General features: G+C 39.7%; 2 protein-coding genes across 12 annotated transcripts; one reads left to right on the top strand and one right to left on the bottom strand.

The window, feature by feature from the left end:
* Positions 1-6,678: 6,678 nt before the first annotated feature.
* PIKFYVE (phosphoinositide kinase, FYVE-type zinc finger containing) lies at positions 6,679-87,624 on the bottom strand. Of its 9 annotated transcripts, none has more exons than XM_027565886.1 (43): positions 87,533-87,622; positions 83,737-83,917; positions 80,893-81,042; positions 80,316-80,351; positions 77,493-77,611; positions 76,592-76,763; positions 72,546-72,753; positions 71,633-71,722; positions 64,252-64,390; positions 62,830-62,987; positions 59,981-60,092; positions 58,886-59,033; positions 58,170-58,337; positions 53,086-53,145; positions 51,366-51,495; positions 50,590-50,770; positions 49,819-49,893; positions 46,704-46,811; positions 41,839-41,979; positions 41,031-41,157; positions 39,646-40,805; positions 37,932-38,032; positions 36,700-36,771; positions 35,638-35,809; positions 33,505-33,683; positions 31,584-31,697; positions 31,020-31,128; positions 30,763-30,917; positions 29,522-29,612; positions 26,805-26,865; positions 25,131-25,268; positions 24,194-24,314; positions 22,781-22,876; positions 19,826-19,909; positions 18,993-19,090; positions 16,968-17,132; positions 15,537-15,596; positions 14,711-14,887; positions 13,113-13,216; positions 12,627-12,755; positions 11,273-11,534; positions 10,773-10,847; positions 6,679-9,972 (listed from the first exon to the last, which is right to left on the bottom strand). In XM_027565886.1, the coding sequence occupies exons 2-43, from the start codon at positions 83,906-83,908 to the stop codon at positions 9,857-9,859; spliced, it is 6,333 nt and encodes a 2,110-aa protein (XP_027421687.1). In that variant the 5' UTR covers positions 83,909-83,917; positions 87,533-87,622; the 3' UTR covers positions 6,679-9,856. The 9 variants fall into 9 exon arrangements, with proteins under 9 accessions (XP_027421687.1, XP_027421712.1, XP_027421703.1 ...); XM_027565911.1 differs by having other exon boundaries at positions 80,316-80,348; XM_027565902.1 differs by lacking the exon at positions 87,533-87,622 and adding an exon at positions 87,402-87,506.
* Positions 87,625-104,000: 16,376 nt separating this feature from the next.
* Positions 104,001-125,070, top strand: IDH1 (isocitrate dehydrogenase (NADP(+)) 1, cytosolic). Of its 3 annotated transcripts, none has more exons than XM_027565858.1 (10): positions 104,001-104,178; positions 105,151-105,206; positions 108,097-108,236; positions 112,759-113,050; positions 115,695-115,800; positions 117,050-117,227; positions 118,510-118,661; positions 121,429-121,569; positions 122,536-122,698; positions 124,122-125,070. In XM_027565858.1, exons 3-10 carry the CDS (start codon positions 108,115-108,117, stop codon positions 124,210-124,212), a joined length of 1,245 nt encoding a protein of 414 aa, XP_027421659.1. In that variant the 5' UTR covers positions 104,001-104,178; positions 105,151-105,206; positions 108,097-108,114; the 3' UTR covers positions 124,213-125,070. The 3 variants fall into 3 exon arrangements, with proteins under 3 accessions (XP_027421659.1, XP_027421668.1, XP_027421677.1); XM_027565867.1 differs by lacking the exon at positions 104,001-104,178 and adding an exon at positions 104,274-104,609 and having other exon boundaries at positions 124,122-124,533; XM_027565876.1 differs by lacking the exon at positions 104,001-104,178 and adding an exon at positions 104,928-104,952 and having other exon boundaries at positions 124,122-124,533.
* The last annotated feature ends 1,964 nt before the right edge of the window (positions 125,071-127,034 follow it).

Here is a 127,034-nt window from a genome sequence, read left to right as displayed (position 1 = left end):
TGCAGGCGGATTCTTTACCAGCTGAGCCAGCCACAAGAGAAGCCCACCTTCCTAGCAAGAAACTTCCTAGGGAAGTTTCAAACTATTAATCATTTGTTTTTAGGTGGGATTTCATATAATTGTCTCACAGGAGTTTAGAGTTCTCCTTCTGCCTTAACTTAGAGAAACTCCCTCCCTCAGCTATTCAGCATGTTAAATGACAAATGCTTTAAAATTAGGTGCTTTATTTAAACTTTCTTGATTATCACAGCAGGGATATATCACTTTACAAAGAAGACTGCATCAAGGTTACATCTTAAAAATGAATAAAAGATTTTTGTAACTAATTCTCAATTTAAAAAGTGAAAAACAAATCTTTCTAAATTCACTTAAACCACATTCTTCCAATCAGCAAATTTGGTCATCATGCTAACTGAATAAACATATTCAATCAGAGAATGTTTACCTCTATCAACAAAATGGATGTTTAACAGTCTTTTTTCATATCTTGGGCTTCCCAGGTGGCACTGGTGGTAAAGAACCCGCCTGCCAGTGCAGAGACCTAAGAGAGGTGGGTTTGATCCCTGGATTGGGAAGATCCCCTGAAGGAGGGCATGGCAACCCAGTCCAGTATTCTTGCCTGGAGAATCCTATAGACAGAGAAGCCTGTTGGCTACAGTCCATAGCATCACAAAGAGTCGGACATAGCTGAGTGACTAACACAAGTGACAACACATTAACATATTATGGTTGTTTTCTAATCCATTGCCACCACTGAGCTTACAGCTCCTTGAGGCTGGGAGTAATATCTTTCATTTCTGCAGCAGCAGAACCTAGTCAAGACCTAGTTCCAGATATGTTTGTTGATTGAATGAGTGAAGGTATTGCCTGGATTTCATTAAAAAATAAATGTCTTTTCAATTTTAAATAGTAATCAACATGTAGTTAAGCCATTTAATTTCAAAAGCATGCTAAATCAAAAGTAACCTTCAAAGGAGCAATCAGCGTGCACAGAAAGTAGACTGTAGAGGATGAGGTGAGGTGAGGATAAGGGAACAATGAATGCAGCATGTGTCTTCTCAAATTCTGTAACAGAAGGAAGAAGGAGAGGATCATGGCACTAGGGAAGGTTGAGAGAGAAGATTGGATGATTGGAACTTCAACAAACCAGCATATTGAAAGGAAAGAGTAAATACAACAGAAGTAGTTAAAGGTACACGAAAAATAAAGGCTACTTTTGGAGAAAGATTCAGCATAAATAAAAGAGAGGGTGAGAGGAAGTGGAAGTCTGGGATTGACACATATACACTGCTGACCCATAAAAACAGATGACTAATGAGAACATACTGCACAGCACAGGGAACTCTACTTAATGCTCTGTGGTGACCTGAATTGGAAGGAAGTCCAAAAGGGAGGGGACATGTTGTGTATATGTATGACTGATTCATTCTGCTGTACAGTAGAAACTAACACAACTATTCTTCAGTAAAAATGAATTTGAAAAGAATAAAAGAGGAGAGAGATTATCTTAGAGAGGAGAAGACACTCTTCCTTTCAGGATGAGGCTGACAGGAATACAGACGAATTGAGAAAAGAATTCATCTAGTTCACACACAGACCTAAAATATTATATAAATGTAAATAGACGATACAGTAATACTGAGTACTCTGAGGAGCCATGAAATGTCACATGAACTGTAAATCGAACATTTTCATGGATTCTGGGTTCTCCTTATTCTAAAAATGGAATTTTGTTGCTGCCCTCAAAACAATAAAACTCTTCATTCACACACATGTACATACACATACACATGTCGTGTATGTGTACACATGTCATACACATGTCGTTCTGGAACGACAACTTTTAGTTTGCAATTTTTCAAATTAGCAAGTGTTATAGCAAATATTGGTGCCAAAATTAAAACTTGCAAAACTCATTTATGATTATTTAAGCATAAAAATTTTTAAATCATCAGTTTATTTGCATATTGCTTCATGAGTTAATATACTAAAAAATAGTTTCTATTATGGCTTCCCTGGTAGCTCAGTGGTAAAGAATCCACCTGCCAATGCAGGAGACGTGGGTTTGATCGCTGGGTCGGGAAGATCCCCTGGAAAAGGAAATGGCAACCCACTCCAGTATTCTTGTCTGAAAAATCTCATGGGACAGAGGAGCCTGGCAGGCTACAGTCCATGGGGTTTCAAAGAGTCAGACACGACTTAAGAGACTAAACAACAATATAGGTTTTCTCTGGTTAATTAAACTTGGTTAAAAGCAAAGCAAAAACAAAAGAGAGTGTTTTAGAAACACCCAGCTGTTGATAATTTTCCCAGTGAACCTGAATACACACACACACACACACACACACGCACACAGCAGTTTGGGAAAATGTTGCAAAATCCAACAAGACTTGGAAACCAAAATAACACGAAGCAAATAACCATCGGTTGATTTATTCCAGGGAAACCCTCTATTCATTTGGTGGCTTATTACCACCAGGATACATGATAAAGTGTTGCTGATATAGTATGGAGAATAGCACACACCACACTGATAAAAAGTAGCAGACAAGTCCCATCCCTGTAGCAGCCAGCCTGAGCATTCCCAACAACAGCTTCCCAGCTTGGATGAAGGCAGTGAGTGTCCACCTTCCATCATAACCAAAGAGCTTGGATTTCTCAGTCATCTCATCCAGTTTCTTCAGGGTCACCGATAATTATATTCACGTCCAATGGACAGAGGGCTTCCCAGGTGCTCGTGGTAAAGAATTCACCTGGCAATGCAGGCGATGCAGGTTCGATCCCTGTGTTGGGAAGATCCCCTGGAGAAGGAAATGGCAACCCACTCCAGTATTTTTGCCTGGAAAATTCCTTGAACAGAAGAACCTGGATGGCTTCAGTCCATGGGGTCACAAAGTCGGACACAACTGAGCAGGCACACACCCCCCAGTGGACAGAAGGAAAAAGCAATCCTCTGAAAGTAAGGATGATCCTTGTAATTTCCACCTCTGAGCATTTAGAGATGAACAGAGATAAGAAACACCAGGAACCCTGTGCAAGAGAGATGAGACCAGTCAAAACAGATGTGACTAAAGGAATCATTTCTAGAAAGAGTCTAGAGGTGTGCACGTCTGGCAGTAACTTGAGCTGCGCCACTCTAAACAGTAAGTTCTTTAGTGATACCGTGCTGCTATCTGGCCCTTCAAGTGTTGTTACTGGAGAGGATGGTGACCGTCAAAGAGTGTGGGGGAATGGAGCTGCCAGATAGATAGGTTTTTCCTGATAAAGCGGCAAGTTAGTGGCAGAAACGGCCATCAAATTCTATGTGGAAAAATCTAGAAGCACCTACCAAGTTCTGCTACCAATACACAAAAGAACAATTAATTATATCCTAACGTTCTTGAATAATCTTGGTGTTCAACAGTACTTTCAGGATGAGAAGCTAAAAGGCAAAGATGGTGGCACCATCAGGAGTCTGGTTTAGGGTTTATACCTTCCCGGAGCACACCCTGTCCAGGTCATAACGTGTATCTGTGGATAGGGTCACACCCAGCTGGAGGTAGTTTAAGGCATATTTTTGCATACTGAACTAATTAAAAAAATTCTCTTCCTGGTATACTATCATCTATTCTCATTGTTTCAGATAACAGGATTTTAATTAGGAGACTAGATCTTTTTAAAAATCATTTTTAAAACAGTTACAAATAGGAAGATCCCCTGGAGGAGGAAATAGCAATCCACTCCAGTATTCTGGCCCCAAAATCCCCAAAGACAGAGGAACTGGCAGGCTACAGTCCAAACAGTGGGACACAACTGAGCATGCACAGCAGCAGCCCCTTAGACAGAGAGAACACTGTAACAATAATCTGACACAGCGTTCAGATATACTCTATGAAATATCATCTGACTTGGCCTCTACTTCTGGCCAAAGTGAGGTAATAGGGACCAGAATTACCCTCCTGTCTGAAACAATCAAGAAAACCAGGCAAAATATACAAAACAGCAATTTTCAAGACAGGGGTAGATATCAGCCAATCAAGGACAGGAATCCTGGAGAGGAAACAAGTCCTGAGTGTCCTCAGTTATGTCTGGAAGGACCCTGATCTGTTCCTTGGGGTAAGGAGATAGCTGAGAATCCCAGGAAACCAAGACCCTCAGTTCTGAGGTCAGAGTACTGGAGAGGAGAGAGCTGCACAGAGAGAGAGAGATAGAGACCCAGAGATCTGTGGGGGATGGGTATCCCGCAGGACACTGATCTGACATACATGAAGACTACCAAGGACAGGGACACAGCGTCCAGTTATCCCTCATTATCTTTGAGGAAACAGTTCCAGGCCAACCCAGATACCAAAAGCCACAATTGCTCCAGTCCTTTACAGCTGACCATCCATATCCATGTCTGTAGAACCCAACTGGTATCTTCATTTCACTGGCTTAGCTACTTCATATAGAGCAGCTGGTTTTTGAAAAAGGGAAAGAAAAAATATTTCAACAGGCTAGTAAGGACAAAAAAGACCCTCTAATTTAATCTCACTAAAACCAACATCTTTAAAGTAGGCCTATTCCTATCCACTGTATAACAACTCATTTATTTTTTGTTTTTGTTGTTCTGTTTCTGTCGGAATAACAAAGCCAGTATAGACAGTCTCCAGATATCCTGCACCCTGTTTCTCCTACTACTTATATCTTACATTTATTAAAGTACAACTGTCACAATAAAACAGTGTAGAAACATTATTAATTCAAGTCCACACTTCCTTGAGATTTCTCCAGTTTTTCCTAATGTCCTTTTTCTGACAGTCACTTATTTGTACAGCCTTGAAACTACTATTTCAGTGATGGTATGAACAGAAAATGCATCAAGCATGTGCTCTTTCAAATGAAAAGCTTTTAGTGTTACCCTCATTTGTAAAAAAGTTACACTCATTAAAAAATACTGCTATTTCCAACTTAAACCTCCAAATGAAAACTACATATTCTGAGATGTACACACTCTTGTAAAAGAATAACTTAGAAGACACTTAGGACTCTGGCAAAGATTTGGGGGACTTGGGTTCCCCTAGTCCCACTGGTCCCTCTAAGGGCTTCAAACTGCTCTCCTAGCAGATTTGGAAATCTTAGGATCAAGTACTTCAGAGCCCTCTACTGGTCACTGCTCACCACTGCAACCTCATTTTGGTTCATTCTTGACAACAGTAATCTCCCTGAAAATATCTTCCTCCACCAAGGACATGAGGGAGGGCAGTTTTCATGGCACCATGCTAACCACCACATAAGTGCAAACAATGTCCTAAAGGTGAGAATTTATACAATTTAAAAAGTTTTCCACTCTGCCACACATAATGTGGCAAATTTGAAAAATGTTAAAAGTAATAATCAGCAAACCACCACCAAATTCACGGCCAAATTCAAGACAACTGACTCCAAAGAGAGTTAAAGGACATTGACTACAGTAAAATGATCTTTTCATAGATTTTATTTTCAATTTAACAAGTCAGGAAAAGATATAAACTTTAAAAAAATTTTAATTAAAAAAAAAAATTAAACTTTCAAAAGGTGAAGACATCAGAAAAAATTCCTAGATCAGCAACCTGTGATTTCCTCATGTATTTTACTCATGTCTATCAGTTTCAAAAACACTTTACTTAGATCTCTGCCTCACCTTTCTTCTCTTTTGCTTTGGCCTAAGACATTGGAGTGCATGCTCTAGAACAAAAATTTGGGGGGGGAGGAGGCATAAATTGTTAACAAGAATGAAATCATACCAAGTATCTTTACCAACCACAATGGAATGAAATGACAAATTAGTAACGGTAGGAAAACTGGAAATGTCACAAAAATGTAAAAATTAAACAACGAAATATTGAACAACTGAAAGATCAAAGAAGAAATCACAAGAGATTTAAAAAAAAAAAACCTCGAGATAAGTGAAATGTAAACACGACGTATCAAATTTACAGGAGGCGGTGAAAGAAGAATTAAGAGGGAAGTTCAAAGATATAAATATGCACATTAAAAAAGATCTCAAATCAATAACCTAACTTTATACCTTAAGGAATCCGAAAAAGGAGAATAAACAAAATGCAAAGTGAGCAGATGGAATGAAATAATAAAGATTAGAGCAGAGATAAAAGAGAGAATGGAAAAACAATGGGGAAAAAAATCCAATGAAATAAACGGTTTTCTGCCACAGCTGGGGGTTTGGGGAAGCAGGCCAGGCCGCCCGGGCATCCCTGGGGGCAGGAGGCACCTACTCTGTCCAGGGGCCCTCACTGTTGTCAGGTGAGTCCCGGCCGTGGTGGGTGGGAGCTGCCGTGCTTACAGCTGCAGGATGCAGTTTATGGTATCCTCTTCAGGGACCCTGTGAAGAGTGGGAGCAACTAATAATAAAGCCTGCCCTGGAGGTGGACTCAGCCGTTCCCCGCTGGGCAACGGGGCACCCTAAGGAAACACAGAAGAACTGAGGAAAAGGAGATGAACAGAAAAGGCCAGGCCCCTACTGGGTGAAGTGAACCTAAGGATTTAGCACCCCCCTTTCTTAGATCTATAGAGAAGGGTTATTTATTAGAGAAAGGCTTCGATTCTCCCAATAGAAGAAGGACAGAATGAACAGAGGGCAACACAGCTGGGCCCAGGCTAGGCTTAGGCGCCAACTCCCATCTCCTTTTGTTAATTTCCTCAAGCAGATTCAAAACAAAGTGAAGTTGATTCTCAGTTTATTGTAAGTCTTCTTTTTACAGTGTTAAGTTTCCAAAAGGTCAAGGCAGTTTTATCTCTTAAATAACATGTCAATGATATAAAACAGCCGGAATCAAAGTAGAGAAATATATACAATATAATACACTAAGTATTTTCAATATTGTTAATTGGATTTTTCATATTAAATTAAAAGAGGCTATTCTGATTTACAATGTCATTTCTCTCGTTAAAATTAAACCTGTCAAAGACATAATGTACATTTTTCTTTTACAAAACCAGCACAGCAGCATTAATAAAACTGCGCATGATTGTAATTTTTATTTTTCTATAATACAACTGCACCCGTGTTACAAAAACAAACAAAAAAGGCATTGCACTAGATGGTTTGAATACTGCTTAAATCAGTATGTTAACACTTGAGGAATAATGAATGGCCTAGTCTGTTTTATCACCAGGCTCATTCACAAGGGTTTGTACTCTGCTAGCTAAAGCAAACTTTCTGTAGGTAGATAACTTTCCTCAGCAGTTTTATATAAGTCCACCATTAATGGGTAAAAAGCCAAGGAACAGCTAATGCCACAAAAACCAATACAACCCTACTATTTACAATACCAAATAAAAGCCAAAGCTAGAAAACCACTCATTTGCTGAATCAAGGGAACAATTATAAGTAGGACATTCTGTATCTATAAATTTGAGTATCTATAAATTTAAAACATTCAACAGACTACAAAAGGGCTTGCAACAGTTTATTCCCCTTATTTTTCTCAGGCTTGGGTAAAAAAGGAAAAGGAAATCTTTATATTTTTAGTTCTGATGGCATTAAAACAGTTTATATCTGTAGATAAGATTTTTATACAATGCAACATGTTTACATAGCTTTCTTGTGCTACTATCAACTATTCTCAGAATGTGTTTTTTATGCTACAGAGGAAAGTATTAACATTCCTTCCTCATTCTTAATTTTTCAGCATCAAGGTTCTCCAGGCCTTGGTGGGGAATTCAACAGAGGTAAACAGTTACTCGGTGCCTAACACTGAGTATACAGTATTTGAAAAGGCTTATATATCTGGTAGTGGCCTAAATAAGAGCAGCAGGAGGCCAGGTATACAGTTCTACCACTCATGACAAATTAAGTTTTATATTTTCCCTTCATTAAGACAGTTTTAAATGGACAGATCACACTTGCAAGGAAACAAGTATTACTTCAGATTACATTACATTGGAATTTTTTAGCCACAAAAATACCTAAGCAACAGCAGTACTTAAAAAAATAATAATAATAATTGGTTCTTCAAGTCATGGGCAAGGAAACCAAAATCAAGAAGACACATTATTGTCAAGACCTATTTCAATGGAGCATTCAAGCTGTACATAAGGTATTGAGACCAAAACAGATAAACAATCTGATTGCATCTGGAGGAAGACACCTGCTCCTGGAAGTGTTCCTGACTACAGGTGTGAGCAATGGATAGGGTAAACAACCCTAAGTATCCTGACACAAAAAAATAAACAGAGACGCCAAGACATGTTTACACTCAAAATGAGATGCAGTATCCATTGTTCCTGGACATGAGAGGAGTGGATATCTCCACATCTTCCAGTTCTGGACTGGTCTTTGACAACAAAACCAACATCAGGGCTTTGTATTGTTCAAAAGGCACACCATATGTTTAAAAAAAAAAATGCTTGTCATCAGACCAGTTAGAACCCTTGGTCAGCTTGTTTCTAGTGCAAACCATGTCTCTAATAAGCACCAAACACCAAACACCAAACTAATGCTTTCATTTTCTCAAGTAAACTTTCCAAAATGTTCCTATTTCATAAACTTAAGTCTCTGTAACTGGAATGTATCCAGACTTTTTCTTATTATGTGGAAGCTGCAAAAGAAACATGCTACTATGGGAAGCCTGAAAGGGTGGAAACCTTAAAATGTTATAAATCCCCAAATTAGCCTTATTATGGAAAGAAGCCACAAGAAAGTATCTGGGGTTGTGTTGTTAGCCATAGTTTAGTAGTTCTGATCACTTTTTAGACAAACAGAAACTATTAAACAAGGAGTTTCTTACTAAGAATACCTTATTTCGTAATATTTCTCAACAGTCAGAACTGGCCTAGAAATTCGTACAGAAAGTTAGAGAACAAGGACGTCCATATGGGAAACATCGTAATTTTATAGATGCTACACAAATCACTAGTTATACCTATAGTATACACTACAGGTCCTTTACCTCTACAAAGAACAGGCCAGTGCTTCCCTCGCCCAATTTCTTGGATCAGGCCTAATTTTTCTTTTTAGATTAAAAATAATCTTCCATTAATAATTATCCCTTTGGGGATTTAGTCATTTTAGACTCATTTAGTAATATCTCCCTGAAGTAGGAGAAAAACCTAAACTATGAGCACGTGCAGACAAGTGCAGTTCTGCATATTACTTGCACAAAAGTTGTAAACAGGCTTAAAAAAACAGCTCCAGAAAAAGGCCTGAAGTTAATGGCTGTGGCCTCCTGTCACCCAGACAAGAAGTGATAGAACTTGAAAAATATCAAACATACTTGAAAACAGGGCAAGATACAGAACACGACAGGATTCCCAATTTAAGTCAAATTCCTCAGCAGAACAAGAACAGCTTGCATCCATCTCTTTAACTGGCCACTGATAGAATAATTCAGAATTGTTTTAGAGTTTCAGAAATTCTGATAATAGGCAAACATTAAATTGTTACATAAGAAACACAAGAAAAATTCACCAGTTCTACCAATCCTTTCCAGAAAAAGAATGTATCCAATGTGAGGCCAGGAGAGTCACAATCTATGACACACTGTTTGCTTAAGGGGACTGTCAGCAAACATGACAACCCATTGTTCAACCAATCTCATCTCCAACCATACATTTGTTCTCAGACCTTTGAAATGAATCTAGATTTCAGCTTATGTGAACAAAATACTTGTGCAATTTCCCAGCCCACGGTTAGCTAACTTGTAGGTATCAAAAACCAAAGTGCAAATCCATGGAGTTTCAACCCTTCAGCTACAGATGGTCTACCCAACTTCAGAACTGAAAGGCCTTTGCACACTGTGGTGAATGTGACAAAGAAATAAAACATGTAGCTGACTTGTGGTCCTTTGGTTCCAGGCCCCCTTTTCTTCCTGGTCCGTTTCAGAGTATGTGCTTCATTTCAGCAGTTCAGACCCAAGCCTGTCCAGTGGTCTGGCACCATCAGGAAATACTTGTCCATGGCTTCACAGAATCTAGTCCTGTACAACTCTGGAGAGACCACAGTCGGCATTTTACCTAGGATTACAAAAGGGTAAAGGGAAAATAAGGAAGCTGTTACATAACTGACCAGACCACTGACTTCGACAGCTATGTTCTTTTATGTAAACGAACATAAAATGCCATGTCATGTAAGCACACACACTATGATGGGCTCAGAAAAAAGGGAGGGTGCTCACTGTACGACATGACAAGGGACAGGTCCTTCCTGGTAGGACCTTTTTATTTTAAAAGACGCTCTTGCCTAGAAATGAGAGATGTCTGAAAGCACACCTGGTGCTCTCAGTGCTCAAAGAACTTAAAGGACTTCAAGCGTTAATCAGGACAACCTCCTGTTCAGGAACTCTGGCCTTTCTTTCCTTTAACTTTTCATTTTGAGAACCTCTGGTTTCTTACCAGAGTTTCCCAGATGATGCAGTGGTAAAGAGTCCACCTGCCAAAGCAGGAGGCACAAGAGAGGCGCATTCGATCCCTGGGTCAGGAATATCCCCTGGAGTAGAAAATGACAACTCCAGTATTCTTGCCTGGAGAATTCCATGGACAGAGGAGCCTGGTGGGCTACAGTCCAGGGGGTCTCAAAGAGTTGGACACGACTCAGCATGCAGCAGGCACCGCATCTTAACACGTATTTAAGATCCCATATTTCCCCATTTAAACAATTCCTTTTATTATTTGATCATTTTGGAAATGATGATAAAGTCAAAGATAACCAGTTATGTTTTATAATTTTTTCTGAAGTATCCATTTGTTATATGTTAACTGATGAGGAAGATAATGAGAACAGTTTAAAGAGTAAACTGAACAAAAATTCTGCTCACCTTGTCCTCCTAAAATTCCCGTTGATTTCACAACCATCTCAAGCTTTTTGTCCCAGGTAAATGTTCGGATATAATCTGTTGCAGGGGGTGAGATGAGCAGTAAAAGCTCTCTTAATAAATATAAGCAGATAACAATCACAATTACCACTGCTATTACTTCTACATTAGTTAACATTGAGTGCTGGCAATATTGTAGGTGCAGACAATATGCCAAGGGCTGTCCTAAGGGTTTTTTACCATATTAATTCTTCCAAACCTCATAACAACCTCACAGGGCTTTATCTTAAGTAAATTCCTGAATACATATATTTTTGATAATGAAAATGGAAATGAGAAATATGAATAAAAGTACTAGAACAGAAAAACAATTTATTTTTAAAATTTCAAATGAGTTTGTGAAAACATTCAATAAGCTATTACTACAACAGGTTCAGTATAGTCTTCAAAGATTACTCTGGCTTCAATCATGAACTGCACGTAAGACATGCTCATCGACCTACCTATAATTCCAACTACTAGCTCATTGCTGGTATCGTCTCGCCCAACTAGCAAAGAATAGTCTATAATGAGGTGGCTAGAAAGGAAGTGGGAGTCGCTCCGGATCGAGGCTCTCAGCACAGCTTTGGAATGAGAACGGATATAGAGAGGGTTGTCTCGAACCATCTTTAAGAGATTTTCATCCAGAAGAACAACATCACAGCTCTCTTTCCCGGTATCGGTTTTTACATTTCGATTCCTAAGTGAACCCTTCAAGTCAAAAACCTAGCAGAAAGAGAATTCTCTGTCATCTATGTGAATTGCTACAAATGGTTAATTAATATAATTAAATTTAAAAGGCAGAAAGCTTCCTGTACCCACTATCCTTATAAACACTTTAATATTTAACTTTAAAATTTATAACTTATGTAAGTCATTGAATGCATACATTGTAATTATATAATACAAAAAGCAAATGGTGATATAATTGTATCATATGAAACTAATAACTAGGTACCCAAATATTCAAATATGTCAGAAATATACTGACCCATTTAATCAACTATAAGAAACATTAACAAGTAACTCCAAAAGTATATTGCTGAACCATAAAGCAGTTTGAAAAACAGATGTAAACAGTCTTAGGAAATTTCAAGTTTTGATATCAAAACTGTGCAGGACAATGCAGAAGCAACAGCATATTTCTAGGAATTTCTAGACAGTAGGAAAAGCAATGCTAGTCAGGGGACTTGGGAACTAGACCAGTGGAACCGGAGGTGTATTCTACAGACCAGCTAATCAGTTGTTCCTGACTCAAGATCAAAGAGAAGCTGGTGCCAGAATGTAAACTGATTACACATCATTAAACCTACAGTTTAGTTCAGCAGCAGCTTTTGCTATAGCAAGACTTTCTCAATGAAGAAAGCAGTACATTAACTTACATTCTAAAAAAAAAATTTACATTCTCGTTCAAGCTCCTAGCTCCACAGACTGGAAACAGTTCAAAGACCAGTACATTGAAGAGCACTGTTCTAGAATCTAGACCAACTTGAATTCTAGGAAGAGCTGTGAGACCTTGATAAAGTCCTCAATTCCTCTGAGCCTCAGTTTCTTCATCTTTAAAATGGCCAGATCCATTGGATCTGCCTTCTTACTCTATAATTCTGTGTTTCTAGGATATTGTTTATGTTAAATTTTAGGACCAGTCCACAATATTCCTCTTTATTCTTTCAGTAACTCAAAAGTTAAAGCTGACCTAGTAACCAAAGTTTAATATTTACTATCAAATACCATGTTATTCTCTAATCAATATGTTCAGGAACCAGAAATACGAAGGGATCCAGCAGCTAAATAGTTTGCGTGGTTCATTATCCTTACCTGTGCCATCTTTCTCCCGTAGAAAAGATTTTCCATGACAAGGAGATCTAGCTTCTTCTCAGTGTTGTTCTGAGAATTCTTATAACCAATTCTGTAAACTCCAAGAATCTTGGCCAATGCAGTAGGCCTCTAATTCAGCAAAGATAAAAGTAACCTCTTATCAAAAAGGATTACTTATGAATATTATGCTTAGTGAAGTCAGTGAAAAATAGATATTGTATGATATCACATATGTGAAATATGTGAAATCTAAAAAATATAGATACAAATGAATGTACATGCAAAATAGAAACAGACTTAAGAAATATAAAACTAGCTTGTGGCTGCCAATGCAGAGAAGGAATAGGGGAGGGACAAATTTTTTCTATGAGAGTAACAAACTACTCTGTAACAAACAGAAAAGCATAGAGAAAACTGCCCTTAGGATTTTCAGGAGGTTAAATGGACCAGTAAACTCTAGTTACAGATCAGGGTTTAGGTTTCTACCTTTTGCTGAACGGCATTTGTAATGTAATTGAAGTAGTGTGGTGCGAAGTCAAGGAAAGACTGGACTTCCAGACGAGGCATTTGCTTCAAAATGAATCTGTCATCTAAAAGGCAAAAATTTCACGTTTATTCAGTTGCAATATTTACTGAGGTAATCTAAAATAAATCATTCTAAGAATCCTAAATGACTTGCTCACTTCATGTTTTGAAGGGATACTTTTAATATGATAACACTGAGAAGATTTTGATCAGAATATAGTTCTCAAGTTGAAGGTTTGGAAGGGCTTCTGAGAATTTATATAGTCAAGAAAACTCTACATTTGACAGTTGCACACCTGAAGTCATAGCTAGATGATCTACTTTTTAAAACTACCAAGTAAAATGTTACAAACTCCTTTGTTAGCAACCCAGGAACTACCAGTTATAAAAGTGCCTATCAAGCACATCTTTCCTGATGCATTTTCTCAAGTAACTGCACTTTCAGTGAGTACGGAGAACTCAAATAGTAGTATAAATGGTCACAATCTGCTGTCAACTTCTGCAGGTTAAGAACTTGGCCTTCCAGTTTTCAAGTCAAATGTTTCTTTTCTTTTTTTTTTTTTATTTTTAAACTTTACATAATTGTATTAGTTTTGCCAAATATCAAAATGAATCCGCCACAGGTATACATGTGTTCCCCATCCTGAACCCTCCTCCCTCCTCCCTCCCCATACCATCCCTCTGGGTCGTCCCAGTGCACTAGCCCCAAGCATCCAGTATCGTGCATCGAACCTGGACTGGCATCTCGTTTCATACATGATATTTTACAGTTTCAATGCCATTCTCCCAAATCTCCCCATCCTCTCCCTCTCCCACAGAGTCCATAAGACTGTTCTATACATCAGTGTCTCTTTTGCTGTCTCGTACACAGGGTTATTGTTACCATCTTTCTAAATTCCATATATATGCATTAGTATACTGTATTTATGTTTTTCCTTCTGGCTTACTTCACTCTATATAATAGGCTCCAGTTTCATCCACCTCATTAGAACTGATTCAAATGTATTCTTTTTAATGGCTGAATAATACTCCATTGTGTATATGTACCACAGCTTTCTTATCCATTCATCTGCTGATGGATATCTAGGTTGTTTCAATTTTTATCTTTTTCCCATCAGCTCTGAGGTACCTTGTGAGTTTTCTAGAAGTTCTCTGTTACTATTTACATGTGGAAAACTCAGGACTAGAAAGAATTTAGTAGGGATTTGATCAATACCTGTCTTTCATTATACACTGTACACCATGTATTTTTTCAATGTTCTTCTTTCATCCTCTCAAGCATGAAAAGAAAAACATGTTTGCTAAATGACACATCACATTACCTCAGTTCAAGGGATTCATAAATTATCCGAGTGAAAAAAGATGGATGCCGCTTAATTAGCAAATGATCAAAAAGGCCTTGGAGAAGGAAATGGCAACCCACTCCAGTATTCTTGCCTGGAGAAATTCTTGCCTCCAGTATTCTTGCATGGACAGAGGAGCCTGGCAGGCTAAGTCCATGGGGTCGCAAACAGTTGGACACAACTGAGCAACTAAACAACAACAGCAAAAAGGCCTACCTTCAGTAGCGTAAAAGGCAGCTCCTGATTTGCCTCCTCGGGCCTGCCACGGAGAAGAGTGAGAAAGGGAACGAATGAAATCTTCTTCGCTGCTGCCCAGAATCACTTCTCGCATCTTATGAAACTCTCCCGCATAGTAGAGCCGACAGTAAAACTTGGCGTTGGCATCCGAAAATTCTATAAACAGAAATGTTTTTAGAAAAAAGCTCTTCTGAATCAGAAATATCTTTTCCTTCTTGCCCACTCCCCACCCCCACACTAAATGCAAGCATTTAATTTTCTCCATGATAGTATTTTTCATGTTAAGTCTACTACATCCCTGTTTATCACTATTCTGTTGTCTTCAGGAAGGATTAAAAGAGTACCTTAGGACCACCCTTACATATTTCTAGAAAAACAACCAAACATAAAACAAGACTCGGTTCTAATTTTATGCTGGTTACTGCATTTTCATCGTTGTATGATTACATCTTAAATTTCACTGTGTTACTATCCTGGGTAACAAAACATGTACACACAACTCCAAATGTCTTGGTAAGGTACTATGGCTCTAAATTATACAAGAACAAATGATTTAAACCTTAGACATCTAATTAAATTAAAATTTATAAATTAAATTAAATTTACAAATAGATTTCCTTTTAAATTAAATAATGTAAAGTTTATAAACTAAATCTAGATGAAACAAATGCTCATCAGCACAAAGACTTAGTATTCATTTCAAGAGATAGGATATTTATCTAGTGTGAAGCTAGGAGCTTCAAATAATGGAGTTTGTTCAATTATAGTCCTGGGTGCCCAAACCAGAGATTTATCTCATACTTACGAAGCTCCACATGAGGATTTGTAAGTTGTTTCTTCTGTGTATCTCCTCCATCTACTTCATCTAAAAGATTTAACATCATTAGCAGAGCCAAAGTTTTAGGCAGTTATCAGTTCATTTTGTGTATTCTTTTTCCCTGATATAAACTAAAAACTAAGTCAGTTAGTATTATCCTAGTCAAGCCACGCTCAAACAAGCATCATGCATACAATTAACTGTAAATTATTACAATAAAAATGTATGTACATTTTGAAAGATCAATTTTAGATTAAAAATCAGAGAATTCAGATTGAAGAATAATTTTTCTTATAGTTAAATAATCCCTATGATAGCAATAAACTTACTCAATTCTAACATCAAGACTTTCTGTGGCTATTTTACCAAAGTTTATGAGCAGTTTTCCCTGTGTATAGAGTAATGCTTTCCCAATATTCTGAGATGCTTTATCATATACTAAGATATATGTACACTATAGAAAATATACTAATATCTACTTCAGAGCTGTTTTGTTTTTCTTATTTGACTAATGTGTCTGGCAAACTTATTGCCAGACAATTATTGTGGAGTTGTAATATATTTTAACTCTAATTACTATAGAGTTGTAATACATTTTAACATCTAGAAGAACAAGTCATCCTCTAAGTTTCCCATTTCAAAATTATTTTTTTCAAAGCATCAATGCCTTCTAAGGATCACAGCCTATAGAATACTAAACACAGATCTTAATTATTAATGAAAACGTATCATGCAATTTCTATTTCTTAAACTACTAATTCATGCTGTAACCCAGGGGTTGCCAAACTACTCCTCTAAAGGGCCAGATAGTAAGTATTTTACTCAGTTGCCACTACTCAACTTGCCAATATAATGGGAAAGCAGCAGACAGTAAGTAAATGAAAGAGAGGGTGTGTGTGTTCCACCACAACTTTATTTACAAAGACAGGTCAGCTTAGTTATCTGACTCCTGGTCTAACCCTGTATTCAAACACCATCAGGTAGATGTATTTTTTTAAATACCTAAATGAAGGTGGGTATCAGCAGCTTCTACCTTACAGAGACTGGAGAAGAAAGGGGATGTCTGAGAGGGCAATGGGATGACCTCATTTGAACATACACTGTGAGCTACACAGTGAGACAGATGCCTAATGTCACTTAGTCCTCAGTAAACCTTGGAAGACACTGCTTTTCCATTATCGGTACAGCAAGTAAGGATTTCTGATTCCTCTACTCGGTAAGTGAGAACAGTGATACCTGAAACCAGCTGGATTCTCCCAGCACCAGGCTTTTCCCACCCTACCCCACCACGGTGTGAGAAGAGCGGGAAGGCCCTGATTTCTGCAGTAGAAGTATCTATTTAAAGCTGTAAGGAACATAACCAACTGAAGTAAGTAAACTGAAGCCTAAAACAAGCACATTTGGTCTCCTTCAACACACCTTGAGGCTCAATGCCTTGATTCTCCGTCCCCTCCTTGCCCGTCTGCCCCACTTGGTAGTAAGCACTATCTGCTCCACGTAAGGTCTCTCTCTTCTGGGAAGAGAGGTCAGGGCTTTTCCCTGCTGTCCCTCGGAAGAAGGACAACATTCCAGAAGCCTTTTTGGCTAAAAATAAGAGGTAACATATTAAGTACAGGTCACTGCACGTAGAAAACTAAAAATTTAAAATTAATTCCTGTGTAAGCAGTAACCATTATATCAAAGTAATAAATAAGAGTAACACTGATGGATTCATTTGCACAGATTATTTTTCCATATGGTTTACGGAGGCTTTAGGGGGCAACCAAGCACTCTTATTATCAAGAACAGAAGAAAAGCAATGTTCAGATAGCTACATACCAAAATGTGAGAAATTATTAAATATAGAGAAAGACTTTAAAAATTTTCTTTCCAAGGCTGTCATAGTATCTTAAGCAACAAGTTTAAGATAGGGCTACATTCTTATAGTATTACAGTACAGCTCATTAAACTAACACAGAACAGTATTCCAAGCTACGAGGATTCAAAGTTAAAAGTAACATATTTATATCATCTGTGTTCCTATATTTTAACACAGCAAAATATATAATTTGAGTTTTAGCATTTTTCAAAAATAAGTAGTATAGGATGACCAAAGATACCACTAAAGCTTGCTCTATACTTTTATTCTTCCTTTTGAGCTTCATCATATCATTAATACATATGATCCTAATTTGGGGGTAGCCTTTCCCTCCTCCAAGGGATCTTCCCAAGCCAGGGATCTAACTGAGGTCTCCCGCATTGCAGGCGGATTCTTTACCAACTGAGCTATCAGGGAAGCCCTTTGTACATTTACCATTAACAAAATCCACACTAAATCTCAATCAATAAGTGCTTACTTAGAGTGGCAGACACTATCACATTCTCCTCAATACCCAATCCCACCTTGCTCCTTGCTAACAGAGCTCCAATTTTCTTTAGGGCAGCAGCATGCGGAGTCCCAGGAAAAGAATCATGATTTGTATAAACTAGCCAGGACAATGATGCTCACCACTTTCTCAGTCTCCTTTGCAGGAAAGGGTAGCTATGAGACTCAGTTCTAACCAATGAGACTGAAAAGGAAAGGGAATTTCCTAATAAAAGACAAGAACAGAAGCTTATACTTCCCTTCCTTCTGCCTCAAATGCAGACATTAGAGTGGGACATCTCTGACCATGAATAAAATTTAAGAGAAATCAAAGAGAAACTAACCCTTATGTTGTCATGACAAAGCCAAGTAGCTGAACCAATGCCAGCAACTGCGCATTTGCAGACGTTGCTATTTTAAAAAAATAAACTATCCTTTGTTTAAGCCCCAGTAGATTTGAGTTTTCTTTTCAGTTTAGTCACTCAGTTGTGTCCGACTCTTTGCAACCCTATGGACTGGAGCATGCCAGGCTCCCCTGCCCATCACCAACTGGGTTTTCTGTTACTTGTAGGGAACATTCCTAACTGACAAAGTCAAAGAAACACAACTGCAAATCTCTGCTCCCCACTACCTGTGTAACCTTGAGCAAAGTGCTTAATCTAAGTCTTAACTTACTTTCTGAAAAATGGAGATATGTCAAATATGGGGTTATTGTGGGAATTAAAGAAGATAAGACATGAAAAGTTCTTTTCACAATGCCAACAATGCTACAAAAACAAACAAACAAAAAAAAACTGATACTATATTTCTTATGTTGCATGCTTTAAACTGAAAGTTCTAGCCAAGAAGGCCGATCCTGCTTCTTTTTTGCATGGACCTTCCTTTTGCATGAAACGCTTCTAGGCGTTTCAAACTCAAAAACTTAAAAATCAAAGAAAAGTGAAATATACACAAAAGAAAATATATAAAAATTTTACAACCATATTATAGTTCAAAGATCAGAAACAATAAATCCTTGCCAGATGGCATTTCTTATTTAACATGTTTTCTTCTTCAAACCACAATTACAAACAAAAGTACTTCTCCATCTGTAATCTTACTTGGCTGTGGTTCTGCTTCTACCGCACGGTTTGTCTGTCCTCCACTGATCTCAGGTAGTCTAATTGGGCTGCTACTCTTTGGTCTGCTGTCTAAAGTACTAAAATGAGAAACAGAAGAAAAGTTGGTTTTATATGATTCAGACACAAAATAACAAGTACTCTAATTCCTATATTAATCTACTTCCCACCTAACCCCACCCACAGTATCAGAAATCTGGTTCATAATTTATATAAACACAGGTTAGCATGGAAGAAAAAGTCTTGAAATGTATACTAGACTTTTAAGAAAAAGAAAAATGTTAAAGCTATAAGAATACAGGGTCTTAAAATATTTTTCTCAGGTCTATCAGAGCTATATTATAGCACCCATAAGTCAATGGTGACAATTATGACAATTTCTGTCTCAAATACCTAAAATACCAAAAATACTTAAAAGAGCTGATTTGGCAGAGGTTTGCTTTGTTTTTTAGCTGTTAAGATCTTTAATTATTATGGAAAATTCTTAAATTATTTAAAGTACAAAGCTAGGCAGTAGTTTACCAATTTCAGAAATTAATTTTCACAGCAAAGAGAACTTAAAAACTTAAAAATGTAAATATGCAATACACTTTGAACTTCTATGACAATTATAAGAAAACTGTAACCTAGCAGACTTTTTAAGGTCTTTTGCTATACCTGAATTTTGTTCTGTCAATTACTGGCTAAAAAATGAGCGCCACTGATTAAACTCTAGAAACTTTTACATCAACAATAAGCTGTAATAAAACTGAAATACGAACACCTAGAAAATGATATAGTTCAATTAAAATAAATTTTCCTCAATCACGTATCACCTGTTTGTTGGAAGCCCTTCTTCAGCACTGTTCCGCTGAGTGGCTTTGGACAATTCCTCTAAGGCATTCCGGTATTCTTTACAACTTAGGATGGAAACAGGTTGAAATATGTTAAACATTAAGGTCTTCTTTTAAAGTAAATCATATGCTTTAGAATAAGCTTTGCATTATAGAAACACAAACATTATAAGCATCTACATCTAATGTACTTAGACAAATAACATTAGAGTTAAATAACAAAAATTATCAAGTAGAAACTTCATGAAGAAAGTCAATATGTACACCAAAAAATAATACAAAATATAATCCAACACACCAGCCAGACTCAATATCCTAAACAATGATTGTGAAGGCCTCCATACTAACATTTAGATCAAATGCCTTCAGGGTTGAACAGCTAATTGAAAAGCATGAAACTTCACCATTTAGTGTAATAGGGAGGAAAGGGACTTGAGAGTGCTTTTCAACTTAAAAGTGCTAAACTTTAAGAAAAAAACATTTTCTTTTTAAAGTTGCACTGTCCAACAAAATCCAACTAGCAGCCTGGGAACCCTGGTTTAGATAAATCAGATGTGAACATGTATTATTTTTCCAAGATATTAGAAAAAGGTGACGTCAACTAGAAAATCCGCTTCCTAAGAGTAAAAAACACATATTTTTTTCATTGACTTTCCTGCCTTTCTTATCTATTCATGTAGTATGTTCAGTTCAGTTCAGTTGTTCAGTCGTGTCCAACTCTTTACAACCCCGTGAACCCCAGCATGCCAGGCCTCCCTGTCCATCACCAACTCCCAGAGTCCACCCAAACCCATGTCCATTGAGTTGGTGATGCCATCCAACCATCTCATCCTCTGTTGTCCCCTTCTCCTACTGCCCCCAATCCCTCCCAGCATCAGAGTCTTTTCCAGTGAATCAGCTCTTCACATGAGATGGCCAAAGTATTGGAGTTTCAGCCTCAGCATCAGTCCTTCCAATGAACACCCAGGACTGGTCTCCTTTAGGATGGACTGGTTGGGTCTCCTTGCAGTCCAAGGGACTCTCAAGAGTCTTCTCTAATACCACAGTTCAAAGGCATCAATTCTTCGGCGTTCAGCTTTCTTTATAGTCCAACTCTCACATCCATATATTACCAATGGAAAAACCATAGCCTTGACTAGACAGACCTTTGTTGGCAAAGTAATGCCTCTCCTTTTTAATATCCTGTCTAGGTTGGTCATAACTTTACTTCCAAAGAGTAAGCATCTTTTAATTTCATGGCTGCAATCACCATCTGCAGTGATTTTGGAGCCCAGAAAAATAAAGTCTGACACTGTTTCCACTGTTTCCCCATCTATTTGCCATGAAGTGATGGGACCAGATGCCATGATCTTAGTTTTCTGAATGTTGAGCTTTAAGCCAACTTTGTCACTCTCCTCTTTCACTTTCATCAAGAGTCTCTTTAGTTCTTCTTCACTTTTTGCCATAAAGGTGGTGTCACCTGCATATCTGAGGTTATTGATATTTCTCCTGGCAATCCTGATTCTAGCTTGTGCATCCTCCAGCCCAGCGTTTCTCATGATGTACTCTGCATGTAAGTTAAATAAGCAGGGTGACAATATACAGCCTTGACGTATTCCTTTTCCTATTTGGAACCAGTCTGTTGTTTCATGTCCAGTTCTAATTGTTGCTTCCTGACCTGTATACATATTTCTCAAGAGGCAGGTCAGATGGTCTGGTATTCCCATCTCTTTCAGAATTTTCCACAGTTTATTGTGATCCACACAGTCAAAGGCTTTGGCATAGTCAATAAAGCAGAAATAGATGTTTTTCTGGAACTCTCTTCCTTTTTCGATGATCCAGCAAATGTTGGCAATTTGATTTCTGGTTCTTCTGCCTTTTCTAAATATCTGGAAGTTCACGGTTCATGTATTGCTGAAGCCTGGCTTGGAGAATTTTAAGCATCACTTTACTAGTATTTGAGATGAGTGCAATTGGACGGTAGTTTGAGCATTCTTTGGCATTGCCTTAGGGATTGGAATGAAAACTGACCTTTTCCAGTTGACTAACCAATAAAATGAGAAGCAAAAACTTCATGAACATCAAAAGGCAATGATAAAAAAAATGTATCATATGGAATCTTCTAAAGGAAAAAACTCCTTATTGTCCAAATAGTAACTCTAAACTCTATAAATGCTGAAGTCTATAAATCTATCTTGTTTACCCCTTATACCCAGTACCTAGTATACCACACATTGCAACATTCAAATATTTGTTGAATAAATGGACAACTTGTAACCAATAATAAAAATAAAATTTTAATTTCAATGTCTTTCAATAGGGAAAAAAATTTTTATTAAACATCTTAGATTCTACTTAAACTAGGTACTATCACTGCCAAGACATCATTAATATTAAAAAGCTTTGTTATTTTAGACACGATATATAAAAATTTCTAAACAGGGGCCCTTCTTTAAGACACATAATTGTGGCATGTAAATGAATTAAGGCCTAGGAACAGCATTACTCTAGGGAAACTTGACCTTCTATGTGTGGGAAGCAAGAAGGAAATAAATGAAAAACACAAAAAAGATATTCAGAGGATTAAAGGCAGCTATGTTCCAAGTATTATATCAATATATAAACCAAAGGAAAGGATACAATGGACACGTATTATAATATAGAGAATGGACAGAGGATATAAGAATTAGCAAATAACTTGCCTAGTTAACTTAATTATTAGAAGCTTGCTTAAGAATCATCCTGTTAATACTTGGGTAAACAGTACATTACCAGATACAAAAAGAATAAACTGTTGCACCCAAAGGATATATATTCTCTACTTATATTTACTACTTTACATTTACTTATATTTTGCTCTACTCTATGTAACAGAGCTCAACAATACAGCAATTAATAAATAAATTCACATAAAACATGAAAATACAAACACAGGTGAAAAAGCCCTATGAGTAATACCTGAGAGCAAAAGCAATGATGGAGCTGGGCTCCTTCTCACAGACTGCAATGGGCACTCGTTCATGTTCATACATTAAGTAGTGTTTATCTGGATCGCTGTTCAAAAACACGTAAATCAGAACAAAATTAGCAGAAAATCACATATACAACCCATTAGCACAATTACAAGTAAATCTCAGGACAATTTTAAGTTAACTAAATAATGCATAATTACATGAATATAATTAAGCCAAAATGTATGCAGAACTGGAACAAACAGCCAAGGAAAACAGATCAACAGAAAGTTTTTAAAGGCAACTGAAAATTATCAGAACTGTTTTTCAAATCAGAGGGTCCTGGAATCATCAAACAAAGTTTTCCACGTTGGCAAGATGTTGGGCCATATTTATCTCAAAAGGTATTTACAATGAATAGCAGAAGTTTAAGGGATTTTGTTCTATTATAAGTTTGAAAGAAAAGTCTTTTGGAAACTGTGGAAATGTACCACTAGTCCAGCAGTAAATGACATAAACTATTCAAGTCTGAAGCAGAGAAAACAGAGGCCTTTTACACATTTATACCACAGAACACACAGCTCAAGACATGAGCTCCTGAGAGCAGTTATTTCCCTTACTGATCTTTCTCTACGTCCTGAGGCACTAAAGCTGCTACTCTGTAAGTTTAAACATTGACTGAATAATTAAATACAGAAGTCAACTGAGAACAAAATCCATATTAACATACATCTGTTTCACAGGAGCAAGCATCATCAGCTGATAGCCAGACATGTCAACCAGTGGAAGAAAAACCCTCACAGCCAGCCTATGTTTTTCCCCCACTATGAGAGAACCTTGTACACACAAGATCACACAAAACCTTGCAAGGGCCATTGCAATTCATCACCACTGTTAGAAACACACCATGTCCCAGTAAAGTACTGGGTCAGTAATACCCTCATATACAATCAGCAATATGTTTTTATGATCATGAGATCAATTGTTGTTGTTATTCAATCGCTAAGTCATGTTTGACTTTTTGCAACACCATGAACTGCAGCCTTCCAGGCTCCCCTGTCCTTTACTATCTCCTGGAGTTTGCTCAAACTCAAGTCCATTGAGTCAGTGATGCTATCCAACCATGTCATCCTTTGTCATCCCCTTCCCCTCCTGCCCTCAATGCAGCAGTATATCTTTTAAAATGTATATATAGATATAAGCAATTCTTTATTAATCTATTTATCTACTGTTAATATATAAAGACTACATGTTCCACAAAGTAAATTATACAAAAAGACATCTCTTTTATGGTAATGGAGGATAATTTTGGATTGAGAAATACGTATATAAAGTTAATGGAGAGTATATCCATAGAGAAATCTTTAAAATGAAGTGAAAATAAAACCACCCAACAGCCACTGGCTTATATAATACTTACAAAGGAAATGGAATAGGGTTATAGCTATTTCCTGGAAGCAAATTTGCAAAGATGGCTTTCATGGTTGATTTTTCCTTCACCTGGCTGTCTGTAGATCCCAGCAAATGTCCATCAAATACATCTAGAATGAAAAATATTCTACTTATATATTAATATTCAGGAAGAGTAAAAGTATAAAGTGTCAACTATATTTCTTTTCCTTTTTGGAACACAGACATGGGCACACCGTAATTACCAATTATGGTGTAAAATTTTTGATCTAGGAATAATGACTATCTAACAGGAAGCAACCGTGAAGCATACACAGCTCTGACCCCAAGGGGCTTGTTTTTTTTACATTTCAACATGTTTGAAGTTGAGATCATCCTGCAATCAACAGCCTCTTACCCTCAAGGGGCCAGGCAGCAGCCGTGGTGAAATTACTGGCCAAGCATGCATGAACTCAGTCCCAGCTGTTCCTGTTGCCACTTCAACTCAGTTATGAGCACTGTGGCTATTATATTTGAGCTTAATTGCAATTTAAAAGTTATGTTTAAAGTTTACACTACAATTAAGTAGTTGGTGCTTAAACAGAAAGCAAGGCAAGAGAGGGAAAAGGCATACATCTATTATTGGCGAAACAAATGTTTGTCATTGGAGAAATGGTTGAAATTTTCTTTCTTTCTTATAAGGGAACAATCGTGTGCTTAATGAGACTTAAGAAAATATTAATAATATCCCCAGAAAGTAGATAAAGCTGAATAGCATTTTGTTACTGAGACAGTCACATGTCAAGCAGTGCAACTGAAGGGATATGGTAAAAAGCTACATCTAAAAGAGTACTTTCAACGGTACAAATTTTAAATCCCAAGGGATAAGAAAGCATTGTGCCCCAGCATTCAAGAGTGTTTGTTTGTCTTTACTGGATGAAGTACAGAAATAGTGACTTGACCTGTACCTTCAGAACTGCTGGCAGTATCGAGATCTGGGGGCCCTCCCATGACCTGCTCAGGCACGCCTTCAGGAGAAGTAGGCAGCTGGAGATGGGGGGAACTGGTGGAGCTCTGACTGGAAAGGGTGGCTAAGAAGCGGTCCTCTAAAGAAAAACACCATGCAAATGAGTCACTTTAAAACATTATGTCCATTTATACCTAATAACAATATTTTCAAAAGGCCAAAACCTTTTTCTACTTCATAAACGAAAGAATTTTAGCTTCTTAAATAAAGTTACATAGGTCATTTCACAAATGAATTTCAGAAATTTTAAAAATGGACACAAAAATCCAGACAGGTTATATGACGACCACAATCAGATCTTAGTGACAGCAGGATGACTGGCAACCAAGTCTAGTACCACCCCAATATTCTTTGCACCAGACCATAATGCCTGGGCTTCCCTAGTAGCTCAGCTGGTAAAGAATCTGCCTACAATGCAGGAGACCCCAGTTTGCTTCCTGGGTTGGGAAGATTCGCTGGAGAAGAGATAGGCTACACACTCTAGTATTCTTGGGCTTCCTTGATGGCTCAGCTGGTAAAGAATCTGCCTGCAATGCAGGCTACCTGGGTTCAATCCCTGGGTTGGGAAGATCCCCTGGAGAAGGGAATGGCTACATACTCCAGTCTTCTGGCCTGGACAATTCCATGAAGTTTTTATTTCAGCCCATGGGGTCACAAAGAGTCAGACATGACTGAGTGACTTTCACTTCACAATGCCTACTTAAATATTTTGTTCATTCAATTTAATAAGGAATGAAATTATGACACTACTGAGGGGGAAAAAATCACGTTTATTCTCAAGGGGGAAATTCACTTAATTATAATAGAAAAATGCCAAGAATTCCAAGTTGAGTTTCTATTCTACCAAGATAGTCTAAGTAAATTTTCCTTCCAATTCCCTAGAGTGGCACCAAGTTATTCAATGAAATATCGATGAAAAACAGGCTTAAGTCAAGAAAAGATTTTAGCGATACAAAAATATCAACTAAGCTTTGTCTGATTTTTTTTTTCTACGAAACCAGGGACTTAACTGTAACACAATTAAGAGAGAAATTCAGTTTCATCTTTCTGTTCTTCCCCTAAAAAGCAGCCTTCTCTATTGATCATCTGGCTTTCCTGGTAGCTCAGCTGGTAAAGAATCTGCCTGCAATGCAGGACACCCCAGTTCTATTCCTGGGTTGGGAAGATCCACTGGAGAATGGATAGGCTACCCACTCCAGTATTCTTGGGCTTTCCTGGTGGCTTAGCTGGTAAAGAATCCGCCTGCAATGAGGGAGACCTGGGTTTGATTCCTGGGTTGAGCAAGCCCTGGAGAATGGAAAGGCTACCCACTCCAATATTCTGGCCTGGAGAATTCCATGGACTGTATAGTCCATGGGGCTGCAAAGAGTCAGACACGACTGAGCAACTTTCACTCACTTCACTATTGATCATCTATTTCTCTATCCTAACTTAGGCAATGCATTTTACAATAATCTTAAACTGAGACTGCTTACAAATGTTTTACAGCAAGGAAAAAAATGTCTTTGACCGACTGCATCAGAAAAAATTCTCAAAATTTAGTGTTTAAACAACTTCTAGACTAAGAAACGTCTTTAAATTCAATGGCAGGTGATCACCAGACTCAAGGACCAACCTTTTTCTCCATTTGGAAGTCCTGGAGAAGCATTCCGTGGAGATGCATCCACTGCACTTATCTGTAGAGAAGGAAATATTCTGTTCTTAAGGAAATGTTGAAATCACACTAAAAAAAATTTTAACAAAGTAAATCTTACGCTTTCAACCTCTTAAGAATTATTGATATTGATTCATTTAAAAATAATAAACCCATTACATATTACTATAAACAATACATTTTAATTAAAAACAGATTTTTTTTAATTGGTAAAAGAGTGAGATTGTTTTATGCTTTTACAAATATTTCAATGTCTAGAAAACATTAAAGTCTTCTTTTAATAGAAGACAGTTAAATTCCTCTCTACTTCTGCATTTAATCTGTTGAGCTATATTATTATGACTGAACTTATAAAGATGATCTAGGCTCACACAGTTATGCAGTTGAAAAAGGGAAATCTCTCAGAGCCCTTGAAAGGGTCTAGGACCTCCAGGGTCCTTGAACTACATTTTGAGAATTCTGTTCTACACAGTAGCTCACAGACCCATTAAAATATCCAGGAACTACTTATGATTATCCATTAAGCCCAGCAACCTTTTATTATCCATTGGATTTTCTCAAGTCCCATAATCCATTGATAAAATATATATTTAAATGACTGTCAGCCCTGTGCATAATGTCGTTAAAAGTCATTTCTTACACTGCTACTTACAATGTCCTTTGATTTGCTCACCCTAGCAGTGACTGCCCTGGTCATCCTATATAAAATAACTCATCATCACCAACTCCCTTGGCATTACTCTCCATTTCTCGTTAATTTTTTCCTCACAGCTTTGTTTCCACTTGTTTTTTAAATGTTTATTGGTTCATCTGTTTATTGTCAGTCTCATAAACAAACGTTCCATGGGAACAGTAACTATGGCCTTCATCCACAAATGTGAACTTTTGTGTTCACGTTTGTGAACCCTGAAAGCCCTGTACTCAGAACAGTGTCTAAAAGCACTCAATAAGAATTTATCAGATGAATGAATATAAACACAAAGGCAGTGCTACAGATTTTCAAATCAACTTTCAATCTTTCAAAAAGAAAATCATCCATTAACTGACTTTGTATTTTCAATTCCATGTCTTACAGCACTAGCTTCGCAGTTTCATCAGTAGGCAAACAGAAAGGCCTCTAGCAGTGTGTGAGAGCCATTAACGGTCCCAGACTACTTGAAAATACTAATAAATCATCTTCATAATTCTTACTCTCACTCAAACTTTAAGGAAAAGTGATTCCTACACAGTTATTTATGAGACAAAAAGGAGAATTCAGTGACACAGTGTTCCTAAACAATACAAAGATCTAAGGCACTTGGACCCATCATTCCATGAAAATACTCTGCTATAAGTACTATACACTTGTACAAAAAGAAACATTCTCTCAAAAGCCCTCATGGTATCAGAATATTAAGTCCTTAAAATATACTGACATTAATTCATCTGTTCATGGTTAGCACAGTGGCAGAATTTGGTGATGATACCAAAGAACTGCACACCCTGAGACACACACACACACACAGCACACATACCTTCAATCAAACATGAATCCAGATGCTGTCGTGAAAGGATTCTACCATGTATGTAAGATCACAAATCAGTCAGCCTTAAACTAGGGAAATTAAGCAGTTGGGCCTGACCTAATCACGCATCCTTTAAATCTGTGTCCAGAGGTTAGACAAAGAAGAACTCAAGAGATCTAAAGCATGCGAAGGATTCAATCCACTGCTGTAGGCTCTGAAGATGAAATGGGCCACCTGCAAGGAATCAGGCAGCCTCGAGGAGTTGAGACTTGCCTCTAGTCAAATGCCAGCAACGAAAGGGGGACCTCAGTCCTATAACCACTAGAATTGAACTCTGCCAACAACCTAGATGAGCCTGGGAAAAGATCCTGAGCCTCAAATAATCACCCCATCCAAACCTTCATCTCAGCCGTGAGATCGAGCAAAGAACCCAGCCATATACTCTGCCAGAGTCCTGACACACTGTGAGATAACAGATTTATGTTTTAGGTCACTAAGTTTGGGGTAAGGTGTTATACAGCAAGAGAAAACTCATACAGTTAGGAAAGATTAATTAAATCAACATATAGAACTATTAAATCAACATATAGAACTGGTGCGACCTCTTAAGAAAAACTTCCCACTTAAGCACAAAGAACACCCAAAACTCATAGTAAAATAGGACTCTGTTATGCAGTCCACTGGGTCGCTAAGAGTCGGACACGACTGAGCGACTTCCCTTTCACTTTTCACTTTCATGCATTGGAGAAGGAAATGGCAACCCACTCCGGTGTTCTTGCCTGGAGAATCCCAGGGACGGGGGAGCCTCGTGGGCTGCCGTCTATGGGGTCGCACAGAGTCGGACACGACTGAAGCGACTTAGCAGCAGCAGCAGCATACACCCAGTGCGTCCACACCTTCTCCTTTACAGCACCTATTGCCTCTGTGATGCTATCCTCAATGATGCCAGTACACAGCAGCTTTTGATAAGTATTTCAAATAAATGAATTATAATGTATTTTATTTCAGGCAAAGATAAAAAAAATTAATCCAGGTCATACCAAGAAACCTGACTGCTTCAAAATTAAAAACGCTAACATTATCAATAAAGTATGTATTAAACTACCACTTCTAAGTGGTATAAGAGAAATTAATTCTATTTATCACAATGAAGGCCCCAAGACAAAACATTACCTTGCTTTCTTCACCTTGTCTCAGTCTTCCAGGACTTGGAGGAACTGAAGGCCGCTTCCTACCCTTTTCTTGTTGGAAAAGGTCTTGCAGCCTACAATTAAAGAAAAAAATGAAAAGTGAAAAGAAGAACATAGTTTTCTTTCTAATATCCTGAATAATGCATACACATATTCTCCTTATAGCTTTGAAACCACAAAAATTAATTTTCCTATTTCAAATGCAATAGATTTTACAGCTGTAATAACTAAGAGTAAGTTTTGTTTTATTTCTAATCAACTAATCAGTTGTTATTGATATGATTATGGTTAGAAAAGAATAGCAAGTTATAATGAGACACCAACAGACCAAGACCCAAAGCCCAGCTCTGAAAATCAACAGCTATATCACTTGGGCAAATCCCTTAGTCTCGTAGAGCCACAGTTTCCTCTGTAAAATGAAAGCAGTATATACACATGTGGGACTCAAAATCAAATAAAAGAGTGCATGTCCATCCGGTGCCTTACTTAATGCCTAGCATCATCCAAGTGTTTAATAAATAAATGCCATACTAATCCAAGTGAATTTTTCAATATGCATTAAAAGAAAACATTTCCCCAAATAAATATTTAAATACAGGTATAACATACGCAAAACAATCAGTTGAAACTCATGGCCTAACACCCAATAATTACTCTATGGTTTACTATTACAGATAAATTAGATTCAGTTAGCACACATACTGGAGAAGGCAATGGCACCCCACTCCAGTACTCTTGCCTGGAAAATTCCATGGATGGAGGAGCCTGGTGGGCTGCAGTCCATGGGGTCGCTACGAGTCGGACATGACTGAGCGACTTCACTTTCACTTTTCACTTTCATGCATTGGAGAAGGAAATGGCAACCCACTCCAGTGTTCTTGCCTGGAGAATCCCAGGGACAGTGGAGCCCGGTGGGCTGCCGTCTATGGGGTCACACAGAGTCGGACACGACTGAAGTGACTTAGCAGTAGCAGCAGCAGCACACATACTATATTAGAAATAGCAACAAAGGTTATTCTCATCTTTTTTTTTTTTTGTATCTTTGCAAACTGCACTTTAAAGGATGAAAGAAGTGGAGGGTGGTAGGAGCGATAAAAATAAAACGTCCTAAACTTGAGAGTAAAAGGCAACATCCACAACTAACAAGGATATTTAAATCAAAAACATCATGGCAGAGCACATTTTGCAATAATATGAAAGAAACACCTGACTGCAGAGTCACACCTGTTATTCCAAGCTTGCAGCACCTCACAGAGGCTTTGTTTCTTGGCGATGAGGGACTCGAAGACTGACTGCAGTTGCTGGGGGGTATCCATGGAGGAAGACAGGAGCCGCGCCTGCATCTTCTCAGTCCAGCTCTTGAACTCACTTTCTTCCATCTAGGGGAACAAAAACCACTCCAGCAATCTGAGACGCACCCAAAAGGAACTTCTAACAAGTTCACAACTAACTTCTGGGTTTCTGTCAGAAAAATGAATTACCTCTTTTTGTGCAAAGATATCTTCCATTTTTTCCTCTCTTGATTTGCTAAATGTATCAGTTTTCAAAGACGCAAGTCTTTCATCCACAGCAAGATATACCTGTGAAACTCTTAACAAACATTAAACACTTTAGAAAAGTTAGAATCAAACTGTCTAATCTCACACAAGTAGAAAAAGATGGGCAAAACCACTACAATATTGTAAAGTAATTAGCCTCCAATTAAAATAATTTTTTTTTAAGTAGAAAAAAGATATACACAGAACTTTACTAATATCTTATCTAATTAAGAATCACATATAATTTTGAAAAACAAAAAAGACCTGAAAGGATGTACATCAAGATTTAACAGTTGTTATGCTTGGGAGGGTCTGATTTCTTTTTTAATACTTTGGTGTATTGTCTACATTTTCCCATTTTTACATCAGACATATACAAAATACAATTAGGAAAATAGGTTATTTCTGTTTTCAAAGAAAGCTGACTGAACAAACAAGATATTTAAAGTAGTTCAGATTTCAGGCAGTACTAAACAAAAACAGATGATCAAAGAAAATGAAACTTACTTCTGAAAGAAGTCCTTCAGATCCTGAAGAAGGGACACCTTTAGTGGGACTTGACGTTTAATGAATATTTTGGGAAGTGGAACACACACTTCAAGAAGCCGAATGGGAGAATAACTGAGAGGAGAAAATACAAGTAATAGTAGAAAAGTGAAAAATATTTTAATATTTTGAGTAGAAGTGTATCATGACAGCCAACTAAGTCTTTTGGGCATAAGAGATCTTAAAGTTTCTATAAAATGGCATTTTCAAACCAAAAATACTGAAGACCACTTTCAATCATTACCAATATCCTTCCCAGTTTTAAAGAGATTTTGTTCTGTGTTGTTTTTCCCCTGCATTGTGCTATCATCATTTATCTCCTGAGGCCACCCTCGTGTGCTTTAAAAACAAATGACTGGGATAGAAACCTCCAAAAAGAGAGAGGAATTCCTTCCTACAATTAGCTTGGACACAGGTATTCACCACCTTCTCAGCTCCCAAGGATTCTTCATGAGTTTCCTTTCCACTTGAAGTTCGTGTTGTCTAGTAAACACTATATCCAACCTAGGCCCTAGGTTCATGGTTAATAGCTCTTGCTTGAAAAAGGATATAGGTTCAATTACAAATATTTTCTGAGGACTTATTGTGTGTCAGATGCTGTTTTAGGTGCTGAGCAAGGGCCAAAATTCCTGCTCTCATGATTCAGGAACAACAAGACTTGGGCAATAAATAAAAATAAATACTTAAAACATACCTTATGCCAGAGAGTAGGTGCTACAGAGCAAAATAAAGGGCGAAAAAGAAGCAAGGAGTGCTAGGGGTGAGAGGGAGTCAGGGCAGGTGAAATCTGAACAAAGATCTGAAAAAAGTAAAGAAAAATAAGCAAATGTCTAGAAGCAGACAGCACAGAGATGGAAGAGCAATGAGAGGCTCCCAGGAAGGAGGTTACCTGGCATAACTGAGGCCCAGCCTGGAGGCCAGCGAGGCTGAAACACGGTGAGCAAGGGGAGAGGAGAAGGGGTGAGAAGCCTGAGTATGAGGGGCTTAGAGACCCATAAATGGACTCTGGCTTTCACTCAGGGTGAAACAGACACCGCTGGAGGCTCCAGAGCACATGAGTGGCCTAAGCTGATTTTCATACAATAGGACCACTCTGACTGCTGTGCTGCAGGGCGAGGCTAAAGGGAAGCCGGTTGAGACTATTGCAATAATCTAGGGAAGGACGACAGAGATTCAGCTCAGAAGGGGAGTGCTGAAGGTGGTGAGATATGTTCAGATTCTGGATATATATGGCTATGCTGGGTCTTTGCTGCTGTGCGTGGGCTTCTCACTGCAATAGCTTCCTTGTTGCAGAGCACATCTAGGGGGCAGGCCCAGCAGTTGTGGCCCAGGGGCTTAGTTGCTCCACAGCATGAGATCCTCCTGGACCAGAGATCAAACTCATGTCCCTTGTGTTGGCAGGCAGATTCTTAACCCCTGGACCACCAGGGAAGTCCCTAGATTCTGGATATATTCTGAAGGGTTTCTCAGTCATTTAAAACCATTCTTTGAAGTAGTGATTTCAGCTCTATCCAGTCCTATCCAATTATCCTTATGCTAAGTAATGTCTTAGCAAAAATTCTGACAAGCTCTCAGATGCAAAAGCAATGGTTAAGAGTCACACCTACAATAGCAAATCTACCAGTTTATATCATGACCCCATCACTTGCTAGCTCTATTTGTAGCTATAAGGTCTCTAAGTGAGGGTAATAGTAACACATTTCTTAAAGAATAAAATAAATAATAGCACTGAAAGCTCTTCACAGAGTACGGCCCTGCATTTGCAAGGCTGATGGGTGGGGAACAACACACACCAAAAGTGAGTTCAATCTAGTAACAGTGGAAATGCTACAAAGCCTTCCAGGGAGTATGTGTCTGTAACAAGGTTGCTCAGACTTCTTACCTGAAAGACGCCACCATCTGGTTATAGGAGAAATACTGGTGATAATCGTGGTGGATGGAGTGACCACATGGCTCAGCATTGGCTCTGCGGGTGTACTGGTGCCCATAAAACCTAAGTTCCAGGTATTTTGCAAACGACATGGACCAAGACTCATTGGAAAGAGCAACAACTGGTGTTACCTGAAATTCAGCATAAATTGTTATCTAATCACACATACTGAGAATCTCTTTAAAAAAATATATGTATTTTCTTCTTTAGTACAAACCTAGTATATTCTGACTGCAGAAAACTAGAAAAACAAAAAAATATTTAGAGGTGGGTGGGGTGAGGGATGGCTACGGAAACTGTCTCATCAGTAACCCTACCACCACCATCAATATGCTAGTACATTTGCTTTCTTTCCAGACATGAAAGCATATATCCTTAGCCAGGATGTTTATAAATAAAAACTCTTTCTTGTAGCTTCATAACCTTGATCATTAGTAATACATCATATTTTCCCACATTGAATATTCTTACGCAGCTTGATTTTTAACAGCTGCAGAATATCCTATTATACGGACATGTTTAACCAATCCCTATTGGTGGGCATTTAAAACATTTCAAGCTTTTCATTATTTTGATGAACTTTTCAATGTGGGTATATAAAACACACTTGTAAGTATCCATAACGATTTCCTTGCAATAAATTAATAAAAGTGGAAATTGGTAGGTCAAAGAAGGGCATGAACATTTATCTGGTCTTTGATACTTTCTGCCATACTATATAAACCAGTACACCTATTTGGAGACACAATTGCCACCAGTATCTGAGAGTATCCATTTCCCTACTTTCTTACTGAAGTCAGGAATTATATATCTTTGAAATGTGACTTATTTAAAAAATAAATAAAAACATACTTCACTTATTTTATTTATTCATCTTTTATTATTTCTAATGAGTAACATGTATTTGCACGTCTACTGGCCATCTGTATTAAATTGCTTTCTCATGCCCTTTGCCTATTATTTCTATTATGGCTTATAGAAGTTTAATAGTAAGTATATTAATATTGGGTCATATATGTTGTAACTTTTTTGTGACACATAAAATTTTTCACTTCTGTGTAACAAAAACTGTTTACCTTTTCCTTTCTAGCATAACCCCAAAGGCTGAAGTTTTGTTTTGCAATCATGTGTATATATCAAACATACAAGATATAAAGATCAAATTTAAGTTACTTATTTCAGTAGACAATCTACAAAAGTTCACACATTCTACAACAAAATATTGCCAGCTGCCTAACAATGACTAAAGGCCTAGAAGAACAAGCATATAAAGACCAATTATTGCAAGACATGATTTCACAGATTATGTTTCTACTGAAGACTATCTATCTTTGACTTTGCCCTCCTCAACCACTAATATTGAAATAGGCTGCACTATTATTTTGTCTGTAATTCCTGTATGTGATTCCAAACACACTCCAAAATAAGCCAATTAATATAACAATGAAGTTAAATCCGGCACATACACATTACAAACAATTTGAATAAAAAGTATGTATTAAAAACAAAATACTAGCACCAAATATTTCCTCCAGAGATAGAAAAGCACAGAGAGGAAACAAAATATACAGTTTTGTCCCCAAGAATAAATATGAGAAACAGCAGAGATCAATTAAACATGGCCTCATCTGCATCTCTTAAGACAGAAATGTTGATCTAGACTAACTTACACAAGCATTCTAGCACACTGTAATTATTATGTTATAAGACTGTTTCCTCCCCGAGAGGACAGGAGCCATCACCTTGTTCTTTCTTCTTTCCTAAGGCCCAGCACAGTACCTGGTACCTACGCGGTGCTAAATAAGTGTCTGCTGATGAATAAACAAACATAATCGAGAACAGTCAAGATAAAGTCTCCATATATTTTACTGGACATGGTACCTATATTTTATATAATAACTGATAAATCCTAAAATGGAACCTTCAGGAAATAAACATTAAAGGGAACATACAGCAGGTAAAATAAATAAGAGCCCAAAGACAAATATCAAATCCAAAATAACAGAGGCCACCCTCCCCCACAAAGAAAGAACTATAGAAAGAAATGATACTACACGAAATAGTACAGCAACAGGGTACACTTACCTGTTTGCACATTCTGCACCAGGAGTAGGTGAGAATTGTATGCTGATATCCAGGTACTGGAGAATCCAGCTCCTTTAGGATTATCTGCACACAGCCTTGGCCATGGACAAAGCGTCGAATGTGGTGCACCATGGGGGTATCACAGAACATGCTAGGGCACTGATAGGAAGGCCTTTGACAAAAAGAAAGTCCTCACATTAACCATGAAACCGAGGAGCCATGTATAGTGAATGCTGGCTAATCAGGACTGCATACGATAATGCAGCATCCTCTGCAAAGTAAGGATGATGGTGGATGATCTAATCAGGGTACCACTTGTCCTGCTACGAGCCTGCAGAGTTGAACACCCTGCCTTCAACCACATCACAGTGATACGTTCCACTTGTTAAGCACCTTCCATTTGCCAAGCATTTCTAAAACATCATCTCATTTTACTTATTAAAACTCTTGATGTTTGTGAAGTTTGTTAAAAACTATAAAGGGGGCTGGTAAAGATTAACCCAGGTGATGCTAGTGCTAAAGAACCTGCCTACCAATGCAGGAGACACAAGAGATGAGGATTAGACCCCTCGGTTGGGAAGATCCCCTAGAGAAGGAAACAGTAACCCCCTCCAGGATTCCTGCCTGAAAAATTCCATGGACAGAGCAGTCTGGGGGGCTACAGTTCATGGAGTCGCAAGGAGTTGGACACAACTAAGCATGCACACACAAAGATTAAGTTACTTGCTCTTTGTCATGTAAGTGGCAAGCGAAGGCACTAAGATTTAAACTGAGGCCCTTAGTTTCTCTTGTCTTTCATTTGAATCACTGTAAAAACAGACATCCTAAAAAAAAATCTGCAGGACTACAGGGCAATTAGATGGGCATAGATCTGAAAAATGAACTGGAGAAGACTTCCTGGGTTGACTATAAAACAGATTACTTCTCTGTACAGTAAGCCCTGATATGACGCGTGAACAGGAAGGTCAAACAACAGTGCTCCAACTCATGTTTATGTTTAGGTTGAAATTCTGTGCATCAAAAAAAGCATAAATAGAACATAAGGAGAAAACTGGTTCTTACCGGAAACAGTATCTCTCTAAAAATATTCCTAATGTAAGATCATTTTTTCCATAAAATTCCATTGTTACAATCCTAAAAGAAAAGATCATTTCTTAGAAACATATCATTAGAATTACAACCCAGCAAAGACATTTTCATCAGACCCCAAATTGCTGTTAGATGTACTTATAATTCAGTATTATTACCAACAAAACAGGTAATATTCTTTTGTTGTTACAGAACAGGTTTTACCTTATCTGATATAATAGGTTTGGACTACCATATTACAGCATCATATCCATTCCCAGTCCATTAGTATCTTATGAAACTATTTAATCAAGATACATAAACAATAACATTAAATGGGTAAGTCTGATTTGCATTAGGAAGAAGTACAAGTTTCCTTTACAAAGCTTTAAACTCCATCAATATAAAATGGGACTCCTGTCTCTGCTCTCCAGTCTATACCATTACTAAGCACGAAGAACAGCAGCTCATATTCTTCCAGGAGAGCCATTTCCTAAATTTATATCCAACTTTATACCTAAATAAGAGAGTTCAGCTACACATACCCTTTTGAAACTGACATCTTATTCAAACTTGACCTAAATTCCCAGAGAAAATTCCCATGGGCTCAACCAGACCCAAGTCAGCCTGACGAGCAACACCGATGTAGAAGACTCCCTGATCTCACTGGTAAAAATGAGTGTTTCTGGTGTCAAAAATTAAAATATGGAAGACATTCTTTTTGCGGCAAGTACTCCAAAAACAAGCAGTTATGTTCTATAGTACTTAAGACCAGAGGTAAACTGTATAATAACTAGACTTTGTGACTATCATTGGAAATAAATTATAACATTATAAAATGTGTTTCTATCAATCTACTTAGAATTAAGTTTTAGAATAAAACTTAAGGCAAAAAACTGACTTTTATGAAAACAATGCCCAAAGAAAACCTGCCTGATTTGTGCATGTTATCAAAGTGCTTAAAACTAGCTTTTATGTAACAACTTTAACTTTTTTATAATTACAAACTGTTCCTGCATCCCTCTTCACTCTTAACATATTTTTATTTACTTCTACCCATGAACAAATCCAAATTTCATAATTTAATTTACAAGTTAAAAGTTCCATCAATTCACATATGATCAGCAGCTTGCCGTGTACCTACACAGCCTAATGGCTGAATTTTTTTCACAGTTGCTGGAATTCTGTTCTTAAGTGCAACATGCAAGGGAGGGAAGGAGTCCTACCAAGGACTGACACAGGCACTGGGAGCGTTGCTGGACTGGGCAGAAGAGCTGCTGAAGAGCACACACAGCCTCTGGTGGTTGACAGGGTTCAGACAGTCCACCTGGAAGGGAAGGAACATCTGGGTGAGCACTCCAACTCCAACGCCTGCCTCCAACATCCAACACACTCCACTAGGTTTGTAAAGCCTCTATCAGCACTACAGGGGTTCCAGTGAAGACTGAAAACTACAGGGAACTAAATATAAGGAAGAAGAGCAGTTAATTTTTAAGTTAAAACAATCCAAAAGGTTTAAAAATGCAAGCATGTCTAAACTTGTTTTCTTACTCTTTATATGTACAAAACTACATTAAATTATTTGGGGAGTAGTTATTTAAATATGAAACAGTCTGAATTGATAGCTGGATATAATCTCAACCTGAGACACCCAAAAATCTAAATTCTAAGGTATTTATTTGTATTTTATACCTGCTTTTGATAATTACAAAGGTAACATCTGTCTCTGTAAAAATTTAAACAGCTCAGAGGAAGATGCAAAAGTCCCCGAAGTACATAAAGCCTCTCCTCCTCTGAAGCTGCCCCACCTCCTAAACTGATAAATTTGACTGTGTGGTTAAAAATCATGTATTTGCACTAGCTCATACATATATAAACATAAACACCCACAGAAGTATACATAGGTGATTCTGTTTTTTTATAAAAATGGGATGATGCTACATATATTAAAACACAATCTGCTTTTTAACACAAGAAAATATGTCATGGGCTCTCTCTGGGTCATTCAATGAGATCCAACTCATCCTTTTAACAGCAAACAGTCAGAAATAACCACTTCAGTAAATATCCTTGTACGTACATTACAATAAAATGTAAGCATCCTTACACAAAATGCTTACTTATCTGTGTTTTATAGATAATGTACAAGGAATGAGTTATAAAAGATAGAAATCATGAATCAAAAATATATATGTGCTCATGTAAATTTAAAAGACCCCCAAATCACTTTTAATAAGTTTACATAAATGTATAAAACATATATTTATATTAAGTTTATTGTAAGCATTTTTCCAAACTTCATTAACCATGGCTCTTATCACATTCCTTTTTTCCAGTTTTATGTATTAAAAACAATATACTATCATTATTCAATCCTTCCTAGACTCATCTATGGGGTCACACAGAGTCAGACGCGACTGAAGCAACTTAGCAGCAGCAGCAGCAGACTTGTAAAAGTGAACATCTATTTGTTTTATTAAACAACTATATTTTCTCCTCAAAAGATGGATTTGTTCATGAGTTTTATCACCTATAGTTTCCTATAATAAGGAAAAAAAACACATCCATTTCCTATAATAAGCTTCCAACTCTACTCTCCCGCTGGCTACCATTAAAAGGATCAAAGACACATCACATTACACCCAAGTCATCATGTCAGAAATTTTAAGCAGCTCCACACTGCCCCCTACCTCACAGTTCTTCCGAGTTTGCTGTGAGCTTAGCCTGAAACCTTCAAATCTAGTTTCATCACATTACACTCCTATTTCTTACATTTTAAAGCAACACGTTAAGACAAAAGAGACCAAAAAAAAAAAAAGCACAGATGAAATATTTAATAAATCCGCATGCAAGCTGTCATATTTGACTTTTTTACCTTGCCACAGCAGAGATTTTCCACCCATCTTAAATGTGCACAAGCACAAAGGCAGTCTTGCTCACCTTTGTCGACCACACTGCATCACTTGTAATCAACCCTTTTTCTTCATCACCTTCAGTTCTGCTTCCTGATTTTCCACTTGAGGTGCTTGACGCCTCCTTTGAGTAAGCAAAAGGGTCTGAGTTTTTTTGCTGGATTCTTCCTCCTCTGGCCCGATAATCGGCTAGCATTCTCCCCAAGCTCTGGCTGTCCCCCAGGTGCTCAGCAATTCTGGTGCTCACGAGCTCATGTGAGGGCAGGACTTGAATGGACTTGGCCTGAACACTTCCATTCATGCCCTGAAGGCCAGAGAGATCCCTAAGCATCTGTTTCTTTCGCCTGCTCTCCATTTCCTTGAACTCCTTATTGAGCAGAGGAGACCAGTAAACCTGCTCCGCAAAATAATCTCGGGTAGAGCATCTCATGCCCTTGTCAGTTAAAAGGAAGGGCTCCCGGAATGTGATGACTGGCGAGATACAGAGGATCACATCTTTCAACTCTTGCTTAAAGGTCAAAGAATCAGTCTTCCGTTTATCTTCAGAAGAGGTAACTTCCTCGGTAACATACAGGCCAGTGTCATCCTGCAGAGGGTCTCTAAAGGCTCTCATCTGGCTTGTGGGATCCGGAAGCTCCTCTGTTTGCTGCAAAGCCTCTGGCTGCTCACTGCCTATGGCGTCCTGTTGGTCATCCACATGGAGCGGAAGCAATGACTCTGGTACTGATGGAAAGAGAGCACAGGGGGCACCCATCGGGCAAGCTGCTGGGGCATGCTCTTGAGGCTTCAAAGAGGCAACATCCTGTGGCACACTCTTATTCTCCTGGTCACCCTTCTCAAACAGAATCCTTGTTTCTAGCAAACTGCCATCATCAGAAGGCAGAAAGTCTGGGGGGAAGTCAGGCTCCCGGGGGAGGGGACTTCCGCTGAATGGCTCCTGTGAAGCCCCTTCATCCTCCTGTCCTTCAATCAGAGAATGGAAGGAAGGGTTTTGCGTTAATGTAGGAGGCATAGCAAATTCATCCATAAGGAAGGAGATTTCTAGTTGAGAATGATAAGCTACACAGATCATAAATATTAAGATCTCCTTAACTCGAGCCAGCTCATAATCAGAGCCTCCTCTAAGCTTGATTGTACAGCCCAGGTGCTGTGGACAGCCTTCAAAAAACATCAGTGTCTTGGTTTGTTCTACAAATAAACAAACACAAGGTTAAAAAGGTTTAGGTGGCAATCCAGAAGTCCAGACAGAATTAGTTCATTATTTTAATGTCTACCAGACAAAAACTCTTAAGTAAGACTACTTTGTATGCTAATAGCCATTTCCTACTATTAATATATCAACATCGTCGTTCTCATGAGTTTCATTTCCTCAGGTCCCCCCTTTCAGGTAAATCTACACTAAAGGTCACTCACCATTAGGCAACTGAAACATCTGCATGTAAAATTTGTGACAGGTGCCCAGGTGGGGTTTGGTAAGCAGCTGGTCCATTGACATCACCAAATCACCTTGGGTCATCCGGCTAACTCGTTCCAAAACTTGCTAGAACACAGAACAACATCATATTACAAAATTAAAGAAGAATAAAATTTTAGTACATTTTATATGGAAAAATAATAGAAACATTTGAAAATGCCCTCACCAAAAAAAAATAGAAAATAGAAAATGCCCTATTTTCTTTCAAGATGAATTTCCTTGATTTTAGTAATTATATGACTTTTACTGATTCTAGATAAGTCTACACTTAGCAATCAGTATGTGCTTACTAAAATAAACCATACTCACACATTAATAACATCAAGATATTTAAGCATTATTCACTGGCACAAGACACTGATTCAGGGGTGGTGGGTGGGGAATTTCCACAACTGACCTCTATACTAAAGAAGGTAATTTTTCAAGGGAGAGAAAATTTTCTGCTTTGTACGATTTCCCAAACAAAATGACGCCTCCACAAAGACTACTTAATAACTAATGTCAACTACACCTATGGTTTGGTAGACACTTAATAACTCATTATGTATGAGTGCTACATTAATTATACTTTCTTCGAGCCTGAGATCCTCCAGTCTTAAATAAGGACAGCGCTGCCGTGCCTGTGCTTTCAATATATATAGCACAGCTAAGAAATAAACAATCAAAGAACACTGTATATCTACCACACATGCATATAAATTTACAAGCTGTCATTTTTATAAATAACAGAAAAATAAGAACACTCACTGATTTTACATTAATGACCAAAGTAATGCCGTGTTCCAGCAACATATCCTGTGCAATTCGAGATACCGTTTTCTCAACCAGAACCAGTGTGGGTCGAACATCAACTATTCGCTGAACATAATTCTTTAGGAATTCCCTTTCCTAAGTAAGATAAATAAAAAACATTGTATGTGGTACAAATCAAGATCTAGATAAGTAAAAATACTAGGGCAGTGTGACTAGTAACATCAAACTAAGTTTTCTTCATTCACAAACCACTACTAATAGAAGTTTCCTACTAAGTAAACATTGTACTGACGTGTTAACTCATTTTTTAGGTCCTCAATCTCAGGTAAAAATTGGCTAAATATCACTTACCACTGTGTAAGCAAATTAATTCAAACACAACCAAGAATACTATTTATCATTCTAAACTGCTGACTATGCTAGAAAGAGTTTCAGGAGAAACTTTATTCTCCAACTCACTAATTTTTCTTTGAAGGACTTTGAGTTCTTAATAACTTGTAATAAAAGCCAAGAATCCAATTAGCTAGCTCTTGAAGCTTAAAAAATCAAAAAATTCTCACAGCTTCCCAAATGAAAGCAACTAAGTATTTTTAATATAATTATGGATTTCCCCTTTTACATTCTGAAACTAACCAGAATATCTCTTCTTTCAAGGTATTTGAATAAATAACTAACAGATACTATTTCAACTACTTCCTAATTTCTATCTCCCAACAGATAATATTCTACTTAGAACAGTGGTAGTTACAAATTAAAACAATGTTTAATACAATTTCATGACAAAGGCTTACTCTCAAAGCAAATGAATGTTGTAAATAACAACTAGAGTTTAAAAAATATAATTAGTTAATGGCTTTATAAAATCTCTGGACTCAGGAGACAATGGAAGGTGGGGACACACCTGTCACTTCTGCTCCAAATGCCCAGTGTTTTCTGAGTCAATTCTGTATTCGTGGTCAGAGCCACCAGCAATGGATGAGACTATTCCCTGCAATGAACTTGCCCTGTTGTATTTCTTTTCACCTTTCTCTGTCTTACTGATAGAAACTGGACATTCTCAATTCTCCATTAACAAAAAGATTTTTTTTTTCCCATTTTAAAATTTTCTTAATTTTTATTTACTTATTTTTGGTTGCTGCACAAGGGCTTCCTGTAGTTGCGGGGGCTACTCTAGTTGCAGTCCATGGGGCTTCTCATTGCGGTGGTTTGTCTTGTTGCACAGCAAAAGGCTCTAGGGCGCGCAGGCTTCAGCAGTTGTGTTACATAGGCTCTAGAGTGCAGGCTCAGTAGCTGTGGCCAACGAGCTGAGCTGCTCTGCAGCATGTGTAATCTTCCAGACCCGCATTGGCAGGCGGATTCTCGACCACTGGACCACCAGGAAAGTCCCAACAAAATGAAATTTTTTTCCCTGAAATGTGTTAATTTCCTACTCTGCTTATTAAATTGCAATTTAATGACATCTTATTTTATTTGTGCAGCTTCAATAAAGAACTAAAATTCATTTTTTTTTAAGTTTCTGCCCTCCAATATAGGGATAGCAAATACATTTCCTCACAGTTCCAGCTCCAGTCAATTATTATGATTGTACATGAAACATCTTGCTAAAATTGGGGCTTGGACCAGGCTCAGCAAGGAACAAGTATCAGGAAGCAGGCCAGGAAGACAGAATGGAGCAGGGGTAGAACAACAGACCTCTGGGGCAGACCTTGTGAAGACAGTATGATGCCCAGCCTAATTTTATCCTTGCCCTTTTTTTCTCACTCTCCTTTTTTACTAGCTACCTTTCAGCTTCCTCTTTGACTGGTCATGCCACGATGAGTTCCCCCATTCCAAGCAAAGGGCGGGGGGTGGGGTGTTAAATCAACTGATATTTTCTGTCAATTCAAACTAAAAACCTGAATAGGTCAGGACTTAAAGATATAATAAACTATGTTCTGAAGCACTGATGAACAAGATGCTTTGTTGCTGTTATTCAGTTGCTCAATCGTATCCGACTTTTTGAGACCCCGTGAAATGCAGCACGCCAGGCTTCCCTATCTTTCACTATCTCCCGAAGTTTGCTCTAACTCACATCCACTGAGTCAGTGATGCCATCCAACCATCTCATCCTCTGTCATCCCCTTCTCCTCCCGCCTTCAATCTTTCCCAGCATCAGGGTATTTTCAAATGAGTCAGTTCTTCGCATGAGGTGGCCAAAGTATTGGAGTTTCAGATTCAGCATCAGTCTTTCCAATGAATATTCAGGACTGATTTCCTTGAGGATTGACTGGTTTGATTTCCTTGCTGTCTAAGGGACTCTCAAGAGTCTTCTCCAACACCACAGTTGAAAAGCATCAGTTCTTCAGTGCTCAGCCTTCTTTATGGTCTAACTTTCACATCACTACATGACTACTGGAAAAACCACAGCTTCGAGTATAAGGACCTTTGTCAGCATAGTGAGGTCTCTGCTTTTTAATATGCTGTCTAGGTCTGGAGCAAGCGTCTTAATTTCATGGCTGTAGTCACTGTCTGCAGTAATCCTGGAGCAAAAATAAAGTCACTGGTTGTCACTGTTCCATTGTTTCCCCATCTATTTGCCATAAACTGACGGGACTGGATGCCATGATCTTAGCTCTTTGAATGTTGAATTTTAAGCCAGCTTTTTCACTCTCCTCTTTCACTTTCATCAAAAGGCTCTTTAGTTCCTCTTTGCTTTCTGCCCTAAGAGTGGTGCCATCTGCATATCTGAAGTTATTGATATTTCTCCCCGCAATCTTGATTCCAGCTTGTGCTTCATCCAGCCTGGCATTAAACATCTTCTCCTATCTTAAAGCTTCTTTTCAGATTACGGATTTACTCAGACATCCAACTGTGCGGTAGTTTGAACGTTCTTTGGCATTGCCCTTCTTTGGGATTAGAATGAAACTGACCTTCTCCAGTCCAGTGGCCACTGCTGAGTTATCCAAATTTGTCAGCATATTGAGTGCAGCACTTTAACAGCATCATCTTAATATAATTATACAAGTTACAATTAACAAGTTATATTAATTAAATCATGTTTATTAATATACATTTGCCCAGAGCATATGTGTCCAACATGAAGACTTCAGTCTATTAACCTGGTCATAAAAGGAGAGTTACAGTGGATAAATATAAGGACAACTTTTTGGTAACTAAAAACAATTTTACACATTTTAACATCTCTGCAATCAGGATGCATCTTGCAAACCATGTGGTTGTGATTTAAGTCTGTAAGTCTTCCACTGACACCGGTGAGATCACGAAAATTCCCAGCATCAAAGTAACTCTATTTACCACAAACCATAACTGTGTTTCTTCTGATTCCTTATTTCAGTTCTCACTGAAAAGTCATAGTAAATCAAAGCTAGAAGGAATGGCATAAATCTGGTTGAAACCCCTCATTTTTACTGATACCTAGCTGAATTCCAAACAGGAAACAGTCCCAGTTAACAGAGTTCATTAAGCAACAGAGCATGGTGCCTTTCACCACAGTTAAATTTTTTCTGTGTCTATGAATTGAGAACAAAAGTTTCCCTGGTGGCTCAGTGGTAAAGAATCCGCCTACCAATGCAAGAGACATGAATTCCATCCCAGGTCCGGGAAGATCCCACATGCCTTGGAGCAACTAAGCCTGTGCGCCACAACTACTGAGGCTGTGCTATAGAGCCCAAGAGCTGCAATTACTAAAGCTACGAAACCTAGAGTCCGTGCTCCACCAGAGAAGCTGCCACAATGAGAAGCCTGTGCACCATACCTAGAGAGTCGCCCCCATTCACCACAACTACAGAAAAGTCCATGCAGCAACCAAGACCCAGCACAGCCAGATAAATTAATTTTTTTCTAAAAAGTGACTACTCCTATCACTTGCAAAAATGTGCTCATGAATTTCCAAGTAATGCTTTTCCTAAATGTTTCTGGAACCAAATATTAAGTGTTTCTGCTATAATAGGAAAAACACATTTCTGAAAACCTCCCATTCTGAACAACTGCAAATTAATTAATAGCATTTATGGGAGAAAAGAAGTTGGGGCAGACAACCTATGCAACTTCATATCAAGAGCACTAATAAGAATAATAAGGGGTACCTTGACAGAGAACTTGGACAGCCCAGCCAAGCAGCTCAGCCTAGCTGGAGGTGGCCTCAAGGGAAATTTTAAATGTACAAAATCAATTGCAACAATACAACTGGAAATGGAGCTCCAAGCAATGAGTGCCCAAAAGCCATCCAGGACTAGGGGCTGGGTCTCCCTGGGGAGAGGGCTCTTTCAGCAGGAGCTCATTTCTAATCTCTTAAAATGGAGCTAAAGGGCTGTGTAGGAACTGAGCCAAGGCTGTTCTTCCTTCCAGCTGAGGGCTATAATCCTACTAAAGCTATTCTGGGCCTCCTCACTTAAGAAAAACCACACAGAAATGGACACAACTTCCATCTGACATCACTCCCTTTTATTAACTATATGTAAGACACTTGGTGTTCTAGAAACATGTTTTAGTAGAACGGTCTGTCCTGAAAAACAGGTGTTACCACTGGGAACCTGATTAAGTTAGACAAATCCTTAATGTAAGTTCATGACCCCAGTGGGAAGAAAAAACAGGATTTGGATTTTCACCTTTTTTTCAACTACTCCCCAAAAGTCACATGTTGCCATTAACACTTTGCAACTAAAAACAGTGACAAAGGCTTTGGTAAGCTTCTAAAGTATGATGCATAAGAATGTCTTCTATAATACATTTTTTTAATGAAACAAGAGCAATGAAGTTTGCCTATCAAATTTAACCAGCTGGAAGAAAGCATAAGAGTTGGCAAGTATCTCAGTATACAAACATTCCTCCAGATTATGGTTTCAGTAAGGAGTTCTTACCTGAAGCACAATAGGATCAATGCAAGTAAATTTGGTTTCTTCTCTGTAGAGATATTCAATGGAACATTTCAGCAGAAGAATTTTGGGGTTTTTAATAGAAGAATTCATCTAAAATATAAATGAACAGTTTGCTAAAACTTTGAAAGTTTGCAATTTATAGACCTCCTTTAATCACAACTCTAAGTTCATACTGGTCATAATTCCTCTTAAATAGATTCTCTCGTTATATTCAGATTAAAATACTCTCATTTATTTTGTGCTATTCTTATTTTTTTTCAAAGCAAATAATTAAAGCCATGCAAAGTTCTTTAAAAACTGGCTTCTTTTTCACTAATGCTATTTCACCCAATTTTCTATACTCTTAACTATCTTTTTTTAAATCGCTAATGTTTTTAAGAAAAGATATCACACCCTTGGTAGGAGGGAGAGGGACTTAAAAAATAGGCTACTTGATAAACTCCCAGAGATCAGCAATTCTAAAAGCAGAATTTTACTTTTCTAAGATTCAAGAAAAGTAGAGGAGGGAGAAAGGAATTAAAACATCTGCTGAACATATTTTTGATGGAATAAATTTCCAACGGTCTTAAATTTGCAAGACAAACTGGGAAACAACAAGTTAACAACAGAAAATCTTAAAGCACATCCAGAAGTAGAGACTCAAACAACATACCCTCACCACACAACTAAAGCCACAGGCAGAGGAGCCTGCCTCCTGCAACACAAGTTTCCATCTGACCAAACTTATTAGGTTCAAACTAGTAAATGCGCCTGAAAACAGTGATTCATCAGCTGGGAAACTACATTCAGGGCTTTTTTAGTAACTACAAATTAAAGACTATCTCTAAACATGGTCATTGGGCCAGACAGTCATTCACGCATATGTGACCACCACATCCATATAACCGTTTTTAATTCTGGAGATGAGCACAACATACCTACCTCTGAATTCAACAATCATTTAATCTGATTTAAAGTACTACTTTGATGGGTACAGTGCTGTTTTAATAAGACTCTATGTAGAAACATGGACTATGGATCATTGCTATGAAATAATATCAAATTCAAACATAATTTTATTTATCTATGGTCACTAATACTTTTCAGGAAGTTTAATACCTTATAAAAAATATATTATTATTCTCAGCTTAGAAAAGAGTGAAAACAGACTGTAGTTTATCGATTCAGTTGCTCAAGCTTGAAATTTGCCTGAGCTCTCCCTGCAACCAAATCAGTAGTACCAGAGATGAGGCCAGGTGTCTCTATTTTTAACACATTCTCTTAGTGATTCTGAAGCGCAGCAAGGTTTGAGAACACTGTTACAGATCATCGGTTTCTCTAAAACTGAGAACCAGTAAACAAATAAACAACATTGGAAACACCCAGAGTGACTCCATTAAAAAGTCCCACCCAAATGCAAATTGGTGCAGCCACTATGGAAAGCAGTACAGAGTTTCCTTAAAAAAATAAAAACAGAGCTACCATATCATCCTGCAATTGCACTCCTGGGCAGACGTCCAGAGAGAAACTCCAATTTGAAAAAATACACACACCCCAATGCTCACAGAAGCACTATTTACAATAGCCAAGACAGGGAGCCATCTAAATGTCCATCCACAGATGAATGGATAAAGATGTAGTAAATACACACACACACACACACACACACACACACACACACACACACACAGGAATACTACTGCTGCTGCTGCTGCTAAGTCGCTTCAGTCATGTCCGACTCTGTGCAATCCCATAGACGGCAGCCCACCAGGCTCCACCGTCCCTGGGATTCTCCAGGCAAGAACACTGGAGTGGGTTGCCATTTCCTTCTCCAATGCATGAAGATGAAAAGTGAAAGTGAAGTCGCTCAGTCGTGTCCAACTCTTCGAAACCCCATGGACTGCAGCCTACCAGGCTCCTCCATCCATGGGATTTTCCAGGCAAGAGTACTGGAGTGGGGTGCCAACAGGAATACGGAATACTACTCCGCCATAAAAAAGAATGAAATCATGACATTTATAGCAATAAGGATGGCGATTATCATACTAAGCAAGTCAAAGACAAGTATCTTGATTTCACTTATATGTGGGATCTAAAATATGATAAAAATGAGCTTCTTTAAAACAGAAACAGATTCACAGGCACAGAAAACAAACTTATGGTTAGTTACCACAGAGGAAAGTGCGGTGTGGGGGGCAGAGATAAATTAGGAGTTTGGAAATGGCAGCCACTGTGTATAAAACAGATAAACAACAAGATCCTACGTATTGCAGAGGGAACTATATTCAATATCTCATAATAAACTTAATGGAAAATGTGAAAAAGAATATGTATATATGCATATACCTATAACTGAATCACTTTGCTGTATACCAGAAACACAACACTATTAATTAACTACACTTCATTAAAATAAAATTTCATTTAATTAAAAAGTAGTCCCATCCTTCCTCTACCCACCCCCCCCATTCTCACTCCCCTAAAACTACTAAATGAGAATTTCTAAGGTTTGAGCTTAGGAATCTACATTTTTAAAAAGGTCCTGATACACATTACATTTGCTAACCAGCAGCCTTCAGAATAAAGTGAGAGACAAAGCCCTCATCTGCTTCCTCCAGCCTCATTTCCTGCCAGTTCCTATCTGGCTCCTTAGGATCTCAGACTTTCCTTAGTACAAGGGGTTATTTACCCTTCTCTCTGTGCTGGTGCTAGAAAGAGGCCTCACAGCTGAAGGTACAGAGAAAGATACAGAATTCCAGTCATAATTCTGTGTTCAGCCCTATGAGGAAGAACAGTTTTAAAATGGTAGGCCTCTGGAAGAATTCTGGTCTGTTAGAAAATCTTTTATCCCTGAGATGTGGTAGGGTCAAGAGAGAAATGACACCAGCATCCTCTCAGCCTGTTGACTGGGAAGCCTTCTTCTGTCTGATGAGTTCTCACTGTCCAAGTCCCTGTCATCATCAGCTCTGGGAGACTCTCCCTGAACCCCCAAATTTTACTGCTAGTCACTCCTCCCTGTCCAATCTCCTTTTCCTCCATGGTGAGGGCACCCTCAGCTTGTTGGCTTGGCACACAGTCATAGTTTGCTGAACTTCAATGTTGAACTGAATCACATTACCTTTTTATGTGCAATATTCTTGGTGCAAACAAATCCATTGACAACCACAGAATCAAATTTCTTTCCACCTGGGATCTAAGAAAACAATACAATTCAATATACATCTTTAGAATGCAGTCAAATGAATTTTATAAGTATTTATTTCCACTTTTTATTTTCACTATTATGTAACCAAATAAGAACAAAAAGTTCTAGGATGCATTTCTTCCCTTCAACCAATAATTAATGGCACCTTCCTACAATCATGAACTCTCTAACATACTATTTGGTACTCTAAAATACCCATTTGACCAAACAAATTAATGCCAGATGTCAATTAAAACCACTATTAAACACCATAGGCAAAAATTATAGGCAAAACTCCACTACTCTCTAAATAAAACAATTACCCACTGCTTTTCCTCAGAACAGTAACAGCCATGACTACTCTCTAAATAAAACAATTAGCCACTGCTTTTCCTCAGAACAGTAACAGCCGTGTGTGAAAAGAGGCCTTCTTATAGATGACACATCAAGAAGAGGAAGTAGGAAAGTTCGGGTTTCCTACTCATTGCAAGCCCAACTTAGCCCCACCCCCACTCATCTCTCACTTCCTAAGAGTGGCTTTTATGACCTTTAAGTGCACTGCTACCAAATAGGACAGAAAAACTTCCCTCTCCTCACCGAGCATCCTTCCTGGTAACGACCCTTTCAGATTACCATTAAGAGACAAATTACTAGTGGGCCCATCTCATGAATGCCGAACAGGAGGAAAACATTGGCAGAGCTCACTTTTTTGATGTGGACAAACTGGCGGATATCCATGTCATCATCCCGGTTCTTGACGTCAGGTCGGACTGTCTGAACAACCTGGCAGACCAGGGATACGATGATGTCCCTCCAAGACGTTGACAATGACTCACTATGGAGCAACTGTTGGAGCAGCGCCATCATGTGGTTATGATTAGCTGAACTACAAAAATGTTACAGGAGAGACATTTGCACAGTTAATACTGCCAGAGACAACAGCTCTGAAGATGCAACACAGTCTACAAAGAAATCAGCACACGACTTAATGGCTTACAGGTAAGATCTTCTTGGTCATTTTATTCTTTCAGCATATCTGCACCTTAATGCTTTTGCATATAAAGAAAATCTGTGAATATCTTCAATTAAGATAACCCATTTAAGGGAGGTTCAAGAGGGAAGAGATATATGCATACTTGTAGCTCACTCATGATGTTGTACAGCAGAAACTAACACAACACTGTAAAGCAATTATCCTCCAATTAAAAAATTGAAAAATAAATAAAACAAAAAGTCTATGGGTTTGATAAAAAAAATAAATGCCCTATTTAATTCAATTAAATTTTAACACATAAAAAACAACGGGGATAGACAAGCACAACTAGGACGCTCTGCTTTATTAGAAGTTTCACCAGAACAGGCTTCATTTCCTAAGTAATGTTAGCATGTTTGACTTTATAAGGAAGAACTATACAAATGCCTATCAAGTCACTTAAGGTTAGAAAAATGGCGAATTAAAATGAATAAGCTCACTGCCTTACAGCAACCTCTCCATAGCTTGTTTCTCTCCATTCTCCTCCCTCAGCAGCTCCAGGTTGTTATGATGCCAGCCCAAAGGTGTGAAAGGCAGTTCTTTGGATTTTTCCTCAACTCGACGGTTAAATAAGGATTCTAAGTGTAAAATAAGAAATTATATTCATGGTCAAGTTTTATACCATCTACTCAGAGATTCAGAAATCACCAACTTGTCTTTTTAAAATTTTTAAGTTAGCCAATTCAAATTATTGATGTAAAAAAAGCAAGGACATGTTTAAATTCATAGATAAAAAAAATTAAGTCTGAGTTAGATCGTCAACATTCTCAACAGCCAAAATCAGAGACAGAAGTGTTAAGAGTAAATTTACATAAGCAACCAGGGCTCTCAAAAAAGTAACTATAAATACGGCTTTTGAAAAGCAAATGAAATGAGATTTGTTTACAGTCTATTTATTTGGGGATATTAAAAAAGAGAGGTGGTTAATTTTCCCTATAAAATCACAAACTGAACACTGCATTCAACAGATATCAGAATGCAAGGAGAACTTGTGATAGTGTGGGTGCTGAGACAAGCTCAGCTTTGATTCGTCTGAACCAGGATATGACAGTCTAGAAAGTCTACTCATACAATCCTTTCAGTGTTTCTTTTTCAACACTAGAACAAAAAAGGCTTTCTTCTTAATTGACAAAACTTTTACAAGTCAGACCAAAAAATTAACTGTGAAGAAATCAAAACATGGTAAATAGTAATTTATATAAAATTTTGTAAATGATCAAAACAAAAAAAAATAGGTAATACTAAATGCTTTGCAAAAAAGATGCTCACTAAATAACTTTTGAAACTGTGATTGAATAAATGGAAAGAAAAGAGGTAAAAATTCTCTAGTCTTTTGCCTCTTAAACTGAACAAATGACAAAAAACCTTCAACTAAACAGTCCAGCAGCCTCCAGATAAAGGCAGTGTCCATGACAAGTGAGGTACAAGAACAGCACATTTCAATTATGTAAAACCCTTGGTCTATAAACATCTGGTTGAACCAGACGCTTGAAGGTGAATTTAGAAACACTAAGTTGTGACACTATCTGTCAGCAGCTGCCCTTGTACCAGCTCGCCCTCTTTTATGTGAAACCCTCCCATTATCTGAGGCCTAAGCTGTAGCGTGTTATGGACCAAATAAGTGTGTCTTCACTCCACAGCAAGCTAAGTAGGGATGGGGTTAGGAAAAGTTCGTATTCTTCTGTACTTCCTTTCGTCCCCATGGAAATGATAGGCAGAATTAGTTCTTTATTTCCTTCAGTCCACTTGTTGTCCAAATCCAGAGAGCAAGCAGCATCCTCAATTAGATGTGATCTGCCTGTGGCTTTTTGATAAGCTTGACAATCACTTGATGATATGTCTATCAATACTTAATACTATATTCGTGATACAAAAAAGCATATTCGTGATATAGAAAAGCCTTTAAATGAATAAAATTCAAAATCTAGGTAAAGACTTTTAAACAATTATTTTTCAGATCAGAGACCTCTCAAACTAAGTCCAAGTTTATATTTTTGGTTCTCAGCAGTTTCAAGGCTACTACCCATATTGAAAAACTGTGTTCCTATGGTACTAAAACAATATAATGCATTGTCAGTACTCACTCAGTGCCAATCAGTATCCTGGGCCCACAGTATATCTCCATGAACAAGAAACGTCATCCCATGTATAGCTTTTGATAAAATTACCTTTGATGAAGGCGTCACTTATTGATAGCTGTTGTCCTCCATTGTCAGAAATCAAATACTCTGCATGCCAGGGAGAGAACAGAGAGAGGAGGAAGGAAAGGACAGGCCCATGACTGTAACAGGCTAGCATAATTATACAGAAAACACACCCACACACAAAGTATTACTCACACTAAACCCATCACAGCCAAGTCACGGAAACTTTAGGCTAAAATATCGATTTATAACTTATTCTGCACACTTCATACTAAACTTGATATACTTAATAACTCAACAGAGCCATGAGACAGCAATGACAGATAATCTTTTTAACAGACCATTTTTCCCTTATCAAATCTGAACTGCTTTATGAAAACTGAGGTCTGTCACAGATTTGCATGACAAGCCTAAAAAGTTACACTCTTTTTCTCATCCATAGACATATTATGTAACAAATAATGAGTTCAGATAAAGAACACACTGCATAAAGAAAACATAAGGTGGGGTTTTTTGAATTTCAAAATATAAGCTATAAAACAAATTAATACAAAAATGATAATGGAAGAGAATTAAGATATAACTTATCAGGATTATATTAGTTTTTAATTTGAGTTTTAATGTTTCAAAAATTCTAACCGAACACTTCCAAATAGTTGCTAAAAGATAACTTCTGAACACACTCTGAATGTGTTCTTTCAAAACTTTTAGAATATTAAATATTATAAGTGAAACTTATTCTTTACTTTCTCATGACCTTTCCTCTAGGTCTGTGACCAAGCACAGCTCAAATGAGGTTCTTTCTACCATGCAAATTTAACCACAATGCATTTTAAGTCTTTTAAGGTAAAGGTGATCCACAAAATTCTTTTCAAGTAGATCTCATTTATAAACAAAAAGGCTTCAAAAGCCAATACACTCATCCTTCAAAACAAAAAAGCAGAGAGAAAAAAATTTAGCAAGTTCAAGTGTGCCATGCCAAATACAATATAATCAAGTACGTGGACCAGTGAAAACAGGTATTATACTTTATTTCTACACCTCCCTCACAGAAATTAATAATGCCAATGCCTGTTTATCCAACTAATATACAGAGGCTTTAGAAGCTTTACTCTTCAGTCTAAAGGATATATATGTACATATATATATATAAAATTTCAGAAGCAATGGATTTTCCCCATTTTATTATGAAAAAACTTTAAACATACAGGAAACCCTATATATCCTCCACCGAGACTGAACAATTGTTAATGACTTGCCATATCTGATTTCTCTGTGCACTTTTTTCCCAGACCATTTGAAGTTACACGTATCATGACATTTTACCACTAATACTTCAGCATGCATCTCTTAAAAAATAAGAGCATTCTTCTCTAGAACCATAATATTTACACACTTAAGAAAACTGACAATTTCTTAATATCATCATATTAGTCCATATTCAGGTTTATCTGTTTCCAAAATGCTTTAATAAATTTTTTCCCCTCAAACCTGGATCCATTAAGGTTCATACATTACATTCTCTTCATTTTCTCTTAATCTAAAGTAGACCTTCTACCTTTTTCTTTCTCCTGATAGTGAATTTTGAAAGAATTCAGGCCAAATGTCACATTCTGGATTAGATGGATTGTCTCCTCACGGTGCTGTTTAACTTGCTCTTATATCCCCATGTTTCCCTATAAAATGTGGAGTTAGGTCTAGGGGTTTGAGGAAGTCATGCTTTTCATTTTCTTTTATAGGTACTACCTGCTAACTTTCTAAGAACAGTTCAGAATCCTGCTTCCAACACATAATAAAATATATTTTAACTGCATAACTCTCCATAACAAATAGTGAGAAATTAATCAAACCAGAAGATCACACTGACTCAGTTTTACAAGTTTCTGAAAATGAGTTAGCTTATGTAATACAAAAAAACATGAGCATCTTTTTAAGCATAGATACTTAAACAAATGTTAAAAATTTGTATTTCCTCTGTGTTAAAAGCTAGAGAATGATCCCTAAGAAAAGATTTAACAATTTTAGTAACCATTATTTTTAATGGAAAGATAAGAATCACCCATTCTCATTTGTATTTAAGAGAAATGAACACCAGACGCAGGAGAAATCTACTATTCTTCATTTTCTGAATTAGATCATTCTGATGACTTTATTTTCTGGTAACCAGTGTTTCTCTTAATTACAATGTAGAAAAAAACAATTTATTATGTCTCAACTTCACAAAATAGAAAAAAAAATTCTTGTTATTATGCTAAAAGCTAACGAGAGAGAAGTGTGAAAGCCAGAAACATTTACTAAGGGGTAAAAGTCCTCAAATTACAGGCTCTCTGAAATCAATACTAAGAAAGAAGGTAATTATTCTGGTACGTGTGTGTATACACATATATGGGCTTCCCTGGTGGCTCAGACAGTAAAGAATCCACCTGCAATGCAGGACACCTGGGTTCAATCTGGAATGTTACTCAGCCATGAAAAAGGAATGCAATCTTGCTATTTGTGAAAACATAGGTTCACCTAGAGAGTATTATGCTAGGTGTAATAAGTCAGAGAAATACAAATACTGTATGATTTCCCTTATATGTGGAGTCTAAAAACAAAACAAATGAATAAACAAAACAGAAATAGAGTTATAGATACAGAGACCAAACAAGTGGTTGCCAGAGAGGAGGAGAGTGGAAGAAGGGAAGAAATAGGTGAGGGAGATGAAAGGGTACAAACTTACAGTTGCAAAATAACTAAGTCATGGGTATGAAATGTATCATGTGGGGAATATATTCAATAACTGTAGTATCTTTATATGGTGACATATTGTACTGAACTGGCAATCATTTCAAAATGTATAGAAAGACGGAATCACTGTTGATCAATTATACTTCAAAAACAAACTCAGAAAAAGAGATAAGATTGGTGGTTACTAGAGGGAGGGCGTGGGGGAAGGGGAACTGGATGAAGGCAGTGAAGAGGTACAAACTTTCAATACCAGGGACGTAATGTATAACACAATAATCAACACAAGTATATATCATATGTGAAAATTTTTAACAGTAAATTCTACGAGTTCTCACCATAAAGAAAAAATTTTTTTCTATTTCTTTAATCTTGTATCTATGTAAGATGATCGATGTTCACTAAACTTAGACTGTGATGAAGAACTGAAGTTACTCAGTCGTGTCTGACTCTTTGCGACCCCATGGACTGTTGCCTACAAGGCTCCTCTGTCCATGGAATTTTCCAGGCAAGAGTACTAGAGTGTGTTGCCATTTCCTTCTTCAGGGGATCTTCCCGAGCCAGGGATTGAGCTCGGGTTGCCCACATTGCAGGCAGACACTTTACCGTTTAAGCCATACTGTACATCTTAAAATTATATACTGCTTTTTGTCTATTATATCTCAATAAAACTAGAAGGGGGGAAAAATAACAACAACAACCAGGCACTCTCCATCTCCTCATTATCTTGGATTTCACTTCTTCTTAGCAGTGAGTGTTCTTTCTTATCTTGACAGAAGTTTTAAAAAAAAAAAAGCTTCAGTTAATATTATATCAACTTCCCCAAATAACTGACCTAACTTTTCTTTCTTTGCATCACAATTTTAAAAATCTTTTCCAAGATATCCTTGACATTCCCTGCAGTCTTCAGTATAGTCTAGACTTCTGCTCACCTGCCACTTTTTTGAAAGCACTGACTCCTCTTTTCAGACTGATCCTCATATGAAGGCTAACTCTCACAATTTTTGTAGAAAAAAAAATTTTTTTAAAGGTTGAGGTCAGAAAATTGCCAGTGGAGTTGTGACAGTTTTTCCAACTGTCGGTGCTTCCCCTTTCATTTTCCTTAGAGATGCGATTTGAGGGTGCACTGTCAAAACGTCAACGGGGCCTTCTATTTCATTCTTCTCCTAAGATTATGAAGTTGGGTTTCCTAAAGCAAATGTTTAACTGCGCTCAGCAGCTCACTTTTTGCTATTATGAATTTCATGATGTCAGTTCACTTTCTTCATGATTTCAAAAGCTCCTTAACTTTCCAAGAGATGAAATCATCAAGTCAAAAATGTATTCTATAACTCTACTTGCAGCACAATGAAATTGCCACCAACTACATCCAGGAACAGATACCTCTATCAAGATAGATCATGCCACCTCTGAACCACATCTGTCATTCATACGACAAAAATCCAAATCCTCCACATGACCACCATCTACAGTTAATTCTCACCCAAGTGCCCAGTCTGCTTCACTTTCCTACTCACCCAATGTTCACCACCATTTTTCCAATTTCTGCTTTGAGGATTCTGATAAAGATGTGTATCATACTCATGTTCAGTGCTAGTCAGGTCTCTCCTTTTCTTAAACCTAAACTGGCTTTTAATTATATCCAACAAAGTAAGCCTCATCATCTTTTTTTTTTTTTTTTTTTTAAAAAGCATTTCTTTTCTGCATACTGCTATGGTCAATTTTACTAATGACTTAACCTTATTTTTCCTTTTATACCAAATGTCCTTTGAATTAAGACTTTTGAGTCAGTAGACTAAAACCTCAAATAGAACAGCTAAAAGAATGATTTTTTTTTTTTGTATTAGAGAAGAAAACTTTTTTACAAATACAGCATGTACACAACAAGCATTTTAAGCAATAAAGATGCTTTGGAATGTGTGATGTTCTTCGCCAGTCTAGTTCAAGCACCTGGAAAGGTTTAGTGAAACACTATGCTACTGGGTCACAGCATAAGTAAAGAGGCTTTAAAATATTAAATGAAAAAAGAGAAATGAATAGAGCAGAACATCCATGTTATAATGCAAAGAAATGCCACCTTGGCAGTTGCACATTATGCTAAGGGAAAAGCAGTCAGATGCTGTTCCCTTTAATGACTAAAGCTTTAAGCTGGGTGTGGTGATACTAAGGGAGGAAATAAGAAATGAAAGGAACTGGAACCAACCAAAAAGAAAAAAAACATGTGGAGAAGAGGTGTGGGAAAAATGAGAAAGGGTGGACCAAAACCCACAGCAAATCCCCTCAGCCACGGGGACAGAGGAAGCAAGGAGGACAGGCCGGATGAGATCCACGGCCCAACTCTCCAGCCTGTACTCAGATTCCAGGTGGTGACTCCCTCCTACCTTTTTGGTCAGCAGGGTGAGGGGGCACATGTGGGTACTTGGAGGGCTTCTTGATATGGAAGTTCACGTTGTCCAGCTCCACGTTCAGGCTGATGGAAGCGGCTGAGTCACTGTCCACTGTGGACTGGAAACTGCTGACTGATGTGCGCTTGCTAGGACTGGCAGAGTCTTTTAGTGTTGGGGAGGGGAAAGAAATACAGGGAGAGGAGGGGAGTAAAAACGGGTTTCATCAGGGTATTGGAGGAAAGGAGAAAAATGTTTTTTTTTTTTTAATATACAAGCCCAATGTGCAATACCAAAATGGATACAGTATTTTCGTGTATTGATACTTCTGTGTAGACTTAATAAAATTTGAACCAGTTAAATATAAAGTGAATTTTTTAAATAAATATATTGGAGGTTCTGCAGAGAGAAGGCCTGATATCATAGCGAAGAGGTGAGAAAGTTGTCTACTGCAATATTATTAGCTCGGAGTTATTTTTAAGCTGCTGCAAACTAAAGACTACAGCGAAATCTGAAAACACCAGTGATTTAATGAATTGGTTTCTTAAGAAAATACTGTATCTAGGACAATGATTGCTATCAGATGTTCTTTACGTTTAGTTGAAGCCATAAAACTTAATAGTAGGATTGTTCCAACTAAATAAAAAAAATACTCTATCATACATACACATTAATGATTCATAAAAACTAAAACGTCAGAAAGTGAAACTCACTAGTCAAATTATCGTCACCTTCTTCAGCTATCTGCTCAGTGTCACTGTCATCAAACTTGATGTCTTTAAACCAGGATGGCTCAGAGTGTCCTTCCACAGAGTTCACCGAGTCACTGTCCGGAGAAGGGGTCTCGGAAAATTCTGTACTCTGAAAAAGTCAAGACAGAATCCAAGCAATTGACCCACAATGGCAACAATGTTGAGGCTGTCACACTACAAATAAATTCTAGCCTAATATTTGTATAAGGCTAACCACTGAATATATTAAATAAGCAAATAAGTAGGAACTTTAAGTTGTAAGCCAGCATTATAACTGGCAATTCCACTCTTACAACTATAATATTGACGAATCAGCAGGCTAAAAGGCAGCATATTATGACCAAACATATTATACAGATTTTATAGTGTTTCATTTCTTTTATTCCTGAGAGTGAAGATGGCTTAGAATTTATCATAACCCTGTGCCAATTCTAGGACACAACTTGGAAAACTGTTAGATTTTCAGACATAACACCACCAGTCTTTGGGATCATCCATCTTTTCTACCCAATGATTTTCCAACTTTAGTTCACAAAGGTGTTACTGGATATTATTTTATCAAATTAATATAAACAAAAAGTTTATGTTGAAGTTTTTTAAAACTTCTAAGTACGTGATTTCCATGTTCCTAACCAAACTAAAGAAACAGAAAAGAAAAAGAATATTCACCATTTTATCAGTTATACAATTTAATACTGCTATGGAGTCAAAATCTATTGCAACAGTAACATTAAATTTCTTAGTGATTTTATTACATATACTTCCTCTTAATCCTAAAAAAAACAGACATAATAAAATTAAAAACCACTAAGGGTAAATGACACTACAAAGTCAAGCTTAAGAAAAGCTGCACAAACTGAAAAGTTTGGGATTTCAAAGGGTTTTTCATCACAACTACCAACCACGTAAAAATGTTAGAGCTTTCCTCAAATGGCAGGGACAACATACTAGAAAAGTGTATCACTGGGTAACTCAACGACTTTTTATTCCCAATGACGAGGAAGACTTGGTAACGAAGCTCTCTGTATTCTCGTTAGCCGTACCACTGAACACTACCTGCAGCGGCCTGTACAGCGCATACTCATCCCTGAAGAGCTGGTCGTGGTGACTGACACAATCCAGCCAACGTCCATCCACCATTGCCTGTCCAATTGCTATAGCCTGTGCCCTGAATCAAGACCAGAGAAAACAAAAACTTTTAAGAGAATAATTTTACAAGATGAGACACCAACTGAATTTATGTTCTATTCTAATCAGAGTTGGAACTTCAAACAGTCCTTGGATAGGTGAGGGATAAAACAAGAGAGATTTGAAGCTTACTTAAAAGATTTTCTCAAGTACCATAGTAAAGAAGAACCTACAGAGAAGGCAGTCCCAACAAGACCTAATTTCAATTACACAAACATCAACAAGTACTCAAGGCAAGCATCATTAGTTCAGTTCAGTCACTCAGTCATATCCAAGTCTTCGCAACCCCATGGACTGCAGCATGCCAGGCTTCCCTGTCAATCACCAACTCCCAGAGATTACTCTATTCATGTCCATAGAGTCAGTGATGCCATCCAACCATCTCATCTTCTGTTATCCCCTTCTGCTGCCGCCTTCAATCTTTCCCAGAATCAAGGTCTTTTTCAATGAGTCAGTTCTTCACATCAGGTAGCCAAAGTACTGGAGTTTCAGCTTCAGCATCAGTCTTTCCAATGAAAATTCAGGACTGATTTCCTTTAGGATGGACTGGATGGATCCCCTTGCTGTCCAAGGGACTCTCAAGAGTCTTCTCCAACACCACAGTTTAAAACCATCAATTCTTTGGTGCTCAGCTTTCTTTGTAATTCAACTCTCACATCCACTGATCTTAGCTTTTTCAATGTTGAGTTCTAAGCCAGCTTTTTCACTCTCTTACACCTTCTTCAAGAGGCTCTTTAGCTCCTCTCTGCTTTATGCCATAAGGGTGGTGCCATCTGCATATCTGAAGTTATTGATATTTCTCCCAGCAATCTTGATTCTAGCTTGTGCTTCATCCAGCCCGGCATTTCTCACAATGCACTCTGCATACAAGTTAAATACGGTGACAATATACAGCCTTGACATACTCATTTCCTGATTTGGAACTACTCTGTTGTTCCACATCCAGTTCTAACTGTGGCTTCTTGACCTGCATACAGAATTCTCAGGAGGCAGGTCAGGTGGTCTGGTATTCCCATCTCTAAGAATTTTCCACAGTTTGTTGTGACCTACACAGTCAAAAGCTTTGGTGTAGTAAACAAAGCAGAAGTAGATGTTTTTCTGGAACTCTCTTGCTTTTTCGATGATTCAACGGATATTGGCAATTTGATCTCTGGTTCCTCTGCCTTTTCTAAATCCAGCTTGAACAGTTCATGTACTGTTGAAGCCTGGCTTGGAGAATTTTGAGCATTACTTTGCTAGCATGTGCTGCTGCTGCTGCTAAGTCGCTTCAATCGTGTCCGACTCTGTACGACCTCATAGACGGCAGCCCACCAGGCTTCCCCGTCCCTGGGATTCTCCAGGCAAGAATACTGGAGTGGATTGCCATTTCTTTCTCCAATGCATGAAAGTGAAAGTGAAGTCGCTCAGTCATGTCTGACTCCTAGCGACCCCATGGACTGTAGCCTACCAGGCTCCTCTGTCCATGGGATTTTCCAGGCAAGAGTACTGGAGTGGGTTGCCATTGCCTTCTCATGAGATGAGTGCAATTGTGCAAGCATACCCCTGTACTTAGTAGAGGAGGATAAAAAAGACTGTTGAGAACAGTATGGCTCCTGTCCTCAAGGAGCTTACAGTCTTTGAGAAGATAATACCAAATATTATAGATGTAGGTATAAAATGTATACACACACACACACATATATATACATGAAATAGACACTAACACATTGGATTTATATGGCATTTTATAATTTATCAAAAAATTTAGTCCATATTATTTCATTTTCACAGCTTCTTCACAGGATCATATTTTCATATTTTTCTCATTGGAGCTGAGAAGTCAAGTCTCAAACAGACTGAATAACTTCACAGAGGGCATAAAGTTAAAAAAAGATACAATCCAAACTGGAAGCCAGAGCTTCACTGTTTACAGCTATTTCTTCTCTTCCACATACTTGTTTCTTCCTATGGGAGGAGGAGTAGCTACTCTAAACAAGCAGAAAAGCCAAGCGACACGCCACCCTGAAAGGCAACAGGACCTGTCTGGTGCTTTCACACAAATGATTTGTGAGGCCAGATAGCACACTCTAGGTGTGGCTAATGGACCCAGTTCTGAAGACAGGTTGAAAGTCCACATTAGGGAGCAGAAACAGGAGAATCCACTGTGGCCTTGCTGCTGCTGCTGCTAAGTTGCTTCAGTCGTGTCCGACTCTGTGCGACCCCATAGATGGCAGCCCACCAGGCCCTGCCATCCCTGGGATTCTCCAGGCAAGAATACTGGAGTGGGTTGCCATTTCCTTCTCCAATGCATGAAAGTGAAAAGTGAAAAGTGAAAGTGAAGTCGCTCAGTTGTGTCCGACTCTTAGTGACCCCATGGACGGCAGCCCACCAGGCTCCTCCGTCCATGGGATTTTCCAGGCAAGAGTACTGGAGTGGGGTGCCATTGCCTTCTCCGACTGCGGCCTTAGGTTCTAGCTATATTCCCCAATCCTGCTTAACTGCAGAACTGAGTTTTGGGAACTACTGCACATTTCTGCTTTTAATAAATAAGGTAAACTGTGACCCCCATTTGGCTCCTTGCATCTACTGATTACAACACAGAAGGGAGGAGGGTTGAGTAACTAACACCCCAAACACCAAATGCAGAAATCAAACAGCATCCTACTCACAAAGCAAGCTGTTTCCTTTATGACATGTCATTAAAAATAAATTCATAAATTTTTCTTAAGACCCATTACCTTGTAGCAATGTGTCCATTTCGGATTAACCAGTTGACTAACTCCTTTCCTACAATGCAGTTGGGGTGTGTTCTCAGCCAGTAGCGGTGATCCTGAAACTCCATTCCACTGCTGTGATGGCAGATTTTCTTCCATAGGTCTTTTAACTGAACACTGTCCTGAAATCACATTATAAGCAAGCAATTACTCCTGAGAAAGATACTATACACTTTCAGATTTCTTCCTGTGATTTTTATACTCATGAAAGGAAACTCAATTCAGATTTCTTTGTCAGAGCTAACTTACATGATTTAATAGAAATGACACATGCATGGAGAACAATTTGTACTCAGCTCATCTAATTCCAAACAACTTTTTCTCTTGGGGAAAAACTATCCCAAGTAATTTTTTTCAATATATTATCAGTCTCCTGATTATCTGAAAAGAAAATTTCACATTCCTCTTTGGAGACAGAACGAATAAGAAGGGAATAATCACGTTACTCTAAAGTAACTATTTCTGTAGGTTTCACTTCATCAGATTTTCACCTATACCCAACTTTCATCAGGGAATTACTCCCTGCTCAAGAACACTTCAACACTGCTCAGCATCTACAGGTTCTAATCTAAAACTGACAAAGACTGAATTCACCACCTTCCACCAAGTAGCCCCAAATAACTTTCCATTCTCATTGCCCACAGAATCAAACTTAACATCCCTCCAAACCTCTCCCAAATCATAAACTCTAATTCAGTCCATGGAAAATGCCAGGCTTATTCTCACCTCTATACCTTTCCCCACACTTTAAATAAGATTTTCTTCCTTCACTGCCCACCCAAATCCATTCAATCCTTCAAGATCCAGTGCAAGCCTTTCAGTTTAAAACCTTTCCCGACTTCTCCACTACTAGCGCTCTATTTTTTTTACTACTAAAGTATTACTTCTTTTACTATCACGGACCTGCTCACTGACCTCATTTTTACTTTCTGAATTATAAACCCGAGGAGTGAAACCATATCTTCCATTTCTTTGAGTCACTCTTATGATTGAACACAGTAGTTTACAGAGATAAATTCAATAAACTGATTACCACCTACTTAAACATATAATATTAAATGTCTAAAAAGTATTCCACATGTATGAGAAACATATCCCAAAGTTTAAGCAGCAATCTGGGATATAACTCAAAGTTAAGCTCTAGAATTACAGAGGTACCTGAATTCTGATCTTCATAGTGGTCAAGAAAATATTAATGCAGCATATAAGCATGGGCTGCTTGACCAATTTCAGGTGAGCCTAATAAAAACTTAAGCAAATTAGTTCCTCTAATTAATATGCTAACTGGCTATTTCAATTTCATTTGCCTTTAAAAAAAAAAATCAATGAGACGAAATATTCTTCATGCTCAAAACTTGCAACGGCTCAAAGATATTGGACTGGTACCAGAAGAATTTTGCGTTCATCCTCAGTGGTCTCTGTCCGAACATACGTTCGGTTAGCCTGGGGACTGACAGACGTCTCGTATGATGGTACCATTGGAGACGCAGATCGATCCAGTGACAGATTAGTAATGCTGGCTGATCTGGAAATTGAAAACAGAAAGTGAAAACACAGTTGTAAATTTTTCATCGACAGAGAGAATTACAGTGAAAGTTCATTTTTAAATAAATGCTTACTTGCCAATGTTAGGGGCACTTTTAAAAGTAGTTATGATGGTTATGTTTGACACTATTACTGGGAAAGCTGGAAGAAGAGTATCCAGGAATTCTCTGCACTATTATTTCCAACTTCTATGTTAGCCTGTAATTATTTCAAGTTAAGTTTAAAAGGAAGTCATTATGAGAGGACTGTAAGAAAAAATTATATTTGTAGTGCATATAGCAGTAATATCCCAAACGAAATAGGTACAAACACTCCTTAAAATGATGAAAATTAGGGTGTTTTCTTTTTGAACTGATGAATATAAAGCATCAGTCCAAATGTAGCTATCTCTGCATTCCTACACATACCAAAAGGAATACTGTAATTTGTCCCATCTTTTAAAACACTATCTTGACTTTGCATTCCTCTGCTGCATTCCCCTGCTTCAGTACAACAAAACTCATCTCCAATTCTTCTTTCACTCTCTCTAGAATCCTGAACAACCCACTGAAACTGCCTATACCAATATTTATTGTTCACAGTCAAGTTTTCACTCCTCATTTGACAGAGCAGCAGGATAACTCCCTCTTCTGTGAAATACTTTCTTCTCTTGGCTACTAAGACAACCTACTCTCCGGGCTTCCTCTGACCTTATCACTCATCTCTCCTTCCCAGTCTCCTTTTCTGGTTCCCCTTCAATTCCCCAATCTTGGTCCTTGGTCCTTACTTCCTCACTTTCCACACTTACTCTCTTGATGTTCTCAGACAGGTTCATAGTTTTAAATATGATTCACATGATAACACCATGCAAGTTTATGTCTCTGACTTGAATCCCTGTCCTGAACTCTAGATTTATACATCCAACTATTTGATATCTCAGTTGGATGTCTAGAGGTGTATCAAATTCAACATGTCTAAAACTAAACTTTTCCTCCTTGTCTTCTCCATATCAATAAATGGCAACTCTGTCTTTTCAACTGCTCAGGCAGGAACAAGCAAGAATGTCCTCTCTTAACATTTATTTTCAGAATCATACTGGGAGCATAAGCTAATGCAATAAGAAAATATAATAAAGGAATACAGAATGGGAAAAAAGAATTAAAACTTTCTCTCCTCACAGATGACCATCTATGTAAAAACCTGAAAAGATCAACCAAAAGACTCCCAAAATTATAACAAGGTTGCAAGATGCAATATTAATATACAAAAGTCAGTCACTTTCCTATACCAGCAATGAACAAATGAAATTAAAAATTAAAACACATTACCATTTACATCAGCATTCCCCAAAACGAAATACTCAAGTATAAATCTAAATATGTACAAGATCTGAAAGAAGAAAACTACAAAACTTTGATGAAAGATATCAAGGAACTAAGTATATGGAGAAAAAGTCATTGTTCATGGATAAGAAAACTCAATATTGTCATGATATTAGTACTTCTCAACCTGATCTATGGATTCAATCAATCTCAGTCAAAATGCTAGCAAGCTGTTCTGTGGATAATGAAAAACTGATTCTAAGGTTTATGTGTTGAGGCAAAAGGCCCAAAATAGCCAGCGTAATATGGAAGGAACAGAGGAGTGACACATCCAACTTAAAGACTTACCATAAAGCTACAGTAACAAAGACAATGTGGTATTAGTGAAAGACAGACAAACACCATCAGTGGAACAAAATACAGAGCCCAGAAACAGATCCACATGACACAGTCACTAATCTCTGATGAAGGAGCAAAGGCAGTTTAATGGAACAAAAATAGTCTTTTCAAGAAATGGTGCTAGAACAACTGGACCTCCACATGCAAAAAAATATTAACCTAGACACAGACTTTCTAGACCTAGACCATTATAAAAAATTAACTCAAAATGAATCACAGATCTAAATGTAAAATGCAAAGCCAACTCCTGGAAAATAACATGGGAGAAAATCCAGATGGCCTTGGGTACTGAGATGACTTTTTAGATACAATACCAAAGCATCATCCATGAAAAAACTGATAGGCTAACTTCATTAAAATTAAAAATGATGAGCATAAATATGTCTTTTATGCTCTGCAAAAGACAACATCAAGAATTAGAAGACAAGCCACAGACTGGGAAAAAAACAACTGCAAAAAATTTCTTTGACAAAGGGCAGTTATCCAAAACATACAAAGAACTCCAAAAACTCAACAATAAGAAAACAACTCAGTTAAAAAGCAGGGCAAAGACCTAGACAGACACCTCACCAAAGAAAGTATACAGACAGCAAGGATGGGAGCATATGAAAACATGTTCAGCATCACATGTCATAAGGGAATCCCACATTAAAACAATGAGTCAGCATTATACACCTATCAGAATGGTTGAAATCCAGAATACAGATGACATCAACTACTGGCAAGGATAGGGAACAACACAACTCCCATTCATTGTTGGTACAGCTACTGTGGAAAGCAGTTTCTTACAAGACTAAACATACTCTTAACTGTAGGATCCAGTAATCACACTCCTTAGTATTTATCCAAATGAATGAAAAATATATCCCCACTAAAACTTGCATATACATGTTTATAGAAACCTTATTCATCGTTGCCAAAACATGGACACAACCAAGATGTCCTTCAGTAGGTGAGTGGATAAATAAACTGCTATAGTTCCAAACAATGGACTATTCTCCAATGCTAAAAAGAAATGAGCTATCAAGCCAAGAAAAACCACGGAAGAAACTAAAATGCATATTGCCAAGTGAAAGAAATCAATCTGGAAAGGCTATATACTGTATGATTCCAACTATGTAACATTCTGGAAAAGGCAAAACGATGAAGACAATAAAAAGGTGTGTGGCTGCCATGGGTTGTGGGGAGTAAGGGATCAGTAAGTAGAGCACAGAGGATTTTTTAAAACACTAAAACTATTCTGATCTCTACTTTAGTGGTGAATATATTTCATTACGTATTTGTTCAAACCCATAGAATATACAACACCAAAAACAAACTACAGACTTGAGTAAAACTGAGGTCATTGTAGGTTCATCAACTTTAACAACATATCACTCTAGTGTGGGATGTTTGTTTATAACGAGAGACATTATGGGGAGGGGCTATATGGGAACTCTCTGCAAGTTCCAATCAATTCTGCTGTGAACCTACATTGCTCCACAAAATGAAGTTTATAAGCTTTTTTTTAAGTAAAAGATGATGATATCTGCAACTTACTCTCAAACAGTCCAGAAAAAAAAAAAAAAAAGTAAATGGGCAAAATGTAAATTAGTGAATCTTAATGAAGAATGTATGAAAACTTATTCCACTCTATTTCTTGCAACTCTTTTGCAAGTATAAAATTTTCTCAAAATAAATAAAAAATGAAGCTCTACAACAGCTTCCCACTCACTGATTAAATGCCAAATCCTTACAATGAACAGAAACAGGTTTTACTCCTGGTACACAGGGCTCCCAGTTACTCCCTGCCAGGCATGTTTCCTCTGGGGAACTTAGCTGTTCCCTCTCTGCTTGGTAAACTGCTCTATAAAATGTCCGCATGGTTTACTCCCCCACATCCTCAAGTCTTTGCTCAGACATCACCCTCTCTGTGAGGTCTTCACTGAGCACACTCTTTAAAATTCCATCCTCCTCCCCTATTCCTTACGCTTTTGTGTGCTTTAAACTTTTGATTCACTGCTGCTGCTGCTGCTAAGTCGCGTCAGTCGTCAGTCGTGTCCAACTCTGTGTGACCCCCCCAGAGACAGCAGCCCACCATGCTCCTCCATCCCTGGGATTCTCCAGGCAAGAATACTGGAGTGGGTTGCTATTTCCTTCTCCAGTGCATGAAAGTCAAAAGTGAAAGTGAAGTCGCTCAGTCCTGTCTGACCCTTCGCGACCCCATGGACTGTAGCCAACCAGGCTCCTCCGTCCATGGGATTCTCCAGGCAAGAGTACTGGAGTGGGGTGCCATTGCCCCCTCCCAACATAAACCTGTTCCTGCATTATTCCATATTTACAGACTTCAACCTTACCCCAGCCCAGGTACCTCATAAACTTAAGCTCCCAGACATTAATGAAGTGTATAAAGCTAACTGAGGACAGTACCCTGTACAGAGTAGGCACTCTGATTTGGATGAAGCGATGCAAACTCATTCTTACTAGAAAGACAACTAGAATCACATTAGCAAATGAGGTGCACCTCACGAGGGACAGGACATTAATAACTGTATTTACTGCTGTACTACAAATACCTAATTTGCAGGCACTTATTAAGCACTTGCTGAAAGAATAAACTGAATGTATGATAAACCATGGTGAGTCAGATGCCTATTCTTTTGGGTTTATAACAACTTACTCACCAATTAACTTCGTAATAACTGAAAGTGTTTTCAGGGGGAGGTGTGGATGTTAGTAAAATTCTAGCAGGTTGAAAAGGAAATGAGCAGTTACAGAACAATTATAAGCAACTATTTCAAGGAATTTGGCTAAGAAAATATATTGAGAATATAGAAAACTGTAGGCAAAACACAAAGGAAGGGGGTTTGTTTCTTTTTAATAGGTAAGACCTGAGTTTGTTTAAATGCAGATAGTAAGGAGTCAGCAGAGAGAAGTGGAATATAAGGAACATTAATAGTGTGACTAATAAGAATGATCTCTGTTCGTTTCCAAGGCAAACGATTCAATATCACGATAATCCAACTCTACGCCCCGACCAGTAACACTGAAGAAGCACAAGTTGAACGGTTCTATGAAGACCTACAAGACCTCGTAGAACTAACACCCAAAAAAGATGTCCTTTTCATTATCGGGGACTGGAATGCAAAAGTAGGAAGTCAACAAACACCTGGAGTAACAGGAAAATTTGGCCTTGGTGTACGGAATGAAGCAGCGCAAAGGCTAATAAGAGTTTTGCCATTGTCTACACCTGGACATCACCAGATGGTCAACACCAAAATCAGATTAATTATATTCTTTCAGCCAAAGATGGAGAAGCTCTATACAGTCAGCAAAAACAAGACTGGAAGGTAACTGTGGCTCAGATTATGAACTCCTTATTGCCAAATTCAGACTGAAACTGAAAAAAGTGGGGAAAACCACTAGACCATTCAGGTATGACCTAAATCAAATCCCTTATGATTATACAGTGGAAGTGAGAAATAGATTTAAGGGACTAGATCTGATAGAGTGCCTGATGAACTATGGACGGAGGTTCATGACATTGTACAGGAGACAGGGATCAAGACCATCCCCATGGAAAAGAAATGCAAAAAAGCAAAATGGCTGTCTGGGGAGGCCTTACAAATAGCTGTGAAAAGAAGAGAAGCGAAAAGCAAAGGAGAAAAGGAAAGATATAAGCATCTGAATGCAGAGTTCCAAAGAATAGCAAAGAGAGATAAGAAAGCCTTCCTCAGTGATCCATTCAAAGAAATAGAGGAAAACAACAGAATGGGAAAGACTAGAGATCTCTTCAAGAAAATTAGAGATACCAAGGGAACATTTCATGCAAAGAGGGGCTCAATAAAGGACAGAAATAGTAGGGACCTAACAGAAGCAGAAGATATTAAGAGGTGGCAAGAGTATACAGAAGAACTGTACAAAAAAGATCTTCACGACCAAGATAACGACGATGGTGTGATCACTCACCTAGAGCCAGACATCCTGGAATATGAAGTTGGCCTTAGGAAACATCACTACGAACAAAGCTAGGGGAGGTGATGGATTTCCAGTTGAGCTATTTCAAATCCTGAAAGATGATGCTGTGAAAGTGCTGCACTCAATATGCCAGCACATTTGGAAAACTCAGCAGTGGCCACAGGACTGGAAAAGGTCAGTTTTCATTCCAATCCCAAAGAAAGGAAATGCCAAAGAATGTTCAAACTACCGCATAATTGCACTCATCTCACATGCTAGTAAAGTAATGCTTAAAATTCTCCAAGCCAGGCTTTAGCATTACATGAACCGTGAACTTCCAGATGTTCAAGCTAGATTGAGAAAAGGCAGAGGAACCAGAGATCAAATTGCCAACATCCTCTGGATCATGGAAAAAGCAAGAGAGTTCCAGAAAAACAGAAAGTGAAGAACAACTAAAGAGCCTCTTGATGAAAGTGAAAGAGGAGAATGAAAAAGTTGTCTTAAAGCTCAACATTCAGAAAACTAAGATCATGGCATCCGGTCCCATTATTTCATGACAAATAGATGGGGAAACAGTGGGTGACTTTATTTTTCTGGGCTCCAAAATCACTGCAGATGGTTATTGCAGCCATGAAATTAAAAGACGCTTACTCCTTGGAAGAAAAGTTATGACCAACCTTGAAAGCATATTAAAAAGCAGAGACATTACTTTGTCAATATAGGTCCGTCTAGTCAAGGCTATGGTTTTTCCAGTAGTCATGTATGGATGTGAGAGTTGGACTATGAAGAAAGCTGAGCGCCAAAGAACTGATGCTTCTGAACTGTGGTGTTGGAGAAGACCCTTGAGAGTCCCTTGGACTGCAAGGAGATCCAACCAGTCCATCTTAAAGGAGATCAGTCCTGGGTGTTCATTGGAAGGACTGATGTTGAAGTTGAAACTCCAATACTTGGGCCACCTGATGCGAAGAGCTGACTCATTGGAAAAGACCCTGATGCTGGGAAAGATTGAGAGCAGGAGGAGAAGGGGACGACAGAGGATGAGATGGTTGGATGGCATCACCGACTTGATGGACACGGGTTTGGGTGGACTCCGGGAGTTGGTGATGGACAGGGAGGCCCGGCATGCTGCAGTTCATGGGGTCGCAAAGAGTCGGACACGACTGAGCGACTGAACTAAACTGAATACAAAAGAATAAGGGATGACAAGCAGAATACAAATGGAGAAGCAAGGTGAAGAGGAAAGAATGAGCTCCAAATGTAATTGTTGGTAACTGATGCTAAGAGTTGGTGTCGTCCCCTTCTGTCATCTCCCCTTTTTGCTCTGTAGCTGAAAGTGAAGTCATCTGCTAATAAGTCAGAAGAAAGTAGGGTTGAAGACAGCAGAAAAGAGTAGAAAAGGGCCACTGTGAGAATGCAAGTGACAGCTGACTAGCTAAAAGGAAACAAAAGTTTAATTCGGCTTTTAGAGCTAAGAAAATGTACAAAAATCAATCCTGTCCATTTTATGTTTGTTCTTCTCAATACTGTAAAAAAGAAAAAATAGACGTAACAGGCACAGAACACAGTGTTTTCATTTGGCAGTTCACCTATTTCGAGCAGGAGATTTCCCAGCATCCTCTTGAACAGATACAAGTCTTGTTGAAAGAGCAGTGTTTGAGGAGTCTGGATGAATTAAACTAGAAAGAAAATAGGAATATACTGAGATGATTTGAGAGTTACAGGCAAATCCAATTTCAATAGAGTGCTATAACATTTAAAAGCAGGTTGTTTTCTGCAATAATGAGCTTATGGGTCATTATTTTCTTCTTTCAGTTGAGGTAGAAATAGGATAAATTTTGTCTTCGGGATAACAATACCAAAAGATCAATAGAGGAAGTTTATTAAGTGAGTGTGTATGTGTGTGCACATGCATGCATGCTCAGTCACGTGTGACTCTTTGAGACCCTATGAACTACAGCCCACCAGGCTCCTCTGTCCATGAAATTTTCCAGGCAAGAATACTGGGGTGGGTTGCCACTTCCTACTCCCGAGAATCTTCCCGATCCAGGGGTCAAACTTTCGTCTCTTGGATCTTCTGCATTACAGGTGGATTCTTTTATCACCACACCACCTTGGAAGCCCAGAATCTTTGCAACCCCCTGGGCTGTAGCCCACCAGGCTCCTCTGTCCATGGAATTTCCCAGGCAAGAATACTGGAGTGGGTTGCCATTTGCTCTTAAAGGGGATTTTCCCAACCCAAGGATCAAGCCCACATCTCCTGCATCTCCTGCATTGCAAGCAGATATATTCTTTGCCGTTGAGCCACAGGGAAGCCCTAGTTATTAAGTGTAACAGGTGGCAATAAAACAATAAAACTGGCTGAATGAGTGACTTATAGAACTCTTCACATCACATATACAAAACAGAAGTACTCTGGGGTAGAAATCCTGAGCTCAAATATTTTATTCTTAGTCCCCATAACTTAGTGGAATAGCACTGCAGATACATAAGTGACTGTACCTTTGCCAGGCAAAATCATCCTCTAAAAATATGTTGCGGCTGGCTTTTCTACTCCCCACAGGTGTACGGGGTTCATTTGGATCAAGTACAGACACAGAGGAAGCAGAGTCTGAAAGAGCATTCAAGTCTTCACCAATGGAATTACTGTCTGTGGAATGAGCATAACTTAAGGCTATTTTTCTACAGTATGTACAGGCTCGGAGGTCCCCTAGGAAGAAAAAAAAAAAAAAGAAGAAAACTTATTAGATGATAACTAACCTATCTACTTACCAGAACTATTAAACCCTTGGCTTAATAGTTAATCTAATAATAGGGAACCATCTTCAAGTAAAGACTACCAAACAAGACCTTTTTTTAAAAGTGAAGTAACTTTGTTAGCTCTGTTATATATTTTAAAACCGAAGAGGTTGGGAGGGAGGTTTAAGAGGGAGGGGATATATGTCTACATATAACTGATTCACTTCATTGTACAGCAGGAACTAACATAACATTTTAAAACTGTACTCCAATTAAAAAAAAGAAAGAAAAGCAACAGGAAGAGCAAATATGTGGGTAAATAAGAATTTACCATATAAAATAATAAAAAAATTTTTTAATAAAAACCAAAATTATGATAACTCCATCCAGCTACCCAAATTACTGCAAATATTTATAATAACTTAAGAAAATATGATTCAATGGACTAGAAAACTCCGCTACAAGAGTATTCTTCAAGGTTCTAGAAGTGAAGTAAGGGAATCTATGAAAGACAGAGGTTCAAGGAAAAAAATTTTAGTTGAATACATAAACCAACACAAATAGAAGAAACACTTTTTACCTCGGTAACAAGGAAGGAGGAAAATGTTTAGTTCTTTATGTGAAGTCATAAAGATTGACCTCCACAAGGGGGCACAGTTTCAAAAACTGTTTAAAAACAAACAAAACTGGCGTACAAACAATAAGAAATATGGGTCGGGGGAACTAAAAGGAAATTCTCATGGTAAAAGTTAGGATGGAAATGAAATATTCTTGGGAAGACAATAAGGTTATTTAATAATTTTAAGTGTTTTTTTTTTTTTTTTTTTCTGGAAGCAGTCCTACCCAAATATAAGTTTCATTTCTACCCTGTTCTTCTGCAACAATTTTTTGTGTGATTCTATAACATTTTAGCATACTAAAAAAGGAGGTAAGATAATTAAACTTTACTAATAACATGTTACATAACAATTCTACCTTCTTTTTACCATTAACATTAGAAAACTGAAGTGACATGGAACAAAAGACTTCTAGAAGTCAACTGTACTGTGTTTTTACCATAATTACTACAAAGGACAATGTATGGTCTTATTTTTTAAGAACTATTTTATAGTACTCCATTTTATTAAATTATGCATGTATTTTAAGCAAAATTAAGTATCACTTGTTGGGTTACTCATTTCTAACACAATTCAACAGACGAATCTAAAGAAAAATGTCTCCAATCATGAACCACCACCAACCCCAAACCTCTTCCCCCCACCAAAAAAAACTGAACTCCAGCCCAGGATAAATGAGAGTGGAGGACATACCACCACTAGCTGACCAAGGTTGAATTTCAGAAAAGAGATAAAATTACTTCCTGCAGAAAAGTATTTAAGTTGCCACAACAAAGGCTTGGTTCTTACACTGTAAAGAAAATCTCCCTTAATCAGTCAGCTATTACAATGAAAATGATCAGGTAAATTAAGGGAGCCAAGCTTGACCAGAAAAGTTCTCATTTCATGGAGAATCCTCACCAGCAAGGGCCTATAGAGCAGTAAAAAAAAAAAAAAAAATTACATGAGGTGTTGAAAAGGCTGACAAGACACAGCCCCTCAGTTCATTGGAGACAACAGACACATACAATTCAAAAGTTGTAAGGCAGACACAAAGACAACACTGCTACTACCATTAACAATAATAACATCCACTGATCTGTTTCTAGGTGCGTAAGTATTCTAGGTATTCAGGGTCACAACCTATGTTTGTGTTCAGAATCTATTATCCCAACTGCAATGGTCAACTTTATGTGTCACCTTGGCAAGACTGATGAGTCGGTCCAACAATAGTCCAGCTGTTGCTGTGAAGGTTTTTTTTTTTAAGATGTGATTCACATTTACAATCTGTGACTTAGTTACCCTCCATAATGTGGATGCATCTCATCCAATAATTTGAAGGCCTGTGGAATGCTCTAAAGGAAGGGATCCAAAGGCTTAGAGAGTCTGCTATGAGCTGATTTACCAGGTAAGATCTGCTCACTTGCCCCAGGAGGACCCAGGGCACATACCTTTCACCATGACTATGAGAAAAAAAGATCTGTGAGGGGAGCACCAGCATCCCCTGTAGAGTTTTGTAGTCACCTCTCTCTGTGGGAATTATCATTGAACTATTGGTGCTGAACTGGAAAACCTAAATGCACTGGGACCACTGGATCCCAGGTTGGCAGGGGCAGAGTGGTGGCATTTAATCTCAAAAGACAAGGTTAGCATGAACGGACATCAGAGTCAAAGCGGTAACCAGAATAGTATAACACATATAGAGATCTGTGACACCTCTGACCAGGGTGTTCCTAAAGCAAATGGGCAGTCTTCTAAATCCTTACTGGATTTGTATAAGAAAAAGCGTTCTAGATCAAGACAACCAAAGTCTATCTTGAATCAAAATGAGTCATGACCCCTCAACAAATTCTCAGGCCCAGAGTTCTTTGAATGGACGCTGGGTCACCTTGAGGTAGGGATCCACTACACTGCCAAAAAGTATATACTGTTAATCTTCCTACGAGGTCCCCTCTGAGGACCTATAGCCTTTTACCAGAGTGACCATGCATTGAGAAAAAGGTAATAGTCAAACTTTTAGGGGATTACTGGACTTTGGCTCTGAACTAACACTAATACCAAGAATCCAAAACGTTACTATGATTTCAAGTCAGCAGGGGCTTACAGAAGTCATGATCAATAGAGTTTCAGCTCAGGTCCATCTTACAGTGGGCTCAACAGGTCCCCAAAGCCATTAGTAGTTATAGCTCAGTTCTAAAATATGTAACTGGAATAGATATTCTCAGCAAATGGCAAAACCCCTACGTTTCTTCCCTGACCTGTGGAGTAAGGGCAATTATGGTAGTTCTGGCCTCCAGACAACAAATTTCTGTTTATTCTAAGCCACTCAGTTTGTGGTATTTTGTTAAGAGAGCCCTAGGCAACTGAGGTATCAACCACCTTAAAAAGACAAGATTTTACCCAAAGAGTAATGGGAGCTCTGAAAGGATATTAGGCAGGGGACATACCCTGACATGATCAAACTAGCATTTAACAGGACACTGACTAGAGTATGAAAAAACAATCTGAGGTAGGGAAAAATTAAAGGTAAAAAAAACTTTAAAAGGCTGTAGCCATAATCTTTCATCATCTTTCATGGATGAAAGATAATTGGGGTCTGAACTCTGAAGCAGTTTAGGTTTAAAAAGAAATTTTCAGTGAATAATAAAAATAACATGAGAGAGATACTGAGAATGTTCTCTTTTTGGTAACTTCTGTACATCTTCCACTCCCTAATCACTACACACACCATTGCTTAGTTTCCTTCTGCTTCAATAAATAATTTTAAATTTCTGTATTACTAAAGTTCAGGAAAGAATAGTAGTAAATGTAATTTGCTAGAGCACAGTGTTAAGGAATATATATCTGCATATACTTTGTATATATAAAATACAAAATTTGTATTTTGTAAAATAAAAACTCTCACAGTAACATAAACCACTCTAACCATCACTCTAACCATCCTGCTTAATAAACATGAATGATGCCGTGGATTTTCCACTACCATCTATGATACACTGTCTTTTACTCTTGTTATTTATGAACATCTCCATCTACTTTATTACCTGACTACAAAGTCCTTTAAAGCAAAGTCGTGTCTCCCTCATGTTTGTTCTCCCCATGTCTCACACATAAAGTCCAAAATAAACAATGACTTAACATGGGTCCCCTATTGCAACTATTTTATTGCTGTGACCTTTAAAAACTGCAAAAATGTCGATAAAGCTCATTTACCTGTATAACCCATAAATTTTCCAGGGATTTCTTGATTGCAGCAACGACTGCAGAAAATCTGCCCACAGAGTCGGCAGTGGTGTCTGCGCCTAAAAGTGGTAAATTTCTCATTACAGTCATAGCACTCTTTACACTGGCTATCTGGCATCCAGTATTGCTTCAGGTCACTATCCTGCAACAATAAAAATGTGTGAAGGCTTCTTGAAAATACTTTTTATCAAACTGCAAAGGCAAATACAACGCTAGTCAAAATCTTAGAAAATTTCTTTTGCAGAAATTAACAAGCTATTTGTAAAATTCACATGGGAATGCAAAAGTTCAAGAGAACCAACCAAGGCAATCTTAAAGAATGAGCTGAAGGACTTATAATGTCTGTCATTAAGATTTATTCTAAACCTACAGTAATTTTAGACAAAGTATTAGTGTAAGGAAAAATGGAGCTGTGGAACAAAGAGAAGAGCCCTGGCACACCCTCACACATATATGTAGACTTATGACAAGGTGTGTAACGCAATCAGTGAAGGATGGTCTTTAAAAAAGAAAATGGTACTGGGTCCAACTGGACATCAATGGGGAAAAACATGAATCTTGATCCATATACCTTCACATCAATAAAAAAGCTTCTCGAAGAAACCATGGAAGATAGTCTCCCATGGTTCATTTTTTACTGCCCCTGGGTTGGAAAAACACTTTTTAAATAGAGCACAAAAAGCATAACCCATAAAAAGAAAAAAATTTGATAAACTAAAATAAGGAACTTATGAGTAAAATCTGCTGTCCACAGTTGGAGTAAACATTAACTGAACTTTCTTTCAAGTGGCATTGTACCATTTTCAGTGAGCACCGCATGATCCCCATATAAGTGCTTAATAAGTAATCTTCTAAAGAATCTAGATAATACCTGGCTCTTCCCCTCCATGATTTCCTTGAGGCGTTTTAATACTGTGCTGAGGCTTCGGAGTTGAACAGCTGTGCGAGGGTCATGACCTCCAAAAGTAGGTTCTGCCTTCCTTCTGGTGTCTGAGTTAGGATTACAAAACAAAAAACTACTTTAATAGTATCAATGCAAAGTGCTTCTTACTTTTACCATATAGTTATGTTTGCCAGCCAGTGACACAGACTGAGAGTTAAAACTAGTCTTTATAAGGGTAAGAGGCTGTTCAAAGTGTAAAACACTGCTTCACAAGCAAATGAGGACTGAGACAGCACCGTTTGAGACCACTGATGATTTTGAGGCCTGGATGGGAGCATCACTTAACATGGCATAAAACTCATTAGTGATTTCTTGGGCCCTTCAGTCCCAGGTCAGAATAAATCTCTGCTAGAAATTTAGCAGAAGGAAAAGCAATGCCAGTGAGTTATCCTAGCCTAGTCTCCATAGTCATCAGGTCAGCAACAGGGCTGAACAGTTCGGCTAGGCCTTACAGATCACAAAACCAAAGGCTTGTGTTGCAGATCATTAGGAAAGAACTTAATAGCCAACCTCAGAGTCTGACAGACTTCAGAACACCCAGGATGGTAATTTATGCACAGACTTCCCTTCACCAATGTCCAAGAAGACTTCTCTTTACCAAAGAATTGCTACAGCTCCAACCCTACCCTTCCCTGCCACCTCCCCTCCCCTATAGCTCCAAGCAAGAAGGAATCACTTGCTCTTGAAACAGCAATACTGAAGCCAGTCCTGTCAATAAAAAAATAGGCTTACATTCCAGTTTTGTGGCCAGAATGGGCTCTGCCTACCAAAGCTATCATATGTTATTTCTTTATTTCAGAGCAAGATTACAACTAAGGTTTCTACCTATCCCTGGCTCCAGCAGTTTTTAAACCTAAGGATGAAGGAGAGTTGGCCTGACAAAATGGATGAACACCTCTATTAGCTTAATCTCATTAACCTCATAACCTATGGCAAGGCCCTCTCTAAATCCTTCTCAAACTCACTATTTGCTACATTTGCTTTAGATGTTCTTTGTTTTGGATGAGTGGCAAAGAAAAGACTACAAAGAAATGAGAAGTTAATATTTAAATCTAAACTCATGAAGAACTTCCATCGATATTAATTATGGAAATACTTATTTAAACGGCACTTACGTTACAAAACTGAAAACTGTATCTTTCTATAAACAATACCTTAATCTCAGCAGATACATTATTACTACAATAAAAATGTATATTAGAATGACAAAACTGCTCTTGAGTCTTTGTGATAAACCAACTCTCCATGATTTATGAACTGCAAAAGGAGAGACAGATGAAGCTGTTAGAACAGGAAAGCTGTGGTCCCATGCACGGGAAATAATTAACTGCAAAGCCCCTTGCGTATAGCCACTTAGGAGTATAAGAGAATACAAATAGCATCATCCATTGAAAAAGCAGGAGCAAGACTATTCCTAGAAACAACAGATGATGGCTTCAACGTGGATGAGGATGAAAAAAGGAGAGAAAATCCGGTTCAGCACTCTGCCCTCAAGCAATCGTCTCAGCTGCTTCTCTTGTAAAATGAATATTCTTAATAGAAAATCAAATAACTTCCCAGGGTCACAGAGCTGGTAAATTGTGGAATCACAGGCTTTTAATAGGAAAAGGAACTAGACTGGTCAAACAGTCCCAGGCTCATCAAACTCAAATGCCTTGAGCAGCTAAGGAAGAATCAAAGAATCAAGTGGACTGAGAAAAGACTGTAAGGAATGCAGCAAACTAGACATTACAAGTTCCACCTAGCAATATTTAAATTCAAGCTTATCAAAATAACAAGACAAGGTTTGGTAAGCTGTCAGTTTGTAACCCCTACAAGACTAGATTCTAGTCTAACTCCTCAATTTTATAAACAAAGAAATCCTATGCTTAATTCAATATAGGATACAGTCAAAAGAGTTCCCTTAACAAAAACAGGAGTGACACTCCGGACCGGGTTCAAGAACTAAGGAGTTTAAGGTTCAAAGTCAGATTGGGATGGTCTCTTCCTTCCATCCATCTGAAGTAAGGAACTTACTTCTCCCTCTCCCTCTTCCTTCCTTCTGATTCTTCCTACCAAACAGCTGACATAACCCAGGCTAGGGCCCTCTGCCCTGGGAAACCTGCAGAGGTGATGCAGCCAGCTCTGCTCCAGTCCTCTGGGAAAAGCTCTCTTTCTGCTCGGCTTCGCCGCCTCCTCTGACCTATTGGTAGCAGGTTCTGAGACAAGTCCCAACTAGCCATTAATAAAATATGCTTCTGCCGACCACCATTACCTGTGCCTGCCTACTTGTCACTCGAAGACCTTGGAGGGAAGACTGGCCAGACAAGACAAGAGCTGATGTTCACAGACACCTGATTTCCAATGCTGTACCCCTTTTCCCCTCTTATGCCACCTCTCATTGCCCTTCCCCTACCACCTTGAGTCAGGCAAACCACTTCATTGAGTTGAATAATCTAACAGAAATAAAACATACAACAACTCACTTTAGCTAGTCTCTTGATGCAGGCACTGATCCCAGTCTGTACTCAACAGAAGAGCATGAAAATGAAGGCGATGACAGTATAGCAGAACAGGATGGAGAACAAACAGGTGAGAGGAGCTCAGTTTATCCAGCCACACTGACAGTTTGCACCCCGACAAGGACAGAAAGCCAAGAGCAAGTGGCAGCCCACTGATGGAACTGAGAGACTTCTGCAACCAGCGGCATGCACATCACATTACACTGGCCACCCCAAGAACAGATGTAGCAATCACAAAGTTCAAACCAACCTGAGTTCTCCTGGGGGTGTTGCAAACTGTCCTCTGCTGAAACCCAAGCAAGTAATTAATCAAAAACAAAAACAAAAAACCACCAGTCAAGAGATCTCTGCCTTGTCCAAATTAAAGTTTACTGAAATGTTTAAGAACTCTTGTTTGCTAGGTCACTTCAGTCATGTCCAACTCTTTGCAACCCTATGGACTGTAGCCCACCAGGATTCCCTGGAGATCCCACTGTTGCTGAGATTCTCCAGGCAAGAATACTGGAGTGGGTTGCCATGTCCTCCTCCAGGGGATCTTCCCAACCCAGAGATCTACCCCATATTTCTTATGTCTCCTACATTGGTAGGTAGGTTCTTTACCACTAGCATCACTTGGAAAGCCCAAATTAAAGTTTAATGAAATGTTTTAAGAACTTCTGTTTAGGTATCAACAAATTATTTCACTATCCAGGTAAGTTTCATTAATTCTCAAGAGTACCTGACCATTCCAAATAGCAAAAAAGTTAAGTCAATTAACAACCTGGGAAACACAACGACTGGGAAAAGTCTAATACTCAGAGAGGAATGAAATGCGAACAGTATCATACCTAACACTGAAGATCGACGCTGGAACTCCTCATTAAGCCGCTTTTTATAAGGTGTAGGTGATCTCACAGATTGTGTCCTTGAAGGGAGCTGAGGGCTGGTCCAACTTCCACTCAGAGACTGTTGCTCTCCCTGGCCCCCTTCTCCTCTCTCTGTAGCAAAGAAAAGCTTGGAATTATTGGAAAAACTAAGACTCAAGAGCTCAGCAAAGAAAAGGAAATAGATGAGATTTTTCAGGAAAGAATGTATACTTGTATCACATACCTAAGTAAAACTTAGGGTTAAAAAAAAATTCAAAACAGGTGGCAAAATTACAGGCCAATAATTACATCCTTGGTACATGTGACCTTCGATGTGTTTTACTTTTCACTAAAAAGTTGAGCATGTTAAGGAAATAGAATGCAAGCTCCACATGAAGGCTGGGATCTTTTGTTATTCTATTTCATTTATGGGATAGATTCCCTGGTGGCTCAGAGCGTAAAGCGTCTGCCTGCAATGAGGGAGACCGGAGTTCGATCCCTGAGTCGGGAAAATCCCCTGGAGAAGGAAATGGCAACCCATTCCAGTTCCCTTGCCGGGAAAATCCCATGGATGGAAGAGCTTGGTGGGCTACAGTTCATGGGGTCGCACAGAGTCGGACACGACTGAGCGACTTCACTTCACTTTCCTTGACTATTAACATAGTGCCCAGTGGACAGCAGGTGCTCAATAAACATTTGCTTAATAAAAAGACTATTGTAAATGTAATGTATCCCTGCAGGATCCTGGAACACAAAAAGGACATTAGTAGAAACTGGAGAAATATGAATAAAACACATACTTCAGTTAGTAATATTTTGTCAATAATGGCTCACTGATTATAATAAACATACTCTACCAATGTAAGATGTTAATAACATGTACTCTACCAATGTAAGATGTTAATTACAGGGAAAACAGGGTGTAGGGATATATGAGAACGTCCTGTATTATTTTCCTAATTTTTACATAAATTCAGAATTACTCAAAATAAGACTGTTCAGATTTCTTTAAAAAAAAAAAGATTACTGTTTTCAAAATTTTGGACTAATGGGAGATTTTACAGAGCTTTAAACATGCCTGCTAATAAAAGTCAGTTAATACTATTAAAATTTCCACTGAGTTAAACTATTAATCCATAAATCCCTTTCAACAAGAGGGATTACTTTCTAACACATTTCAAACAATATTGTCAAATATAAAGCAAAAGATGTAGACCATGTTTTTTAACTATTCTAATGAGTAAAAAACATATTACTTAAAAAGAGCTCATTTTAAAAACAATTTTCATTTGATATCATTAAATGTATTAAACAGATTAACAAGCCTGCTGACAGCTTTTAATTTTTGAAAAATATGAACCCTTCCTCCCATGTGCTCATTCTTTAGTTTTATTGCTTTCATTAAAATCTTTTGGCTATTAACCTCTAAAAGAGCAAAGTCCATCCTATGGACTTCAGTTCAGTTCAGTCGCTCAGTCATGTCCGACTCTTTGCCACCCCATGAATCGCAGCACGCCAGGCCTCCCTGTCCATCACCAACTCCTGGAGTTCACTCAAACTCATGTCCATCGAGTCCATGATGCCATCCAGCCATCTCATCCTCTATCATCCCCTTCTCCTTCTGCCCCCAATCCCTCCCAGCATCAGAGTCTTTTCCAATGAGTCAACTCTTCGCATGAGGTGGCCAAAGTACTTTCCATCCAAAGAACACACAAGACTGATCTCCTTTAGAATGGACTGGTTGGATCTCCTTGCAGTCCAAGGGACTCTCAAGAGTCTTCTCCAACATCACAGTTCAAAAGCATCAATTCTTCAGCACTCAGCCTTCTTCACAGTCCAACTCTCACATCCATACATGACTACTGGGAAAACCATAGCCTTGACTAGACGGACCTTTGTTGGCAAAGTAATGTCTCTGCTTTTCAATATGCTATCTAGGTTGGTCATAACTTTCCTTCCAAGGAGTAAACATCTTTTAATTTCATGGCTGCAATCACCATCTGCAGTAATTTTGGAGCCCAAAAAAATAAAGTCTGCCACTGTTTCCACTGTTTCCCCATCTATTTCCCATGAAGTGATGGGACCAGGTGCCATGATCTTCGTTTTCTGAATGTTGAGCTTTAAGCCAACTTTTTCACTCTCCTCTCACTTTCATCAAGAGGCTTTTTAGTTCCTCTTCACTTTCTGCCATAATGGTGGTATAATCTGCATATCTGAGATTATTGATATTTCTCCCAGCAATCTTGATTCCAGCTTGTGCTTCTTCCAGCCCAACGTTTCTCATGATGTACTCTGCATAGAAGTCAAATAAGCAGGGTGACAATATACAGCCTTGACATACTCCTTTTCCTATTTGGAACCAGTCTGTTGTTCCATGTCCAGTTGTAACTGTTGCTTCCTGACCTGCATACAGATTTCTCAAGAGGCAGATCAGGTGGTCTGGTATTCCCATCTCTTTCAGAATTTTCCACAGTTTATTGTGATCCACACAGTCAAAGGCTTTGGCATAGTCAATAAAGCAGAAATAGATGTGTTTCTGGAACTCTCTTGCTTTTTCAATACAGATATATTAACAAAGGGGAAAAAAAATGATGATGCTAACTTTAACCTCGTTTTAACATTTAGTTTTCAATTCCAACTTTCCATTCCAATAATTACTAAGAGAAAATTCTAGCTTTCTTTTCTTATGCAATTAAACCCAAGGACCTATGATGAAGGCTACTTCCTAGTTAATATTCACTTTCTTGTAAAGACACAGCATGAAAGTTAACAAGAGAATTTCAGAGAATCAAGATGGCAGGATGTCTGATCTTTAACAGGTCTTACCTTTGTTAAATCGAAAGAGATTGACAAAAGAACTATACGCTGATTTAAAAGGAGGCTCGTCCTGATCAGGAGTCAGAGGTTTAAAGTGTGTGAGATGAGAAGGACTGGTAGGAGACCGAGGCAAGTCATTAGCGGAGTCCAATGTTGGGGAAGTCTTATCATCTGTGGCCATTTCATGAGTCTAATAAACAAAAGAAATAAGCAAAAGTAAGTTCCTCAGGAAGCCCAAATAGCACCCAAGTCTAGAAATCTGACTTCAAAAACTCACACCTAAGAAAACCAGAGTACTTAAGTCTACTTCAGCATACGTTCCAAATCAATACTTGAAAACACTGCAGTCTAGATCATAAGGAAGAGTTTCAATTATCTAAAACTAGGAACGTTTACAGTCAATCTCATTTTCAAAATTAATATATTTTTAGGTATTTGTATTTTATGTATATGTATTTGTAGTTTCAAACACACACACAAAAAAACCCCAAAAGTATTAAAAATTTGAAGGCAAGGAAAAAATGTGAACAGGCAAAAAGGAAAAAAAGATTTTTCACTTTATTTATATGTTTTTCATTCTAAGATTTTTTTTCTTGAAAAAGAAACAGCTCTTTAAAGTTGGGAGGGCAGTAAACTGGTTTTACAAAAGCATACAAATTCTTCAAAGTTTTATTTTACTTATTCCAATGTTTGCTTTTTTAAAAAGTATCAAAAAATAAATACTTCCAAGAACGGGAAATAAAAGTCATCCTCTAATGACATTTCTATATAACCTCAAAAGTTATCTCAAACTGACTCATCAGCTATGAGAATGATCTAAACCAACAAGCTGATCCCCATTAAATGTCCTCCTAGGCACAGAAGCCTGGTTTTTCTCCTTAAGTCTAAACTCATATAGGCATTAAAATGAAGATCTTCAAGTGCTTTTTCTTCTAAATAACCAAAAATCATAATTCAACCAAAGGACTGTTACCTACATCCTCAGATGCAGGTAACAGAAAAGCACAGATGTCTATTTTCTGCCATATTGATAAATACTTCAAATAAAAGAGAAGACCAGGAACTACGCATAACTTATTAGAATGCTATAGCTTGTAATCTTGTATTTACGAGGACACCACACTCTTATAAAATGCTCTTCACTTTCAAAATCTTACCTACCATCTCATTTCATTTCCATAAATGCCTGGAACACAAAACTGGCCTTATTACTACATTTTACCTCTGAGGCAACCAATGTACACTGACCCTAAAACAACTTTCTCGAGGGTCACATAAGCTATTCAGTGGTCCAACTATAACTAGACGCCAAGTTTCACTCCAGAATTACTTTTTTCCCCCTGAGGGCAGCATTTTTTATCTAATTATTTCCTCTTTTAATGAAAGAGGTACTTCAAGTTTGTAATGGTTTTGGAGGCATACACTCTTGGTTTCAAATTTTGACTATGAAATTTCTTAGCTGAGTAAACCCACCTAAGAGCCCTGTAAGATATATATTACCATCCTCATTTTACATAGTGGAAACTGAGGCATAGTGTGACTAAGTGGGATAGTGTATGTGAAGCACTTTTAGCAGAGTACTTGCCCATAAAAGGCACAGAATTCATTTTTAGAGCAAAATTATTTTGTAGCTCTTCACAGACTTTAAATTCTGGTCTATCTGAATTCTAACTGTTAAGGATGTTGCCTGAATAATAATTTAATTGTTCATTAAACAAAACAAAAATAAAACCACTGACAAAAAGAATTTTGGCAACAAACATTTATTGGAACGGGGTGGAGGGGAAGAAAAAGAGGAAGGGACAGGAGGAGAAGAGGAGGAAGGAAGGAGGGAAAGGACACATCCTTCGAAAGTGTCCTGACAACCCCCACTCCTGCAGAAAGGGTTGGGAAATTAGCTGATGATTGACTGACCAAGTGTAAACTCAAAAAAGTAAAAAGAGAGGTGACAGCAGTAACAACCTGAAGGCCTCAGAGAACATCCTACACTCTGCTTTGACACAAGTAACATGAGAGGAGTAAAGCAACCTTCCTGGAGAGTCTTAGCATCACACCTAAGAGTCACTCACAAACAAACTTTAAATTATTAGACTTTGGAGATGTGAGGATAAAAATTACCATGAAAACACTGACCGATGTAGTCTCTAAAAGATACAATCACACAGAGTTAATCATAATATTTATATAATGATATCATGACCAAGAAAAAACTACCTTACAACTCTTTCTCTGGTAGCTTAATAATAACTGTCTGTGACATGAACTAGGATTCTTTACTATCTGAGAGGTAACCAGAAGTATTCACTTAACTCATTCAAAGACCTCTCTCATGTATCACCAACACATTGCCTCTTCTCCTTTGCAGACTTGTATATGCAGATCCACTAAGCACTATCAAAAGGCTTGTCAGGAATTGACATTTAGAAAATAAGCCTACTCCATCAGTCAAATCAAAATGTTAGCAGACAGAAAAACCCAAGTATCAGTTCAGTCATTTCTACAATGACTTAAAAAAAGTACAATGTTTAAAAAAAAAAGATACTCAAAATATATCTAACAATGCAGGACAGCTGAACACTAGAAATGTTAGTTTCCATCTACAAAGATTTTTTGTGTTCAATTGTTGACTGACAAACCAACAGATGGAGGCTTTCTAAAGGAAAACCACATGATCCATATTCTTCTTCCCAGAAAGAAGAAAAAGAGGACATGGGAGAGTAGCCTTGCTCTTCAACAGAAACTTAACCTGCTCACCTCTGTCACAAACTCGAATCCAACAGAAAGAAATTAAGAATATTTTTTGTAAGAATTCTGACAGTGGGAGTTTGGGAATGCTAGAAAACAAGATTCAAATAAATCAGAAACAAAACACTACGATATAACAAAAGACGACCTCTCCTATCAATATCGGAGTAATTTTACAAGAATGTGCACTGAATCAGTACCTTATAATTTAATAAATACTCATCAGATAAACAGAAATGACATACGGAATTCCAGTATTTCTCATATTTCTTGAATGTCTCAATAATAACATATATAAACCAGAAGACCCCTGATTTCCTAAAAATTTTCCATTTTCATCCTCTTGTTGGGAACGTTCTAAGCAAGGGGAAAATACTAATTGGGAAATCAGGTCTTCTCCTCAAGAGACTGACACAGGTACAAACGGAACGGTTTCAAAGAGCAGACAAGCACTATCGGAGGTAAATACATATTTGAAACCTCACTATTGGTATCGTTTCTGTACATTAGGAACTATTTTGTCTAGTCTAAGTATGTACCTCTGAAACACAGGCTCAGAGTTTATCCATCAGAGAGGAGGAACTGGACTAGGGACCTCAGAAATAAGCTCAAATACACGGGACAAGACAGGAGCAAGGGAACTTCAAATGCTTCCAAGGAAACCTCTTCAAGACAGTCCCACCCGGATCCCTTCCCCACTCGCTACACAAGGGGAAGCCGGAGAATCAGGGGAGCCGCCTGAATTGGAGCACAGGTTCTCTGCCCTTCCTTACCCGGCCTCCGCCGCAGCCCGGCCTCAGCCCTAGTTGTGAAGCCCAGCTGTCGCCTTCACTTCAGAGTTCCCCTCCGCTCCGGCCATAGAGCTTCCTAAACCCGCCTTCTTCTCCCCACTCAGGCCCAACCGTCCGCGTGCCAAGTCCCTCCCTTACCTGCGCTTCCCGCCCCAGCCCCGCAGGCCACCCTCCACCCCAGCCTCGGGTTCACCAGATCCAGGTGCAAGGAGCCTAGCGCCGCGGTACTCAGGCCGCCGGCGGTTGCGGCAGGAAGCAAAGCTACTTACATGGTTGCTGCGGCTTCTAGCTTCTCACCGAGGCTCCGCCCCCTGTTCCTCCTTCCCCTCCAATCCGCAACTCTCCGGGCGGTGGCTCCGCCCTCCGTACCCCGCCCTCACGACGTTCGGATCAGACGCTCAGGCAGAAGGAATCCAGCCCAGATAGAGTCGTGCTCGACACCTTGACCGAGATTAAGCCGCCTGCCTTCCTAGAGGAAGCCACGGCGACTGCGCGCGTGAGTATCACGCGTGCCGGGTCACCAGACGGGTGCAGGCAGGACTGTGGTTACCGTATGTTTTCGATAATATGGGCACTCATACGACAGAGGATGAGATGGTTGGTTGGCATCACCAACCCAATGGACATGAGTTTGAGTAAGCTCCGGGAGTTGGTGATGGACAGGGAAGCCTGGCGTGCTGCAGTCCATGGATCGCAAAGAATGGGACACGACTGAGCGACTGAACTGAACTGAAGTGAATGTTACCGCGCTCAGCTTTCTTACGGACTGACACTTGTGCCTAGAGCGAACACTGTTAGACTTGAGAGATGCTGCTAAATGGTCACGTGATCTTAAACACGGAGAAGGCAATGGCACCCTACTCCAGTACTCTTGCCTGGAAAATCCCGTGGACGGCGGAGCCTGGTAGGCTGCAGTCCATGGGGTCGCTAAGAGTCAGACACGAGTGAGCGACTTCCCTTTCACTTTTCACTTTCACGCATTGGAGAAGGAAATGGCAACCCACTCCAGTACTCTTGCCTGGAGAATCCCAGGGACGGGCAGCCTGGTGGGCTTCCATCTATGGGGTCGCACAGAGTCGGACACGACTGAAGCAACTTAGCAGCAGCAGCAGCAGCAGATCTTAAACAAATTACCAATTTCTTCAGGCTCTAGACCTCTTATCTGTAAAGTGGGGCTAACGATAGTAGCCTTCACAGATAGTTTTGTGAAGGTTAGGTAAAATATTGTACGTAAAGCATTCGCACAATGTGTCTAATCCAGTGATGTTAGCGCTATAGCTAATTTTCATTCAAGTTTTGTGGTACAAAGACTGGTGCACATAAGGTTACCAAGCCCCGACTTGCTCAGCCTGGCTCTCGTTACCCATCATTTTGTCCTGCTGACAGGATGTGGAAGTTGGCAGGAGCAGTCAGAAGGGAAATGAACCCCAAAGTGAGGTGCTATTTTAATTAAATTCTGCAGGCCTATTTCCCCCAAGAGTTTTGGCAAATTCTCACCCAGTTTTCCTTGAGTTGGATCTTTGGAGACACTGGACAGTAGCATGGAAGCCTGAAGTCTGGTAGAGGTATAAATCTCAGTTACCATCCTCAGCTGAGCGCCTCAGCAATTACCCTGAGAATTGGTAGTCAACTTCCTCTTCCATTCCTCACTTCTGCAATAGCCGCCACCGCCACCACCACCCCTCTACCCGTGTTATATTATTCTCAGCAAGAGAATCTTATTCTACCTGAGTGGAATAGACTGAGTTATTCAGTGCAATCCCTAACTGCCTAACCACCCCTTCCACATTTACCTGCATCCACATCCACCCTTACCGCTTCCCAGGTGGGGCAGCAGTAAGGAATCCACCTGCCAATGCAGGAGGCATGGGTTTGATCCCTGGGTCAGGAAGATCCCCTGGAGAAGGAAATGACAACCCACTCCAGTATTCTTGCTTGGGAAATGCCTTGGACAGAGGAGCCTGGCAAGCTACAGTCCATGGGGTCACAAAGAGTCTGACACCACTGAGTATGCACATGCATACATCCACTCTGGCCTGACTCCTGCCCTCTGAGTAAAAAGAGCCCCTTCTTCCCCAGTTCAATCCTCCCAGCTCACAATCCACCTTCTTGTCTCTCCCCTTGGAAGTCACCAAGTCCAAGCTCATACTGCTGCAGCATAACAGGCCAGTAAATGGAGAGACAAGTTGTTGGGTCAAGAAATAGTGACTTTATTCAGAAAGCCGGCAAACCAAGAAGATGGTAGACTCATACCCTAAAGAACCATCTTGCCTGAGTTAAAATTTAGGATTCTTTTATACTAAAAGGAAAAGGAGTAAAGTCAAACATTTCCAGATTCCAGTCAGCCCCCTAAGGGGATATGTTAATTTTTTCCTCCCTGCATTGTGCCTGGCCAGGGTTGTTTCCTATGTGCTAAATAAAGGCAATTTAGTTTAATGCTCATTACCTAGGAGGCAAAGTTCCTGGAGATGGGTTATTATGTGTAATTTAAGCTCATAGGCAGGGCTCCCCAGGTGATGCTAGTGGTAAAGAACATGCTTGCCAATGCAGGTGACAGAAGAGATGAAGGTTCAATCCCTTGATCAGGGAAGATCCCCTGGAGGAGGACATGGCAACCCACTCCTGTATTCTTGCCTGGAGAAACCCACGGACAGAGGAGCCTGGCAGACTACAGTAGAGTCAGACACAACTGAATACACATGCACAGAAGCTTAGACGTAATATCCCTTTAGTGGTTAACTTGTAGTAGAGTCAGAGAAGGCAATGGCACCCCACTCCAGTACTCTTGCCTGGAAAATCCCATGGATGGAGGAGCCTGGTAGGCTGCAGTCCATGAGGTCGCTAAGAGTCGGACACGACTGAGTGACTTCACTTTCACTTTTCCCTTTCATGCATTGGAGAAGGAAATGGCAACCCACTCCAGTGTTCTTGCCTGGAGAATCCCAGGGATGGGGGAGCCTGGTGGGCTGCCATCTATGGAGTTGCACAGAGTCAGACACGACTGAAGCGACTTAGCAGTAGCAGCAGCTGTAGTAGAGTACAAAATTTCTTCCCTATTACAGGAGATGACACCATATCTTCAACCTCTCTTTTTCCAGTGACTCCTCCTCAGCTCGTAAATGTCTATGCTTTCCAGAAACAAACATTTTAAAAGAAGCAAAAAGAACTACCCCCTTGTAACTAGCCTGGTGATGTTAATATTTCATAAACCTACAACAAAGTATAAATTAGACCAAGACATGATATGAACAGGATAGTCCAACTAAGACCCTAGTAAATAAAGAAACTCCATACATGGTAAAAGATAAACTGAGGCATATTAAAACCTTCAAGGGTTTATTTGAGCAAGAATGGGGCGTCACCAAATGCAAAGTGGTTAGAAGCACTCTGGCAACAGAAATTTGGGCATAGACTTACAAAGAGGCAATGCAAGAAAATGGATTGACTCTAGCTTAGGCCGTTGCCTTATTTAGGAAAGCCTAGGTGGCTATTGGTAATTGGTTACCCTTTGGTTTCAAATTTCTAACCTCGAGTTATTACAGGCTTAGGTTTTGGTTTGCTTACTTAGGCTACTAGGACATTAGAGCCAAGTCTGTCTAAGGTCCTCCTGGTTTAACTTAATAATGGTAAACAAAACAGTTATTTGATGAATATTTTTTGAGTGACTAATTTGATGGAAAATGTGTTAATTCTGCACAAGGGATAAAACTGTGAACAGGACATAGTCCATGTCCTCAAGAAGCTTACAGTCTAATATATGTATTGGCATACAGTTTAATTTCTGTGAAAAGGAGACAGAAAACAGGGGGAAAAAATCAGTTTACATTCTCAACTCGTTCCAGACATCAAAATTAACTCCAGTTGAATTATATATCTGTAGAGAGATATTTCGGAGAAGGCAATGGCAACCCACTCCAGTACTCTTGCCTGGAAAATCCCCTGGATGGAGGGTCCTGGTAGGCTGCAGTCTATGGGATCGCTAAGGGTCGGACACAACTGAGTGACTTCACTTTCACTTTTCACTTTCATGCACTGGAGGAGGAAATGGCAACGCACTCCAGTGTTCTTGCCTGGAGAATCCCAGGGATGGCAGGGCCTGGTGGGCTGCCGTCTATGGGGTTGCATAGAGTCGGACACGACTGAAGCGACTTAGCAGCAGCAGTAGCAACAGCAGAGAGATATTTGTGTAAACATTCTCCTCTAAAACTCTCATTGGTTGTAAATCAATTATACTTAAAATAGATTATATATATATATAGTAAAAAGAAAAAAACTCATCATGAAACGGAGCAGGACCCTCCCTTCACCATGTCATCTACCTGCCTCTTGCCTGTGGAAAACTTTAATCAAAGAGTAAGTTTAATCAGAGAAATGAGAACATGTGAAAACAAAGGAAAACAGTCAAAGGAGACTAGATAATAATAATGTAGTCATTAAGCATAGTCAAGGACCTTTAGTTCTTTCTCAAGGGCTGTAGATAATATTCTGGATTATCATAGCCTATGAACTGTCTTATAGATACCAAACACCAGGTGAAGTTAATGACATGATGACCAGACTGTACCCAGGACGTGAGCTGCCACAATTCAAAATGGGAACAAATGGACCCTGGAACTGAAGATTAATTGTACCTAAAACAATCAAGATAATGCTGGTCAGACCACTGATGACAAATTTGAAGCTGACTGTTAGAGACGACTATGCTGTTTGTGCATGTAGCAACCCCTCCCACCACCACTCTGTTTTTAGAAGCTCTCCTCACCCACTGCTTGTGGGAGGTGGAGGTGTTGTGGGCCGGGGTGGCTGGAGTCGGGGGGAGTCGGCCTTTGGACAGATGTCTGTCACCCTCCCCGACTCCAGTTGCCAGCATGTGAACAAACAAACTTTCCTTTCCACTAATATGGCTTGTTTGTCAGCTTTTGAGCAGCAAGCAGCCATATCCACACACTCCTTTCGCTAACAATCAGGGCACATGTTTATAATTTTTGCTGAGTCTATTGTTCTTATGACAGTACTATGCTTATATTCCTCTATATGTATTAGCTGTACTTGTACAGAAAATAGTCTTAGTCTTTCTTTTTTTATATATTGATTAGAAATATTAAATGAATTAAATAAGGAAGCCATTAAACTGAGGCAGTTCCAGTGCCTTAGTAGCATGTGTAAGCAAACCAAAACCTAAGCCTCTAATGCCTCAAGGTTAGGAATTCAAAACCTAGGGTCAAAATCAAAAACAGCCACCTAGGCTTTCTTGAATAAGCCATTAGCTTAAGCCATAGCCAATTAAATAAAGTTCCTTGCTTTGCCTCTGCCTCTTCTCTATGAAAGTCTTTTCCTCTAGCCCCTTTCTATGGAGTGCTCTTAACCACTTTCCATTTGGTGATGACCAATTCTCAGTCAAATAAACTCCTAAAAATGGTAACATGCCTCAGTTTATCTTTTAACACTATCAGTATGAATTTGTGAGGATTTCTTTTAATATGTTATAATTTATTACTGACACCATTCTTTTTGATGCTCAAGTTGTTCCCAGTTTGCTCAGTTAGAGCCCCTTCCAGCTGGCTTCTGAGTCCACTTAACATGCCTCCATCACTTTTTGAGCATTTCCTCACATGCTGACACAAATGTACCTAGAACCAGCCAGCTGTCTAGGGAGGCATCGTTCCCTTTCATAGGTAATATAAGGATGCTTTTAAAAATCACAAAATTCATTTCTGGGTAGGATGTAATGAAATCGGAACTCTCTTACACTGCACATAAAGACATAAATTGGTATATATCCCTCCTAAATAATAATTTGATGGATCTAATAAACACCCTAAAAATGTTTGTACTCCTTGATTCAACTATTTTAATTCTAGCAATCTAACTTAAGAAATTGATTTGAGTGTAAAATAAAGGATATCTAAATATCTTTGTCAGGACTTGCCTTGTGGTCCAGTGGTTAAGAATCCACTTGCAATGCAGGAGATGTGGGTTTTGGAAAAGGCAATGGCAACCCACTCCAGTACTCTTATCTGGAAAATCCCATGGACGGAGGAGCGTGGTAGGCTACAGTCCATGGGGTTGCTAAGAGTCGGACATGACTGAACGACTTCACTTTCACTTTTCACTCTTATGCATTGGAGAAGGAAATGGCAACCCACTCCAGTATTCTTGTCTGGAGAATCCCAGGGACAGAGGAGCCTGGTGGGCTGCCGTCTATGGGGTCGCACAGAGTTGGACATAACTAAGTGATTTAGCAGCAGTAGCAGCAGCAGATGTGGGTTCGATTCCTGGTCAGGGAACTAAGACCTCACATGCCATGGAGCAACTAAGCCCACACACCCCAATTACTGACCCTGTGCCAACTAAGCCCACGTACCAGCCTGTTTACTACAACTAGAGAGTCTGGCACTGCAATGAAAAGTTCTCAAATGATATAATGAAGCTCTTTGCATGCTTCAACTAAGACCTGATTGAGCCAGATAAATAAAATATCCTTGTCACAGTTATTTAAAATAGTAATAAGTAAATAGATAAATAAGGAAACATTTCTAATCAACACAAACATAAAAGGAATACAATCAAGTGATGGACAATTATGCAATCATCAGAAATTATACTTACTAAGACTTTATAAGGGCTTCCCCGATGGCTCAGTGGTAAAGAATCTGCCTACAATGCAGGAGCCACAGGGAGACATGGGTTTGATCCCTGTATCAGGAAGATTCCCTGGAGAAGGGCCTGGCAACCCACTCTAGTATTCTTTTTTGTTGTTGTTTTAATGCATTTATTTCTACTATGAACATCTCAGAGGGAAGAGGGTAACAGCTGATAGTTGACTGAAAGGAACACAGAAGAGGAAGAAGGGAGTACCAATCTAGCCCAGACATGAAAACAGGCAGGAAAAAGCGAGTTGAAGCAGAGAAGTGACCACAGGCGATGAAGGATTCAGTTACCTAGGGAGGGGAAAAAATTAGCTACCAGAATACACCGAGCAACAGTTGCTTTTCAACTACTCCTTGGACTGGACGTTTCCAAGATTTAACCCTTGAATGAGTCACAGAATTACCAGAGCAGAACTAAAAGCCAAATAACTATTCTCCTAAAATAGAGACCAGAAACTTAATTTTCAACTGCCTTGAAGATTCTTTGTTGCTGGAAGGTGCATGGGTAATTGAAGGCAAGAGTACTTCTATTCAGTTCAGTTCAGTTCAGTCCGACTCTTTGCAACCCTATGAATTGCAGCACGCCAGGCCTCCCTGTCCATCACCAACTCCCGAGTTCAATAAACTCATGTCCATCGAGTCAGTGATGCCATCCAGCCTCTGTCGTCCTCTTTTCCTCCTGCCCCCCAATCCCTCCCAGCATCAGAGTCTTTTCCAGTGAGTCAACTCTTCGCATGAGGTGGCCAAAGTACTGGAGTTTCAGCTCTAGCATTATTCCTTCCAAAGAACACCCAGGACTGATCTCCTTTAGAATGGACTGGTAGGATCTCCTTGCAGTCCATGGAACTTTCAAGAGTCTTCTCCAACACCACAGTTCAAAAGCATCAATTCTCAGGCACTCAGCTTTCTTCACAGTCCAACTCTTACATCCATACATGACCACTGGAAAAACCAGAGTACTTCTATAACTTGCCCTAATCATTCCATTCATTTGTGGTCTCACTGGAATCCAAACCAGGGTTTTTAACTGTTGGGTTTTTACTTGGTTTCAGTTACACTTTTGCATTCTGCTGCTGCTGCTGCTAAGTTGCTTCAGTCATGTCAGACTCTGTGCCACCCTATAGACAGCAGCCCACCAGGCTTCCCCATCCCTGGGATTCTCCAGGCAAGAACACTGGAGTGGGTTGCCATTTCCTTCTCCAAATTCTTGCCTGGATAATACTATAGACAGAGGAGCTTGGCGGGCTACAGTCCATGGGGTCACAAAGAGTTGGACACAACACACATGCAAGACTTAATAAAGCACGCTTCTTCACTTGAAATCAGTCTTCTTGAAAAAGTTTTCATGTCTCCCTTCCCCAACCTCCCATTCACATTTCAGTCTCCTATAACAGGGGTCTGAAACCTCTAAGGTCTAATGCCTGAGGATCTTGAGGTGGAGCTGATGTAATAATAATAAAGTGCACAATAAACGTAATGTGCTTGAATCATCTCAAAACCACCCCCTCGACTCCCCCACCCCTACCCTCCCACCTTACCCATGGAAGAACTGTATTCCACGAAACTGGTCCCTGGTGCCAAAAAGGTTGGGGACCAGTGTCCTGCAGTATGGCTTATACCAAAATCATTCTGCTGGAATTACTCTTCTTAAAGTGCATTCTGCTTACCAAAATTATTTTCAGGCTTTGTCTTCGTTGACCTCTCTGTAGCACTTCCTCCATTATGGTAACTTTCTCTTCCTTTGGCTCTCCACTGGGCTCTGCTGACTCTTCTACCACACCACCGAAAGTCCTTCTCATTCTCTTTGCAGGACTTCTTCACCTGGCTCCTAGAGATAGTAAGTGTTCTCCAGAGTTCTTGCAGAGGCAGACCTTTCTTCTCACTCTATTTCTAGATGATCTCAGTCACTGTATGGATTCAACTACTCTCAATACATGTTTGCATTGTTGTTATTGTCTCTCAGTCCTGTCTGACTCTTTGCGAGCCCATGCACTGTAGCCAACCAGGCTCCTCTGTCCAGGGAATTCTCCAGGCAAAAATACTGGAGTGCATTGCCATTCCCTTCTCCAGGAGATCTTCCCAACCCAGGGATCCAACCTGGGTCTCCTGCATTGCAGGAATATCCTTTACTGTCTGAGCCACCAGGAAAGCCCACAGGCTTGAATTAGTTTGCTGTAAAAGGCCACAGACTTGGGTGGCTTAGATAACAGAAGTTTATTTCCTCACAGTTCTAGAAAGTGAAGAAGAACCAAAGAGCCTCTTGATGAAAGTGAAAGAGGAGAGTGAAAAGGTTGTCTTAAAGCTCAACATTCAGAAAACTAAGATCATGGCATCTGGTCCCATCACTTCATGGCAAATAGATGGGGAAACAGTGGCTGACTTTATTTTTTGGGGCTCCAAAATCACTGCAGATGGTGACTGCAGCCATGAAATTAAAAGATGCTTACTCCTTGGAAGGAAAGTTATGACCAACCTAGACAGCATATTAAAAAGCACAGACATTACTCTGTCAACAAAGGTCCATCTAGTCAAAGCTATGGTTTTTCCAGTAGTCATGTATGGATGTGAGAGTTGGACTATAAAGAAAGCTGAGCACTGAAGAATTGATGCTTTTGAACTGTAGTGTTGGAGAAGACTCTTGAGAGTCCCTTGGAATGCAAGGAGACCCAACCAGTCCATCCTAAAGGAAATCAGTCCTGAATATTCATTGGAAAGACTGATGCTGAAGCTGAAACTACAATACTTTAGCCACCTGATGTGAACTGACTCATTTGAAAAGACCCTGATGCTGGGAAAGATTGAAGGCAGGAGGAGAAGAGGACAACAGAGGATGAGTGGTTGGATGGCATCACCAACTCAATGGACATGAGTTTGGGTAGACTCTGGCAGTTGGTGATGGACAGGGAGGCCTGGCATGCTGCGGTTCACGGGCTCCCAAAGAGTCGGACACGACTGAGTGACTGAACTGAACTAAAATTTCATGGCACATGTTTATATTTGTGTTTATAATATTTGGGACCTGGTAATATTAAAATATTCAGATTTTCTTGTTGGCCAAACAAAAGGCAAATGGTGTCAAGGCACGCAATATAAATCAAACAAAATTAGTTGTGGTCTGTTTTTATCAACACATATTTGATTTACAATCTTGTGTTTCTGCTTTTAGCAAAATGATTCAATTATACATATATATGTATACATTCTTTTGTATATTCTTTTCCATTATGGCTTATCACAGGATATTGAATATAGTTCCCTGTACTGTACAGTAGGACCTTGTTGTTTATCCATTCTATACATGAGCGTTTTTTAATTTCATGACTGCAGTCACTGACCACAGTGATTTTGGAGCCCAGGAAAATAATATCTGTCACTGCTTCCAATTTTCCCTCTTTTATTTGCCATGAAGTAATGGGACCAGGACTATTTAAAATCCTAAAAGATGATGCTGTTAAATTGATGCACTCAATATTCCAGCAAATTCAGAAAACTCAGCAGTGGCCACAGGACTGGAAAAGGTCAGTTTTCATTTCAATCCCAAAGAAGGGCAAGGCCAAAGAATGTTTGAACTACTGCACAACTGCATTAATTTCACATGAATATGAACCTTTTATGCGAACCTTTTTACCATGCTAGAAGGTAAAATCCTTTAAGCTAGGCTTCAACAGCACAGGAACAGAGAAATTCCAGATGTACAAACTGGATTTAGAAAAGGGGGAAGAACCAGAGATCAAATTGCCAACATCCGTTGGATCATAGGAAAAACAAGGGAATTACAGAAAAACATCTGCTTCATTGACTATGCTAAAGCCTTTGACTGTGTGGATCACAACAAACTGTGAAAAATTTTTTAAAGAGATGGGAATATCAGACCACCTTATCTGTCTGCTGAGAAACCTGTATGCAGGACAAGAAGTAACAGTTAGAACCAGACCTGGAACAATAAGTGTGTTAGTCCCTCAATTGTGTCCAGCTCTTTTCGATCCCATGGACTGTAGCCTGCCAGGCTCCTCTGTCCATGAAATTCTCCAGGCAAGAATACTGAAGTGGGTTGGCATTCAAAATTGGGAAAGGAGTACATAAAGGCTATATATTGTCAGCCTGCTTATTTAACTTCTATGCTGAATACATTATGTGAAATGCCAGGCTGTATGACTCACAAGCTAGAATCAGAATTGCCAGGAGAAATATCAACAGTCTCAGATATGCAGATGATACCACGCTAATGGCAGAAAGTGAAGAGGAACTAAGGAGCCTCTTGATGAAGGTGAAAGAAGAGAGTGAAAAAGTTGGCTTTTAAAGCTCAACATTTTGATGCTGATGTTGGGAAAGATGGAAAGCAAAAGGAGAAGTGAGTGGCAGAGGATGAGATGGTTAGATAGCATCACTGACTCATTGGACATGAATTTGAGCAAACTCTGGGAGACAGTGGAGAACAGAGGAGCCTGGCACACTGCAGTCCATAGGGTTGAAAAGAGTTGGAAACAACTTAGTGGCTGAACAACAATACGTGATAGTTGCATGTGCTAACCAGAAACCCCAATCTATTCCTCCTAGACTCTGCCTTCCTCCCCTGCCCCTTCTCTCCCTTGGCAACTGCAAGTCTGTTCTCTATGTCTGTGAGTCTGGAAGATTTTCTAAATGAATCCTTACATGGCATCCAATAGAAAAGCCAAGCTAAATTCAAAAGAATCAGAATGTGAGCAGAAAGCCTCATATTCAAATTGCAAGAGTAATATAATTTCAGCATTTATCATCTATTACATTTAATTAATGTTGTAAATGGTAATATGGGCTTCCCTGGTGACTCAGACAGTAAAGAATATGCCTGCAATGCAGGAGACCCAGGTTCGACCCCTGGGTCAGGAAGATCCCATGGAGAAGGGGATAGAAACCTACTCCGGTATTCTTGTCTGGAGAATTCCGTGGACAGTGAGCCCTGGTGAGCTACAGTCCATGGGGTTACAAAGGGTCAAACATGACTGAGCGAACTAACACACAATGGTAACGTTTTTTATAGTTTTGGTCCTAATCATTTTCCTTATAAATTTTTTATTTTATAGCTGTATGAGAGGTATCAGTATAAGGTGCATATATCTATATATATTAATATAAGCCACTTCTCTGACTCTATTAAAAAAAAAAAAGCTTTTCAATTGAAAAGTACTTCCTACATTACTAGCTTAGGAAACACTGTTTTAGATGCCGAGACCCTCTTAAGTTTCACCTTGCCTCCCACATTGGCTTAGAGCCAAATGTGTAGCCCCCTTTTGGCACTGTTTAGGATTTGATGGGGGGAAGGAAATGGCAACCCACTCCAGTACTCTTGCCTGGAAAATCCCATGAACAGAGGAGCCTGGTAGGCTACAGTCCATGGGGTCGCAAAGAGTTGGACATGACTGAGCGACTTCACTTTCTCTTTTCACTTTCATACATTGGAGAAGGAAATGGCAACCCACTCCAGTGTTCTTGCCTGGAGAATCCCAGGGACGGGGGAGCCTGGTGGGCTGCCGTCTATGGGGTCTCACAGAGTCGGACACGACTGAAGCGACTTAGCAGCAGCAGCAGCAGCAGGATTTGATGGAATACATTTTGTAATTAAACTCACCTTGGTTCTGTATACTTTCCTGTATTTATTCAGTCTTTACCTCATTTTCTTCACCTATACTCAGTGTCTTCTGTCATGCTATATTGTATACATCTTGAAGACTGCCCTAAATCCTTTTTGGAACAAGAATGTATTTAGTAGTGGGCAAGGGGTAATAAACCACAAGAACCTGATATAATATGAAGTAAATTTATAATCTCAGGTTATTTGGGGTCTCAGATTCAAGATGAAAAAACAAAACCATATGTAATAAATTCTGCACAAACATTTTCTTTAGGATTGATTGGTTTGATCTCCTTGCTGGCCAAAGGACTCTCAAGAGTCTTCTCCAGCACCGCAGTTCCAAAGCATCAGTTCTTTGGCGCTCAGCCCTTTTTATGGTCCAACTCTCACATTCGTACATGACTACTGGAAAAACCAATAGCTTTGACTCTACGGACCTTTGTCAGCAACGTGATGTCTCTGCCTTTTAATACACTGGCTAGGTCAGTCATAACTTTTCTTCCCAAGGAGCAAGCATCTTTTAATTTCATGCAAGCCATCACCATCTGCAGTGATTTTGGAGCCCAAGAAAAAAGAAAATCTGTCATTGTTTTCCACTTTTCCCCTTCTATTTGCCATGAAGTGATGGGACAGGATACCATGATCTTAGTTTTTTGAATGCTGAGTTTTAAACTGGCTTTTTCACTCGCCTCTTTCACCTTCATCAAGAGGTTCTTTCAACGTAAAAAAAATCTTCCTTTTCTCTTGGGAAAAATACCAGTGCCCTCGAGTGTCCAAAATACAGTTTGCATAGTGCCCTTCATAATATTCAAGAGTAATAAAAATCCAATATTAGAGATAACTTTAAAAATAAATTTTGGTGGAGAAGGAAATGGCAACCCACTCCGTATTCCTGCCAGGAGAACCCCATGGACAGAAGAGCCAAGTGGGCTACATTCCATGGGGTCACAAAGAGTCGGATGTGACTTTGCAACTAAACAACAACTGTAGAGCACAGGGAACTATGTTCAGTGTTCTGTGATAAACCGTAATGGAAAGGAACGTTAAAAAAGAATAATATATTTATGTAATGTATATCTAAACATTTTGCTTTACAGCAGAAATCGGGTCAGCATTGTAAATCAACTGTTGTGGTTCAGTTGCTAAGTCATGCCAAACTCTTTGTGACCCGATGGACTACAGCATGCCAGGCTTCCCTGTCCTTCACTATTTCCCTGAGTTTCCTCAAACTCATGTCCATTGTAACAGGAGGGAAAGGGGCAGGGCACAAGTTTTGAAAGAATGACATAGCCCAAGAACACAACATAAACTTAGTAGAAACAAATGGGGCCAAGATGGCAGACAAGACTAGACCTTGATCCTCAATCAGCAAATGAAATGACATACCCAGAGGTGCCAGGACAGTTCCAGTTCAATTCAGTTGCTCAGTTATGTCTGACTCTTTGTGACCGCATGACTGCAGCACACCAGGCTTCCCTGTCCATCACCAACTCCCAAAGCCTGCTTAAATTCATGTCCATCAAGTTGGTGATGCCATCCAACCATCTCATCCTCTGTTGTCCCTTTCTCCTCCTGCCTTCAACCTTTCCCAGCATCAGAGTCTTTTCAAGTGAGTCAGTTCTTCCAATCAGGTGGCCAAAGTATTGGAGCTTCAGCTTCAGCATCAGTCCTTCCAGTGAATATTCAGGGCTGATTTCCTTTAGGATGGACTGGTTTGATCTCCTAGAAGTTCAAAGGGACTGTCAAGACTCTTCTCCAACACCACAGTTCAAAAGCATCAATTATTCAGCCCTCAACTTTCTTTATAGTCCAACTCTCACATCCATACATGACTACTGGAAAAACCATAGCTTTGATTAGATGGACATTTGTCAGCAAAGTAATGTCTCTGCTTTTTAATATGCTGTGTAGGTTGGTCAAAGCATTTTTCCAAGGAGCAAGCATCTTTTAATGTCATGGCTGCAGTCACCAACTGAAGTGACTTTGGAGTCCAAGAAAATAAAGTCTCTCACTGTTTCCATTGTTTCCCCATCTATTTGCCATGAAGTGATGGGACCGGATGCCATGATTTTCATTTTTTTGAATGTTGAGTTCCAAGCCAACTTTTTCACTCTCCTCTTTCACTTTCAAGAGGATCCTTAGTTCTTCTTCACTTTCTGCCATAAGGGTGGTGTCATCTGCATATCTGAGGTTATTGATATTTTTCCTGGCAATCTTGATTCCAGCTTGTGCTTTATCCAGCCCAAGCATTTTGTATGATGTATTCTGCATGTAAGTTAAATAAGCAGGGTGACAATATACAGCCTTGAGGTACTCCTTTCCCAATTTGGAACCAGTCTGTTGTTCCATGTCTGGTTCTAACTGTTGCTTCTTGACTGCATACAGATTTCTCAGGAGGCAGGTAAGGTGGTCTGGTATTCCCATCTCTTGAAGAATCTTCCACAGTTTGTTGTGATCCACATAGTCAAAGGCTTTGGCATAGTCAATAAGGCAGATTTTTTTTTTGGAATTCTCTTGCTTTTTCTTTTTCTTTTTTAATGAGCTATTTATTTAATGAAGTACATTTCCAGGAAGAATCAAGGCAACCATGTCATTTTGAAGGACTGGGTGAAACCCCATGACTCTCTGAAGTCCCAGCTGTTAGCAGAAAAATCATCTAGACTTTCCTGCTGCACCTTCTGTTGGTTTTTATGCTGTTCACAACGGTTCCCAGCCACTGTCCAAAACCAGACCCTGTTTATGCTACTTTGGTCTAGCCAGCAGAGGGCTCCCAAGTTCTCTTTCCACAGCTGCTGCTGCTGCTGCTAAGTCACTTCAGTCATGTCCAACTCTGTGCGACCCCACCAGGCTCCGCCCTCCGTGGGATTCTCCAGGCAAGAACACTGGAGTGGGTTGCCATTTCCTTCTCCAATGCATGAAAGTGAAAAGTGAAAGTGAAGTCGCTCAGTCGTGTCTGACTCTTAACGACCCCATGGACTGCAGCCCACCAGGCTCCTCCATCCATGGGATTCTCCAAGCAAGAGTACTGGAGTGGGGTGCCATTGCCTTCTCCTCTCTTGCTTTTTCTATGACCCAAGGGATGTTGGCAATTTGATCTCTGGTTCCTCTGCCTTTTCTGAATCCAGTCTGCACATCTTAAAGTTCTCAGTTCCTGTGTTGTTGAAGCTTAGCTTGAAGGATTTTGAGCATTACTTCGCTAGTGTGTGAGATAAGTGCAACTATGCAGTAGTTTGAACATTCTTTGGCATTGTCTTTCTTTGGGACTGGAATGAAAACTGACCTTTTCCAGTCCTGTGGCCACTGTTGAGTTTTCCAAATTTGCTGGTATATTGAGTGCAGCACTTCAACAGCATCATTTTTAAGGATTTACAACAGCTCAGCTGGAATTCCATCACTTCCACTAGCTTTGTTCTTCGTGATGCTTCCTAAGGCTCACTTGACTTCTCATTCCAGGATGTCCGTATTTCAATAAAATTTAAAAAAAAAAGAATAAATAAATATGGGGCACTGAATCCTGGACTAAGCATGGGCTTATCCTACAAATCATAATCTAAAATACTTCTCCCCGGCCCTCCATGTTTTCAAAATTAAGGAATACACTAAAAATAATTTCCTGCAGAGGACAGAATTTATTTTAATCCACTCTTTTCTAAGGCCTCCTTAGATCTTTATTTGAATGTCACTGGAACTCAGATGATTTCATTAACCTTATTGTCTAATGCAAATAACTACTGCATTTATTTACAGTTCTCCTTATTTAGTCTCCAAGTTGCCACCGACTCTTGAGACTTCATGGACTCTAGCCGGTCACGCTTCGCTCTCTGTAGGATTTTCCAGACAAGAATACTAGAGTGTGCTGCCATTTCCTTTTGCATTATTTATAGCACGCAATAGAAATTGAAATTATAGATACATTAGCTCTGAAGACCTAGTCATCGGCCGTGGGTGAAATTTACTGTAGAGTGCCTGCTTGCGCAACTGTTCAATTCTTTGCATTCCAGCTGTGCGGAGAAGCCCCCAAAGTGACTTCACGCTTGCCCTGAACACTCTTTGTGCCCGAGTGCGTTCCAGTCTATGGCACATCCGGAGTGTGCCAGGAACAGGATAGGTCCAAGCCGCGCGGTCTCCGGTTTGTCTTTATTGGAGACCTAGAAACTCACTCCGCCTGACTCTAGGTTGTTACAAAGCCCGGGGCGCCCCTTCGCGGCGTGGGATTCAGAACACCAGCGCCGGCGCGCCCAACACCCCAGCCTGCAGGTGGCAATCTCGTCCTTCAGCAGAAGAGGGGCGGCGGCGGAATCCAGCCGCGCAGCTGCCTCCGCCTTTCCCAATCCAAGCGCAAGGAAGGCGGGGCCACGGATTCGCCCCAAGTGGAAGGACCCGCCCCGACCCATGGCCCCGCCCATCTCGGGTGGTCGGCCCGCGGCGATTGGCGGGGGCTGGGGGGCGGAGCTCCAGGAGGTGGGCTGAGGGGGCCGGGCCCGGGTCTGGACAAAAGCCGGGAAGAGGAAAAGCCCTTCCTGGGTGGCCAGATTCTGGGTTTCTGCTGAGGCCCCGTGAGAAGCCGGAACATTTGGGCTCCAGCCGGGATTGCCAAAGTGGACACTGAGTGACTGTGTGCTCCCGGGTCATCGCCAACGTACCTTCCCCGCAGGTAGCCGCAGGCTTCGAGGGGCGGCCCCGGTCTCTGGCTCCTGCGAGAACGCTCTGTTAGTGGCTAGTGTGGGGAAAAGGACGCTCAGATCTTGAGTATGCTAGGGGAAGTTTAGCGGTGCGTCCTGGTCGCAAGGCAGCGGGGAAAAAAAGCCAGATAGTGGGCGTGGGAGAAGGAAATGGGAGAAAGACGGTGCTAGATGCCTGGTTGTGTAGGCGGCCCACTGTTAGGCATTGGAGGGTGAAACTGGGCAGGAGGAGGTGGCATGCGGTGACGTATGGAATGCCGGGTCTGCAGCAGAAGAAAAAACGGGCGGTAGGAATATGCAGGGACTCGTGGAAGACGAGTCTTGGGTTTAGGGGGAAGAAGACGAGCGGCCTCGGCTGTTGGAGGACTTGGGCGTGTGCATGGAACTGGGGCCGCCGGGACTGGTATTGCGGCGGGCTGGAGGCGTCCTTCTGGGGAGCTTGAAGGGGGCGGCGTGGGGCGGTCTCTAGGCCACCTGGTGGCTGCCGGGGGTGGAGGAAATGTCGCCGTCGGCATCTCCAGTTAAGGTGGAGAGGGGTTAAAGGTTCTGGCGCTCGGGAGGGAAGGGTCGGGCGTGGAATGAGGAACCCAGCTGGCTTCGGTTGCACAAGGGCCACAAAGAGGCATGCAGGCCAAGAGCCGGCTGGTCACAGCGTCCCCGAAGGACATGCAAACCTCAAGACTAGCTAACGGACGACGAACCCGGGCCGCGCCCACCGACGCGCCCTCCTCCGTGTGCAAGCAGGGGTATTTATTATACTTTATTTGGAAGGTGCATGCGGACCTAAAACTGCCCTTTGCCCCTTAGAGTGCACTCAGCACTGCACTTTAAAACAGATAAATAGGGCTGCCTGGCTTAAGAAAAAAAAAAAGCAGCTAAATTCTCCGGAGAAGAGTGCTGGAGTGCCTTGTACCTTATCTCTGTCTTCTGTTTTTTTGTTTTAGGATATAGGCTGAGTCTGCAAGATTGAGAGGAGTTGGGGTGATTAGAAATTGGAAAGGTGAGAATAAGTAATTCTTCCCCTTCTTTCATATGGCAATACTGCGTTTAACTGGTCGTGGAGGTCTTGGAGGTGGTCGGAGGCCCTGTAAGGGAATGACTCAGGAATTTTTCCACCAATAAATTGCAACTGTTTTGTTGTTTCTTTCAGTCTAGAATCTTCTCTGCAAGACACTTTTTTTTTTTTTTTGCACAGAAATTAGTGTAGTTCATGAACTCAGCGCCCTCCCCGCCCCCCGCCCCACCCCCAGAAGCAGCTCGTCTTAAACTACTTTGTGTTAGTTCAGGTTTATTTTCTATCATTGCACATGTGTGTCCGGAGAAGGCAGTGGCACCCCATTCCAGTACTCTTGCCTGGAAAATCCCATGGATGGAGGAGCCTGGTGGGCTGCCGTCCATGGGGTCGCTAAGAGTCGGACAGGACTGAGCGACTTCACTTTAATGCATTGGAGAGGGAAATGGCAACCCACTCCAGTATTCTTGCCTGGAGAATCCCAGGAACAGAGGAGCCTAGTGGGCTCCTGTCTGTGGGGTCGCACAGAGTCCGACACAACTGAAGCGACTTAGCAGCAGCAGCAGCAGCAGCACATGTGTGTCAGGAGATTGGAATTCAGCTGCTCAATAAATGAACTGGCTTGCTGGAAAAGGCCTTCCTTCTGAAATCAGGGTTTGGGTAAAGACAAAAAATCTGAGGGACTAGAGTAAAAAGTGAATTCAGTGGTATCTGAAGCCCACCCTCATAGGATTCAAATCTAGAAGAAATAAAATAGTGTCCTACAGTTTAGTAACCCAGGGTCTACAATAAAGCTTCACTTTTTAAATTAAAAGATGGTAAAAATGTAATGGATAAGTATCGTGAGGAAAACCTTTAATGTTTCAGTTATGCATTATGAAATATAGAAAGATTAATCAGAAAGTGTTTGCTCAACCAAAAAATATTATCACTTATTACTGAAATTTCAAGTTTGCTGTATGACTTTTTATTAACTGTATTTGCTGTTAAAGAAAAATAGCCAAGTCATAACTCTTGCATAATACTTCATAGGAATATGGCCTTGGAAATGTATCAAAACTGAGATAAGTGTGCTGCCTCTTTTTGTTTTGTTTTAAATACAAGGACAGATGTGACTGTGGGATCAGTATGATTAAATCATATATTTTAAGCTGTACTTTAAATTATACTTGAAATTACAAATGGGAAGTAGCTGACTCATTCACACCAGTGTGTTCACTCTTTTATTCTAGTTGAGTTCCAGATGGTCCCCCAGTAATGGTCTAGAGAACCTCCTAAATACTAATATAATAAGCAAAATCCCAGAATTGCAAATTGGGAAGTGAAAATGGGCCTAGAGGTTAGGAATATATCTTGGCTTGTCATGAGGAACCGAATTTAAAATATAAAGGCCAGACAACTTTAAGTCAACTTTTTGAGATAATGTTTATAGACCTCTTCCTTAATAATATTTTAAAGTCAATTCTCCTGACTTTCAGTCCTCAACTGTAAATTAATAGAATAAAAGCAATCTGTTGTTATCTTCTAAGGGGAAAAATTGTTTCCATTAAAGCACTGTGAAAGGGAACAGATACCTTTAGCAGGCTCAGTGCCTCCTCTTACTCTCAGGAAACATGCCTTTCTTTAAGCCTAAGCCCTATGGCAAACCCACTTAAGAATTCTTGCCTAGAGAATTTGGTGGACAAAGGAGCCTGGTGGGCTACAGTCCATGCGTTCCAAAGCATCAGACATGACTGAGCAACTAACACTTTCACTTTTTACAAAGGCCTTCCCAGGTGGGACTTATAGTTAAAAACCCACGAATACAGGAGACATAAGAAACACGGGTACAATCCCTGAGTCAGGAAGACCCCCCAGAGGAGGCCATGGCTACCCATTCCAATATTCTTACCTGGAGAATCCCATGGACAGAGGAGCCCAGGGGGCTACAGTCCAAAGGGTCGTGAAGAGTGGGAGGTGACTGAGAGCGTCCGTAGGGTGTAGCCCTGCTGTCTCTGGAAATCAGATTGATTTGTATCTGCTACCCTCACATCACAGGAAGACACCTCTTCCAGAACAACTCCAATCCTCTATCCCACCCACTGGCAGTTTGCATTTGCCCACTAATGACTGGAAGAATAGTCCAGGAGCTGGGATACCAAGGACAGGCCAGGGACATGTTCTGAGCAGTAGTCCTTCTCTATACATACAGATTGCTCTAATTGAGAAATCACTTTGTATTCAGTGTATCATCACCACTATCCTTTACTATCTCTAGGAAAATAGAGTTCCACCAGGAATTCTTCATCTTTCACTTGTAAAAAGACTTGATTAAATTTTCTTTAAAATGGGTCACTAGAACTTGTTGAATCTTGTTAAGGATAGTTGTTTTAACCAAAACAGCCTCTTAAAAGAGGGGAAATAGTAGTGCCCATCATTCTGTGCATCTTGAAGGCCTAGCACAATGAGGCATTGGATAGACTTGTTCAAATAAACATGATATTTTGGAAATAATCCCATTTGATAAGACAAACCAACAGTCAAGAATAAAGAATAGTGATTTACATTATTAAGGGCATGTGACAGGCTCCGGCTCCCCCACGCTCTCGTCAGATGGCCTTGGAAAGCTTGCTTTCTTTTAGCAAAGTAGAATGGAAAAACAGTTTCCATCTTACAGGGTTGTTGTGAGTGTTGACTCAGAAATCACACAAGAGGCATGTAACACAATGCTTTGTACAGAGAATGTATTCAATTCTAATGGTTAATGTAATTGTTATTAGCTTTCTGTGCAATCATGCTATTATGAATTGTTCTTTTTAGTAATCACCAAATTGTATTCTGCTTTTACACGGTAATGAAACAAATGATGAGATATGTGTCTTATGTTTTTTCCTCTTAGAGGTTTATTGAAATCAAAATGTCTCAAAAAATCCAAGGCGGGTCTGTGGTAGAGATGCAAGGAGATGAAATGACACGGATCATTTGGGAGTTGATTAAAGAGAAACTCATTTTTCCCTACGTGGAACTGGACCTGCACAGGTAAGTGAATCACTTTGCCAAGCAGCAAACTCAGAAAGCATAATCCCTGTGATTTCGGGGTCTAAATCACTTTTTTGCATAGATACCACTGTATCTTGTGAATAAAGCCTTGGGCGAGCTCATACGCAGAGAAAACGTAGAACTGGTGTGCCCCTGTGCAGAGAGCAGCTCTGACGGTAGTTGTTTACAGCAGAGTAAGGGTTTATTTTCAGGGCACCAAGAAGGGAGTGGAGACGAGTCTCAGATCCACTCCAACCTGATCTTTGAGTTGTTTTTGTTTTTATGTATTGTACTTTTGGGTGCGCTGGGTCTTTGTTGCAGCGCACTGGCTTTCTCTAGTTGTGGCGAGCAGGGGCTACTCTCCAGTGAGGATGTAGCAGCTCCTCAGTGCAGGGGCTTCTCTTGTTGCAGAGCACAGGGTCTGGGCACAGGGGCTCAGCAGTTGTGGCACATGGGCTTAGTTGCCCTGCTGCACGTGGAATCCTCTGGACCAGGGATCAAACCTGTGTTCCCTGCATTGGCAGGGGGGATCCTGACTACTGGACCACCAGGGAAGGCCTGCTGCTGCTGCTGAGTCGCTTCAGTCGTGTCCGACTCTATGCGACCGCACAGACAGCCCACCAGGCTCCCCCGTCCCGGGGATTCTCCAGGCAAGAACACTGGAGTGGGTTGCCATTTCCTTCTCTAGGAAGGCCTAAGGGTATTTTAAAATTGTGAAATTTCTGTGACTTTTCTTAAATGTTAGCTTCAGGGAAGTCAGGTTGCTTCCAGTTTACATTCTCATGGCTCAGGGGGCTGATCTTGTCCCTGGAGAAACAACTTGATTCTGTTGTTACTGATGATACCTAAATCACAATTATAGGCATTCAGAGTGTTGTCACAATAGCAGTTTTAGTCACCTGAGTCTGGTTGACTAGTGTTAAATTAATTCAGGATGGAGGTCAGAGGGGACCAGAGGAAAGAGTTTTAGATAGAGAGATTAATTATAATCTCCGAAGGGAACTCAATTTTAGGGGGACTGGGTTTCAAATATATATGAAATGAATCTTTAATTTTAACATAATACTAGAAATACTGAACTTGTCATTGTTCAGAAGAGAAGAATTGCGGTGGCAGCAAAGTGATTTCTCAGGTCTTTCCAAGCCTCTATTTCCTGCAAGGGTTTTGTTTGTAATAAATCAGTGGCCAAGAGTAACACTAGGTACTCTTTGCAGAGGGGAAGAGAATAGAGCTGCATGCCAAGTTGCTTAGTTGTGTCTGACTCTTTTCGACCTTATGAACTATAGCCTACCAGGCTCCTTTGTCCATGGGATTCTCCAGGCAGAATACTGGAGTGGGTTCCCATGCCCTCTAGAGGATCTTCCCAACCTAGGGATTGAACCCATGTCTTTTATGTCTCCTTCATTGGCAGGTGGGTTCTTTACCACTAGCGCTGCCTGGGAATCCTCTAATAAATCAATAAAGAATATAGTTAACACAGTTTTATCCTTTTGAAAGGATAAAGTATTTGGAAATGGCATCCCATTCCAGTGTTCTTGCCTGGAGAATCCCAGGGATGGGGGAGCCTGATGGGCTACCGTCTATGGGGTCGAACAGAGTCAGACACGACTGAAGCAACTTAGCAACTTAGCTGCTTAACTAGTCAGTGGACCTTTTTACCTGTTCATTCCTTGTCTTTTCTGTGTTTTATACAGTTATAGCACAGAATTCTCGAAGTTATCTAATACAGTCCCCACCTTTCAGGAGAAGTTCCCTAAACCATTTGTGTCCAAGACCCTGATGCTGGGAAAGATTGAGGACAGGAGAAGAAGGGGACAATAGAGGATGAGATGGTTGGATGGCATCACTGACTCAATGGACACGAGTTTGAGCAAGCTCCAGGAGATAGTGAAGGCCAGGGAAGCCTTCTGGTGGCTAAGCTGTTGAATAAGGGCTTCCCTGGTGACTCAGATGGTAAAGAATCTGCCTGCAATGCGGGAGACCTGGGTTGGATCCCTGGGTCGGGAAGAGGAGGGCATGGTAACCCACTCCAGTATTCTTGCCTGGAGAATCCTATGGACAGAGGAGCCTGGCGGACTAGAGTCCATAGGGTCGAAAAGAGCTGGACACGACTGAGTGACTTTCACTCACAAGCTGTTGATCGTGTCTATATTTCAACCTTGAGAAGGAACAAATACCTGCAGAGGTCCACAAGCACATAGGAAATGAAGCTTTTGAAACATTATCCAAATGATTAAAGAAACATTTTACAGATACCTTATATGGCAGTAGGGCTCCCCTGATAGCTCAGTTGGTAAAGAATCTGCCTGCAATGCAGGAGTGAAAGTGAAGTCGCTCAGTCGTGTCGGACTCTTTGCAACCCCATAGACTGTAGCCTACAGGCTTCTCCATCCATGGGATTTTCCAGGCAAGAGTACTGGAGTGGGTTGCCATTTCCTTCTCCAGGGGATCTTCCCAACCCAGGGATCGAACCAGGTCTCTCGCGTCGCAGGCAGACGCTTTACCCTCTGAGCCACCAGGGAAGCAATGCAGGAGACCCCAGTTCAATTCCTGGGTCGGGAAGATCCCCCTGGAGAAGGGATACACTACCCACTCCAGTATTCTTAGGCTTCCCTTGTCGCTCAGATAGTAAAGAATCTGCCTGCCATGTGGGAGACCTGGGTTCGATCCCTGGGTTGGGAAGATCCCCGGAGAAGGGAAAGGCTATCCACTCCAGTATCCTGGCCTGGAAAATCCCATGGACTGTATAGTCCATGGGGTCACAAAGAGCTGGACACAACTGAGTGACTTTCCTGTACATGGCAATAGGTGAATTTGCAGAACAATTCCCATGATAATAGCTACAAAGATTCTCTTTAGCCTAGAGGCATAAGGAGCTTTAAAGGACAGTCATTATACCTAGAAGGCAGAGTCACTGGCTAAAAACTAAAAAATTTTTGGAGACTTAAACAAGTGTAAGTAATTCCAAGATTGCTATTATTATTACATGATTGGTTCTTTTTGAGGCGAGTGGAATGATTCATTTGTTTTATTTTCTGTTGTCTAGACAGTGATTGGGACCATTTATTCATTCTTTTCGCTTAGAAGCAAAAAAACCCACTGATGTGCTGTAAGCTTCTTCTGATGAAAAATGTTTTCTATGAACGTGAATATTGCTGACTACTGCTGTTTGAGTTAGGAGTGGACTTTTTATAGATATTCAGCACTTCCTAAGTCAGAAGATAAGAGTGTCTTTGTTAGTGCTGATGAAAAAAAATTAATAATCAATCTAAGAAAGAAATGGAGAATTGTATTCATGTCAGCTTGAGTATTATAGCCCAAGAGACAGTCATTCAGAAAGCTCTGAGGACCATTCTGCCAACTTGGTCAAAGAGCAGTTACGTAAGTTTTTGAGACAAAGGGTTATAGGTCTTGTTGAAAATTTACACACAATCCACAGCTGTGCGTACAAAGTGACCCCTTAGAAGATTAAGAAGGAAGGATAGCCTGAGGAGGTCTGGAGGTTGACAATTAATACAGATTGACAATACACCCTCAAGGAGAGGGAGGAGGTGCGAACGGTTAAAACAGTTTGGAATTATTTTTATTTGGAAATATATCACCAGATTGGATGCCCTTTTGCATTTCCATCACAAGTAGTGGGATATCTAAAGGAAGGAAAATACCAGAACTGAAACGAAAGATTGAAGGGCTTGATGGTTCAGCAAATTTTGAAAGCTGAAAAAACTGGAAAACTTTTTAAGCCTTAGAGAACAAAATAAACTGTTACATTACTGTTTTGTTTTTCCTGCTTTTGACAAACTATTACCTACTTTAAGGTTTTACAGTCTTCTCTGCTCTGGACAACCAGCTTTCTTTCACAGACTGAATAACCTGCAGTCTGGGTGTTGGTGTATTTTAAGCTATAAATCAGTAGGCTATATAAAGTCATTGCTGGATTCCATTATTTATTCTATAAACTTCAGGCTTGTTTCCAGGAGAAAGACTTGCCTGAGATTTAGGGAAAGGTTCAACATACAGCTAATTGGCCTTAATAGTGATTAACATTTTTTGGCAGTGACTGTCTCAGCTGTAACTCCAACCACTTCAGTGCCAAACTGCAAGAAATCCTTTAAGTCCTTAGCTGCTTTATTTTTAGAGCACAGTATTTTCTAAGGGGAAAATAATACTTAGGTTTGGATTTTTATGCTAATCAGATGAAGAAAGTCTGCAGAAAGTAGTGGTAAAGAGTAGGCTGAGAGGAAAGAGTACAGTGGTTTGGTTTTTATTTCATTTCCTTCTCAACTGCTTCCCCCAACACAGTGTGTCCCAGTGGTTCAGCCCTTCTTAGAGGTTTTTTTAGTTGGCAGCCATCTTTGTGTCGAGGGTACACCAATGCTAAAACTCAGCAGATTTAGCTATGTATGGAGCCTTCACTTTCTGCAGGGCATGCATAGAGTGGTGCATGGGCATAGACGGGGAGTATCTTCAATCACCTGTAGGTGTGTCTGGAAAAGTTACGCCTTCAACCTTTCCCTCCCAGCTACGATTTAGGCATAGAGAATCGCGATGCCACCAACGACCAGGTCACCAAGGACGCTGCAGAAGCTATAAAGAAGTACAACGTTGGTGTCAAGTGTGCCACCATCACCCCCGATGAGAAGAGAGTGGAGGAGTTCAAGTTGAAACAAATGTGGAAGTCTCCAAATGGCACCATCCGAAATATCCTGGGTGGCACTGTCTTCAGGGAAGCTATTATCTGCAAAAATATACCCCGGCTTGTGAGCGGATGGGTAAAACCCATTATCATAGGTCGTCATGCTTATGGGGATCAAGTAAGTCGTGGTGGCGTGACTTGACTTTCCTTGTTCTTTTCTTGAGGCCTTTGATTGCCCAGCAGTTCTGATATATATGTGCTTTATTCTCTTTTGGTGTCTACTTCCATTAAGTGAGGTATGTGCTCAGTCACTTCAGTCATGTCTGACTCTTTGTGACTCCGTGGACTATAGCCCTCCAGGCTCCTCTGTCCATGGAATTCTCCAGGCCAGAATACTGGAGTGGGTAGCCTTTCCCTTGTTCAGTGGATCTTCCTGACCCAGGGATCAAACCCATGTTTCCTGCACTGCAGGCAGAATCTTTACCACTGAGCCACCAGGAAAGCCCACAAATGAGGTATAGAATTAAGAAATGAATATATATGTGTGTATATACACACACACATAGACATTTAGATAAAAGTAAATTTGGATAAACTTACAGGTACCTATCTCACTATAAATGACTTTTTTATAGGCGTGTTTTTGTTTTTTATCTTTTTATTATGTTAAACCATATGATACAGACATTTTCATATAATTTCCTGTGGTTTAACTAAATCAGTGGTTCAGCCAAACCAGGCTGTACAATAGGATCTTTTTATGGGCTTTTTGGTGTTTGTTTTGTTTTGTTTTGTTTGCCATTTAAAAAAAACCTTTTTTTTGTTTTAATTCCAATGCCTGTGTCCCACCCTACGCTAGCTAAATCTCAATTCCATGGTGTTTTAAAGCTCTCCAGGTGATTCTAATGTGCAGACAGAATTGAGAACTACCAAAGATTATTATATTAAACATGATCATTTCGTGCATAAAAGGACAAACTAACTCAGTAGTTGAAAGCAGTCTCTTCAGAACATTCCTCCTCGGGGGAATAAAAAAAGTCTAGTTTCTATACTAATGTACAATTAGGCTTGTTGCCAAATTAAACAGAAACATTACCAACTAAACAAAATAAAAATTCTGTGTTGAAACTAAAGTTTTAGACTTTCATAGAAAGCAGCTCATGTCTTAGAAGAGCCTTAAAAACAAGAGTCTCTGTCCCTGACACCCAGAGGCTTTGATGTCACCATCGTTAAAAATAGTATGGGCAGAGCAGACCACTCTCTGTTCCTGGGGGCTGGGTTACCAGGTCAATCCTTGAGCGGCAGTTCACTTTGTTCTACTGTATATTTCAGGATATCCCTTCATCCTGGCAATTCCCTTCACAGATAATTCTCAGAGGCTCAGAAGAGGGAATGTAAATGAGATTGCTTACAGACTCACTAGTCCTGGGAACATGGCTCTAAGTTGTATCCTTTTTTTCCTTTTCCCTTTTATAAAAATTATTGTGGCATCAATCACTGGAAGAATGGTCATTCTGTTTACTAAAGTCTACTAGATAGAAAATTGCAAGCATCTAGAAAGCATTTATGGTACTTTGACACCTTTTGAGAAATGAGAATCAATTACTACCCCTAAATATCAGAAATGTTCTGCATAGAATAGATATTAGTCTGTCATTATCTGACAGCTCTTCTTTCAGCTGTCTTTAGTATTGCCATAAACAAAGATAAATAAGTGTGACTGGCATCTGCTGGTACCTGACTCTGAAAGTATTCTAATCTAAGCCATTGAAGAAGGTACAAGGCAGCAAATATTGACATATGCCTAGTGTGGGCTGCGGATTTTTTTCCTTACCTGTGACAGAGGTAGCCGTCCTTAGAAGGCCCTTTCTTAAGGGTCATCAGCCTACTGCAGCTGCTTCCAGAATGATTGCTTTCTATGGGCAAGTCCTGGGCTGGGCCTTAGTAGAATGATGTTCATGAAGAGAGCAAGCCCTGAAGGTCCAAGGACCAGACCCTAAATGGGTTATTTGCATTACATCATAGTTGCTCCCTTGTAAGATTGATGGAAGAATCAAATGAGATAATGTGGGATACAGGTTAATCACTTAAAGTGTGTCTCATAGTGAGGACCAGGCATTAGCACTCTCAACATCATCTTCAATGCCATGCTGCACTTAATCACTCCGTCATGTCCGACTCTGTGACCCCATGGACTGTAGGCCATCAGACTCCACTGTCGGTGGGAATTCTCCAGGCAGGAATATTGGAGTGGGTTGCCATGCCCTCGTGGGGGATCTTCCCAACCCAGGAGTCAAACCCAGGTCTCCCACATTGCTGGTGGATTCTTTATCGTCTGACCCACCAAGGAAGCCCATCTTCAGTGCTACAGTTAGTATATTGTCATCCCCCAAGAGAAGACTTCCTTGAACTCCAGGTTATGGTCATTTCTCTTCCTCCATCTTCCAGTAGCATTTTTTATCTATGCCCGCTGTTGACATTTGGAAGCTCTTAATGTTGCTTCACTTTTGTATGACTTTGTTAGGTCATAGGCTTTGTAAGAGAGAATACTTTGTTACTCTCTTTCACACTCATATTTGTACTTGGAAAACTGCCCCTTACGTTGTAGGCACCTGATAAATACTGATTTCTAATGTGTACTCCTACTAACTAGCTTTGGGATTCTCTGGACCTCTTTATCTCCGTCTCTCAATTAGAAAGTTGGGCTACACTGTACTATTGTCCAAGTGTCTTCCAGCTCTGTATTCTATGGTTTTTTTTCCCTTCATGTAATTCTTGTTAGGACAGTTTGGCGATTTCTTTTCTTTTTTCCCCCTATACAGTATAGAGCAACCGATTTTGTTGTGCCGGGGCCTGGAAAAGTAGAGATATCCTACACACCAAGCGATGGATCCCCCAAAACGGTATACCTAGTACATAACTTCACAGGTATGTTTGTATTTTTCTTTTTTTTTTTTAACAGGCCATTTAGACAACGTTATCACCGGTTTTTTAAAGTTAGTTGCGTGGCTGCCTAAAAATACAACCTGAATCTATAGTATTTCCACAGGACTCAAAACCTAACATAAAAAAGTCATTGGCTTCCTGTGGCATAAAAGAAATTAGCCACTTAATTCACTTAATTGAAAATACAGGTAGATAATTATGCATCTCAAAACAGGGAGGGAAGGTTGACAGGAATCTGTTATGTGCAAATTACATAAATTAAATGTTAATAGCCCCAAATTGCCTGTTATATAATCCTACACTTTGGCTCTGGTAGGGTTTGTGTTTGAAAATGGCTCTTTTATTTATTTGCTGAAGTTTTTTTCTGGTTCTGAGTGTTTATTTTGTAAAAGTGGACTGTTTGGGTTTTGTTTTGTTTTGTTTTGTTTTTGCTTCTTCTCTTCCCTCGATTTTGCTGTTTCTAAGGTTCAATATGGCAAATCCCAGCCAAAAGTTGTTGAAAGAACAGAGGACTTTCCCCATTGTTAAGCTTGTTAAAAGAACTCACGTAAACAAAATCTCAAAATTTACCTAGCTGTTGTTCTTCTTGCCTCCTCTAAGTCATATCATTTTAAAGGAATCTAGTTCTGCCAGTTTCCGCACCTCTCTCATCCTTATTCCCAAACTGGCCCTGGGCAGTAGCTTGGATTCAAGTTCTAGCTTTCAGTAATAACAGAGTTCAACAGTAAGAGTTGTGAAACACCAGTGATTTGGCGCATGATTATTTCTGCCAAAGCAGAACCAACTTTCAGTATCCTCAAGGAAATGACAAGAATTTTCATTCTGTGTTTGAAATGTATTCTTAGTGACTGAAGGTTGAGTGCACACTTAAACCTTAAAAGACATGCTTGAAATTTTTTAAAGTGTGAAAAGAATTTAAAAATTATTTACCCCTTCTTCAGTGTGTTTCTGGTTCATATCAGTTCTTGGTATTTCAGGATCCAAAAGACCATGTTTTTCTCATGGGTATTGGCCTTTCAAAACAAGTTAGAATGTCCTTACCTAGAATTGTCTTTCCTCCAATTATGTGTCTCAGAAACGCATGGAATACTGAAATTGGAAGCCTGAACTCAGACATGAGAACTGGAAGCGGGCTATTTTGGTGGGGGGGGGGGGGGGGGGGGGTGGATTTAGACTTGCTACAGCTGTACCCTATTTACCTTTCTTTTTTTTTCTTGTTTTCCCCTCACAGAGAGTGGTGGTGTTGCCATGGGGATGTACAATCAAGATAAGTCAATCGAAGATTTTGCGCACAGTTCTTTCCAGATGGCTTTGTCTAAGAACTGGCCTTTGTATCTGAGCACCAAAAACACTATTCTGAAGAAATACGATGGACGTTTTAAAGACATCTTTCAGGAGATATATGACAAGTAACTACAGTTCTTTTTTTTCCTTTTTTTGGTCACAAATGGCGCCATTTATAGTATAGAATTTGTATGCTTATCCCTTTGATTCTGTGACAAATTGAGTGAAAACCATCACTATCTCATTAAGACAAGGACAGAACTGAGGTTTAACAAGGGTTGAAACAAAACTCTTGAGTTGCTTTTAGAAGGGGAATGTGTTCTCAGATAAATGTCCCACATTTTTTTCAGAGCCAGGATTATTTAATGTGTGAGTAAATGTGCCCTGTTAGTGATAGAAAGTTCTGATTTTCCACATGTGTAAGTTTCTGAATTGGGCCTATTCCATTTTCTTTCTTTGTAATATTTATTTATTTCACCAGGTCTTAGTTGCTCACGCAGGGTCTTTAGTTGCAGCACATGGAATCTAATTCCCCAACCAAGGATCAAACCTGGGGCCCCTGCACTGGGAGCTCAGAGTCTTAGCCACTGGACCACCAGGGAAGACCCCATTTCCATTCCTTCTGAAGCCCACTGTTATGATTTAAAACTCTCCTTTTTGAAATTCCCTGGCAGTCCAGTGGTTAGGACTCCACACTTTCACTGAGAAAGGTGTGGGTTCAGTCCCTGGTCAGGAAACTAAGATCTTGCAAGCTGTGGGGCACAGCCAATAATTTAAATAAAGAAAATAAATAAAACTTTGCTTTAATGGAGTTGTTTGAACTTAAATCTACATTTATAATCATTTTACATTCAACAGTGCTTGAGTACTTGTTAACTTTTAAGGTGGCATTCCTCCCTTTAGATACAAGCATTTAGACCAGGGCTGGGATTTTAGGTATCCTTCCCAAGACATTTTAATACCTCCTTCCATTCCCTATCTATATCAAACTTGGGAGCTGTCCAGGTTTCCTGAATGATACTGGGCAGTAAAATAGTCTTTCTCTACCCCCTTATATTCTTTTTTTAATATATATCCTAAGGCAAGCTCAATCCCAAGAAACCGGTGAGTAGTATATTGAAAACTGTAAAAGTAGTATTAATACTTGGAACACTGTCGTCTTGCTTAATTCTCACATCTCTGCCAAGTGGATGAAATCACCCTTACAGATGGGAAAATGGGAGTTTCATAGCTAGAAAATGAGTGGGCAGGGATTTCAGCCCATGTCTGTTAGATCCCCAAATTTGTGTTGCTTCCACTAAAACATGCTGCTTCCAGCCCCACCTCCAGCCTTTCAGAGAGGCAGATGGTATCCCAACAAAACCAATTTCCCTTGTCTATTGTTCTCTTCTCTTTCTCGTTTCTCAGGCAGTACAAATCTGAGTTTGAAGCTCAGAATATCTGGTATGAGCACAGGCTCATTGATGACATGGTGGCCCAAGCTATGAAATCGGAGGGGGGCTTCATTTGGGCCTGTAAGAACTATGATGGGGACGTGCAGTCGGACTCCGTGGCCCAAGGTAAGGAGCTGGAGGACAAGTGGAGGTGAGGCTTGGCCTGCGGCCAACAGGTGGTGCCCAGGTGTGGGAAGAGGGATTCTGTAGCCATTGGTAAAGCTCATGAAATGGTAGCACTGCGAGACATTCAGGTCCATCTTCTCAGCTGACTGATGAGGAAAGTAAGCTCAGACTAGGTAGGCGACTTCTCTCAGGGGTGCCCAGGAAGTAACTCAGTGGGGTTGAATCTCCAGCCTTAGATGTTAACACAGTTTATGTCTCAACTCTTTTCCCTCTTAAGTTTCACTGCCTCCAATGGGCAGCCCAATCACCTAATCTGAAAATCACTGTTTTCCCTGCCTTCCAATAAGAATGTAAAACACTAGGGGACTCGGGAGAGAAGGGGCCAGGGTTATAACCAAGGGGCCTCCCTCCCAAGAGCCTGTTCATCCCATGACTGGTACAAATTACATCCCTCTTGCCAGCCTTGACAGCTGTTCCATACCACGTAAAACATATGTGTTTACTGCTGAGCTCTAAACACATGAAACTGAGCAAAGAAGCAGAAATTCCAGAAACCAGGAGCTTCATGCCAGAGATAAGGACCAGAAGAGCAAAAGCTCTCTCTTCCCTGCCTTCCTCAGTGCTAAGCTGTCCTTCAATTTCAGTTACTCATGAAGCAGTGTGCACTGAATTTCCCTAATGAATGTTTGTGTTCACTTCAGTTGCATTTGCTTTTCCCCAGGAAGTACTACTTTTTCTTTCTCTTGTGAAAAGTTAATCATTGCTATCAGTTTGAAAATCAGTAGATCTGCCTGGTTAAAGATAACTTTGATGTCAGATAAATGAGTTACCCAGGTCTTTCTTTACCCTCCTTCTGTTTCTCTTGTGTGCTGTGTGCTGTCACTTCAGTCATGTCCAACTCTGAGACCCTATGGACCATAACCTGCCAAGCTGCTCTGTCCATAGGATTCTCCAGGCAAGAATACTGGAGTGGGTTGCCATGCCCTCCTCCAGGGGATTGTCCTGAGCCAGAGAGAGATCCAACCCACATCTCTTATGTCTCCTGCATTGGCAGGCGCGTTCTTTATCACTAGTGCCACCTGGGAAGTCATCACAGTCGTTTGAATGCAGCAGAGAAAGGAGTTATCTTTGTGATGGAATTATCACAAAGCAAGGAGAGCAGAGTTCTTAGAATGGGCCCAGATCATCTCATGGTTTCTAAATGTCCTCATGGCAATAAGAGGGTATCTGGAGGGATATCGCAAATGTTATTGTCAAGCTGTGGAGGTTCAAGGGACTTCAGAGCAAGAATGCTGCAGTGCAGTGTCCAGCCATGCACTGATAAGATACCTGGAACCAAGACTCTGTCTGGGCAGTGCCTGCAGATAAAGGTGACTTCAGCAAAGCAGATTAAAAGACAGCAAAGCTGTCCTCACATGCATTCTTTTCTAGAGGCATGAACTACTTTGGACTCAAACCAAACGTTTTATTTCTGTCCTCAGTTTTGACAGTGGTACCAACTAGTGTCTCATGGATAAATAGATAGACTATCACCATGGATATGGCCCCAGACATCTCCAGTCAGTGAATATTTGAGCCTCTACTGAAGCCTCATACCAACATAGTGATAGGAAAGGAGCTGCTAATTCAGTACAGAAATTGCTAATTGTACTCAAAGAGTTTATTAAGTTTTTTTCCTTACTTTCAAAAAAAAGGTGGCAGCCTATTATAAATTTGCATTGTTAACTCCACAGGTACTATTAGGAGGTAGCAAAAATGGCGAAAAGTGTTCTTTGAATTTGAGTGTAAGAAAAAAATGAGTAAAAGAAGGAAAGTCAATCACATGGACTTTAAAGTTGGTATTTGGTTCTCTGACTAGGAAACCACAGAACAGAATCGTTCTGGTGAGGCTGTAAAGGAGAGCAGGGCCGAGTGGGAGGTGCTCAGATCCATCCTATTCTGCTTTGAACCAGCTTTCTCTTCCCAGTCCCGCGTGAGCCTGTGAGCAGTTTGGTGGCTGGAGACAGCTCCTGAATCTTTATTTTCCCAGAATAACAGAGCATCTGCACAAGAGCATAACAGTAATATACTGAACTCTTATTCTCTGGAGGGTAGTATTCTAAGGAATAAGAATGTGTTTTCCTTTCATATATAGTCATGAATATATGCATATATATCTAATGCTCACAACAGCCCTATGAAGTAGGTGTTTTTATTATTCTCCCCCCCCTCCTTTTTTAAAGATGTGTTTATGGATTTTTATTTTTGGCCACGCTGGGTCTTCATTGCTGCACTCAGGCTTTGTCTAGTTGTGGAGAGTGGAGGCTTATCACTGGTGGCTTGTGTCGCTGCAGAGCACAGGCTCTGGGGTGTGCAGGCTTCAGTAGCTGGCGCACTTGAACTTAGTTACTCCTCAGCATGTGGGATCTTCCCGGGCCAGGGATTGAACCTGCTTCTCCTACACTGGCAGGTGGATTCTTATCCACTGTACCACCAGGGAAGCCCTGCTATACCCATTTTACAGGTAAGGAAACTGAGCCACAGTAGCTAGGAAGTCATGGAACTAGGGTGGAATACAGGCAGTCAGACCATGAGCAGGTGCCTCTGAAGTAAATAAGTGAGGAAAAACATAGCCTTTTCTGAAAGGCAGAAGAATGATGACTCCATGCACCCACGTTTATTTTGTCCACTGAGTCCTGTCAAGATGAAGTCCTTTTCTTTTCCTCTCTGGGAGACACAGTGCTCTTCCTACACTTGAATCCCATCCTTCATATTCTGCCGCTCACAGGTTATGGCTCTCTCGGCATGATGACCAGTGTGCTGGTTTGTCCAGATGGCAAGACAGTAGAAGCAGAGGCTGCCCACGGGACTGTAACCCGTCACTACCGAATGTACCAGAAAGGACAGGAGACATCGACCAATCCCATTGGTAATATAGTGTTGGCTGCTACATTGATTTCCAACCAGAATAGAAATCTCCAAAGGGACTCCAACATGTGTTCCTTTGGCTGCCCAATGCTTTGTGTATAAAACCATCACCTAACAGCTGATTTGTCCTATCAATAAGAACTGCTTTAATATGTTTCTTAAAATATACACAATATATGCTTTTCCATTTTGTGGGAGAATATATATTACAGAGAAGAATGTTATCAACAAGCATTTTCCTTTTCCTTTTCTTTTGCTGCAGTGAAACATCACATGTGGCTGAGAATCTAAAGCCACATTGACAGACCCCTAACTAAATTTCAAGGACAATACTTTTTTTTAATTAATTTTGTTTTGTTTTTGGCTGTGCTGGGTCTTTGTTGCTGTGCACAGTCTTTCTTTAGTGGCAGAGAGTTGGGGCTACTCTAGTTGCAGTGTATGCACTTCTCGTTGTAGCGGCTCCTCTTGTTTCAGAGCACGAGCTCTGGAGCATGGGCTCAGTAGTTGTGGCACACAGGCTCAGGTGTCCATGTCATGTGAAATTCTCCCAGACCAGGGACTGAACCCACGTCCCCTGCATTGGCAGGTGGATTCTTAACCACCGGACCACCAGAGAAGTCCTCAAGGACAGTACTTTAAAAACAGATTACAGCCTGGAAAGAGAAGAGACCAGTACAGACGAGATAAAAGAGGTTGTGACCTATTCCAAATTAGTAAGTTCCCTACCATGACTATATGCTTTCTTAAAGCTACAAAATCCAAAACATTTCCTGTACAAAAATGCAGGGTTTTTTTTTTAAGTTTCTATTTGATAAAATATTTCCTGAAACTTACAGCTCATGTGAATAGCATCCAATGAAATCAGTCACCTAAACAAAAGAAATATTCTATTTTGTCAAACAAAGACTTGGGAATATTTCTAATCAGCATGATTGAATTGTTTTTTTTTATTCCCCCTGTATTTCAGCTTCCATTTTTGCCTGGACCAGAGGCTTAGCCCACAGAGCTAAACTTGATAACAATAAAGAGCTCAGCTTTTTTGCAAAGGCTTTGGAAGAAGTCTGTATTGAGACCATTGAGGCTGGCTTCATGACCAAGGACTTAGCTGCATGTATTAAAGGTTTACCCAAGTAAGTATAGGATGCTGTAAGCTCTGTGGTCAAATTACCATTTATCCTTACTGGGCTCAAAACATCAAGTGGTTTCTGGAGTTACATGAATTATGATTTGTCATCTGGTTCAAGAGTCAGGAGACATTATCTGTAAACTGTCAGATAATAAACATTTCAGGCTTTACAGAACATATGGCAAGTATTGAACTTTGCCTCCACGGGAAAGCGGGAAAGCAGTCAGTGGTGATACAAGAGCTAAGGGGAGTGGCAGTGTTCCAATCAAACCCTGTGTACAGAACCAGGCTGCAGCCTGGACTGAGTTCATGAGTCAAGCTGTAGTGTGCTCACCCCTGATCTAGTTGGCAGTCAACTGGGTGGCAAGGTTCTGCTTAATATAACAAAAGTACAGACATTTTGAAACAAAGGGACCTCCAAGACTGTTTTATTCCACCTCTTTATCTTCAATTTAGTAAGAAAAGTAAGCAGCACAGGTACAAGATGTCCAGTTGCGTGTAGTCCCTTCCTTAAGTATCTGTAGCCGACCATCAGATAATCGTTTTGCCCAGGACTTTTTTGAGAACATGGTAGCCTGTATCCCAGCTGAATTAGCTGCTATTCAGGGATTTCCTCCCTCAGTCAAAGCTGGCTACTATGGCACATGTCAAGAAACAATACTAAAAAACAATAAAATTCTCTAAAGCAATTATCCTTCAATTAAAAAATAAATTTTTAAAAAAAGAATTGATACTAAAATCTAACACCAATCCCATGTCTCATTCGTGGGTCCTCAGAGATCTCTGTTAGGGTCAGTATACATCAGTCATGGGGATATACTCCATTACTACATCTTTCTTATTTTAAATTTTCAGCAAGAATACAATGTCTGAAATGTTCGTATCAGTGTGTTACTTTTAAGCCTACTTGGATAGGCACCTGTCATCAGGATTATGAGAGCCAGTCCATTGTCTTTTGTTTTTTAAGAAAGACAAAGGTAGATACAAGAGCACCAGAGTGGTTTTTTGTTTGTTTAATTGTTTGAGGACATGTGACAATTTGTAGGGATATAAGTAAAAAGATGACTGTACCTGGATATGTTCAGTTATTTTAATGAAGAATGAGAAATAAGTAGGATGATTTCAGTCTCCCAGGCATTAGTCTGAATGAAGCTCTGGGGCAGCTTTACTCTTAAAGCTACAAGACCAGGAACCCCTGGGAGTGTGTGTGTGTGGCCTGGCTCCACTCAGACTGCCTGTAGCCTGGGTCAGCCCCTTGAACAGTAAATGCAGTCATCAGCCATAAACTTGCAGCTTGTTAACATTAATCACTTTTCTTCTAGAAATAAATAGAATGCTACTTTAAGTAGCATGTCCCAGACTTTTCCTCTACCTGCTACCAGATCAGAGACAAACTAAATTTCCTTCTTTTTTCCTTCCTCTATTAGCGTGCAACGTTCTGACTACTTGAATACATTTGAGTTCATGGATAAACTCGGAGAGAACCTGCAGTTAAAACTAGCCCAGGCCAAACTTTAAGGTCGTTTCTTGTCTTTGGAGGATATTTTTTTTCTGGTAACTAGGGTCTACTGGTTTACATTTTTCTCTATAACTCTCAAGGGTAAAGGCAAAATCAATTTTGTAATTTGTTTAGAAGCCAGAGTTTATCTTTTCTATAAGTTTACAGCCTTTTTCTTATGCATACAGTTATGCCACCTTTGTGAACGTGGCCGGGGACTTTTTTTTTAATTTTATTTTCTACTAATAGCCTAGGAATTATTTTTAATGTCCACTTGTACTCACTGTCACTTTTTCTCATGTGCTGAGATCAATGACCAAAATGAACAGTGCTCAAAAGGATAAACTATAGCCACGGTATTATTCCCTGAAATTGTATAAAGTAGAGATTCATTCCTTTTCCCGCTTTCCATGGCCTGGGGCCATGGATCATTCTAATGTAACAGATATCTCATTATTTGCAGTAGAAGCTGCATGTTAGACTTGCATATGATTTGAAATGAAGAGCATGGCCGTAACTAAAACGTGTTGAAGATTCATCTTTGTTAAGAGCTCTAGTTGAATCTTTTAAAAATACTAAATATTTTTGAGCTCCTTGGAGAATCCAGAAGAAATACTACCTGGGTGGTGGTGGGGTGGGGGTTGTCCTCTGTGTTTGTCTCCTGCTCCTGGCCTTGTGTGGCCTAAGTATTTTGCGACCTTGAACAGCATGTTTCATCCAAGTGCAATAATACAAGCTGCACCTTTTTTTTGGACCTCTGCTGGCCTCTTTTATTTCCTTTATATAAATGTGATTTTTCAGAAGTTGATTGTAAACACTATTCTAGTCCTGTTCTTCATCTAAACTATCGATTTTAATTAAAATTCACTGCTAATGAACTAGTCTCCTGAGTTTTTATTTATCGACTGTATTGCAGGTGCCCAGAACCCTGCTAGATCCTAGCCATAGGAATTTGGTTTTAAAAAAAGTCTCTGCCCTCAAGGAGTTTACTGTGGGGGAAAATGGTTAGGTAAACAGATAGTAAGATGTGGATTCTACAGAGAGAGGGAAAGAACACCAAAGATCGAACAAAAAGGGAACAAAAGGGAATATTAGGGAATTGAGTCTATGTGTATGCCGAGGAGTTTAGTATTATTAGCATATAAGTTAATAGGGAGCCAGTGAAAACTTAAGGGAGGGACATGATCATATTTTCATTAAAAAAAAATAACACTTTGGGCACTTTTTGTGAAGAATGCATAGTAGTGGAATGAGGCAGGGTGTGGTGAGCACAGTTGAGGAAAGAAGACCAGTTACAAGGTGAAAAGACGAAGATCTCAACTGGGACAATGGCACTGAAAGTGGAGAGAGTGGGGTGGATCCTGAGAAAAGAAAGTAGAACAGGAGGGGATTGGGGGCTCCCAAGAAATGTGGGTGTTGGGGGAAGAAACAGTCAAAGACATTTCCCAAGCTTTCAGCTCTACAGACCTGGACAAAGCCTGCTCCACATCCCATCATTTTCTGTATTTTGGAGAAGGAAATTGGGCATTTTGATCAAGCTGACACAGTACATCAGCAGCCATTTTGACCTGGCATCAAGGAATCCTTATAGCTGAGCTGGGGCTCTCTCCTGTCCCAACACATGTTCAGGTTTAGATGGAAAGAGAAAACATTCCATGAAACAAAAGGGTGGCATTGGATTGGTTGATCATAAATAGTCCCTCCAGCACTCACACATCCTGGGAGCCAATCAGATGAGTGTTGGTTGGTGGTACCAAACCCCATGCTGAACAACAATGTCAGGGTCAGCATTGGGCCAAGAACCAGTTAGTGTTCTAAAATCATCAAATGATCAGATGCTGACCAATACATCCAGAGGCTAATGGTTTATTTTGTAACTTAGAGGATCAGAATTGGCCTGGAAAATAACCTGCTTAGTGTAAGGCAATGGCACCCCACTCCAGTACTCTTGCCTGGAAAATCCATGGACGGAGGAGCCTGGTAGGCTGCAGTCCATGGGGTTGCTAAGAGTTGGACACGACTGAGCGACTTCACTTTTACTTTTCACTTTCACGCATTGGAGAAGGAAATGGCAACCCACTCCAGTGTTCTTGCCTGGAGAATCCCAGGGACGGGGGAGCCTGGTGGGCTGCCGTCTGTGGGGTCACACAGAGTCAGACACAACTGAAGCGACTTAGAAGCAGCAGCAGCAGTGTAACAACAGCAAGATCTGTGAGAAAGGTGAGAGTTCGAAATTCTCTATATCGCAAATACTGTTTCTTAGGATTTTTACCTGAAAATATATAAGATCTAAATTAGCATCAGCTCCCAGGGACTTTCCTGGTTATCCAGTGGTTAAGACTTCACCTTCCAATGCCCACTGTACCGTGGTTGGGGATGGACGGGTCAATCCCTGGTCAGGGAGCTCAGATCCTACATACCACTGGCTAAAAATCCAAAACATGAAAGAAACAGAAACAATATTGTAGCAAATTCAGTAAAAGACTTTAAAAAAAAAGAATCACAACTCCCTGTATTATTGTCTGATACAGTCTTTCTAAGACACTTCCGACAAGTGATTTCCCACCTCCATTGAATATGCAATAACAATGTCCCCCAAATAGGGGTCTTATCTCTCAACCTGTGGGGAGACAAGATTAGAAACCAGTATAAAAAATATTAAGGAAGACTTTGAATATTTATATAGACACTGATAAAAGTATACTTTTATCACTTTTATACTTTGGTTTCATAGTCCCTGTTTTTAATACTAGGGCAAATATAAAATTCAAATTGCCAATTCCTCTGAAACAATGTATCTGAACAGCTCTGAATTTGGATGGTTTCTCAAATTCTGAGAATT

Source organism: Bos indicus x Bos taurus, chromosome 2 (genome assembly GCF_003369695.1).
Source record: "Bos indicus x Bos taurus breed Angus x Brahman F1 hybrid chromosome 2, Bos_hybrid_MaternalHap_v2.0, whole genome shotgun sequence".
Classification (NCBI taxonomy): Eukaryota; Metazoa; Chordata; class Mammalia; order Artiodactyla; family Bovidae; genus Bos; species Bos indicus x Bos taurus.
This window is presented reverse-complemented; position numbering and strand designations above follow the sequence as displayed.

Bases quoted from the DNA above. Each gene is read 5' to 3' on its own strand.
- PIKFYVE (XM_027565886.1), bottom strand. From the start codon at position 83,908: ATGGCCACAGATGATAAGACTTCCCCAACATTGGACTCCGCTAATGAC. The intron at 59,034-59,980 runs GTAGTGTTCAGT...TGACTTTTTCAG, and splicing joins CGCTGTACAGGCCGCTGCAG to AGTACAGAATTTTCCGAGAC. The intron at 12,756-13,112 runs GTAGAAACCTAA...TTGCTGAATTAG, and splicing joins CAAATGCCGTTCAGCAAAAG to AGGCCTACTGCATTGGCCAA.
- IDH1 (XM_027565858.1), top strand. From the start codon at position 108,115: ATGTCTCAAAAAATCCAAGGCGGGTCTGTGGTAGAGATGCAAGGAGAT. The intron at 117,228-118,509 runs GTAACTACAGTT...CTCGTTTCTCAG, and splicing joins TTTCAGGAGATATATGACAA to GCAGTACAAATCTGAGTTTG. The intron at 121,570-122,535 runs GTAATATAGTGT...CCTGTATTTCAG, and splicing joins GACATCGACCAATCCCATTG to CTTCCATTTTTGCCTGGACC.